This window comes from Nerophis ophidion, linkage group LG16 (assembly GCF_033978795.1).
Source record: "Nerophis ophidion isolate RoL-2023_Sa linkage group LG16, RoL_Noph_v1.0, whole genome shotgun sequence".
Lineage (NCBI taxonomy): Eukaryota > Metazoa > Chordata > Actinopteri > Syngnathiformes > Syngnathidae > Nerophis > Nerophis ophidion.
Window position 1 is genome coordinate 53,875,035 of NC_084626.1, and position 144,179 is coordinate 54,019,213.

At 42.3% G+C, this 144,179-nt stretch overlaps 3 protein-coding genes and 1 long non-coding RNA gene across 6 annotated transcripts in view; 3 read left to right on the top strand and 1 right to left on the bottom strand.

Annotated features, from left to right (window-relative positions):
• Nucleotides 1–4,574: 4,574 nt before the first annotated feature.
• Nucleotides 4,575–45,790, top strand: txnrd3 (thioredoxin reductase 3). The gene is made up of 16 exons (XM_061875541.1): nucleotides 4,575–4,919; nucleotides 8,995–9,055; nucleotides 12,239–12,348; nucleotides 17,579–17,686; nucleotides 17,823–17,895; nucleotides 18,243–18,362; nucleotides 18,491–18,633; nucleotides 21,609–21,724; nucleotides 25,925–26,150; nucleotides 27,499–27,591; nucleotides 27,738–27,814; nucleotides 31,184–31,340; nucleotides 31,455–31,562; nucleotides 32,016–32,111; nucleotides 37,016–37,150; nucleotides 44,928–45,790. The coding sequence occupies exons 1-16, from the start codon at nucleotides 4,803–4,805 to the stop codon at nucleotides 44,988–44,990; spliced, it is 1,803 nt and encodes a 600-aa protein (XP_061731525.1). The 5' UTR covers nucleotides 4,575–4,802; the 3' UTR covers nucleotides 44,991–45,790.
• A 28,122-nt stretch (nucleotides 45,791–73,912) lies between these two features.
• si:ch211-236h17.3 (carbohydrate sulfotransferase 11) lies at nucleotides 73,913–116,460 on the top strand. Its single transcript, XM_061875545.1, has 3 exons — nucleotides 73,913–74,422; nucleotides 94,627–94,706; nucleotides 115,105–116,460. The coding sequence occupies exons 1-3, from the start codon at nucleotides 74,329–74,331 to the stop codon at nucleotides 115,945–115,947; spliced, it is 1,017 nt and encodes a 338-aa protein (XP_061731529.1). The 5' UTR covers nucleotides 73,913–74,328; the 3' UTR covers nucleotides 115,948–116,460.
• Nucleotides 116,461–132,826: 16,366 nt separating this feature from the next.
• The window catches only part of LOC133535587 (solute carrier family 41 member 1-like), a 45,159-nt gene continuing 33,806 nt past the window's right edge, over nucleotides 132,827–144,179 (bottom strand). For 2 of the 3 annotated variants that reach the window (XM_061875544.1, XM_061875542.1), the window contains exons 8-10: nucleotides 143,090–143,224; nucleotides 137,561–137,709; nucleotides 132,827–135,886 (exon numbers count right to left, since the gene is read on the bottom strand). In XM_061875544.1, coding sequence (XP_061731528.1) covers nucleotides 135,722–135,886; nucleotides 137,561–137,709; nucleotides 143,090–143,224 — 449 coding nt within the window. In that variant the 3' untranslated portion in view covers nucleotides 132,827–135,721. The remainder of the gene's footprint in view (nucleotides 135,887–137,560; nucleotides 137,710–143,089; nucleotides 143,225–144,179) is intronic. The other variant, XM_061875543.1, reaches the window with a different exon arrangement.
• Nucleotides 139,792–144,179, top strand: part of LOC133535589 (uncharacterized) — a 19,738-nt gene continuing 15,350 nt past the window's right edge. The window contains exon 1 of the long non-coding RNA XR_009802255.1: nucleotides 139,792–144,179. This exon is cut by the window's right edge and continues 174 nt beyond it. This is a non-coding gene — a long non-coding RNA (uncharacterized LOC133535589).

Here is a 144,179-nt window from a genome sequence, read left to right on the forward strand (position 1 = left end):
GAGATAATGAGCACGTTCAGTGGAAGGCTCAGACTCCCAAAATGTAACACGGAACGACACAGGAGGTCCTTCATACCGACAGCCATCAGACTGTATAATGCATATGTTCCTTGACTGCACTTAAATGTAGAATATATGTAGAATATATTTATAATATTCATATATTATATATATGTTATGTTATTTATTATTATCATTGTTTATTGAGAGCAAACTGTGGTGCTGAATTTCCCCCAGGGATCAATAAAGTACATTCTATTATACATTATATTCTATTCTATATACAGTAGATGGCAGTATTGTCCAGTATTGAGTGTCACAACATTGCTGAGTCAGGTCTGCATGGAGCTGGAGGGGGCGTGGCCTCCAGCTCCGCCTGAATTTCGGTAGATTTTTGGCAGAAATTTGTCCCAGGTGGTTTTCGAGAGAGGCGCTGAATTTTTGTAGTTTCCTAGAAAATCCGGGAGGGTTGGCAAGTATGCTTTTAACTCTATGTTATTAATAATAATTGATGATATTTATCTTTGTGGAAACACTGATTATCTTAATGATTTCTCATATTAAATATATATAGAAACAGATAAATATATATTTTTTTAAATGGGTATTTCTGTCTGTCATTCTGTCGTACATTTTTTTTTCCTTCGACGGAAGGTTTTTTGTAGAGGATAAATGATGAAAAAAAAACACTTAATTTAATGGTTTAAAAGAAGAGAAAACAAGAAAAAAAATAAAAATTACATTTTGAAACATAGTTTATCTTCAATTTCGACTCTTTAAAAATCAAAATTCAACCGAAAAAAAGACGAGAAAAACTACCTTATTCGAATCTTTTTGAAAAAATTTTAAAAATAATTTATGGAACATCATTAGTAATTTTTCCTGATTAAGATTAATTTTAGAATTTTGATGACATGTCTTAAATAGGTTAAAATCCAATCTGCACTTTGTTAGAATATATAACAAATTGGACCAAGCTATATTTCTAACAAAGACAAATCATTATTTCTTCTGGATTTTCCAGAACAAAATTTTTAAAAGAAATTGAAAAGACTTTGAAATAAGATTTAAATTTGATTCTACATATTTTCTAGATTTGCCAGAATAATTGTTTTTAATTTTAATCATAATAAGTTTGAAGAAATATTTTACAAATATTCTTCATCAAAAAAACAGAAGCTAAAATGAAGAATTAAATTAAAATGTATTTAACATTCTTTACAATAAAAAAAGAAAATTGATTTAAATTGTCAGGAAAGAAGAGGAAGGAATTTAAAAGGTAAAAAGGTATATGTGTTTAAAAATCCTAAAATCATGTTTAAGGTTGTATTTTTTCTCTAAAATTGTCTTTCTGAAAGTTATAAGAAGCAAAGTAAAAAAAATAAATGAATTTATTTAAAGAAGTGAAGACCAAGTCTTTAAAATATTTTCTTGGATTTTCAAATTCTATTTGAGTTTTGTCTCTCTTAGAATTAAAAATGCCAAGCAAAGTGAGACCAGCTTGCTAGTAAAAAAATACAATTTAAAAAATAGAGGTAGCTCACTGGTAAGTGCTGCTATTTGAGCTATTTTTAGAACAGGCCAGCGGGCGACTCATCTGGTCCTTACGGGCGACCTGGTGCCCGCCTTGGTGACCCCTGCGTTACATTCTAGTGAATAAAAAAAATCCTTATATATATTTATGGAAGAATGCCACTCCGTAGGTATTTGGGCTGTCAGACATTTGATGGACAGTTGTGGCAGTTTGTTTACGTATGAAAAGTATCAATGTTATTGTTTGAAAAAATCAGTTTAAAAAGATCACCAAAAGCAATACCTCTTTTCTTATTCCAAAACAGGAAGTCTCATGTCACGTGGGCCAATCACATTTTTGTGTACTTCAGGGACCGCTCGGAGATCGTATAACCTAAGAATATTACACCACTGTCCTTAAAATGGCTGTTGACTCATGATGTTTAATATTCAAAATACTACCCCTTGCCTGAGAAACCTTAATACTAAAGATGTTTATTTTTGTGGTGAAAATGTTCCATCAAATATAATGAGGGCAGTTTTAGTGAAATAATATTTTCTGGGCACAGTTTATGGAGATATTATCCTGAAGGAGTTTACAAATGTTAAGCTAAGCAAAATAAGGACAAGATATATTACATACCCAATTACCGTATTTCCTTGAATTACCGGTGGGCGTATAGTATGCGCCTGCCTTGAATTACCGCCGGGTCAAACTCGTGACGTCACGAGTGACACTTCCCCCGTCATCATTTTCAAAATGGAGGAGGTTGATTTCAATCATTTGAAATGGCATAAAGAGAAGAATATTAATAGCTATTCAGTAGGATTTAAGGTCCAAGCTATTGAATATGCTAAAAAGAACAGTAAGCAGCTATGTTTTATTAATATACCGTAGCTGCGTGTGTCCAATATGAGTCATTAAATGACTCCCGCCTCCTGGCGGTAGAGGGCGCTAGTGATCCTTCTTGCGACTACTCGGCTGCAGTAAAAATGACAATGAGTGACGTGTTATGTGCTGGGACGGATATGACGTAATGGGTGCACGACGGACCTTTTAGGATGTAACACTCCTATGCTGGCTATGTAAACAACCGGGCTGAAACAAAGCATGTTCCAGTTCTAAATACCCAGTGTATTATTTATACAATAACACTTCAGTTTCAGTTCAGTTTATTTTCAGTCTAACAAAAACATATTCAAACATGGATCACGATTCAAAAATGAATAACATGACTGAAACGGGCAGAAGCAAAAAAGCTTATATGCCCAACATAATTTTTTTTTACATTCAATTAAGTTACCTTTTCTAATAATTTTGTCATACAAAAATAAATATAGTCATTCTACATTTACATTTAAGTTGCCCTTTAACAAATAATACAAAAATATGTACCTACACACATACACTTTTTTGTAAATAGATAAACATACATACCTTCTAAATACAACATTTAACCAAACAAACATAAATTTCTAGTTCACATAACTTTTTAAAATACATTGTGACATGTTCTTTTTGAAATTAAATACTGAGTCACTCATTTTTATTTCTTTACCAACAGAATTCCACAAATTAACACCGAGAACAGATAAACATCTACATTTAACCACTAGTCTTGCTTTTGGTAAAATAAACTTAGATTCATCTCTTAGATTGTATTTGATGGTCTGTAGAGAGAAGTATTTTTGAATTCCTTCTGGAAGAGTATTTATTTTTGCTTTGAACATTATCTGTGTTATTTTATAATAAACAATATCTTGAAATTTCCTAAGTTTTGATTTAACAAATAATGGATGGGTATGGTCATGATATCCTGCTTTGTTTATTAGCCGTACAGCTTTTTTTTGCAGCAAAACAATATCATTAATTATGGTTTTAAAAGTGGTTCCCCAGAGTTCTACACAGTATGTCATGTATGGAAGTATCAAAGTATAATAAATTGTTAACAAAGAACTATAATTAAGTAATTCTTTAGTTTTATACAAAACACCAAGTGTTCATGGTGGTATAAAGCAGTGGTTCTCAAATGGGGGTACTTGAAGGTATGCCAAGGGGTACGTGAGATTTTTTTTTAAACATTCTAAAAATAGCAACAATTCAAAAATCCTTTATAAATATATTTATTGAATAATACTTCAACAAAATATGAATGTAAGTTCATAAACTGTGAAAAAAAAAATACAACAACACAATATTCAGTGTTGACAGCTAGATTTTTTTGTGGACATGTTCCATAAATATTGATGTTAAAGATTTCTTTTTTTGTGAAGAAATGTTTAGAATTAAGTTCATGAATCCAGATGGATCTCTATTACAATCCTCAAAGAGGGCACTTTAAGTTCCGGTAGGAGGCCACGGGGAAGACCCAGGACACGTTGGGAAGACTATGTCTCCCGGCTGGCCTGGAAACGCCTCAGGATGCCCCGGGAGGAGCTGGACGAAGTGGCTGGGGAGAGGGAAGTCTGGTCTTCCCTACTTAGGCTGCTGCCCCCGCGACCCGACCGCGGTTAAGCGGAAGAAAATGGATGGAATTAATTAAATTAAAATAAAATAAAATATATATATATGTATGTATATATAATTAAAAAAAAAAATAATATATATATATATATATATATATATATATATATATATATATATATATATACAAAAATATATTTATAAACCTTTATTTATAATATGCAAAATTGACATGCAATCAAGAAATAATAATAATCAAATTGTACAAAAACAGTAAAAAACAGCGCCAGGGGGTTGTAAACTCGATAAAGTAACACAAATAGAATGCAAAATATTAATATGTAACAAAATGTAAAGCCATAGGCTCACATAAGATTTTCTGTTTTTAGAGGTAGAAAACGTTTTAAAATAGAGTTATAATTATTTTTAATTAAACAAAAATATATTAATAATAATGACATGTGACGAGACGGCCCGGGGACGTTTTATGATAAACTAGGAGGTTTGGCTCACCGGGGTTGGCCGCACAGGCGGAGTCGTCACGACAAGATATCAAAACTAGGTAACGGTGGAAGCGCTTTTACATATCGAGCGCACCCTACGCAGCAGGCTCGAAGATAAAGGAGTAAAAGTGAGGTTTGGCGCATTCAGGCGCGGTTTTGTCTGTCGAACCAGGATCATCCGCCTAGTTGTCTCTCACCGTATTATTTACAGGAAATACCTCTTTGCCGACTCCAACTTTGTGGCGTGTCCGCCTTTCTTCGTGTTCAACAACCGGCCGTCCATTTACTGGAGCAGGCTTGGACGGAAATAGATTGCATTAAAAATGCCTCCCATCGAAAAGGACACCGGGAAGAATGAGCTGAAAACGCGAATACAGTCGCTCATTGACGCCAACCGAGTCATGGTTTTCAGCAAAAGTTACTGCCCGTTTTGTGTGAAGGTACGTTGCTTTAATTGCATTTTATTTCAGCGTGGACATTCTTTCTAAGTCATTGTCGAAGTTGTCATATTCTCCCGCGAAGTGAACGGGCTTGGTCTAATTGCTGGCATGTTGACGCCACATAAAATGTCTTTTTTTTTAAAACGTTTGAAAACAATACAGTTTTAATATCACGTTCGTGTAAAGTCTATAAAAATGTTTCGTTAGCATGTCCAAATTTGAAGAAACCATCTACTCGCGAAGTGTGTTTTAAATATACCGTATTTCCTTTAATTGCCGCCCGGGGGCTAATTAATTTAAACATTTTCTCACTCCTGCGCTTACCAAAGGCATGCGGTAAAAGTAAGCATGTGTTATTTATTTTAAAACCTCTTCTCACTCCAGCACTTACCAAAGGCATTCAGTAAAAATTTGAGTGTGGTGTAAGCTTGGACCTTAAATCCTACTGAATAGCTCTTAATCTTCTTCCCTTTATGCGATTCCAAATGACCGGTATTGAAATCAGCCTCCTCCATTTTGAAAATGATGACAGGGCAAGTGTCACTCGTGACGTCACAAGTTTGACCCGGCGGTAATTCAAGGCAGGCGCATACTATATGCCCTGCGGCAATTCAAGGAACTATGGTATATATCATCTCGGAAAGTGGTTGAAGGTATGCCAAGGAGTACATGAGATTATTTTTTAAATATTCTAAAAATAGCAGCAATTCAAAAATCCTTTATAAATATATTTATTGACAAATAATTCAACAAAATGTGAATTTAAGTTCATAAACTGTGAAAAAGAAATACAACAATGCAATATTCAGTGTTGACAGCTAGATATTTTTGTGGACATGTTCCGTAAATATTGATGTTAAAGATTTCTTTTTTTGTGAAGAAATGTTTAGAAGTAAGTTGATGAATCCAGATGGATCTCTATTACAATCCCCAAAGAGGACACTTTAAGTTGATGATTACTTCTATGTGGAGAAATCTGTATTTAGAATTGAATGTCTTATTTTTCAGCAAGTTTATAGTCATTTTTAAATATTTTTCTTCCAAATAGTTGAAGAAAGACCACTACAAATGAGCAATATTTTGCACTGTTATACAATTTAATAAATCAGAAACTGATGACATAGTGCTGTATTTTACTTCTTTATCTCTTTTTTTCAACCAAAAATGCTTTGCTCTGATTAGGGGGTACTTGAATGAAAAAAAAGTTTACACTGTAAAAAGGTTGAGAACCACTGCTACAACATGTGATCGCGCCCGCTTATACACGGTGCTATCTGCTTGCCGGCCGGCCGGATGCATTTCGCTGCTTCTGTCAATACTCGTACGAGATTGCAAGGCATACTTGGTCAACAGCCATACAGGTTACACTGAAGGTTGTGATATAAACAACTTTAACACTCTTGTTGATATGCGCCACACTGTGAACCCACACCAAACAAGAAGGACAAACACATTTCGGGAGAACATCATCACAGTAACACAGTATAAACAGAACAGAACAAATACCCATAATCCCATGCATCCCTAACTATTCCTGGCTACATTACACACCCCCGCACACCTCAACTGACGCACGGATGGGGGGGGCAGGGGTGTATAATGTAGTCAGGAAGAGTTAGGGATGCAGGGGATTCTGGGTATCGGTTCTGTTTATGTTGTGTTACAGTAAGGATGTTCTCCCGAAATGTGTTTGTCATTCTTGTTTGGCGTGGGTTCACAGTGTGGCACATATTAGTAAGAGTGTTAAAGTTGTTTATATCACAACCTTCAGTGTAACCTGTATGGCTGTTGAACAACTATACCTTGCGGTCGTGTACGTGTGTCTGCGGAAGCCACATACAAGATGTTACTGGGTGGGCAAGCCGTTTGTTCATGTTGTAGAAGACATCAAAGGCAGTGCCTTCACAGCACGTCCTTATTATTGTTAACTGGGTGAACATCAGCAGATATTCGCAAGAATAGACGCTATGGGAATTCAGGAACCTCCTGGAAAGTTTGGGAGGGTTGGCAAGTGTGAAGCTGTCGAGCGGCATTCATATAAAATTGTGGGCCGCACTAACATAACATTTTCTTATCAAGGTGCGGGCCGTGTGTCTGAGACCCCTGGTTTACACATAGCACAAAGAAGAAAGAAAAGCTCTTTATGCAGTGTTATTTCTTTTAAAATTTCATAAGAGTTTTGTGGCTGCCATTGTTTTCTTTATTTTGTGAAACGTGTCAAAATGGCTCTTTGAGTGGTAAAGGTTGCCGACCCCTGATCTAAGAGAAATATAATCTTAGAGAACATTTGTACGCACGCACACCACTTAAAACCTTCAGTATATCACTACGTGGAATTAAATGATGGAATAGATTAAGCAAAGATAACAAACAATGTGCTAATATGATCCACTTCAAGAAACTCTTCAAACTTAAGTGTTTACAAAGTACAAAGAAGTAGAACCATGATAAACATGCTGACTTGATCTCATCCATCCATTCATTTTAAAGATAATCTTACTCATCCCACCATAAGAAATATAACTTACTTCACCAAATAATGTCCTGGATCAAGAGCTATCTAGAAAATAGAAAACAATGTGTTCAGGTGGATAATACAATATCTGGATTTAAAAATATAGTTTGTGGAATTCCTCAGGGTTCTATAATTGGTCCTAAGTTATTTACAATTTTCATTAATGATTTTTGTGGTGCATCAAGTTTTTTAACATTTTTTATGTTTGCTGATGATACAACTATCCTTTGGTCTGGAAAATCTTTTAATGAACTTTTGGTAAAAATAGAACAAGAAATGACAGTGCTTAAAAACTGGTTTGATATGAATAAATTATCACTTAATATTGCTAAAACTAAATTTATGATATTTGGTACCAAAACTGAGGTATCTAATGAAGTAAATATTAAAATAAATGGATATAAAATTGAGCGTGTCTTTGATACTAAGTTTTTGGGAGTTATAATTGATTATAAATTATCATGGAGACAACATGTAAATTATATAAAAACAAAAATATCAAAAACACTTGGTGTTTTGTATAAAACTAAAGAATTACTTAATTATAATTCTTTGTTAACAATTTATTATACTTTGATACTTCCATACATGACATACTGTGTAGAACTCTGGGGAACCACTTTTAAAACCATAACTAATGATATTGTTTTGCTGCAAAAAAAGCTGTACGGCTAATAAACAAAGCAGGATATCATGACCATACCCATCCATTATTTGTTAAATCAAAACTTATGAAATTTCAAGATATTGTTTATTATAAAATAACACAGATAATGTTCAAAGCAAAAATAAATACTCTTCCAGAAGGAATTCAAAAATACTTCTCTCTACAGACCAGCAAATACAATCTAAGAGATGAATCTAAGTTTATTTTACCAAAAGCAAGACTAGTGGTTAAATGTAGATGTTTATCTGTTCTCGGTGTTAATTTGTGGAATTCTGTTGGTAAAGAAATAAAAATGAGTGACTCAGTATTTAATTTCAAAAAGAACATGTCACAATGTATTTTAAAAAGTTATGTGAACTAGAAATGTATGTTTGTTTGGTTAAATGTTGTATTTAGAAGGTATGTATGTTTATCTATTTACAGAAAAGTGTATGTGTGTAGGTACATATTTTTGTATTATTTGTTGGGGGGCAGCTTGAATGTGGATGCTGAATGACTATATTTATTTTTGTATTACAAAATTATTTGAAAAGGTAACTTAATTGAATGCAAAAAAATTTATGTTGGGCATATAAGCTTTTTTGCTTCTGCCTGTTTCAGTCATGTTATTCATTTTTGAATCGTGATCTATGTTTGAATATGTTTTTGTTAGACTGAAAATAAACTGAACTGAACTGAAACTGAAAATATTTATTTATTTTTATGGTTATTACTTATGAAGTATATTATGAATAAATTGGAAGTGAACACAAGTTTTTGCAAGTGCTATGTAAAGGAACAGGGGTCGGATTAAATCAGCTCTGCTTCTTCCTACTCCTTTTCGAACCTGTTAAATAGAGAAACTGGAAATTGTGATGTATGTACGCACGTTCCAAATGAATGTCTGTTTCCAGGTAAAAGACTTGTTCAAGGAGCTGAAAGTAGACTGCAATGTGGTGGAGTTGGATCTTATAGGTAAGACTTTATTGTCAAATGTAGTCTTGTTTTTTTATTTTAATAATCAACTCCTATTCATAATAATCAGCTCAGTATGAGTGTTGTGTGAACATGTGTGCAGTACTGCTCTCATTACCGGTGTTCAGAGTCATGTTGTTAATAGTGTGGGTACAGTATTTCCTTATGATGAAACATGGCTTCCCTTTGGCAACAGTTCAATAGCTGCTGAGTCATTGTAGATGTCTTGCTGGGTAAACACAACCTGTTTGTCCTTGTTTGCTTTTTCCTTCTAGATTTCTAATTGACACTTCCAGCAAAAAATGTGCCCAAACCTGTACTCTACTGTCAGTGTTCCCCCCCCCCCCAGAAAATGTGTTAGTTAAGGTGGTGACTCTCCAGGGGGAAGGGGCTGCTGGGTGGGTGTAAAGATCGGTGTAAATCGGCCTGTCGCCATTATGTCTCCACCTCGTCGCTGCCACCAAAGCCTGGGGGGGGGGGGGCAATAGACTACATACTGCGTTGAAGTAGGCCGGCTTCGTCGCATAAAGAAGCCTACTACTTTTGGTTGTGTTTTCTGCTCTCTTTGCTGAATGGCGATATATATCTCAATATTTTTTTTCGTGAAGTAAAAACAAAACAGTCCTATTTACCTGAGATACTAAAATAATGACTTAGAAATTAAAATTAATCACTTACTGTAAGTAAGCGTTTGAAAAAAAGAGTTAATAGTGGGGCCACATGCTGACATATGCTCAACTCATCATGCTTAATTTATTACAGCATTCGGGAAGCCTGTAGTTGATTTTTATTATGTAAATGATATATTTTTATCAACATGTGATAGCAGGGACCTTGCCATTCAAAACTAGGCTGCTACATTACCAATGATTAATGTAACTATAGCTGAAAAAAATAGTACAATAGCAATAAGAGAGACTATTCATCCCTGAACACCATGGAGTTCATGTAGGCTTTATGACGCAGTTACATTATTATATCAACTATCAGAGAAAGCTTCAGGAAACTCTTCATTTAACATAATGTCCTTCTTGCTGCTTCAACACAGCTCAATCAACACAGAAAAAGGAAAAGTGAAATAACTTAGTTTTTAACTGTAATGCTTGTCTTTTCCTAGGACAGACAGGGCTTTGCTGTCCGTAACACTCCCACGCACGCACGCACACACACCGCACAGTGAGCTAACGTTACGCTAAAAACTAATTAGTCTTCACCTCAAGGACTGCGAGCGAGCTGAGCTGCCGCTTATGTTTCTAGAACGTCAACGGGCTCATCGTGACGTTACTAGTAGTTGACTTGGAAGTGTTTATTATATTTTGGGGAGAGTCAGCCGCCTTACGCTCACCTTTCTGCTCAATCCACCGAAGGAGCACTGACTCCATGCACTCTGAATACGCACTGCTGATTGGCTGTTCCTGCTCTGCCTGTAACCAATCAGATGTTTCTGTGGGTGGGACAATGCTGGGTGCTCCAGAGACATACTGACAGAGGCAGAACTAAGCGGAGCAGCTTGTTAAGACTTTAGCTTAGGCGGTGGCTATTTGTTGTTAAGGCAGCTGCCTTAACAACAAAGCGCTGCGGGAAACCCTGACTGTACTGTATTAATAATAAGAATAATTTTTTTATCGCTTGGTTTCAGTGCTGTATTTTATAACTTTGCACCACTTTTGGGGGAAAAAGCTTAAAATAAATGGCAACATTATATTAGAGCTGGGCGATGTAGGGAAAAATAATAACCAGGATAGTCTTGTTCAGATCGGTCGATATTGATATTAATCGATATCACAATTTTTGTCATCCTTAAATTTTACATTGCTAATAAGTGAGACGTAATGACATCAGTAGGTTATTTTTTAAAAATAGAAATTAGTATGAGGTGGCCACTTGTCCAGGGTCTACACCCACTTCCGCCCGTGTGCAGCTGGGATAGGCTCCAGCGACCCCATAAGGGCCAAGCGGTGGTAAATGGATGGATGAATGGATTGTATTTTTTGGCAGGGGTTGAAGTAAACATGATACAACTGTTAAGATAACAGGCTGCAATATTATTTTATAAATGTAATTTTCATCAGTCGCGTCTATGTAGGTTATTATATTTAATTATCAATAAAGCTATTGGTATTTAATTTACATGCATGTAGTGTGTGTACACAAAAGTAATTGACATTGTACAATGTGCAATATTATCTCACATTTTAAACCTTAATTAGCCTTATTTATTGTCTTGTTTATAACACATCGCTCGGAGTGTGTTGGATCTGGGTTCTTTTACATTGGTGGAATTTGGTATTGTAGTATTTTAGGAGAACTTAAATGTAATACTACTAAGTAGGGCTGCAAATCTTTGAGTGTCCCACGATTCGATTCAATATCGATTCTCGGGGTCGCGATTTGATAATATATCATTATTTTTTTTCGATTCAACGCGATTCTCGATTCAAAAACGAGATTTTTCCGATTCATAACGATTCTGTATTCATTCAATGCATAGGATTTCAGCAGGATCTACCCCAGTCTGCTTACATGCTAGCAGAGTAGTAGATTTAAAAAAAAAAAAAAAAAAAGGTTTTATAATTGTAAAGGACAATGTTTTATCAACTGATTGCAATAATGTAAATTTGTTTGAACTGTTAAACGTACCAAAAATATGACTTATTTTATCTTTGTGAAAACATTGGACACAGTGTGTTGTCCAGCTTATGAGATGCCATGCAAGTGTAAGCCACTGTGACACTATTGTTCTTTTTTATTATTTTTATAAAAGTCTAATCATAATGTCAATGAGGGATTTTTAATCACTGCTCTGGTGAAATTATAACTGATATTGATACTGTTGTTGATAATATTAATTTTTGTTTGACTACTTTTGGTTTGTTCTGTGTGGTGTTTGTGTCTCCTCTCAATTGTTCTGTTTATTGCAGTTTTGATTGTTGCTGGGTCAGGTTCGGTTTTGGAATTGGATTGCATTGTTATGGTATTGCTGTGTATTGTTTTGTTGGATTGATAAAAAATTAAAATCGATTTAAAAAAAAAAAGAGAATCGATTCTGAATCGCACAATGTGAGAATCGCGATTCGTATTCGAAACTATTTTTTCCCCACACCCCTAATACCAGCATTTTAAAAGAATGTGTAAAATGATTGATTCTACCAAACTAATATCATTGCATCCTTACATTTTTAGAGGATGGAACCAACTACATGGAACTGCTCCTTGAGATGACTGGGCAGAAAACCGTTCCTAATGTGTTTATCAACAAAACACATGTTGGTGGCTGTGACAAAACGATGCAGGTAGGTAAATGTTTTTTAAATAGCCTGACGATACAGACAGTTTAAGGCAGCAGTAGCTCAGACTGTATACATTTTGGACTTGGAAGGTACTAGTTTGTGTCTTGGACACAGGTTATCCACAGGGTCTTACAAAAATCTTAATTCCAACAGTTTGAATTTAAGGCCTTAAAATGTATAAAGGCAGCACAGCATGGTGGAACGCGGGTTAGTACACGTGCCTCACAATACGAAGGTCCTGAGTTCAATCCCAGTGCTTGGGATCTTTCTGTGTGGAGTTTGCGTGTCCTGCGTGGGTTCCCTCCGGGTACTCCGGCTTCCTCCCACCTCCAAAGACATGCACCTGGGGATAGGTTGATTGGCAACACTAAATGGTCCCTAGTGTGTGAATGTTGTCCGTCTATCTGTGTTGGCCTTGTGATGATGTGGCGACTTGTCCAGGGTGTACACCGCCTTCCGCATGATTGTAGCTGTGATAGGCTCCAGCGACCCCGAAAGGAATAAGCGGTAGAAAATGGATGGATGGATAATGTATCCAATTATTTTAAAATCTCATAAGTGGTCTTAAACACAAGGTTTTAAACAACTTTTTAACATTACTTTTATTTTAAACATGCAACAACTTGAGTCTTTATTTTAAATGTTTATATGTTTGAGGACGCTATAACTTAACTACAAAACGGAACTGAAGTAGGCTACCTGTGCTGTCCGGTCAGAATGTGTTGCACACCACTTGCTCGTGTTCTGCGCAGCAGTTTGTTGTTGCAGCGTAAAAGACTAAACCAAAGCCCACAGCAAAACCGAATTACTTGCATAGGTTGGGTAGGTGCAAGTTCAATGATATGTGGCTTCAGAACAATCAGTTTAATGCATCTTTGGAGCCTGTGGATAAAGTGTTTAGTGCCCAGCCAGTAAGTGTTTGTAAACATTGCGATGAAGGTGAATGGAATGATAATGTTAAAGTAAAAAATTCAGGCAAGGTCTGTGCCAAAAGATGCTGGAACGCCACAAACACTTGAACAAAATGGAAAGGATCAACTTAGCCCTTAACTCACCATGAATTGATTAACATGGACCCCGACTTAAACAAGTTGAAAAACTTATTGGGGTGTTACCATTTAGTGGTCAATTGTACGGAATATGTACTGTACTGTGCAATCTACTAATAAAAGTTTCAATCAATCAATCAAACCCCCCAAAGGAGGGTTATGGGCGTAAAGTGGCGCCAATTTCCGAAGGAGATAAATATGAAATGTTTGCTCGTAAAATCATACTATTACACATAAAAAGCAAACTGTAATTTCTCTGTAGTCATCATCGGCGGTCACTCAAACAAGTATGACAGTCCTCCTGGTAGGGGTCCATCCCTTTTTATGGAGGATGCCTGTGCGTGACTTTGTTTTACGTGGGGAGACTGGTGCACAGACAGTCACCACATGATCCTTGACAGAATCGGGTCAGGGGTCAGTGGCATGGAGTCTAAGCCGACTGAGGACCCTTTTCTGCTGCAGCCGTTGTGGTAGTTCTTAAATCTACCGTCTTCCGCCTTCTCCGCCGTTGAGGTCTTCACCGTATCCCTGGCTAGGGTACTAGGCCTCTGCTAAGGGCCGCCTGGGGTAACAGTAGTAAAGGGGTTAACCTCCTAGTGCCCCAAGACCCCATAGAGGAGCCTCCACTGCCGAACACACTTAAACGTTTTTTTAAGGCTGGGCGATATGACTAAAAAATGTATCACGATATAAGTGTTTCATATCGGTAATTATTGATGAAAAAACTAAACTATTCTAAATAAAGACCAGGAGAAAAAAGGCTGAATTTTAATACTTTTATTTTAAATATAACCTTTAACCTTTAAAACGAGGTCAGCATTATGAAAAACAGTCAAATAAATGAAAATACTGGTCGATGTGCAAATAATGACATTAAATAAATGCTTAATCCAACAAAATGTGCAAAATATTGTAATTAAGAAATTAGTAGTGTACAACTCAGGCTTTAAAGCCATATTTGTAACAATATATGCAAAAAATGACAGTCACATATTAAGCAAGCAGAAACAAACATGTCTTACAGAATATTGGAAACATCGGAATAAACTTGCATCTGAACATCTGTGACAAATACTGCCAAACTGGTGACGTGACGTTTCCTTTTTTATTTACAATTTCCTCTCGTGCTGCCACGCCGCACTCATATTCCCGTTTCGTATCACTCCTCGTCATCAGCGAGCCGTTGTTGCTTTTTTTTTTTTTTTTTCCTGTTAGCATTTCCCAGATTGCCTTGCGGCTCAGGCTCGGCCGTGATAGGTCGGGAGGTCAAACCCTTTCTCTGCCTACACCCCCCAGAATGCCGTGCGGTTCCGCATCGGCCATCCTTCCTATTTTTTTCTAACAGAACTCAGTGAAATTATAGAACGTTCTATCGACCCCATTTTCTATTGATATTTATCACATGTCTATCGCGATATATATTGTTATTGTTTTATCGCCCAGCCCAACGTTTTTTGCACTTTCTCTGTGGTAGTAGTATACTGACAGCAGTAAAACTCTGGTGGGGGATTAAACATTATTATTTTGTATTATTTAAATTATTTATTTAAATTATTTAAGGTAAGCTTCTCATGCCAAATATTTTCTCCAAGTTTATACAGTAACTGACCTTAAAAGCGAAAAAGGTTGTCTGTTTAGTGTTAACACTCAGTTATGAAATGGTCTTGATAACGGCACTTAGGTACATTCATGGACTGACTGGCACCAGCTTCCTAGCTAGCAGCTAACATAAAAACCGAATACATTAACATACTTCCTTATTAAGAAAAAACATACCCCAATCCAAACTTTAGATAAACACATTGCTGTTTGAGCAACTAAGATATTCAATTGTGCATGTTGAAGCCACAAGCTGTGATCTCTTATGTCAGAGTGATTGTTCTATACTCTGTGAATAGGTATATACTAGGGCTGCCAATCTTTGGGTGTCCCACGATTCCATTCAATATCGATTCTTGGGGTCACTATTCGATTCAAAATAAAACATTTTTTCAATTCAGCACAATTCTCGATTCCAAAACGATTTTTTCCCGATTTTAAAAGGATTGTGTATTCATTCAATACATAGATTTCAGCTGGATCTACCCCAGTCTGCTGACATGCTAGCAGAGTAGTAGATTTTTGTAAAAAGCTTTTATAATTGTAAAGGACAATGTTTTATCAACTGATTGCAATAATGTAAATTTGTTTTAACTATTAAACGAACCAAAAATATGACTTATTTGATCTTTGTGAAAACATTGGACACAGTGTGTTGTCAAGCGATGCAAGTGTAAGCCACTGTGACACTATTATTAGTTTTTTTTTTTTATAAATGTCTAATGATAATGTCAATGAGGGATTTTTTTAATCATTGCTATGCTGAAATTATAACAAAAATTGATACTGTTGTTAATATTCATTTTTGTTTCACTACTTTTGGTTTGTTCTGTGTGGTGTTTGTGTCTCCTCTCAATTGCTCTGTTTATTGCAGTTCTGAGTGTTGCTGGCTCAGCTTTGCTTTTGGAATTGGATTGCATTGTTATGGTATTGCTGTGAATTGTTTTGTTGGATTGATTAAAAAAAAAAAAGAAATCGATTCTGAATTGCACAACGTGAGAATCGCGATTCTAATTCAAATCGATTTTTTTCCCACATCCCTATTATTATATACAGTATACTAGATGTTTTTACAGGGCGTTCAAGGACCACTAACAGAGGAGGCTACAACACCCGCCAGATATGAGAAATAATAGATTTTAATTGTTGCGCACTTTTCATTTAAATACATTTTGCTACATTACAAACCGATATTTATAACAATTAAAACTTAGCCGTTAAAACGGACACATTGCTAAGACTATAACACAATCATTGAAGCATAAGAAACACAAAACATGCAAAACAGTGGGTTTTCTAACAGTTTTCCCCTAAATGTAAATGCACCGCCACAGCAAAATAGTACTGTATTTTTCGGATTATAAATCGGTGTTTTTTTCATAGTTTAGCCGGGGGTGCGACATATACTCTGGAGCGACTTATGTGTCAAATTATTAACACATTACCATAAAATATTAAATAATATTTATCTCATTCGCGGAAGAGATGAAGAAAATGTCAGCAATCGTCACACACACGTCCACCAATAAGAATTCAGCAGGGGAGGGTCATGGGATGCTAATTGCTATATGCTACTGCCATAACTATTAAAATGGATCATTTCAACGTTGGTGGTAATTTATAAAAAGTGAGAAAGGCTGAACAAAAATGGCACCGAAAAGGAAATCATGTAGTGCAGATTACAAGCTGGACGTAGTGAAATATGCAGCAGAAAAGGACAAGAGGAAGCGGCGCATACGTTTTGGAGTTGGCAGAGTTGTTTAGAAGCGACATCCAGGAAGAAGATTTCATGGGATTTAGTGATTAGGAGTGACAGATTGTTTGGTGAAGGTATAGCATGTTCTATATGTTAGTTATTTGAATGACTTTTACCATAATATGTTGTATTAACTTACCAGGCACCTTCTTAGTTGGTTATTTATGCCTCATATAACCTACACTTATTCAGCCTGTTGTTCACTATTCTTTTTTTTAAATTGCCTTTCAAATGTCTATTTTCTGTGTTGGATTGTATCAAATACATTTCCCCCAAAAATGCGACTTATACTCCAGTGCGACTTATATATGTTTTTTTCCTTCTTTATTATGCATTTTCGGCTGGTGCGATTTATACTCCGGAGCGATTTATAATCCGAAAAATACGGTAGCTGCCACACCTTTTTAATTAGTTTACTCCGGCTTCCTCCAAAGACATGCACCTGGGGATAGGCCCCTCCCACCTCCAAAGACATGCACCTGGGGATAGGTTGATTGGCAACACTAAATGGTCCCTAGTGTTGTCTGTCTATCTGTGTTGGCCCTGTGATGAGGTGGCAACTTGTCCTAGGTGTACCCCGCCTTCCGCCCGATTGCACCTGAGATAGGCTCCAGCCCGCCACTCTAAAAGGGACAAGCGGTAGAAAATGGATGGAATGCTATTTGTTGCATCTCCAGTGGCAAATGGATGTAGTAAACAGGCATTAATTTGAAGACAAAGCTGAATAAATAAGCGGTTTCATCAAACTGTCAAGCAGTCAGAAAATGTGATGAATTTGAACTGTTATTAAAAACATTATTTTAAAAATCCTTTTTTTGTCCTTGTGTAGGCCCATAAAGACGGTAGTCTTCAGCAGCTCCTGAATGCCAAAGGTGAAGCCTATGACTATGACCTTATAGTCATTGGAGGAGGATCTGGTGGCCTGTCCTGTTCAAAGGTGATCTTCTTAAATCTGTACCATTGTGCCTGTGATAACATTTGAGGGACAGTTTTACTGTGTAGTTTCTTGTTGAAACTACAAGTAATGCAAGGCTTTAATAAAGTTTTATGTTTTGTTTTGTTTTTTACATAAGGAAGCTGCCACTTTGGGGAAAAAGGTCATGGTTTTGGATTATGTTGTCCCCACACCAAAAGGAACCACTTGGGGTATGATATTTCTGCATAGATAACCAGTTTGTTACACTAAGTGGACAAAAGTATTTGGGCATTTGGCCATTGCTATGAGGAAAAAAAGCCCATTTGGATGTTCAAGGCTCTGTGTGGGCTAGTCACGTTCTTCCATGTCAGACTTTGACTTGGTCATGCTATAAAAAAAAATGGGCCTTCTTACGAAACTGAACGCCTTTTGTAGGTTGCAGCAAGTTTCACAATGAGCTATCAAAATACTTTTTGACTTATTTAAGAATGCTTTTATCTGGTGTATTTGAGACACTATCCCCCAGCTCATCCGGCAAGTAACATTATTGTGTGTATTTGTTATTGTCTGCAATCAGGTTTAGGAGGAACATGCGTGAATGTTGGCTGCATTCCTAAGAAACTGATGCATCAGACTGCCGTGCTGGCCACATATATGCAGGATGCACGCAAATTTGGCTGGGAGTTTGATGAGAAAGGTAAGCTATTATTTTTGGCTTAAGAAGTAGTGAAAGGCGAGCCATCCCACTCGCCTACACCGGTAACTCATGATGATAAAGCTTTTTTTAATGCTACTGAAGGTTAGTCTTTCTTTGTTTGCCGGCAGTCCAACACAACTGGGAGACAATGAAGACCGCGGTGAACAACTACATTGGCTCACTAAATTGGGGCTACAGGGTATCACTGAGGGACAAGAACGTCAATTATGTCAACGCCTACGCAGAATTTGTTGAGCCACACAAGATCAAGGTAAGACTACAGATTAAAACTGAATGTATCTGTATACAATAAAGTAATAACGGTAATAATATTGGAATCCGTTTTAGACTCATTGTTTTTTTTCTCTTAAATAAAGGGCTTTATGTGAAATGGAACTTAAAGGTGTCTAATATACTGAACAATATGGCCTTTTATTAATATCTCATTTTTGGGCCATGTCTTGATGCACGATATATATCTCGATATTTAGCCTTAGCCTTGAATGACCACACTTATGCATATCATCACAGCAGTATGATGATTCTATGTGTCTACATTAAAACATTCTTCTTCATACTGCATTAATATATGCTCATTTTAAACTTTCATACTGAGAGGGAAATCACAACTAAGTCAATTGACCAATACTGTATTTATTAAACAGTTATTAAGCAGTGGCACAAACATTCATGTCATTTCCAAAACCGAAAGTGCAAGATTGTCGGACATTTTAAAAAAAGCTATCGGTAATGTCACTAAAATGACATATCAAAACTAAATTAAAGTGCACTTTTTGCACAAAACACAACTACAAAATTTTAAAACAAACAAGGTGCACTTTTGTGCATGATGTCACACAAGATATTTTAATAACTGTCAAATAAAAATAGGCTGCATCATGTGAAATCAAATGGTTTATGTCCTTCGCTATGTGGTAGGTTCCTGCGGACGTTATCTCCTTCTGTTGTTGACTATTTTTTTCATACGGCGTTGATCTGGAAATTGTTGCTTTGGCATTTTGTTGGTGTGGCATCAAACGGAGATGTTGACATGCAGAGTTTGAAGCACTCTTCATTCTCTAGCGGGTGACTTTTCAAATAATAATACAAATTAGTAGTGCTGCTCTTTATTGTAGCAACACTTTTGCCGCATAGTTGTTCAACACTTTCCCACCTGAAGCCAAACCATCGCCAGACGATGCACCTTGTGCTGTTATTCTTGGGAATTAATTCTTCCTCCATTTGTTACCAGATTCGTCGTACCTTCTCTCTCTCGTATTTCCACTCGCAACGCACCGTTAGCATTACAGCTAATGTTACCCATGTAGCTACCTCTCTGCTCGGGGAGGGCGTGTGACTTATGTAAGAAAATGCGCTTGTTTTAAGTCTGTGTGTCAAGAAGAGACAAGAAAGAGAGGGAAAACCCATGCAGTGTAATGCCCGCAGCTTAAAGCAACTGCGTGGGGACGTACTGTATACTGGAATATCACAATATAGTAGGGCTGTAACTGTACATCTATTTGTATTGAACCGTTTCGGTAAGGGGGTTGCGGTTTGGTGCAGAGGTGAACCAAACGAATTTCCAGACGGACATATTAAGTAGCGTAAATAATACTCAAAATTCCGGACATTTGAGCCATTTAAAAAAACTCTGCCCTGACAGTCCCGCAAAAGAAGACATGTCCGTTGAAAAGAGGACGTAAGGTCAGTCTATCCTTCCCCAATCGCTGCTGGGACCGGGCATGTCCTTTTTTTGCTAGCAGCGGCGGCGATAACCAATAAGAACGCGGAGTTGGAATATAATTACAACACTTTATGTTGTAATTCATTTATATACCTATTTGTATAATATTTATATAATATGTAACTACAAGCTCCATTCACAGACAGTCCCATTGCTTTCATGAGCGGTCGAGTGAGTCAAAAGCCGAAAAAAAAGAATATTTATTAAAAAAAATTTTTTTTTTTTTTTTATATTTATCTGTGGCAGCCGTAATTCTTTCGTGGCGGGCCGCCAAAATTAAATGAATGTGTGGGAAACCTGCTATTAAAATAAACCAAACATAACAGAAGTGAAATAAAAAAGCTTGAAGGTTAAATGTAACTTAGAAAAAGTTGCAATGTTGACTAATAAAGCTGTTTTTTTTTTCTTTCAAAATGTCATTGCTCAAATTATAATATTGAATCAAAATCAATGTTATTATGAATTATTGACCTATCCAAGGTTCCCATTACCTCACATCAAATATTCCACTAAGAAAAATTTTTGGGGTGGAAGATTTGCAAATTTGGTAAATAAATAACCCAAAAATTATATATATATTTTTTTTACCGTACCAAAAATGAACTGAACCGTGACCTCTAAACCGAGGTATGTACCGAACCAAAATTTTTGTGTACCGTTACACCCCTACGATATAGTCATGTTAAAGTTAAAGTAGCAATGATTGTCACACACACACTAGGTGTGGTGAAATGTGTCCTCTGCATTCAACCCATCCCCTTGATCACTCCCTGGGAGGTGAGGGGAGCAGTGAGCAGCAGCGGTGCCGTGCCCGGGAATCATTTATGGTGATTTAACCCCCAATTCCAATCCCATGTTCTTTATCGCACAGAGACAAACCTGCGATATATCCATATATTGCCCAGCCCTATACTCTTGCAACCTGTTTACATTGTGTCTTTATGACCAAAGGAAGCTCATCAGTATCAATAGCCTTCATTCCGCTATAATTAACAGGAGTTTATTCACTTGGCTAATCTCTGTTGTCCGAAAACCAATGTTTTTGAACCGGGGCGGCATAGCTCGGTTGGTAGAGTGGCCGTGACAGCAACTTGAGGGTTGCAGGTTCGATTCCCGCTTCCGCCATCCTAGTCACTGCCGTTGTGTCCTTGGACAAGACACTTTACCCAACTGCTCCCAGTGCCACCCACACTGGTTTAAATGTAACTTAGATATTGGGTGTCACTATGTAAAGCACTTTGAGTCACTAGAGAAAAGCGCTATATAAATATAATTCACACACACCAAAATGTATTTCGATACTAATGAATTATTATTGTGATCTAGTGTATACATGTACAACTTTCTTTGAAGCTGCATTTTACATTTATCTGCCAACTATGCACAATCTCGCAGTATATTACCTTACCGCAACATTGTAACACGTTTCGTGAAGCCCTTGCCAATACCCAGCCCGACTTGTTTGTCATAGCGCCGGTCTTGAATTACATTTTTTTTTGCAGGCAACAAACAAACGAGGAAAAGAGACATTTTACACGGCAGCAAAGTTTGTCTTGGCTACAGGCGAAAGACCGCGCTACCTCGGCATTCCCGGAGACAAGGACTACTGCATCACAAGGTACAATTTTTATATTAGACTCCCAAGAATACCAATCCTGGTGATTAATGAATAATGTAAGGCGGGGGTGTCAAACTTGTTTCCATTGAGGGCCACGTTGCAGTTTTGGCTGCTTGTAATAATAATAGAAGAAATGTACGTGTATAAGGATTAGCCGCATGATATTGTCACTTGATTAACTATGCATTTGATTAGTAAATGTATATTTTACCTACACTATAAGAAAATAAATCTGGATTTTGCGGTCAAAAATGGCAGGATTTTACCATTGCTGTTGTTTTGCCTTGACAATATGTTGTGGGGCATCAAAACTTTTAACCAGGGGTGTCAAACTCAAATACAGAGTGGGCCAAAATTTAAAACGGAACCAAGCCGCGGGCCGAGGTTGAACAAATTAACCTTTTAATAAGGACCCAAACAAGTTTTTCATTGAATATTGAACAAGCAAGGCTTATATAACTTTATAGTGACATGCAAAATTGAGTTTCAAATAATATAACAATAATAATTGAAAAATATCAATGGCATATCAAATCAAATGTAAATAAAAATTGAATGCCTCTTTTTGTATTTTCAGCCTTCTGAGGTAAATATTAACATTAACTTTTTCCAGAGGCTAATACATTTGAAAATAAAATAACAATGAATAAATCAACCATTCAGGCCTTTTTACTGCTCAGTTAATGTCAGGGCTCAGGGGGGTGGGGTTTGTTGGTAGCGGGGAGGGGGTGTATATTGTAGCGGTCCGGAAGAGTTAGTGCTGCAAGGGGTTCTGGGTATTTGTTCTGTTGTGTTATGGTGCGGATGTTCTCCCGAAATGTGTTGCTCATTCTTGTTTGGTGTGGGTTCAGTGTGGCGCATATTTGTAACAGTGTTAAAGTTGTTTATATGGCCACCCTCAGTGTGACCTGTATGCTGTTGATCAAGTATGCCTTGCATTTACTTACATGTGTGTAGAAGCCACATATATTACGTGACTGGGCCGGCACGCTGTTTGTGAGGAGGAAAAACAGACTTGACAGGTTGTAGAATACGCTAGAGGCAGTGCCTTTAAGGCACACCCCCAATATTGTTGTCCAGGTGGAATTTGGGGGAATGGTTGCACCGGGAGATTTTCGGGAGGGCCACTGAAATTCGAGAGTCTCCGGGGAAATCGGTGAATGCGGTGTTAAAGCGGCACCGCTGTATAACACCGCCAGCTCTAATGTTAATTTGATGTTGCCTCAAGGGCCAAATGAAATTACACGGCGGGCCAGAGTTTGACACCTATGCTTTTAACTCACAATGTCATTATTTTTGTATTGTTTAAGTTTCACAAATCCCTCAGTAAATTCACCCCAACGTCACTGTAGCTTTGGGTCTGTTTAGCTGATTGGAAAGCGAGCTTCCACAGCCAGTGGGTCCATGATGATGACTTGGGGCGGCATGGCATTGTGGGTAGAGCAGTCGTGCCACAAACCTGAGGGTTGCAGGTTCACTCTCCGCCCCTTACTATCCAAATCGCTGCCATTGTGTCCTTGGGCAGGACAATTCACTCTTGCCCCCGGTGCCGCTCACACTGATTAATGAATAATGAATGAATGATACGTGGGGGTCGGAGGGGCCGTAGGCGCAAACTGGTCTACAAAAAACAGCTGTGGCTACAAAAGTAGCTTACCACCACCAGGTGTGAATGAACGATGGGTTCTCACTTCTCTGTGAAGCGCTTTAAGTGTCTAGAAAAGCATTATATAAATCAAATCCATTATTACTATTAATTTTAAAGTAAAATGGTCAGACTCTATTTTACTGTAAAATTCTGATGATTGAGCTGCCAAGTTTTTTGTTTTTGCCTAAAAAAATATATGGTTACTGGTTTCACAGTGTATTACAGTATAAATGTAAAAATGGTACCACCGTTTTTTTGGTCACGGTAGGATTCTGAAGACCGAGCTGTTTTATAAAAAAAAAAAAGTGTGTGTGGTAATGTTTACAGTGTACGATTTGATGGATAACTTGCTTTGAAATCATAAGGCTAACTAGATATGTATTTTATGTTTTTACCCCAAATATTTTTCGAATGTTCAATAGTACATCCGTTGCATTATTAGATCAAGTTTAAAAGATATATAATTGCATGTAGAAAATTTATTTTTTTCCTGTCAAAATAGAAAAAGAAATAAAGATAAAGTACTCGATTAATGCAAATTATTTCCAAGCGTTCATGGGCCATTCAAAAAATTGTGGCGGGCCAGATCTGACCCCCGGGCCTTGTGTTTGATACCTGTGATCTAAGACAGTGGTCCCCAACTACCGGGTTCAATTGGTACCGGGCTGCAGAAGAATTTTAATTAATTTTTTATCTTTTTTTATTTTATTTATTTTTTTATTAAATCAACATTAAAAACACAAAATACACTTACAATTAGTGCACCAACCCAAAAAACCTCCCTTTTTCAAAAAACCTCCCTTTTTTAATTTACCCGTGGACCGCTGGGCCACGGGTAAATTATCAAGCGTTGACCGGTCCGCAGCTACAAAAAGGTTGGGGACCACTGATCTAAGACTGAATGATCTGTGCACTGGAATCCAGGTGGATTTACCCCAATACTAGTGATGGTAATGCACATTAATTGATTTGAGTGATTAATTTAATTAAAAAATATGTATGCATTCAAATTAGTTCTATCTGGCAGCAGAACATACCTGATCCAAAAAAGATTGCTCCAAATAATATACTGGAACTACAATGGGGTGTCAAGGTTACTGTATGTTTAAAAAACAAACAGGAAGGACTACACAGTAGTTTGCACACACCAGTACCAAAGTACTTCCATATCAAAGTACCACATCCTCACACCGCTTACATTAGGCCTTCCGCTGCCAGTACTGTACTTTGGAAACAGAATCTTGCACCAATTCAGAGGGTTGGGACCTCAGGAAGTCCTCTGACAAAAGATAAATGTTAATACAAAGCAAGTGACCAACAAAAAGTGCAGGCTGAGGAATAATGTTGGACAAATGTTTTGCAAGTTTTCTGGCTGTATTACTTTGGCCGGTGTGAAATAAACTCCATCTCCCAGAATCCTCTGAGCAGTGCGGGTCTTCAATGTGGGGGCGTGGAGCAAAAGAGAAAGCAAAAGTGAAATATGTTCCACTTTGTAGTATTTTTTTTTTTTTTTTTCCAAAATCCATTAACTTTTTTAGTTATGTTGCAAAAACATAACCCATAAAGCGCTACTTTCGTCTTGCTTGTTTCAAGCCAAAACTGACTCGGGTCAAGGTGCAGCCAAAGCGGACCCGACCAACGCTGCTTGCAGCTTTAATCTCTGTTTAAAATGCGAATTGTCCAAATTAAATTAGGGTAAGATAAAAAAATGTTGAGTGGTTACGGTTATACTATTTGCCTTCCTTAACTTGCGGTGTAACTGTAAGTCAGAAGTGCTGCAACCGGGTGGGCTCTACTAGCAGAATTTTTTTTCGGGCATGTGTTTTTAAGTGGTATTGAACAACACTTGACATGCTGTCAAATCATCAGACCCAAGATCCAAATTGTTCCTCAATGAAAAAAAAAAGTACTTTTTATGTGCACTAAATCTTTTTGAAAATGGTACTTTTAAGGAAAAATCAATTCCCGTATTATTCGGAGTATAAGTTGTGCCTGCCCAAGATGAATAATAAGGAAGGAAAAAAAACATTTATAAGTCGCATTTTTTGGGGCAATCTATTAGTTAAAACCCAACACCAAGAATAGACATTTCAAAGGCAATTTAAAAGAAATAAAGAGTAGTGAACCAACTGAGAAGGTGCCTGGTATGTTAACGTAACGTATTTTGGTAAGAGTCATTCAAATAACTGTAACATATAGAACATGCTATACCTTTACCAAACTGTCACCCCTAATTGCTAAATCCCAGGAAATCTTATATGTCTAGTCTCTTACGTGAATGAGCTAAATAATATTTGATATTTTACGGTTATGTGTTAATAATTTCACACATAAGTCGCTCCTGAGTATAAGGAAAAAAAGAAAAAAAACTGCGACTTATAGTCGGAAAAGTACGCTATTCACATTTCACAGCCCCAAAAAATGCATAAAGGTAAGCAGACTGCAGACAGCCCGTTGGAGTTAAAGCAGCAGAGCAGTTTTCTATGATTTGTCACATTTTTATTCCTACCAATTGGCGATATTCACACTCAACCCTCTGGTTTTCCCAACAGTGATGACCTCTTCTCCTTACCTTACTGCCCTGGGAAGACCCTGGTTATCGGCGCATCTTATGTAGCTCTGGAGTGTGGTGGCTTCCTCGCTGGACTGGGTCTGGACGTCACCATCATGGTGCGCTCTATTCTGCTGAGGGGCTTCGACCAGGAAATGGCCAACCGTGCTGGTGAACACATGGAGGATCACGGTGTCAAATTTATCCGCAAATATGTTCCAGTAAAAGTAAGTTTTCTTATTTTCTTAACGGCCTACTGAAATGAGATGTTCTTATTTAAAGGGGGATAGCAGGTCCATTCTATGTGTCATACTTCATCATTTCACCATATTGCCATATTTTTGTTGAAAGGATTTAGTAGAGAACATCGATGATAAAGTTCGCAACTTTTGGTCGCTAATAAAAAAGCCTTGCCTGTACCGCAAGTCGCGGGGGGCGCTGGCGCCTATCTCAGCTATAATCGGGGCGACCCCAAAAGGGAATAAGCGGTAGAAAATGGATGGCTGGATGTAGCGCGAGTAAAAGCCGATGTGCGCGTGACGTCACCGGTGTGAGGGCTCCTCACATTGATTACAATCATGGACACCAGCAGCGCGGACGATTCTGACGGAGAAAGCGACAATTTCCCCATTAATTGGAGCGAGGATGAAAGATTAGTGGATGAGGATAGTGAGAGTGAAGGACTAGAAGAAAAAAAAAAAGACGAGGGCAGTGGGAGCGATTCAGATGTTATTAGACACATTTACTGGGATAATTCTGGAAAATCCCTCATCTGATTATTGTGTTACTAGTGTTTTAGTGAGATTATAAAGTCATACCTGAAAGTCGGAGGGGTTTGCTGACCGCCAGTGTCTCTGAGTGAAGCCATGGAGGAGCCAAGAAAGTCGCAGCTGCAGAAAGAGCGACACAAGCTCCGCTCATGTCTCCGGTAAGAGCCGACTTATTACCACAATTTTCTCACCGAAACCTGCCGGTTGACATGTGGTAGAGAATATGTGCGCTTGACCACTCTGTTCCATATTAATGCTTCACAACAAAGAAACACCGGCTGTGTTTGTGTTGCTACAGCCGGCCGAAATCCACCGCTTTCCACCAACAGCATTCTTCTTTGACGTCTCCATTATTAATTGAACAAATTGTAAAAGATTCAGCAACACAGATGTCCAGAATACTGTGTAATTATGCGATTAAATCGGACGACTTTTAGCCATGAGTGGTGCTGGGATAAAATGTCCGCTCCAACCAATAACGTCACGCGCACGCGTCAACATAAGCGTCATCATTCTGCGACGTTTTCGACAGGACACATCGCGGGAAATTTAAAATTGCAATTTATTAAAGTAAAGCGGCCGTATTGTCATGTGTTGCAATGTTAATATTTCATCATTGATATATAAACTATCAGACTGTGTGGTGGCTAGTAGTGGCTTTCAGTAGGACTTTAAATTGGTAACGTGATGCCAGCACATGTCCTGTGTGTAAATGTAAATAGCATCCAATTTATTACTATTCACCCATTTACAAAGTAACCTCACTGTATTTCTTCTGTGGGCTTGTTGCGTCTGTGTGTGTCAGATAGAGCAGTTGGAAGCAGGCACTCCCGGCAGGCTGAAGGTGACGGCTAAGTCCACTGAGACCGATGAGGTCATTGAGGAAGAGTACAACACTGTAAGTACTTGTCTAACCAAAAGAGGCATTTACACAACTTTTATTCCAAGCAAACTTTCATTGGTGGAAATTTACCCACGTTTTTTGTTTTTTAATGAAAAAATACGCAAGGGACTTTGCCTAAATATGCATTTTTGGATCTTCAGGTATTGATAGCAGTAGGTCGAGACGCATGCACTGACAAGATTGGCTTGGACAAGATAGGCGTCAAAGTTAACCCAAAGTAAGTTTGACTCATACTTCTACGTATTTCTTTTTTTTTTTGTAGGCGTTTTTCAGTTGCATGTAATCTCACGGTGATTCAGCAGTTATTGTTGTCACATGGCTCCCTGCAGGATGGTATGTGAGTGTGTGTGGGTGTGTGGGTGTGTGTGTGGGGGGGCTACACTCTTCCTATTGGCCTTTTGACATATCTTTTATTTGATTTTTAACTGGATAAAAATCGTGTGACTTTTCGATATGTTTTATCAGGTCCACAGCAATAACATCAAATGTTTAAGAGGCTTGAAGTAGTTTTTCTAAATTGCATTGGAAGATTTCAGGGTTTGTTTTTGTTTTGTTTTTCATTTTTAATTAAAGATGTTGCCTATCTACCCACATACATAAATGTTAGACAAGGAGATCAGCAGGGATTAAGATAGCATGCGGAAAGCCTTAAAAGGGAGCTTTGAGTCATATGTGAAGTCTTGTGACTATACAGTTTAGTACTACGCTGCAGAGTTTAACCTGAAGACTCCGCTGCTGTACATTGTTGAATACTTCATATAAAAGATAGCCATAAACATTTTTGCATTACAATTCATCTTTTTTTGCGTGGTGGTGAATGATGTCTTTGTTCAGCAACATTAATTTTCCTGAGGGAACTCTCCTGAAGGAATCAATAAAGTACTATCTATTATTTTATAATTTTATAGATGGTGGAGGGGTTTTGCTGTCCGTTTTTTTTAATGACGTTCCATTTTTTTCACATTGAATATTATTAAAACATTTTTATATGGAGAAAAAAATGCTCCTAAGTATGAATATTTTTTTTATTTTTTGCATCTTGAGTGAAGTAATTTGCAGCCTCTACAATGAGCACACCTACAGCTTAAAAAACAAAACAAAGTGTAAATGTAGACCCACTGCAGGACTGCTTCTAAAATACCTATAAAAAGTAAAACACATCTCCTGCATGTTTACAACATAGCAAAACGTTATAGGAAGACGCACAATAACATGAATGTGCAGTAAATGAGTGTCTCTGTGAGGATGCACTGTTCTCACACACAAAATCCTCATTTAGATAAGGCAGTCTGCGCCACTTTTCAACTGCGCACACATACACACTCTTTTATAGATTGCACACGCTGTTTACCACGTGGTGTTTGGTTCTTAGTAACTCAGGCCCTTAATGTTTTTCAACCAAACTTTTTGGAGCCTTGTGACATGGGCCCAAATAAACTATTTATTTCAATAAATGACAATGGATCCACAACGGATGCAAAATACAAAGTGCAAAATCTTGTTTTTATTCTAATGGATATTACATAAATACTAGGGCTGTGAATCTTTGGGTGTCCCATGATTCGATTCAATATCGATTCTTGGGGTCACGATTCGATTCAAAATTGTTTTTGTTTTTTTTTCAATTCAACACGATTCTCTATTCAAAAACTATTTTTTTCCCGATGTAAAAGGATTGTGTATTCATTCAATACATAGATTTCATCAGGATCTACCCCAGTCTGCTGACATGCTAGCAGAGTAGTAGATTTTTGTAAAAAGCTTTTATAATTTTTAAAGGACAATGTTTTATCAACTGATTGCAATAATGTAAATTTGTTTTAACTATTAAACGAAACAAAAATATGACTTATTTTATCTTTGTGAAAATATTGGACACAGTGTGTTGTCCAGCTTATGAGATGCCATGCAAGTGTAAGCCACTGTGACACTATTATTCTTTTTTATTATTTTTATAAATGTCTAATGATAATGTCAATGAGGGATTTTTAATCACTGCTATGCTGAAATGATAACTAATATTGATACTGTTGTTGATAATATTCATTTTTGTTTCACTACTTTTGGTTTGTTCTGTGTGGTGTTTGTGTCTCCTCTCAATTGCTCTGTTTATTGCAGTTCTGAGTGTTGCTGGCTCAGGTTTGGTTTTGGAATTGGATTGCATTGTTCTGGTATTGCTGTGTATTTTTTTGTTGGATAGATTAAAAAATATATATATTTAAAAAAAAATGAGAATCGATTCTGAATCGCACTACGTGAGAATCGCAATACAAACTCAAATCGATTTTTTTCCCACACCCCTAATAAATATACATAACTATCATGCAATAAATATTACATATTATGAATGTGCCTGTTATTACATTACATATATTCTTACAACATGCATATACAGATCTTTAGTGTGCTGCATAGGCGGCATAGAGCAACTCATTTGTTCCATTTTTAGCTGACTTTTGCTAACCTTAATTTGTGATTTAGAATGCATAAAAGAAGAAACGTGTTCTTGTCTCACATTGGGATTGTGAATGATGTACTAAATTCTAAAAACAAGATACACTTCCACTTTAATCTGCCATATATCAATTACAAAATAAACACAGCGGCCATTCCGACTAATCATATTTGAACATCAGTGAAACATCACATGCACTTATAGTCATTTAATGCCGTATATATATATCTTAAACTCTCATACATCGACCATGATTTCTGCGGCAATCATAACAGAAGTGGGAGTGACGCTTTCAAAGTAAATAGAATGGAATAGAAAGTACTTTATTGATCCCTGGGTGAAATTCAGCACCACAGTTCGCTCACAATAGACAATGATAATAATAAATAATATAGAACATCTATGTATAATATATGAATAATATACATATATTCTACATTGAAGTGCAGTCAAGGAAAATATGCATTATACAGTCTGATGGCTGTCGGTATGAAGGACCTCGTGTCGTTCCGTGTTACATTTTGGGAGTCTGAGCCTTCCACTGAACGTGCTCATTCTCTCCGCAAGGTCCGAGTGTAGTGGGTGGGAGGTGTTGTCCATAATGGCTAGGAGTTTTGCTAGATTTCTCCTCTCTGACACCACCGCCAGAGAGTCCAGCTCCACTCCCACCACGTTACTGGCCTTCACTACCAGCTTGTCCAGTCTGTATGTGTCCCTCACTCTAAGCCCGCCGCCCCAGCAGGCCACGGCGTACAAGAAAGCGCCCGCCACCACCGACTTGTAGAACATCTTTGTACAGACGTTGAAGGATCCTCTATCCCTTCTTGTAGAGCCTCCGCTAGTTTTGACCCATTCAGCTAAATTCAGTAAAGTGTTGCAAAATAAGTCCATGTAAATGTGCATGAATATTGACACTTCACAGTGTTAGTAGTGGTCCACATTTATCCACGGCCTACCACCACAAATAAATTAGTAACATAGGAAACGCTTTGTTCAGCACTGCTTGAAGTAATGATTCCTCCAAAAGCCATGTATGTTATTGCCTCTGTTGGTCTTTGCAGGCAAAAGAAAATAAGGAATTAAGTTACATATGGTTTATTTATTCTCTTAATATATTTTGCCACCTTCCAGGAATGGCAAGATCCCAGTCAGTGATGAAGAACAAACAAATGTGCCCCACATCTACGCCATCGGAGACATCTTGGAGGCCAAGTGGGAACTAACCCCTGTTGCTATCCAAGCCGGCAAGTTGCTGGCGCGGCGCCTTTATAAAGGTTCAACACTCAAGGTAAGCATACCATATCTATTACAATTGAAAAGCAAAGCCAATGGAATAAAAAAAAAAACATTCTGTAATATGTATTTCATTATTCTTGTAATATCTGATTTTGACTGTCAATAGTGTGACTACATCAACGTTCCCACCACTGTGTTCACTCCGCTGGAGTATGGCTCTTGTGGCCTGTCTGAGGAGAGAGCCATAGAGTTGTACGGACAAGACAACCTTGAGGTAACATGAATATACATAATCGATGAAATTGAGGGGAAAAAATAACTAGGGCTGCAACAATAAATGATTGTAGTATATGAGTAATATTTTTTTTTAACAGTAATTGGATACAACACATTTTATAGCCTTAATGCATATTTTAGGGAAAATATTTGAATTTTTTTTAAATATATATTCAAAAGCATTAAATATATATATATTGTTTTAAACTGCTGTTTGCCAAGACACATCATGACTCCCACATACCAAGTCTCTCGTGCGCCTACTTGCAGGTGGTCCCGATTAGATCAAGTATTATTAGTAACACTCAAACAATCAGAGCCACTGTACATGCATCGAAGCGTTTTCCAATCAATTTCTTCGATTAATTGTTGCAGCCTTAGTTTGACCACTGTTTTGTATATCGATATGTGATCTCTTTTAAATTCCAATGTCCTTTGTCCTTGATTTTAGGTATACCACAGTCTTTTTTGGCCTCTGGAATTCACTGTGCCTGGCAGGGACAACAACAGATGCTATGCCAAGATTATCTGCAACAAACTAGACAATGTGAGTCTGTACTATTTTTATACATGTCATGAGAAATAAGTCAGTACACTCTTGTCGTAACTGATAGTTTTAAAGAGAGAACGGTCACACTTTTATTTAAGGACCCTTTGGTAACCTACTGCCTGGAAGAAAAATAGTGTGCAAGTGGGTAAATGATTGCTTAGGTGCAGATCAATGAACGGTCTGAGTGGGGTCAGAAAAGGGTCAAGATACAAATAGATTGTATCCAGGTTGCTCGATTGCTTACTAAGCATGTAGATTTTAATAATAATATCGATTTATTTGCAAAAAACACCTTATAATGAGCAAACAACCTCAAAGTGCTACAGTGTATTAAACAAACAAACAAAAAGATAATAAAAATAAAAACTTAAACAGTCTAATAGCTAGAACTAGTATGCATATATCTATCAAAAGGCTTTTTAAAAAAGGGTTTTTCAGCTTTTTTTTAAAAGCATCCACAGTGTGTGGTACCTTCAGGTGGTCAGGGAGCGCGCGTTCCACAGACTGGGGAGCGTTGGAGCAGAAAGTTCGTAGTTTTGTCCTTGGGGGTTGGAGGAGGGGTTAGTCTGTTTCAAGCAGAGGTGTCGTGTGGAGGATTTGGGGGGGGGAGGGGGGGGGGGGTAGTTCTTCGAGGTAGAGGGGGGCATTTCCATGGAGGCATCTGTAGGCAGAATGACTACACAATTATGTCCACATGTATGTAGCATTAAAACATGTTTATCTTTTTGCCATCCTTCCCTCCTCTTTACACTGCTATTGCAGAGTGAGCTTTATACATTGTAGGCAACTGTATTACACACACAGTATGTTGGGGCTTGGGAGCATAGGATTATTAAGCCCTTTTTGGAAATGTCATTTTTTGTAGGCATAAATATTTCAGGGAGGGAAAACATTTGTAAATCTGCTGTCAGAAATAGGAATTGTTCTTTTTATTCTCCAAGCCACATTTGTCAAGAGGTGTAGTGTAGACACAACTTGGTCTTTAATAGTTTTCAACTTTGGAGTTGCGGTCTTATACCAACTGTACAGAATGCAAGGGTTTATATTGTAAATATTTCACTATGAATGCTAAATTTCCCTTTTGGTTATTGACAGTTACTTCGTAGTTCCCTTTCCAGAGTCAACCCGAAATGAGATTGCAACGCATTGTTGATTCAGGTTAATGTTTTCCCGATACCGATAATTTGGTACTGGTACCACAATGTATCTCAATACTTTTCAAAATAAAGTCAATATTGGCCTTATTTTAAAAGAAAGTCTTACAATATGTTTCCTATGGCACTCAAAGAACAATTTTGGGAAGGTTAGTGTAGAATAAAAAGCTTTATTGACATTATGATTAAATGCTTCATGATTTATGGTTGCCACTCCTGGTCTGTGCTTGAGGAAAAATACAATTGTTAGTAAGTATTAAAACAAACCTATAGATAGATGTACAAACCTTGTTTCCATATGAGTTGGGAAATTGTGTTAGATGTAAATATAAACAGAATACATCCATCCATTTTTCTACCGCTTATTCCCTTTCGGGGTCGCGGGGGGCGCTGGCGCCTATCTCAGCTACAATTGGGCAGAAGGCGGGGTACACCCTGGACAAGTCGCCACCTCATCGCATGGCCAACACAGATAGACAGACAACATTCACACACTAGGGACCATTTAGTGTTGCCAATCAACCTATCCCCAGGTGCATGTCTTTGGACATGAATACATGAATACAATGATTTGCAAATCCTTTAAACCCATATTCAATTGAATGCACTACAAAGACAAGCTATTTGGTGTTCAAACTCGTAAACTTTATTTTTTTTTTGCAAATAATCATCAACTTTGAATTTAATGGCTGCAACACGTGCCAAAGTAGTTGGGAAAGGGCATGTTCACCACTGTGTTACATCACCTTTTCTTTTAACAACACTCAATAAATGTTTGGGAACTGAGGAAAACTAATTGTTGAAGCTTTGAAAGTGGAATTCTTTCCCATTCTTGTTTTATGTAGAGCTTCAGTCCTTCAACAGTCCGGGGTCTCCGCTGTCCTATTTTACGCTTCATAATGCGCCACACATTTTCCATGGGAGACAGGTCTGGACTGCAGGCGGGCCAGAAAAAGTACCCGCCCTCTTTTACTACGAAACCACGCTGTTGTAACTCGTGGCTTGGCATTGTCTTGCTGAAATAAGCAGGGGCGTCCATGTTAACGTTGCTTGGATGACAACACATGTTGTTCCAAAACCTGTATGGACCTTTCAGTAATACTGGTGCCTTCACAGATGTGTAAGTTACCCATGCCTTGGGCACTAATACACACCCCTACCATCACACATGTGTAAGTTACCCATGTCTTGGGCACTAATACACCCCCATACCATCACACATGTGTAAGTTACCCATGCCTTGTTCACTAATACACCCCCATACCATCACACATGTGTAAGTTACCCATGCCTTGGGCACTAATACACCCCCATACCATCACACATGTGTAAGTTACCCATGTCTTGGGCACTAATACACCCCCATACCATCACACATGTGTAAGTTACCCATGCCTTGGGCACTAATACACCCCCATACCATCACACATGTGTAAGTTACCCATGTCTTGGGCACTAATACACCCCCATACCATCACACATGTGTAAGTTACCCATGCCTTGGGCACTAATACACCCCCATACCATCACACATGTGTAAGTTAGTCATGTCTTGGGCACTAATACACCCCCATACCATCACACATGTGTAAGTTACCCATGTCTTGGGCACTAATACACCCCCATACCATCACACATGTGTAAGTTACCCATGTCTTGGGCACTAATACACCCCCATACCATCACACATGTGTAAGTTACCCATGTCTTGGGCACTAATACACCCCCATACCATCACACATGTGTAAGTTACCCATGTCTTGGGCACTAATACACCCCCATACCATCACACATGTGTAAGTTACCCATGTCTTGGGCACTAATACACCCCCATACCATCACACATGTGTAAGTTACCCATGCCTTGGGCACTAATACACACCCCTACCATCACAGATGCTGGCTTTTGAACTTTGTGCCATAACAATCCGAATGGTTATTTTCCTCTTTGTTCAGGAGGTGGTTTGGGGGCGCGGGGTTAGGGTGTAGTGGGAGTGTATATTGTAGCATCCCGGAAGAGTTAGTGCTGCAAGGGTTTCTGGGTATTTGTTCTGTTGTGTTACGGTGCGGATGTTCTACCGAAATGTTTGTCATTTTTGTTTGGTGTGGATTCACAGTGTGGCGCATATTTGTAACAGTGTTAAAGTTGTTTATACGGCCACCCTCAGTGTGACCTGTATGGCTGTTGACCAAGTATACCTTGCATTCACTTGTGTGTGTGAGAAAAGTTTTTATGTGGCTACCCTCAGTATGACCTGTATGGCTGTTAACCAAGTATGAATGCATTCACTTGTGTGTGTGAAAAGCAGTAGATATTATGTGAATGGGCCGGCACGCAAAGGCAGCGTCTTTAAGGTTTATTGGCACTCTGCACTTCTCCCTACGTCCGTATACCACTCCGTACAGCGGCATTTTAAAAAGTCATACATTTTACTTTTTGAAACCGATACCGATCATTTCTGATATTACATTTTAAAGCATTTATCGGCCGATAATATCGGCAGTCCGATATCTTCGGACATCTCTAATAAAAAAAACTCCTTGTGCAGATCTGATTGCTTATTTTTTAAGTGTTTAAGTTTGCAGCAAAGGTGGTAATACTAATCACCACATTTAACGAGACGTGTTTTAAAGCGTCACCTTTTATTGTTAGTTTTGAATCCCTAAACCCTTATACAGGTTTCGGTAAGGTGGTGAGACCAGTTTTCTAACCATTGTTTGGTTGGCCAACATAACTGGTATCTTAGCTTGATTGCTCGGAATTCAAGTCTGACGGATGGCCGTTGCTGCAGTTATCTGCCACTCTGATGCAGATAACTTCTGACTTTTGCAGAGGGGGGTAGCAGCAGAACGTGAGAATTTTGGAATCTAAGAGACGCAACTTGGAGAAAAAACTTTCAAGGGGAACTAGACTAGCAGCACAAACGATGCCTGCTAACGGCAGATTCCACCAGTTGTACAAATGAAGAAAAAGGTGATAGCGAAGTCAGGAAAGTGCATTGTTGATTGGCCTCAATTGGTAGGCCGTAGGATACATTTAAAATAGTGTCAGGTTCAAACACTGATGACATCTATTAAAACAGACAAGAAGCAAGGAATCATGCAGAGACATAGTTAAATTTTGCTGAATTGAGAAAAGACGTTATTTGGGCTGTACTCTAGTTACAGATCCAAACTTGGCTCCAAAGTCTAGCCCACGTGCTTCCTCTATTTATTTGGGAGGTACCTGGTTACATCACTGAGGGAAGGGGGTCACCTCAACAGCTCCAGTTAGACACAATATATGATTATACAAGAAATGCAAATGTGTTGACACTGGTGATATCGCCTTGTCTCTGCTCTGTCTGCGTCACGACGGTGTTCGGACTTGGCATTTAGCAGGCCGTTTCTGGACACAGACACTGATACGAGACTGCTTTGCAATCTTTTGGATTGCCAGCTTTGCACGGATAAAGAAATATACCACTTCAGCACATTTGACAGTAATTATAGCAATGGCCCTTAATCAGTCAATCAATGTTTATTTATATAGCCCAAAATCACTAGTGTCTCATAGGGCTGCACAAACCACAACGACATCCTCGGTAGAGCCCACATAAGCATAAGAGTTGTGTGATTATGTATAGATAAGTATTCTAACAAGTAGAAGAGGGGTAGATTTCTAGAATGTGTACAAAAGTTTGACTTAGGGACACAGTAAATTTGGTGTTTCTGTTCTTATATTTAAAGTATGTTTCCTCACAACAGGACCGAGTCATTGGCTTCCACTACCTTGGTCCCAATGCAGGAGAGGTAACACAAGGCTATGGAGTAGCCATGAAATGTGGTGCCACAAAGGCGCAGCTCGACAACACCATTGGCATCCACCCGACTTGTGCTGAGGTAAAAACGCCACTCGCTTCTAAACTGTCAATTTTGACACCCTCAGATTTAGTCCATGCACTTTTTTTAAACACATTTAAAAGCTGCTTTAAATCATCATACCTAAATCAATCAATCAATCAATGTTTACTTATATAGCCCTAAATCACTAGTGTCTCAAAGTGGTACCCAACTCAATACTCTTTTGAAATACCAGCTGTCTCTCGACTTTAGGTTGTGAGGATACAAGCTTCCTCACTGCTAGCTGGCATAAATTGAATTGAATTAAAGTGGACCCCTACTTAAACAAGTTGAAAAACTTATTCGGGTTAGGGCTGGGCGATAGGACCTTTTCTTTAATATCTTTAATTTTTAGGCCATATCGCGATATACGATATATATTACGATCTTTTGCCTTGGCCTTGAATGAACACTTGATGCATATAATGACAGCAGTATGATGATTCTATGTGTCTACATTCAAACATTCTTCTTCATACTGCATTCATATATGCTACTTTTAAACTTTCATGCAGAGAGGGAAATCACAACTAAGTCAATTGACCAAAAGTGTATTTATTAAAGTTATTAAACAATGGCACAAACATTCATGTCATTTACAAAACAGAAAGTGCAAGATTGTCAGACATTTTAGGTGTCAAATAAAAATGAGCTGCATAATAGGAAATCAAATAGTGTTCGTCCTTCACTATGTGGTATGTTACTACGGAACGTTATTCAATTCTGTTGTTGACTATTTTTTTCATACGGTGTTGATGTGGAAATGTTTGCCTCTGCATTTTGTTGGTGTTGCACCGAACGGAGATGTTGACATACTAATAGTGTTCCTCAAGACTCCTTTTTAGGGCCTTTCTTTTTTCTTTATTTGGGCTTTTCAATGTGGCTGCTGAGTTCACTTGGGAAAAAATTTTAGATGGACTTAAGGCTGGGCGATATATCTATATATGATACAGTTGTGATGATTCAACCCCCACACACTTTTGGTGTTTTAGCAAGTTGGACATTTATTCTGTATTTTGTTTATAGTCGTATCAAATAAAGATGTGTCAAATAGACAAATGCAACTTAAATTGTATCACTGTATTTTACAAAATACCAAAAAAGGACATTTTTCTCAATATCTCATTGACAAAATGATTCAACCCCCCTAGTTACATGCGTTGCTACCAAAAGTAGCATAACTGCTAATATGTCGCATCGTTTGAAAAGTCACTAAGGTTATGAAATTCTCTTCATTCTCTAGCACAGGGGTAGGGAACCTATGGCTCTAGAGCCAGATGTGGCTCTTTTGATGACTGCATCTGGCTCTCTGATAAATCTGAGCTGACATTGCTTAACACGATAAGTCATGAATAATTCCACTTGTAATCACAGTGTTAAAAATAATGTTCAAATTATAAAACATTCTCATGCCTTTTTAATCCATCCATCCATTTTCTACCGCACCTGTTCAAGAAGTTACGTAAATGGTAAGAAGTTATTTATTATTGGTTAGTGTGGGGCTTGCCCTCCTGGGGGTTCTTCAGACCACCAAGCACCGACATGAGAGCCTGTTTCAGGGTTACAATATTGTTTTATTTTTCAATAAGTCTCTCAGTTGCTTTCCAGCAATTGTTTCTTTCTCTTTCGTTCTCGTACTCGCTCGCGCTCTGGCTCCCGCTCCAACCCTGTCCCTCCTCCTGGCTGCTGTTTATAACAGGGCGACAGGTGATTAGATAACAAGGCCCAGGTGGGCCATCTACGCACCTGTCGCTGATTTCGAGGCCGGTCCTGGCAACACCCTGCTTCGCTGCAGGCCCGCAGGCCACGCCCCCTCAACAGTTAGCTTCAGAATAACAATGTTATTACAAAGAATAAGAGACCTATTATACTCTAGAAATGTTGGTCTTAATTAAAAATGCACGCGTTTAGTTGTGTTCAGTGTTAAATATTATATTGCTCTTACGGAAATACATTTTGAATTATTTGGCTTCTTGGCTCTCTCAGCCAAAAAGGTTCCCGACCCCTGCTCTAGCGAGTAACATACCACATAGTGAAGGACAAATACTATTTGATTTCCTATTATGCAGCTCATTTTTATTTGACACTTAAAATGTCTCTGACAGTCTTGCTCTTTGTTTTGGAAATGACTTGAATGTTTGTGCCATTGCTTAATGACTTTAAAAAATACACTTTTGTTCAATTGACTTAGTTGTGATTTCCTTCTCTGCATGAAAGTTTAAAAGTAGCATATATGAATGCAGTATGAAGAAGAATGTTTGAATGTAGACACATAGAATCATCATACTGCTGTCATTATATGCATCAAGTGTTCATTCAAGGCCAAGGCAAAATATCGTAATATATATCGTATATCGCGATATGGCCCAAAAATATCGCGATATTTAAAAAAAAAAAGGCAATATCGCCCAGCCCTGGATGGACTTACATTTTTGAAGCAGATTCTTCTAAAAACACTTAAGTGCTGTCACAGATAATCTGATGAGTTTTTTTTGCAGAAGGTCTTAAAAAAAAAAAGCAGAGTGCTTCTGTAACTCAGACAAAACCAACAGAGCACAATCAAATGTCTACTGTAGAGGACGCTGGCTTTCCAGACTTCACAAAATAAGACTAATAGTGAAGGGAGAGGTCCGGCCCCTGGTCTTTACTTTTCTGGTAATGTCCCCTAAAACAAATGAGTTGAATATCCCTGTCGTAAGATCTTTCTACAAACATCCTGTCTTACATGCCAGTAATAGCTGATAGTGACAGATCGAAATTGCTTTGTTTTCCGACCTTATTGGAAAGCATTAGCAGCCTTCCTGTCCAAGTGGGCGACACCCTGCGTTGGCGCTGCTTATGCTTGCTCTTCCACCCCGCTTGGGCTTCCTGCCCAAGCCTGAAGTTTTTAGAAGGGGGTCTGTCGTTCTGAACCAGTGGTGTCCACTCTTCTCCCCCACTACTCTGATTGTGGAAGATAGCATAACTAAGAAGATGGACTTTTTCAACGTCATAACTTGCTAATATTACGGACATAAACTTTCTCGCCTTCCCTCTTCGGTAACTCTGCTTGTTGTCCACGTTGGATCTAATGAGACGGCAAGACACCAATCAGAACAGACTGCTGCCTCTTCAAACCTCTAAAGGCCTTAGTGGCCACATGCGTGGACAGCACCTTTTAGACTTAGACTTCCTTTTTATTGTCATTCAAATTTGAACTTTATAGTACAAATAAGAACAAAATGTATTTGCATTAGCTCTTGGTAGTGCAGGATAAATAAAGCAATAAGGTGCTGATATAAATAAATAGATTATTGTACAGATAAATATATTGCACTTTTGCATACGCATCCAGGCTTATGGATGTATGTTATATTGTCTTTTTTTATTTCAGCGAGTTAATCCAATTTGGGGGAGTTGAGGGGATAATTTTAGCTCTTATATCCAAAATTGTGTACACTACTGGATTGGGGTCCTATGGCCGCTTATGTGGACACTTATACTGCCATCTGGTGGTGTCAGAAGAGTATAACATACAATGGAATTTGGGGGGAAAAAGTGTAAAAATAAAAATTTGCATGAAGTTCTCGTTTGTGTAGTTATGAACTAAGTACATCATATCCAAAGATGATACTTAGTTTTTATTGTAATTAGGGTCCAATAAGCCCAAAAAGCAAAGATAACTAAAAAAAGCATGTAAAAAAACAGCTTGGGCCTTAAGCCCCGTTTAGGTTATCCAGGGTAAATCACACCTAACCTTATCAGTGTCCACACACAACAATGCCACCGTTAAAGACCCACTCCCCCTTCCGTCTGCAGACACAACGTGACCTAGAACGCATGTGCACATCATAATCACCTCCAGTGTTTCTTAGTTCTAACTTATCTGAACAATATCCAGTCTTGTTGTGTTTCAATGAACTGGAATCAAGTGTGCTGTGACAAAAAAATGAAATTAATCTTTATTTCACACGTAAAAATGTGATAAAGAACATTTAAAATTAATCAATCCAGATATCTGGTCAGGACACTCCTCACTAGAATTGCCTTTGCCTTCATTGTCCATCCCTTTTTGGTGACTTTATATACTCTGGACCTAGACCTTGAGTCCGCGACATAAATGGCGGACAATAACTAATACAGTCTGCTTTGCCAGTCCAAAAACATTTGTCGTTTTCCTCGACGGCCAGATGATACAAAGCACACGCTACCATTTTTATCACATCCACTGGAGCTCGCATTCTCGTTGAGTCTCCTTCGACAAATGGACAAAGTTTTATTGCTAAGTAGAATCGAAGCTGACCCGGCCGGACATTTGAAAGTTCTCTTGCCGTCTGAGAGGTGTTGTATCCTAAATAGCTGCAATCGCTTTCTCTTAAGGCATGGGGTGTCCAAACTTTTTCCACAGAGGGCTGCACACAGAAGAATTTAGCATGTGGGGACATTTTGATATTTTTCATTTTCAAACCATTACAAAATATATGGATTTTTTTTTTTTTTTATCCTTAGGGCTCCTGGGGAGCATAGAGTCACTAAAATGTTAAAAATAAGTCAAATTATATTATTAATTTTTATTTAATGCTTACAGTAAATCTCTATATCAACTTGAGGTTGATATAAAGTAAAAAAAAAAAAAGGTTTTAAGCCTTTTCTGTCAAAGACAACTTTGTTTTTTATAGTAAAACTGAAATATGCAATATTTAGATAGATATAGAGCTATTTTTTCTCTTCTTTTTTTCGGTTGAATTTTAAAGAGTCGAAATTGAAGATAAACTATGTTTCAAAATTTAATTTAAATTTTTTTCCTGTTTTTACCTCTTTTAAACCATTCAATTAAGTGTTTTTTTCATAATTTATTCTCTACAAAAAACCTTCCGTAAAAGGGAAAAAAATGTCCAAACTTTCCACAGAGGGCCGCACACGGAAGAATGTAAGCATGCGGGGGCCATTTTCATTTTTTCATTTTCAAACCATAACAAAATATATGGATTTTTTTTATTATTTATTATTTTATTTTTTTTATCCTTAGGGCTCCTGGGGAACATAGAGGGTCTCAGTCAGTAAAATGTAAAAAATAAGTCAAATTATTATTACGAATTTTTATTTAATGCTTACAGTAAATCTCTGTTTCAAAATTTTATTTTAATTTTTTTCCTGTTTTTACCTCTTTTAAACCATTCAATTGTTTTTTTCCATCATTTATTCTCTACAAAAACCTTCCGTAAAAGGGAAAAAAATGTCCGAAGGAATATATTTATTTATTAAAGGTAAATTGAGGAGCAAATTGGCTATTTCTGGCAATTTATTGAAGTGTGTATCAAACTGGTAGCCCTTGGCATGAATCAGTAGCCAAGAAGTAGTTCTTGCTTTCAAACAGGTTGCTGACCCCTGTGTTATGTTAACATAGCAGCCACCTTCTCAGTTGGTTAGTTAAGCATCTGTTATTCACTATTCTTTATTTATTTTAAATTGCCTTTCAAATGTTTAGTCTTGGTGTTGGCTTTTATCAAATGAATTTCCCCCCAAAATGTGACTTATATATGTGTTTTCCTTCTTTATTACACATTTTTGGCAGGTGCGATTTAAACTCCAGAGTGACTTATACTCCGAAAAATAGGGTACCTTGAAGGTCGAAAAGCACTATACAAGTATAACCCATTTACCAATTCGGGATTCGATCGTTTTAAGACGAGCTTGGTCGTGGAACCAGTTGAGTTCTTAGATTGTGGCACCACTGTGTTTATTCTGCCCACTTTCGTAAATCACTAACTCTCAAAAACATAGCAAAAAACACAACTTTCATAACCTTGTGGTTTAGCGTTCCAAATTAGGCCAAGTGTGTTCTTTGTCTTCCTCCTTTTTTATTTTTGTTGTCCTGTCCAGCTTCTCAGGCAAATCATACAGTTGATGTAGATGCCCATAGCGGCTGTTCACATTTACTTTACAAAAGAGAAGTTTGGGATACTTCTCTTGTTGCCTTATTTGAATGTGACTTTATTAAATGTTAATATTATCATTTGGTGCAGCCGGGCCGGAGCAGGAGGGGATAGAAAGAGGAAAAAAAGGAAGACAGAGGGGGAAATTGTGGGGATAAGAGGGGGATTAGACAGAGAGACACAAACAACAACAGCAAAAACAACAACAATAGAACAACACCAGCACACACATAATATGTACAAATATGATGGTAAAAGTGATAGCAAAGAAACAGTTAGTGAAATAAATAATAATATAGAAATGACAATGAGCATTTTTACACTACAACTGGAACATTACAAATACCAATAGAGATAGCACTATTGATAATGAACAGTAGCAATAATGTACCTCTATTATCAACAATACAGTTGTTCAAATGCAACGATACGTATACATAATGATAGCTAGAAAGATAATAAAAATAAATTTAAAAAAAAGAAGGAATACCGAAAGATGAAAGGGAAGAGAGAGAGGCAACCTATATTAATCTTGTAGATTGTTATAGTAATAATGGGTTAAGCTTTGTCAGCATGCCTTGTGTTACCCAGTTTACCCTAGGGCAACAACCTTGATATATGTTGGATGAAACATGATTATGTGCATGAGTGTATGTATGTATATGTACTTGTATATCAACACAATGTGTATATGAATGTTTGTACAGTAAATGTATATGTACAGTATATGAATGTTTGTTTGTACAGTAAATGTATATGTACAGTATATGTATGTTTGTACAGTAAATGTATATGTACAGTATATGTATGTTTGTACAGTAAATGTATATGTACAGTATATGTATGTTTGTACAGTAAATGTATATGTACAGTATATGTATGTTTGTACAGTAAATGTATATGTACAGTATGTATATGTACAGTATATGTATGTTTGTACAGTATATGTATGTTTGTTTGTACAGTAAATGTATATGTACAGTATATGAATGTTTGTTTGTACAGTAAATGTATATGTACAGTATATGTATGTTTGTACAGTAAATGTATATGTACAGTATATGTATGTTTGTTTGTACAGTGAATGTATATGTACAGTATATGTATGTTTGTTTGTACAGTAAATGTATATGTTTGTTTGTACAGTAAATGTATATGTACAGTATATGTATGAATGTTTGTTTGTACAGTAAATGTATATGTACAGTATATGTATGTTTGTACAGTAAATGTATATGTATGTTTGTACAGTAAATGTATATGTATGTTTGTTTGTACAGTAAATGTATATGTACAGTATATGTATGTGTGTTTGTACAGTAAATGTATATGTACAGTATATGTATGTGTGTTTGTACAGTAAATGTATATGTACAGTATATGTATGTTTGTACAGTAAATGTATATGTACAGTATATGTATGTGTGTTTGTACAGTAAATGTATATGTACAGTATATGTATGTTTGGACAGTAAATGTATATGTACAGTATATGTATGTGTGTTTGTACAGTAAATGTATATGTACAGTATATGTATGTTTGTACAGTAAATGTATATGTACAGTATATGTATGTTTGTACAGTAAATGTATATGTACAGTATATGTATGTGTGTTTGTACAGTAAATATATATGTACAGTATATGTATGTTTGTTTGTACAGTAAATATATATGTACAGTATATGTATGTTTGTACCGTGAATGTGCGCGTGGATGGCTGGACTTGGAGTATGTAGATATGTACTGTATTTGTGTATGTATGTGGGAGTGTATGTACTTATGTATGTATGTATGTATGTATGAGTAACGGTGTGTGTGTTTTTCTTTGCACTGAATGTATTTCCCTTGACTCCCCCGCAGGTGTTCACCACTTTGGAAGTGACCAAAAGCTCCGGCGGTGACATCAGCACGGCTGGTTGCTGAGGTTAAACCCTGCTTGTTTAGCAGGGTGCTCTCATTCTTGACCACAGGAGCGGAGGAAGTCCGAGCAGGAACTCCCCGCTGACAGATTTGAGACGAGGGCACTCTGCTTAACAGCGGGGTTACTTTGCTGGTCATTAACTGGCCTCCATTAGTGTCTTTCTCTGAGGAGCTCAGCAACTGTCATCACTCCTTGTGACGTGTTTGTGTGTGGCTGAGCTTTTTGTGACGTTCTTGCCCGTAACCCAAAACTGTGAGGTGGGCAAGGATGGATGTCCCTCTGTAGAAGTTCACTATGGTCGGCCAATCCCTACGTCCAAACCTCTTCTTTTCTTTTGTTTTTTTACACAGCCATGACTCATCAAAGAGTAACACGACACAACTTTAAATGGCTACATATTAAGGAGCCTCATCAATTTCTCCAGATTGGAATTATTCCTCACAACATCGACACTTCCACTCTTCAGTTGACACATCAACAAATTGAATTCATTTGAATGGTTTAATACACATTTTGCACACATGTACTTCTGTAGGGTTATTTCAATGCCGGTTTTTCTGCCCTTTGTCGGTATAACTAGACATAATTACATAAACTTACTCTCTCGAATGACCCATAATCATGAACAATTTACTGAAGGCTGTTTGTGCTGCTTTAGCCTATTTTCAGTGTCCACTAAACATTAGGTATATATGTCAAAGATGTATCTGATTTTGGTAGAGGACAAGTCCAAATCTTCTTGTTCTTTGGTGTCAAAACTCTTAAGCTTACCTATCAAGATAAATAAAGAATCTTCTCGTCATCGTTTTTTGTTTTTTTTTCCCCTGCTCATAATTTAGCTTTTGAGGAGCTCTGGAAAGAAGATTTTCCCAGTGGATCACAAATAATCCCGTTGAAGTGGATATGCTATTCATGTCTGCCAGATCAGAGAGGCGTGTAGAAATAAAAGCGACGCGGTGTACGCTTCTACAAGTGTCTGTTGATCAGTCGCATCTGGACTGGTGTGAAGCTTTTGTTCAATGTTATATCCGACTACGAGTGCGTCACCTGCTCGGGTTGTCATGGCCACCCAGCTTTGATTTATTACTTACCGAGCCTCATGCTTATTTAATTATGGACACTGCATTACTGTTGAGCTGATTGACGGGCGTTTGTTATTCAGTCCTCTAAAGCAGTGGTTCTCAACCTTTTTTCAGTGATGTACCCCCTGTCAACATGTTTTTAATTCAAGTACTCCCTAATCACAGCAAAGCATGTTTGGTTGGAAAAAAGAGATAAAGAAGTAAAATACAGCACTATGTCATCAGTTTCTGATTTATTAAATTGTATAACAGTGCAAAATATTGCTCATTTGTAGTGGTCTTTCTTCAACTATTTGGAAAAAAAGATATAAAAATAACTAAAAACATGTCGAAAAATAAACAAGTGATTGAATGATAAATGCAGATTTCTCCACATAGAAGTAATCATCAACTTAAAGTGTCCTCTTTGGGGATTGTAATAGAGATCCATCTGGATTCATCAACTTACTTCCAAACATTTCTTCACAAAAAAAGAAATCTTTAACATCAATATTTATGGAACATGTCCACAAAAAATCTAGCTGTCAACACTGAATATTGCATTGTTGCATTTCTTTTCACACTTTATGAACTTACATTCATATTTTGTTGAAGTATTATTCAATAAATATATTTATAAAGGATTTTTAAATTGTTGCTATTTTTAGAATATTTATAAAAATACATCTCACGTACCCCTTGGCATACCTTCAAGTACCCCCAGGGGTACGCGGACCCCCATTTGAGTACCACTGATCTAAAGCACAGACTTAGTTAACCCATAAGAAGCAACACTTTTTTTTTTTTTGCCTAAAATACATTTCAAGTTCAAACACAAATTACATTTGTTGGAAAAAAAAACAGGATGGTTTTGTGTTTTGCTTTTATGTATAAAATATATTAATAGGCTCCAGCAACCCCCTGCTACCCCAAAAGGGACAAGCGGGAGAAAATGGATGGTTGGATGGATGATCCACAATCTGGATACAGCACCACATTCTTCCTAAAGGCCAGTCCTCTGCCGTGTCTTAAGTAGGAACTTCCAGTTTTTAAAAAAAACTGTTTTCACTTCTGCTGACTGGTGATTTTCATATTTTTTGTCAAATGAAAATCAAACCGCTTTTTTTAAATCTAGTTATTGCTTTTAAACCTTGAGAAAACCCCAATTTTTTCAAATGTATTTTTTTATTTCAATAATATATAATAAGTCTAGTGCAGGGATGTCAAGCTGCTTTTCATTGAGGGCCACATGGCAGTTATGTCTGCCATCAGAGGGCCGCTTCGAACACTGAATAATGTATGCATTTGTCTCTAGTTTCATTATTAATTATACAAATTGTTTTCAGTACACCAGGGGTCCCCAAACTTATTGACTCGGGGGCCGCATTGGGTTAAAACAATTTGGCCGCGGGCCGGGCTGTCGATTATATAGCTATATATATATATATATATATATGTATATGTGTATATGTATATATATGTGTATATATAAACATGCATACACAAGTCTCCAAAGCGTTAACCAACAAGTTGCTACAATCAAAAAAAAAAAAATATATATATATATATATTAGAGATGCGCGGATAGGCAATTATATCATCCGCATCACCAAAGTCGTCATCCACCCGAACCAACATTTTATCAGGACCTTACCCGCCCGCTGAATTACATCAGAGGTCGGCCGATAATCTCCCTCGATCTGGGGCTCCATGCAAGATCTCATCCCGTGGGGTCAAAATGATCACAAGAACGGTGACCAAAAATCCCAGAACCACACGGGGGGACCTGGTGAATGACCTGCAGAGAGCTGGGACTAAAGTAACAAAGATTATAATCAGTAACACACTACACTGACAGGGAATCATCCTGCAGTGCCAGACGTGTCCCCCTGCTTAAACCAATGCATGTCCAGGCCCGTCTGAAGTTTGCCAGAGAGCACATGGGAGAATGTCATGTGGTCAGATGAAACCAAAATATAACTTTTTGGTATAAACTCAACTCGTGGTGTTTGGAGGAGGAAGAATACTGAGTTGCATCCCAAGAACACCATACCTACTGTGAAGCATGGGGGTGGAAACATCATGCTTTGGGGCTGTTTTTCTGCTAAGGGGACAGGACGATTGATCCGTGTTAAGGAAAGAATGAATGGGGCCATGTATCCTGAGATTTGGAGCCAAAACCTCCTTCCATCAGTGAGAGCTTTGAATGCTTGACCAAATACTTATTTTCCACCATCATTTACAAATAAATTCTTTAAAATTCCTACAATGTGAATTCCTGGATTTTTTTCCCATTCTGTCTCTCACAGTTGAAGTGTACCTATGATGAAAATGACAGACCTCTGTCATCATTTGAAGTGGGAGAACTTGCACAATCGCTGGCTGACTAAATACTTTTTGGCCCCACTGTATATTTTATATATATATATATATGTGTGTATATATATACCTTGCACACTAATTGACTGAAAGAGCGCACACTTGCCGCTCAAGTTATCAATGGGAAAATGCATTCTTCGACAATATGATTTGCTGGGCGGCTAGGAGAGTAAAATGGATTCGAAAGGAGAGATTTAAAAAAAATTCTAAATAAAAAAATTATATAATTGAATTTTTTTCAACTTGGGATTTCCTGCGGGACGGATTTTGGATGCTGGTGGGCCGTATTCGGCACGCGGGCCATAGTTTGGGGACTCCTGAAGTAGACTGTCGATTTTACATTCAGAAATTTTTACTGTTAGTGTCTTATTTTTTACATTTTACTGTAAATGGAAAAACAGTACCAATGTTTTTTTGAGGGGTTTTATGGAAGAAGCTGGCAGTTTAGTTGCCAGAATTTTTGTGTTAAATTGACTTTGGGTTTTTTCAACATTATTATGGAAAAATAGTAAGTTATTTTTTTATTTTATCAACTTAGCTGCCAGTTTTTCTACCATAAAAGCAAAAGCAGAGTGTTCCATTTACAGTAATACACCCTTATAAACAACTGTAGATTTTACAGTCAAAAACTGGCAGCTCAGTCAAGCAAATTTTAAAGCAAAAAAAAAGTATTACATTTTTCAATTTACAGTAATTTGCTGTAAACAACGTAAAATGTGTCATTTTTATTCATTTGATGGCTAGTTTGCTGTAAAGTTAAATATTTTTATTTGTTATTTAGACATAAGCATGTTTGGAAAGTATGATAATATAATGTAATATTTGTTGCAATATTGGATATTATTGGAGTTTACAAGGTATGCAATTTCAAGCCTTTTTCCCGTCAAAATGGGAAAAAAAACCCAATTACATTTAGTGAGTAAATAAGTTCTTTATTGATATATATCATTTGTAGGTGTTTGCAGGCCGGATAAAATGAGACGGCGGGCCTTGTGTTTGACACCTCTGGTCTGGTGCGTTCAAATAAAACTTGTGAAAAACAATTTCCTGTATGACATTCTGACAAGAAAATTGTATATGTCCAGAAGTTATTCTTTTTTAGTTGATTTAAATTATGCAAATGAGTAACACAATCATGAGTCCAGCTTCAGAAGTGTGCTTCATCTCATTTGAAACATACAGCAATAAAAACTTAGATTTTGATCCATGATGTGTGGATATAATAACTTCCAGTTCTGCTGTTGGAATATAAAAGTATTATTTCAAAATGAATGTAAAAAAAACAGTACTGTAAATTGTTCAAACAAAACGTTAATTTTCGTGTTGAAAAGCTAAAATCCCACCTTAAATAAATGTTTGTATATGCATTCTAGATTTCTCAGTTGCAAGTCAGCAGAACCCAAAAAAACTGACCATAAAAATGCTTTTTCGCTACATTCCGGAGTCACATTGCAAAAAAAAAAGGTGACAAAATGTAGGATTAAAAAAAGACGAGATTTTAGGAAAATACTAAAAACTAGAGTCAATTGTACTTGTTAAAACATCCTGAATCAAAATTTGTTTGAAGTTAAGATAGAAAAAAGTATTTTATTCTGAAAACATGCATTATTCACCTTCCAATTCTTAAATTAAGCATCCTCGGGAATGCAGACTCTTAAATAATCAAGATTTTATTTGTGGGGAAAACCCAAATATATTTTTTGTATTATTATTTTCTCAATTTTAAACTGGAATAGACAAAGCATAATTAATCATGCTGATATTGTGTAAATTCAATGACTAAAAATGAGGAAATAGTTCTATCTTTTGGGAAATTTTGTTGAAATTCAACTTTAATTCTTGGCAAGTACTTTTTGTATTGTAGTGACTTCTATTTCTGGTGTTGGGATAGAAAGTGTTTTTCAAAAATTACATTCAAATAAACCCATTGTTGGGGAAAAAAAAACAAGATTTTTTTTTTACCTTGTTAAAAAGCCAAAGCTAGATCCAATTAATCGTATCTGCATTTAATATTTCTAAATCACCAGTCAGCAGTAACAAACAAAAAAACTGACCCAAAACATAATTTCCGGATCCAAAAGTTGCTTTTTCAACCATAGGGCGAAACTACCCTTGCCCAAGCATCAAGACATAATTTTTGGATCCAAAAGTTGCTTATTCTACCATAGGGCGAAACCCACCTTGCCCAAGCATCAAAACTTAATTTCTGGATCCAAAAGTTGCCTTTTCTACCGTAGGGCGAAACCACCCTTGCCCAAGCATCAAGATAACATTTCTGGATGCTTCCTTGCCCACGCATCAAAACATAATTTCCAGATCGAAAAGTTGCTTTTCTACCTTAGGGCGAAACCATCCTTGCCCACGCATCAAAACATAATTTCCGAATCCATAAGTTGCTTTTTCTACCTTAGGGCGAAACCATCCTTGCCCAAGCATCCTGCTAATTTTATTTTTTTAAATCCGATTATTCACGCCCTGTGATGAGGTGGCGACCTGTCCAGGTAGTACGCCGCCTTCCACCCGATTGTAGCTGAAATAGGCACCAGCGACCCCAAAGGGAATAAGCGGTAGAAAATGGATGGCTGGATAATCACTCCTTTTTAAATTTTGATCATTCATGATTGATCACAGGTTAATACTTGCTTGCAAAATTCATAAGAACTTCAAAGAGTTTGAAGACATCACAACTGAGTCAGAATGTGATACATGGTCTACTTGTCAGCGTCTGTTGGCACTCTTCAAATAAAATGTGATACCTGGTCTACTTGTCAGTTTCTGTTGGCACTCTTCAAATAAAATGTGATACATGGTCTACTTGTCAGCGTCTGTTGGCACTCTTCAAATAAAATGTGATACATGGTCTACTTGTCAGCGTCTGTTGGCACTCTTCAAATAAAATGTGATACATGGTCTACTTGTCAGTTTCTGTTGGCACTCTTCAAATAAAATGTGATACCTGGTCTACTTGTCAGTTTCTGTTGGCACTCTTCAAATAAAAACACCTTTTCTTTGGAAGCGAGCATCTTTTCCTTGTCAGCCAGCACGTCCTGACTTGATCCAATGTGGAAAGTCGCTTCCAAATGACGACATCTTTCTTTGAAGATTGCCAGCAGGTCCTGACAAGATAACACATTAATTGCGGCAAAAAGCATGTCAACCCTACCAAGTGGATGAGCGCATGGTCCCAGTGCCCGCCTGCTTTAGACAAAATTGTTTTCATTGAGGGCCCCAAGACAGTTGTGCTTGCCCGAAGGGGGCCACTTTTAACAGTGAATAATACACAGTATCAATAGAAAAACAAGCCTAGAAGTTTCTCTTTTTTAACATATGCTGTACAAAGTCAAATCTTTAGATTGTATTGTGCTCAGTCGACACACTTTTAACATAATAATTGCAGGTTTTATTTTATTTTTTTACGGCATATAAAATAAAAAAATACATGGAATTAAATGGAATGTAAAAACGATACCACTGTTTGTTTTTTATTTAAAAGTTAATGAATGTCTTTTACACTATGAAATATACGATTGTTGTGTTTAATAGGTTATTACTCCATATTGAGGGGATTTTACTGTGAAAAATGTTAACACAAAAAGTTTGGATTATTTGCTTTGACATAAGTCATGCAGATGTTTAAAGGCCTCCTGAAAAGAGATGTTCTTATTTAACTGATGTTCTTATTTAACCGATGTTCTTATTAACCGATGTTCTTATTAACCGATGTTCTTATTTAACCGATGTTCTTATTAACCGATGTTCTTATTAACCGATGTTCTTATTAACCGATGTTCTTATTTAACCGATGTTCTTATTAACCGATGTTCTTATTAACCGATGTTCTTATTAACCGATGTTCTTATTAACCGATGTTCTTATTAACCGATGTTCTTATTTAACCGATGTTCTTATTAACCGATGTTCTTATTAACCGATGTTCTTATTAACCGATGTTCTTATTTAACCGATGTTCTTATTAACCGATGTTCTTATTAACCGATGTTCTTATTAACCGATGTTCTTATTAACCGATGTTCTTATTAACCGATGTTCTTATTTAACCGATGTTCTTATTAACCGATGTTCTTATTAACCGATGTTCTTATTAACCGATGTTCTTATTTAACCGATGTTCTTATTAACCGATGTTCTTATTAACCGATGTTCTTATTTAACCGATGTTCTTATTTAACCGATGTTCTTATTAACCGATGTTCTTATTAACCGATGTTCTTATTTAACCGATGTTCTTATTTAACCGATGTTCTTATTAACCGATGTTCTTATTAACCGATGTTCTTATCAACCGAGCCATACCGCCCCACACTGTACATGTATTTTTTTTGTATTACATTTATTCAGAAAAGATAAGGTACTTGGGGCGGTATAGCTCTGTTTGTAGAGTGGCAATGCCAGCAACTGTAGTGTTCAAGGTTCGATCCCCGCTTCCGCCAAAATTGTCACTGCCGTTGTGTCCTTGGGCAAGACACTTTACCCACCTGCTCCCAGTGCCACCCACACTGCTTTAAATGTCACTTAGATATTGGCTTTCACTATGTAAAGCGCTTTGAGTCACTAGAGAAAAGCGCTATATAAATATAATTCACCTGACTTTATTAAGACAGTATTTCCACGCTTTCGGGGGCCACACGCATTGATGTGGCGGGCCACACGCATTGATGTGGCGGGCCACACGCATTGATGTGGCGGGCCACACGCATTGATGTGGGGGGCCACACGCATTGATGTGGGGGGCCACACGCATTGATGTGGCGGGCCACACGCATTGATGTGGCGGGCCACACGCATTGATGTGGCGGGCCACACGCATTGATGTGGCGGGCCACACGCATTGATGTGGCGGGCCACACGCATTGATGTGGCGGGCCACACGCATTGATGTGGCGGGCCACACGCATTGATGTGGGGGGCCACACGCATTGATGTGGCGGGCCACACGCATTGATGTGGCGGGCCACACGCATTGATGTGGCGGGCCACACGCATTGATGTGGCGGGCCACACGCATTGAAGTGGGGGGGCCACACGCATTGATGTGGGGGGGGCCACACACATTGATGTGGGGGGGGCCACACACATTGATGTGGCGGGCCACACACATTGATGTGGGGGGCCACACGCATTGATGTGGCGGGCCACACGCATTGATGTGGCGGGCCACACGCATTGATGTGGGGGGGCCACACGCATTGATGTGGCGGGCCACACGCACTGATGTGGCGGGCCACACGCATTGATGTGGCGGGCCACACGCACTGATGTGGCGGGCCACACGCATTGATGTGGCGGGCCACACGCACTGATGTGGCGGGCCACACGCATTGATGTGGCGGGCCACACGCACTGATGTGGCGGGCCACACGCATTGATGTGGCGGGCCACACGCATTGATGTGGGGCGGGCCACACGCATTGATGTGGGGCGGGCCACACGCATTGATGTGGGGGGGGCCACACACATTGATGTGGCGGGCCACACGCATTGATGTGGCGGGCCACACGCATTGATGTGGCGGGCCACACGCATTGATGTGGCGGGCCACACGCATTGATGTGGCGGGCCACACGCATTGATGTGGCGGGCCACACGCATTGATGTGGCGGGCCACACGCATTGATGTGGCGGGCCACACGCATTGATGTGGGGGGCCACACGCATTGATGTGGGGGGGGCCACACACATTGATGTGGGGGGGGCCACACACATTGATGTGGGGGGGGCCACACGCACTGATGTGGGGGGGGCCACACACATTGATGTGGCGGGCCACACGCATTGATGTGGGGGGCCACACGCATTGACGTGGCGGGCCACACGCATTGATGTGGCGGGCCACACGCATTGATGTGGCGGGCCACACGCATTGATGTGGCGGGCCACACGCATTGATGTGGGGGGGGCCACACACATTGATGTGGGGGGGGGCCACACACATTGACGTGGCGGGCCACACGCATTGACGTGGCGGGCCACACGCATTGACGTGGCGGGCCACACGCATTGACGTGGCGGGCCACACGCATTGACGTGGCGGGCCACACGCATTGATGTGGCGGGCCACACGCATTGATGTGGCGGGCCACACGCATTGATGTGGGGGGCCACACGCATTGATGTGGGGGGCCACACGCATTGATGTGGCGGGCCACACGCATTGATGTGGCGGGCCACACGCATTGATGTGGCGGGCCACACGCATTGATGTGGGGGGCCACACGCATTGATGTGGGGGGGGCCACACACATTGATGTGGGGGGGGCCACACACATTGATGTGGGGGGGGCCACACGCACTGATGTGGGGGGGGCCACACACATTGATGTGGCGGGCCACACGCATTGATGTGGGGGGCCACACGCATTGATGTGGGGGGGGCCACACACATTGATGTGGGGGGGGGCCACACGCACTGATGTGGGGGGCCACACGCATTGATGTGGCGAGCCACACGCATTGATGTGGCGGGCCACACGCATTGATGTGGGGGGGGCCACACGCATTGATGTGGGGGGGGCCACACACATTGATGTGGGGGGGGGCCACACGCACTGATGTGGCGGGCCACACACATTGATGTGGGGGGGGCCACACACATTGATGTGGCGGGCCACACGCATTGATGTGGCGGGCCACACGCATTGATGTGGCGGGCCACACGCATTGATGTGGCGGGCCACACGCATTGATGTGGCGGGCCACACGCATTGATGTGGGGGGCCACACGCATTGACGTGGCGGGCCACACGCATTGATGTGGCGGGCCACACGCATTGATGTGGCGGGCCACACGCATTGATGTGGCGGGCCACACGCATTGATGTGGGGGGGGCCACACACATTGATGTGGGGGGGGGCCACACACATTGACGTGGCGGGCCACACGCATTGACGTGGCGGGCCACACGCATTGACGTGGCGGGCCACACGCATTGATGTGGCGGGCCACACGCATTGATGTGGCGGGCCACACGCATTGATGTGGCGGGCCACACGCATTGATGTGGCGGGCCACACGCATTGATGTGGCGGGCCACACGCATTGATGTGGCGGGCCACACGCATTGATGTGGCGGGCCACACGCATTGATGTGGCGGGCCACACGCATTGATGTGGGGGGCCACACGCATTGATGTGGCGGGCCACACGCATTGATGTGGCGGGCCACACGCATTGATGTGGCGGGCCACACGCATTGATGTGGCGGGCCACACGCATTGATGTGGCGGGCCACACGCATTGAAGTGGGGGGGCCACACGCATTGATGTGGGGGGGGGCCACACACATTGATGTGGGGGGGGCCACACACATTGATGTGGCGGGCCACACGCATTGATGTGGCGGGCCACACGCATTGATGTGGGGGGCCACACGCATTGATGTGGGGGGGGCCACACACATTGATGTGGGGGGGGCCACACACATTGACGTGGCGGGCCACACGCATTGACGTGGCGGGCCACACGCATTGATGTGGCGGGCCACACGCATTGATGTGGCGGGCCACACGCATTGATGTGGCGGGCCACACGCATTGATGTGGGGGGCCACACGCATTGATGTGGCGGGCCACACGCATTGATGTGGCGGGCCACACGCATTGATGTGGCGGGCCACACGCATTGATGTGGCGGGCCACACGCATTGATGTGGCGGGCCACACGCATTGAAGTGGGGGGGCCACACGCATTGATGTGGGGGGGGGCCACACACATTGATGTGGGGGGGGGCCACACACATTGATGTGGCGGGCCACACGCATTGATGTGGCGGGCCACACGCATTGATGTGGGGGGCCACACGCATTGATGTGGGGGGGGGCCACACACATTGATGTGGGGGGGGCCACACACATTGATGTGGGGGGGGCCACACGCACTGATGTGGGGGGGGGCCACACACATTGATGTGGCGGGCCACACGCATTGATGTGGGGGGCCACACGCATTGATGTGGGGGGGGCCACACACATTGATGTGGGGGGGGGCCACACGCACTGATGTGGGGGGCCACACGCATTGATGTGGCGAGCCACACGCATTGATGTGGCGGGCCACACGCATTGATGTGGGGGGGCCACACGCATTGATGTGGGGGGGGCCACACACATTGATGTGGGGGGGGCCACACGCACTGATGTGGCGGGCCACACACATTGATGTGGGGGGGGCCACACACATTGATGTGGCGGGCCACACGCATTGATGTGGCGGGCCACACGCATTGATGTGGCGGGCCACACGCATTGATGTGGCGGGCCACACGCATTGATGTGGCGGGCCACACGCATTGATGTGGGGGGCCACACGCATTGACGTGGCGGGCCACACGCACTGATGTGGCGGGCCACACGCACTGATGTGGCGGGCCACACGCACTGATGTGGCGGGCCACACGCATTGATGTGGCGGGCCACACGCATTGATGTGGGGCGGGCCACACGCATTGATGTGGGGCGGGCCACACGCATTGATGTGGGGGGGGCCACACACATTGATGTGGCGGGCCACACGCATTGATGTGGCGGGCCACACGCATTGATGTGGCGGGCCACACGCATTGATGTGGCGGGCCACACGCATTGATGTGGCGGGCCACACGCATTGATGTGGCGGGCCACACGCATTGATGTGGCGGGCCACACGCATTGATGTGGCGGGCCACACGCATTGATGTGGCGGGCCACACGCATTGATGTGGGGGGGGCCACACACATTGATGTGGGGGGGGCCACACACATTGATGTGGGGGGGGGCCACACGCACTGATGTGGGGGGGGGCCACACACATTGATGTGGCGGGCCACACGCATTGATGTGGGGGGCCACACGCATTGACGTGGCGGGCCACACGCATTGACGTGGCGGGCCACACGCATTGATGTGGCGGGCCACACGCATTGATGTGGCGGGCCACACGCATTGATGTGGGGGGGGCCACACACATTGATGTGGGGGGGGCCACACACATTGACGTGGCGGGCCACACGCATTGACGTGGCGGGCCACACGCATTGATGTGGCGGGCCACACGCATTGATGTGGCGGGCCACACGCATTGATGTGGGGGGCCACACGCATTGATGTGGGGGGCCACACGCATTGATGTGGCGGGCCACACGCATTGATGTGGCGGGCCACACGCATTGATGTGGCGGGCCACACGCATTGATGTGGGGGGCCACACGCATTGATGTGGGGGGGGCCACACACATTGATGTGGGGGGGGCCACACACATTGATGTGGGGGGCCACACGCACTGATGTGGGGGGGGCCACACACATTGATGTGGGGGGGGCCACACACATTGATGTGGGGGGGGCCACACGCACTGATGTGGGGGGGGCCACACACATTGATGTGGCGGGCCACACGCATTGATGTGGGGGGCCACACGCATTGATGTGGGGGGGGCCACACACATTGATGTGGGGGGGGGCCACACGCACTGATGTGGGGGGGGCCACACGCACTGATGTGGGGGGCCACACGCATTGATGTGGCGAGCCACACGCATTGATGTGGCGGGCCACACGCATTGATGTGGGGGGGCCACACGCATTGATGTGGGGGGGGCCACACACATTGATGTGGGGGGGGGCCACACGCACTGATGTGGCGGACCACACACATTGATGTGGGGGGGGCCACACACATTGATGTGGCGGGCCACACGCATTGATGTGGCGGGCCACACGCATTGATGTGGCGGGCCACACGCATTGATGTGGCGGGCCACACGCATTGATGTGGCGGGCCACACGCATTGATGTGGGGGGCCACACGCATTGACGTGGCGGGCCACACGCATTGATGTGGCGGGCCACACGCATTGATGTGGCGGGCCACACGCATTGATGTGGCGGGCCACACGCATTGATGTGGGGGGGGCCACACACATTGATGTGGGGGGGGCCACACACATTGACGTGGCGGGCCACACGCATTGACGTGGCGGGCCACACGCATTGACGTGGCGGGCCACACGCATTGATGTGGCGGGCCACACGCATTGACGTGGCGGGCCACACGCATTGATGTGGCGGGCCACACGCATTGATGTGGCGGGCCACACGCATTGATGTGGGGGGCCACACGCATTGATGTGGGGGGCCACACGCATTGATGTGGCGGGCCACACGCATTGATGTGGCGGGCCACACGCATTGATGTGGCGGGCCACACGCATTGATGTGGGGGGCCACACGCATTGATGTGGGGGGGGCCACACACATTGATGTGGGGGGGGGCCACACACATTGATGTGGGGGGGGCCACACGCACTGATGTGGGGGGGGCCACACACATTGATGTGGCGGGCCACACGCATTGATGTGGGGGGCCACACGCATTGATGTGGGGGGGGCCACACACATTGATGTGGGGGGGGCCACACACATTGATGTGGGGGGGGCCACACGCACTGATGTGGGGGGCCACACGCATTGATGTGGCGGGCCACACGCATTGATGTGGCGGGCCACACGCATTGATGTGGGGGGGCCACACGCATTGATGTGGGGGGGGGCCACACACATTGATGTGGGGGGGGCCACACGCACTGATGTGGCGGGCCACACACATTGATGTGGGGGGGGCCACACACATTGATGTGGCGGGCCACACGCATTGATGTGGCGGGCCACACGCATTGATGTGGCGGGCCACACGCATTGATGTGGCGGGCCACACGCATTGATGTGGCGGGCCACACGCATTGATGTGGCGGGCCACACGCATTGATGTGGCGGGCCACACGCATTGATGTGGCGGGCCACACGCATTGATGTGGCGGGCCACACGCATTGATGTGGCGGGCCACACGCATTGATGTGGGGGGCCACACGCATTGATGTGGCGGGCCACACGCATTGATGTGGCGGGCCACACGCATTGATGTGGCGGGCCACACGCATTGATGTGGCGGGCCACACGCATTGATGTGGCGGGCCACACGCATTGATGTGGGGGGGCCACACGCATTGATGTGGGGGGGGCCACACACATTGATGTGGGGGGGGCCACACACATTGATGTGGCGGGCCACACACATTGATGTGGGGGGCCACACGCATTGATGTGGCGGGCCACACGCATTGATGTGGCGGGCCACACGCATTGATGTGGGGGGGCCACACGCATTGATGTGGCGGGCCACACGCATTGATGTGGCGGGCCACACGCACTGATGTGGCGGGCCACACGCATTGATGTGGCGGGCCACACGCATTGATGTGGCGGGCCACACGCATTGATGTGGCGGGCCACACGCATTGATGTGGCGGGCCACACGCATTGATGTGGCGGGCCACACGCACTGATGTGGCGGGCCACACGCACTGATGTGGCGGGCCACACGCATTGATGTGGCGGGCCACACGCATTGATGTGGGGGGGGCCACACGCATTGATGTGGCGGGCCACACACATTGATGTGGGGGGGGCCACACGCATTGATGTGGCGGGCCACACGCATTGATGTGGGGGGGGCCACACGCATTGATGGGGGGGCCACACGCATTGACGTGGCGGGCCACACGCATTGATGTGGCGGGCCACACGCATTGATGTGGGGGGGGCCACACGCATTGATGTGGCGGGCCACACGCATTGATGTGGCGGGCCACACGCATTGATGTGGCGGGCCACACGCATTGATGTGGCGGGCCACACGCATTGATGTGGGGGGGCCACACGCATTGATGTGGGGGGGGCCACACACATTGATGTGGGGGGGGGCACACGCACTGATGTGGCGGGCCACACGCATTGATGTGGCGGGCCACACGCATTGATGTGGCGGGCCACACGCATTGATGTGGCCGGCCACACGCATTGATGTGGCGGGCCACACGCATTGATGTGGCGGGCCACACGCATTGATGTGGCGGGCCACACGCATTGATGTGGCGGGCCACACGCATTGATGTGGCGGGCCACACGCATTGATGTGGCGGGCCACACGCATTGATGTGGCGGGCCACACGCATTGATGTGGCGGGCCACACGCATTGATGTGGGGGGCCACACGCATTGATGTGGGGGGGGCCACACACATTGATGTGGGGGGGGCCACACACATTGATGTGGGGGGGGCCACACGCACTGATGTGGGGGGGGGGCACACACATTGATGTGGCGGGCCACACACATTAATGTGGGGGGGGCCACACGCACTGATGTGGCGGGCCACACGCATTGATGTGGCGGGCCACACGCATTGATGTGGCGGGCCACACGCATTGATGTGGCCGGCCACACGCATTGATGTGGCGGGCCACACGCATTGATGTGGCGGGCCACACGCATTGATGTGGCGGGCCACACGCATTGATGTGGCGGGCCACACGCATTGATGTGGCGGGCCACACGCATTGATGTGGCGGGCCACACGCATTGATGTGGGGGGGCCACACGCATTGATGTGGCGGGCCACACGCATTGATGTGGCGGGCCACACGCATTGATGTGGGGGGCCACACGCATTGATGTGGGGGGGGCCACACGCATTGATGTGGGGGGGGCCACACGCATTGATGTGGGGGGGGCCACACACATTGATGTGGGGGGGGCCACACGCACTGATGTGGGGGGGGCCACACACATTGATGTGGCGGGCCACACGCATTGATGTGGGGGGGCCACACGCATTGATGTGGGGGGCCACACGCATTGATGTGGGGGGGGCCACACGCATTGATGTGGGGGGGGCCACACACATTGATGTGGGGGGGGCCACACGCACTGATGTGGGGGGGGGCACACACATTGATGTGGCGGGCCACACACATTGATGTGGGGGGGGCCACACACATTGATGTGGGGGGGGCCACACGCACTGATGTGGCGGGCCACACGCATTGATGTGGCGGGCCACACGCATTGATGTGGCGGGCCACACGCATTGATGTGGCCGGCCACACGCATTGATGTGGCGGGCCACACGCATTGATGTGGGGGGGGCCACACACATTGATGTGGCGGGCCACACACATTGATGTGGGGGGGGCCACACACATTGATGTGGCGGGCCACACGCATTGATGTGGCGGGCCACACGCATTGATGTGGGGGGGGGCACACACATTGATGTGGGGGGCCACACGCATTGACGTGGGGGGGGGCACACACATTGATGTGGCGGGCCACACACATTGTTGTGGCGGGCCACACACATTGATGTGGGGGGGGCCACACACATTGATGTGGCGGGCCACACGCATTGACGTGGGGGGGGCCACACACATTGATGTGGCGGGCCACACGCATTGATGTGGGGGGGCCACACACATTGATGTGGGGGGGGGCACACACATTGATGTGGCGGGCCACACACATTGATGTGGGGGGGGCCACACACATTGATGTGGGGGGGGCCACACACATTGATGTGGGGGGCCACACACATTGATGTGGGGGGGGCCACACACATTGATGTGGCGGGCCACACGCATTGATGTGGTGGGCCACACGCATTGATGTGGGGGGGGGCACACACATTGATGTGGGGGGGGGCACACACATTGATGTGGCGGGCCACACACATTGATGTGGCGGGCCACACGCATTGATGTGGGGGGGGGCACACACATTGATGTGGCGGGCCACACGCATTGATGTGGGGGGGCCACACACATTGATGTGGGGGGGGGCACACACATTGATGTGGCGGGCCACACACATTGATGTGGGGGGGGCCACACACATTGATGTGGGGGGCCACACACATTGATGTGGGGGGGGCCACACACATTGATGTGGCGGGCCACACACATTGATGTGGGGGGGGCCACACACATTGATATGGCGGGCCACACGCATTGATGTGGTGGGCCACACGCATTGATGTGGGGGGGGGCACACACATTGATGTGGCGGGCCACACGCATTGATGTGGGGGGGCCACACACATTGATGTGGGGGGGGGGCACACACATTGATGTGGCGGGCCACACACATTGACGTGGCGGGCCACACGCATTGATGTGGGGGGGGGCACACACATTGATGTGGGGGGCCACACGCATTGACGTGGGGGGGGGCACACACATTGATGTGGCGGGCCACACACATTGATGTGGCGGGCCACACACATTGATGTGGGGGGGGCCACACACATTGATGTGGCGGGCCACACGCATTGATGTGGGGGGGGGGGGCACACACATTGATGTGGCGGGCCACACACATTGATGTGGCGGGCCACACGCATTGATGTGGGGGGGCCACACACATTGATGTGGGGGGGGGGCCACACACATTGATGTGGCGGGCCACACGCATTGATGTGGGGGGGCCACACACATTGATGTGGGGGGGGCCACACACATTGATGTGGGGGGGGCCACACACATTGATGTGGGGGGCCACACACATTGATGTGGGGGGGGGCCACACACATTGATGTGGCGGGCCACACACATTGATGTGGGGGGCCACACGCATTGACGTGGGGGGGGGCCACACACATTGATGTGGCGGGCCACACGCATTGATGTGGGGGGGGGCACACACATTGATGTGGCGGGCCACACGCATTGATGTGGGGGGGGCCACACACATTGATGTGGGGGGGGCCACACACATTGATGTGGCGGGCCACACGCATTGATGTGGTGGGCCACACGCATTGATGTGGGGGGGGGCACACACATTGATGTGGCGGGCCACACGCATTGATGTGGGGGGGCCACACACATTGATGTGGGGGGGGGCACACACATTGATGTGGCGGGCCACACACATTGACGTGGCGGGCCACACGCATTGATGTGGGGGGGGGCACACACATTGATGTGGGGGGCCACACGCATTGACGTGGCGGGCCACACGCATTGATGTGGCGGGCCACACGCATTGATGTGGCCGGCCACACGCATTGATGTGGCGGGCCACACGCATTGATGTGGCGGGCCACACGCATTGATGTGGCGGGCCACACGCATTGATGTGGCGGGCCACACGCATTGATGTGGGGGGGGGCACACACATTGATGTGGGGGGCCACACGCATTGATGTGGCGGGCCACACGCATTGATGTGGCGGGCCACACGCATTGATGTGGCCGGCCACACGCATTGATGTGGCGGGCCACACGCATTGATGTGGCGGGCCACACGCATTGATGTGGGGGGGGCCACACACATTGATGTGGGGGGGGCCACACGCATTGATGTGGGGGGGGCCACACACATTGATGTGGCAGGCCACACACATTGATGTGGCGGGCCACACGCATTGATGTGGGGGGGGCCACACGCATTGATGTGGGGGGGGCCACACGCATTGATGTGGCGGGCCACACGCATTGATGTGGCGGGCCACACGCATTGATGTGGCGGGCCACACGCATTGATGTGGCGGGCCACACGCATTGATGTGGGGGGCCACACGCATTGATGTGGCGGGCCACACGCATTGATGTGGCGGGCCACACGCACTGATGTGGCGGGCCACACGCACTGATGTGGCGGGCCACACGCACTGATGTGGCGGGCCACACGCATTGATGTGGGGGGGGCCACACGCATTGATGTGGCGGGCCACACGCATTGATGTGGGGGGCCACACGCATTGATGTGGCGGGCCACACGCATTGATGTGGCGGGCCACACGCACTGATGTGGCGGGCCACACGCACTGATGTGGCGGGCCACACGCATTGATGTGGCGGGCCACACGCATTGATGTGGGGGGGGCCACACGCATTGATGTGGCGGGCCACACACATTGATGTGGGGGGGGCCACACGCATTGATGTGGCGGGCCACACGCATTGATGTGGGGGGGGCCACACGCATTGATGGGGGGGCCACACGCATTGATGTGGCGGGCCACACGCATTGATGTGGCGGGCCACACGCATTGATGTGGGGGGGCCACACGCATTGATGTGGCGGGCCACACGCATTGATGTGGCGGGCCACACGCATTGATGTGGCGGGCCACACGCATTGATGTGGCGGGCCACACGCATTGATGTGGGGGGGCCACACGCATTGATGTGGGGGGGGCCACACGCATTGATGTGGGGGGGGCCACACGCATTGATGTGGGGCGGGCCACACACATTGATGTGGCGGGCCACACACATTGATGTGGGGGGCCACACGCATTGATGTGGCGGGCCACACGCATTGATGTGGGGGGCCACACGCATTGATGTGGGGGGGGCCACACACATTGATGTGGGGGGGGCCACACACATTGATGTGGGGGGGGGCCACACACATTGATGTGGGGGGGGCCACACGCACTGATGTGGGGGGGGCCACACACATTGATGTGGCGGGCCACACGCATTGATGTGGCGGGCCACACGCATTGATGTGGGGGGCCACACGCATTGATGTGGGGGGGGCCACACACATTGATGTGGGGGGGGCCACACACATTGATGTGGGGGGGGCCACACGCACTGATGTGGGGGGGGGGCACACACATTGATGTGGCGGGCCACACACATTAATGTGGGGGGGGCCACACGCACTGATGTGGCGGGCCACACGCATTGATGTGGCGGGCCACACGCATTGATGTGGCGGGCCACACGCATTGATGTGGCCGGCCACACGCATTGATGTGGCGGGCCACACGCATTGATGTGGCGGGCCACACGCATTGATGTGGCGGGCCACACGCATTGATGTGGCGGGCCACACGCATTGATGTGGCGGGCCACACGCATTGATGTGGCGGGCCACACGCATTGATGTGGGGGGGGCCACACGCATTGATGTGGCGGGCCACACGCATTGATGTGGCGGGCCACACGCATTGATGTGGGGGGCCACACGCATTGATGTGGGGGGGGCCACACGCATTGATGTGGGGGGGGCCACACGCATTGATGTGGGGGGGGCCACACACATTGATGTGGGGGGGGCCACACGCACTGATGTGGGGGGGGGCCACACACATTGATGTGGCGGGCCACACGCATTGATGTGGCGGGCCACACGCATTGATGTGGGGGGCCACACGCATTGATGTGGGGGGGGCCACACGCATTGATGTGGGGGGGGCCACACACATTGATGTGGGGGGGGCCACACGCACTGATGTGGGGGGGGGCACACACATTGATGTGGCGGGCCACACACATTGATGTGGGGGGGGCCACACACATTGATGTGGGGGGGGCCACACGCACTGATGTGGCGGGCCACACGCATTGATGTGGCGGGCCACACGCATTGATGTGGCGGGCCACACGCATTGATGTGGCCGGCCACACGCATTGATGTGGCGGGCCACACGCATTGATGTGGGGGGGGCCACACACATTGATGTGGCGGGCCACACACATTGATGTGGGGGGGGCCACACACATTGATGTGGCGGGCCACACGCATTGATGTGGCGGGCCACACGCATTGATGTGGGGGGGGGCACACACATTGATGTGGGGGGGCCACACGCATTGACGTGGGGGGGGGCACACACATTGATGTGGCGGGCCACACACATTGTTGTGGCGGGCCACACACATTGATGTGGGGGGGGCCACACACATTGATGTGGCGGGCCACACGCATTGACGTGGGGGGGGCCACACACATTGATGTGGCGGGCCACACGCATTGATGTGGGGGGGCCACACACATTGATGTGGGGGGGGGCACACACATTGATGTGGCGGGCCACACACATTGATGTGGCGGGCCACACACATTGATGTGGGGGGGGCCACACACATTGATGTGGGGGGCCACACACATTGATGTGGGGGGGGCCACACACATTGATGTGGCGGGCCACACGCATTGATGTGGTGGGCCACACGCATTGATGTGGGGGGGGGCACACACATTGATGTGGGGGGGGGCACACACATTGATGTGGCGGGCCACACACATTGATGTGGCGGGCCACACGCATTGATGTGGGGGGGGCACACACATTGATGTGGCGGGCCACACGCATTGATGTGGGGGGGCCACACACATTGATGTGGGGGGGGGCACACACATTGATGTGGCGGGCCACACACATTGATGTGGGGGGGGCCACACACATTGATGTGGGGGGCCACACACATTGATGTGGGGGGGGCCACACACATTGATGTGGCGGGCCACACACATTGATGTGGGGGGGGCCACACACATTGATATGGCGGGCCACACGCATTGATGTGGTGGGCCACACGCATTGATGTGGGGGGGGGCACACACATTGATGTGGCGGGCCACACGCATTGATGTGGGGGGGCCACACACATTGATGTGGGGGGGGGCACACACATTGATGTGGCGGGCCACACACATTGACGTGGCGGGCCACACGCATTGATGTGGGGGGGGGCACACACATTGATGTGGGGGGCCACACGCATTGACGTGGGGGGGGGCACACACATTGATGTGGCGGGCCACACACATTGATGTGGCGGGCCACACACATTGATGTGGGGGGGGCCACACACATTGATGTGGCGGGCCACACGCATTGATGTGGGGGGGGGGGGCACACACATTGATGTGGCGGGCCACACACATTGATGTGGCGGGCCACACGCATTGATGTGGGGGGGCCACACACATTGATGTGGGGGGGGGGGCCACACACATTGATGTGGCGGGCCACACGCATTGATGTGGGGGGGCCACACACATTGATGTGGGGGGGGCCACACACATTGATGTGGGGGGGGCCACACACATTGATGTGGGGGGCCACACACATTGATGTGGGGGGGGCCACACACATTGATGTGGCGGGCCACACACATTGATGTGGGGGGCCACACGCATTGACGTGGGGGGGGCCACACACATTGATGTGGCGGGCCACACGCATTGATGTGGGGGGGGGGCACACACATTGATGTGGCGGGCCACACGCATTGATGTGGGGGGGGCCACACACATTGATGTGGGGGGGGCCACACACATTGATGTGGCGGGCCACACGCATTGATGTGGTGGGCCACACGCATTGATGTGGGGGGGGGCACACACATTGATGTGGCGGGCCACACGCATTGATGTGGGGGGGCCACACACATTGATGTGGGGGGGGGCACACACATTGATGTGGCGGGCCACACACATTGACGTGGCGGGCCACACGCATTGATGTGGGGGGGGGCACACACATTGATGTGGGGGGCCACACGCATTGACGTGGGGGGGGGCACACACATTGATGTGGCGGGCCACACACATTGATGTGGCGGGCCACACACATTGATGTGGGGGGGGCCACACACATTGATGTGGCGGGCCACACGCATTGATGTGGGGGGGCCACACACATTGATGTGGGGGGGGGGGCACACACATTGATGTGGCGGGCCACACACATTGATGTGGCGGGCCACACGCATTGATGTGGGGGGGCCACACACATTGATGTGGGGGGGGGGGCCACACACATTGATGTGGCGGGCCACACGCATTGATGTGGGGGGGCCACACACATTGATGTGGGGGGGGCCACACACATTGATGTGGGGGGGGCCACACACATTGATGTGGGGGGCCACACACATTGATGTGGGGGGGGCCACACACATTGATGTGGCGGGCCACACACATTGATGTGGGGGGCCACACGCATTGACGTGGGGGGGGCCACACACATTGATGTGGCGGGCCACACGCATTGATGTGGGGGGGGGCACACACATTGATGTGGCGGGCCACACGCATTGACGTGGGGGGCCAGATCTTGAGTTTGACATGTGTGGTTTAAAGCATCCAAAAAGCAATTTTGTGGGTGCATCTATTAAATTACCTTGGTGTATTTTTGCCATTTCCCTTGGCTCTCGGAATATAACCTTGGCGAATATCAAGGATCTATCGGACAATTTAATGAGCAAAAAAATGAAAGAAAAGTCCAAACTATTTCTTAGCCTTCAGTGCACTTTGCACACTGGACTTAACCTCATTAGTTGCCGGCAGTTAAAAAGTAATCCCTGTTTCACTGTGACTTGCTGCTTTCTTATCTTTGTCACGTGTCGGACACGCTGGGGAGAGTCACGCTTACACAAGCCAGCCTGATATTCTGCAATCTGATCAAAAACCCACTCAGCCTGGGGGGAAATAAAAAGATAGATAGTACTTTATGGGGGGAAAATGGGCGATATGACAGAAAGAAAATTGCACTGTGTTTAAAGTCCTACTGAAATGAGATGTTCTTATTTAAACGGGGATAGCAGCTCCATTCTATGTGTCATACTTCATCATTTCTCCATATTTTTGCTGAAAGGATTTAGTTTGCAACTTTTGGCCGCTAATAAAAAAGCCTTGCTTGTACAGGAAGTAGCAGACGATGTGTGTGTGACGTCACGGGTTGTGGAGCTCCTCACATCTGAACATTGTTTACAATCATGGCCACCAGCAGCGAGAGCGATTCGGACCGAGAAAGTGACGATTCCCCCAATAATTTGAGCGAAGATGAAAAATTTGTGGATGAGGAAAGTGAGAGTGAAGGACTAGAAAAATAAAAAAATATAATAAAAGACGAGTGCAGTGGGAGCGATTCAGATGTTATTAGACACATTTACTAGGATAATTCTGGAAAATCCCTTATCTGATTATTGTGTTAACAGTGTTTTAGTGAGATTAAAAATCATACCTGAAAGTCGGAGGGCTAGGTAGATAGATAGTGCTTTATTGAGTCCTTCAGGAGAGTTCCTTCAGGAAAATTACAATTCCAGCAGCAGTGTACAGAGTTGAGATCAATTTAAAAAAAGTAAATAATGGGGGTTTAAATGGAAACAAAATAGAGAAATATTACAATAAGAATAAAAAGCAACAATGGGAATCAAATTATAATAGTAAAGTGACCGCCAGTGTCTCCGAGAGAAGCCAATGGAGGAGCCAAGATCACAGCTGCTGCAGGAGGATGCTAACTCTGCACAAGTCTCCGGTAAGAACAGACTTGATATCACAATTTTAATATCTCGGCGTGGTTCAATCCCCACCTAGTACCAACCTCGTCCTGACCAAGACACTTCACCCTTGCTCCTGATGGGTGCTGGTTAGCGCCTTGCATGGCAGCTCCCTCCATCAGTGTGTGAATGTGTGTGTGAATGTGGAAGTAGTGTCAAAGGGCTTTGAGTACCTTGAAGGTAGAAAAGCGCTATACAAGTACAACCCATTTATCATTTATTTTCTCATCCAAAAACTTGCTGGTGACATGTGGTAGAGAAACAAGTTCGCTAAAGCTTCACAACAAACAAAGAAACACCGGCTGTGTTTTGGTTGCTAAAGGCAGCTGCAATACACCGCTTCCCACCTACAGCTTTCTTCTTTGATGTCTCCATTATTAATTGAACAAATTGCAAAAGATTCAGCAACACAGATGTCCAAAATACTGTGTAATTATGTGATTAAAGCAGACGACTTTCAGCCTAAGTGGTGCTGGGATAAAATGTCCGTTCCAACCAATAACGTCACAAACACGCGTCATCATTCCGCGAAATTGCAATTTAGTGAAGTAAAAAGGCCGTATTGTCATGTGTTGCAATGTTAATATTTCATCATTGATATATAAACTATCAGACTGCGTGGTCGCTAGTAGTGGCTTTCAGTAGGACTTTAATATTGTGTATATTTTCATCTATTTTAGTGTTCAAACATGACTCTTTGCCTAAATAAATATAATAAAAATCTCCTGAATTCAAAGACCTTCCAAGAATGCTGAAGTTCATGCTTCTTCAATCCCCATTGATGACGTCATACCAACCCCAGTTGTACGTGTGTTTCTCACTCGGCCACTAGAGGGCAGCACCAGTTCTTCATGTATTGTTGCTACAGGGTGACGTAACCTCTCAACTTGAAAGTTGCAACACACAAACTGCTGTTTGTTTAGCATAATAAGCACAGTTATCTGTTTGTTTAGCATAATAAGCACAGTTATCCCCCAAATGACACTAAAATTCAACTATTTATTTGTCACTGCTTATTATAGCAAGGTTTACTTTAGGCTAGAATTGGTTGCCAGGTGTTGAAGTTGCAGTATAACCTAAAACTTTTTTTTTGGTAATACATCAGACATTTGTATTTATATACTGTTAAATTGTTCACACACTTTGGATAGTGAATTCATTTGCTAAATGTTCCTTTTTTTCCCTTCGAGGAGTTTAATGTAGGTAAAAAAAAATAGCGGCTTGTATTTTTTGGGAATATATATTAAACTATAGCCGTTGCTGTCATTTTTCTGTTGAATTAATCATTTATTTACAAACCCCGTTTCCATATGAGTTGGGAAATTGTGTTAGATGTAAATATAAACAGAATACAATGATTTGCAAATCCTTTTCAAGCCATATTCAGTTGAATATGCTACAAAGACAACATATTTCATGTTCAAACTCATAAACTTTATTTATTATGCAAATAATCATTAACTTTAAAATTTGATGCCAGCAACACGTGACAAAGAAGTTGGGAAAGGTGGCAATAAGTACTGATAAAGTTGAGGAATGCTCATCAAACACTTATTTGGAACATCCCACAGGTGTGCAGGCTAATTGGGAACAGGTGGGTGCCATGATTGAGTATAAAAACAGCTTCTCAGTCTTTCACAAGAAAGGATGGGGCGAGGTACACCCCTTTGTCCACAACTGTGTGAGCAAATAGTCAAACAGTTTAAGAACAACCTTTCTCAAAGTGACATTGCAAGAAATTTAGGGATTTCAACATCTACGCTCCATAATATCATCAAAAGGTTCAGAGAATTTGGAGAAATCACTCCACGTAAGCAGCATGGCCGGAAACCAACATTGAATGACCGTGACCTTCCATCCCTCAGACGGCACTGTATCAAAAACCGACATCAATCTCTAAAGGATATCACCACATGGGCTCAGGAACACTTCAGAAAACCACTGTCACTTAATACAGTTTGTTGCTATATCTGTAAGTGCAAGTTAAAGCTCTACTATGTAAAGCGAAAGCCATTTATCAACAACATCCAGAAACGCCTTCAGCTTTGCTGGGCCTAAGCTCATCTAAGATGGACTGATGCAAAGTGGAAAAGTGTTCTGTGGTCTGACGAGTCCACATTTCAAATTGTTTTTGGAAATATTCTACATTGTGTCATCCGGACCAAAGGGGAAGCGAACCATCCAGACTGTTATCGACGCAAAGTGTAAAAGCCAGCATGTGTGATGGTATGGGGGTGTATTAGTGCCCAAGACATGGGTAACTTACACATGTGTGATGGTATGGGGGTGTATTAGTGCCCAAGGCATGGGTAACTTACACATGTGTGATGGTATGGGGGTGTATTAGTGCCCAAGGCATGGGTAACTTACACATGTGTGATGGTATGGGGGTGTATTAGTGCCCAAGGCATGGGTAACTTACACATGTGTGATGGTATGGGGGTGTATTAGTGCCCAAGGCATGGGTAACTTACACATGTGTGATGGTATGGGGGTGTATTAGTGCCCAAGGCATGGGTAACTTACACATGTGTGATGGTATGGGGGTGTATTAGTGCCCAAGGCATGGGTAACTTACACATGTGTGATGGTATGGGGGTGTATTAGTGCCCAAGACATGGGTAACTTACACATGTGTGATGGTATGGGGGTGTATTAGTGAACAAGACATGGGTAACTTACACATGTGTGATGGTATGGGGGTGTATTAGTGCCCAAGGCATGGGTAACTTACACATGTGTGATGGTATGGGGGTGTATTAGTGCCCAAGACATGGGTAACTTACACATGTGTGATGGTATGGGGGTGTATTAGTGCCCAAGGCATGGGTAACTTACACATGTGTGATGGTATGGGGGTGTATTAGTGCCCAAGACATGGGTAACTTACACATGTGTGATGGTATGGGGGTGTATTAGTGCCCAAGGCATGGGTAACTTACACATGTGTGATGGTATGGGGGTGTATTAGTGCCCAAGGCATGGGTAACTTACACATGTGTGATGTATGGGGGTGTATTAGTGCCCAATGCATGGGTAACTTACACATGTGTGATGGTATGGGGGTGTATTAGTGCCCAAGGCATGGGTAACTTACACATGTGTGATGGTATGGGGGTGTATTAGTGCCCAAGACATGGGTAACTTACACATGTGTGATGGTATGGGGGTGTATTAGTGAACAAGACATGGGTAACTTACACATGTGTGATGGTATGGGGGTGTATTAGTGAACAAGACATGGGTAACTTACACATGTGTGATGGTATGGGGGTGTATTAGTGAACAAGACATGGGTAACTTACACATGTGTGATGGTATGGGGGTGTATTAGTGCCCAAGGCATGGGTAACTTACACATCTGTGAAGGCACCATTAATGCTGAAAGGTACATACAGGTTTTGGAACAACATATGCTGCCATCTAAGTGCCGTCTTTTTCATGGCCGCCCCTGCTTATTTCAGCAAGACAATGCCAAGCCACATTCAGCACGTGTTACAACAGCATGGCTTCGTAGTAAAATAGTGCGGGTACTTTCCTGGCCTGCCCCCGAGCTGTGGGCCAAATGATCAAGCATTGACCGGTCCGCAGCAACAAAAAGGTTGGGGACCACCGGTATATAGGATTTCAATTCGCCCCTTCAGTATTTTATTTTGAAAGGTTCAACAAAACCTTAATGTAACGGCGTGGGCCATACTGCTAAATTTGGTATCGATCGGATACGACTTTTTGTTACTTTGCCTTGATCGTGATCATACAATATCAAGCAATGAACAATATCAAGAAAAAAAATACAAAGATTCCTTTAAATCACATAAAATCCTAAGCAAAATAAAAACATCCTATATATTTCTTCTTTGGTAAATAATGTACAAATATAACATTTATATGAATAACAAAACTATCATCAGTATCGAACCAATGCTGATAATCCACACTGCAGACATCTGGATCGACCCTCCCGGCAGTGACCAAGCGGTGTTTGTTCGGGGCGGAAAGAGAAGGGTTAACCGGGGAAAAAGAAGCCACCGGCCCGCTTCCAAAGCCCACTTTGTTCGGGGCGGAAAGAGAAGGGTTAACCGGGGGAAAAGAAGCCACCGGCCCGCTTCCAAAGCCCACTTTGTTCGGGGCGGAAAGAGAAGGGTTAACCGGGGGAAAAGAAGCCACCGGCCCGCTTCCAAAGCCCACTTTGTTCGGGGCGGAAAGAGAAGGGTTAACCGGGGAAAAAGAAGCCACCGGCCCGCTTCCAAAGCCCACTTTGTTCGGGGCGGAAAGAGAAGGGTTAACCGGGGGAAAAGAAGCCACCGGCCCGCTTCCAAAGCCCACTTTGTTCGGGGCGGAAAGAGAAGGGTTAACCGGGGGAAAAGAAGCCACCGGCCCGCTTCCAAAGCCCACTTTGTTCGGGGCGGAAAGAGAAGGGTTAACCGGGGGAAAAGAAGCCACCGGCCCGCTTCCAAAGCCCACTTTGTTCGGGGCGGAAAGAGAAGGGTTAACCGGGGAAAAAGAAGCCACCGGCCCGCTTCCAAAGCCCACTTTGTTCGGGGCGGAAAGAGAAGGGTTAACCGGGGGAAAAGAAGCCACCGGCCCGCTTCCAAAGCCCACTTTGTTCGGGGCGGAAAGAGAAGGGTTAACCGGGGGAAAAGAAGCCACCGGCCCGCTTCCAAAGCCCACTTTGTTCGGGGCGGAAAGAGAAGGGTTAACCGGGGAAAAAGAAGCCACCGGCCCGCTTCCAAAGCCCACTTTTAACAAGCTGCCCCGACACGCGTGTACAAGCCATAACCCTTCACTCGGTCCACGGCTCGGGAGTGGAGCTTCTTCTCCCCCGCCGTCGCGTCTTCCTCGTCGGACATGCGAGGATGTCCTGGCCGCTAAGGAGCACCAGAGGTCAGCGAGACGGATCGATGCTGTTACCCGGGATAAAGTAGAGCAAGAACGGCCACACTCGCCTCGCCTACTCGGTCTCTCCGACCCCGAAGACTCAGGATGTGGAAAACCAAAATCACTCGGATGGTTTTTGCTTTAAGTCTCGGATGCTTCGTCGTGGTCATCTTGTACTGTAACAGCAATGTCAGAACAGGTGAGCCGAATATTATCCAATGTCATTTATTTACTCGCTCGCACTTCCACTCACTTTACACGAAATGTAAAACATTTTTTATATTAAATCATTTCCTAATCTTTAGTAAGAAAAAGCTACGATATTCACGTCTTTTGTCACATAAAGCAGTGGTCCCAAACCACGGGGCCGCGGCTCGATTGGTACCGGGCCGCAGAAGAATTTTTTTTTTTTTTTTTTTTTAATTTTAAATCAACATAAAATACACAGAATACACTTACAGTTAGTGCACCCCCCCCCCCCCCAAAAAAAACTCCCTTTTCCATGACAAAAAATAAATAAATACCATATTTCCTCTAATTTCCGCAGGGTATATAGTATGTGCCTGCCTTGAATTACCGCCTGGTCAAACTCGTGACACGTCCCTGTCATCATTTTCAAAATGGCAGAGGCTGATTTCAATCATTTGAAATCGCATAAAGGGAAGAAAATTAGGAGTTATTCAGTAGGATTTAAGGTCCAAGCTTACATCACACTCAATTTTTTACTGCATGCCTTTGGTAAGTGCCGGAGGGAGAAGAGGTTTTAAAATAATCAGCGCATGTTTACTTTTACCGCATGCCTTTGGTAAGTACCAGAGTGAGAAGAGGTTTTAAAATATTTAGCGCATGTTTACTTTTACCGCATGACTTTGGTAAGTGCCGGAGTGAGAAGAGGTTTTAAAATAATCAGCGCATGTTTACTTTTACCGCATGCCTTTGGTAAGTACCAGAGTGAGAAGAGGTTTTAAATTATTTAGCGCATGCTTACTTTTACCGCATGCCTTTGGTAAGTACCAGAGTGAGAAGAGGTTTTAAAATATTTAGCGCATGCTTACTTTTACCGCATGACTTTGGTAAGTGCCGTAGTGAGAAGAGATTTTAAATTAATTAGCGCCCCAGCGGCAATTCAAGGAAGTAGGTTAAATAAATAAAAATCCCCCCCGCTTGGCCGCGGGACAAATGATCCAGGGTTGACCGGTCCGCAGCTACAAAAAGGTTGGGGACCACTGACATAAAGTACTACCTCGGTTTTTGTTGGGTGTCCATTCAGACGAAAACCGAAACAATTTTGACGATTAACACATTTTATACATTGCAAAAAAAAAAAAAAGCTGAGAAAATATAAGATAAAAATGGTAGATTTTCGCAAAATAAATACTTAAAACCAGTAAAGTTATCCGTCCATACAGTTAGTTAATTCCAATTAATAATGCATCCTAAATTAAGTTTAAAGTTATAGTACCACTGTCCAGCACCTGGGAGGTGAGGGGAGCAGTGAGCAGCAGCTGTGGCCGCGCTCGGGAATCATTTTGGGGATTTAAAGGCCTACTGAAAGCCACTACTAGCGACCACGCAGTCTGATAGTTTATATATCAATGATGAAATATTAACATTGCAACACATGACAATACGGCCGCTTTACTTTACTAAATTGCAATTTTAGATTTCGCGTGAAGTATCCTGTTGAAAACGTCGCGGTATGATGACGCGTGCGCATGACGTCACGGATTGTAGCAGACATTTTGTTCCAGCCCGATCCCAGCTACAAGTCGTCTGCTTTAATCGCATAATTACACAGTATTCTGGACATCTGTGTTGCTGAATCTTTTGCAATTTGTTCAATTAATAATGGCGACGTCAAAGAAGAAAGATGTAGGTGGGAAGCAGTGTATTGCGTCCGCCTTTAGCAACACAAACACAGCCGGTGTTTCCTTGTTTACATTCCCGAAGGTGAAGCTTCAGTTGGTAGAGTGGCCGTGCCAGCAACTTGAGGGTTGCAGGTTCGATTCCCGCTTCTGTCATCCTAGTCACGGCCGTTGTGTACTTGGGCAAGACACTTTACCCACCTGCGCCCAGTGCCACCCACACTGGTTTAAATGTAACTTAGATATTGGGTTTCACTATGTAAAAGCGCTTTGAGTCACTAGAGAAAAGCGCTATATAAATGTAATTCACTACTATGGAACAGAGCGGTCAAGCGAACATGGTTCTGTACCACATGTCAACCGGCAGGTTTCGGTGAGAAAATTGTGGTAATAAGTCGGCTCTTACCGTAGACATGAGCGGAGCATGCGTCGTTTTTCGTACACCTGTCAAAGAGGCAGCTGCGGACTCTCTTGCTTCCTCCGACCGGCCGCGTCCGAACTCGGGATGCTTCCACCGTGGGGGAGGGGGAAAAAAAAGCTTAGACTGGCCCGACCGGCTGCCTTTACTTCCCCTTGTCGAGAAAAGTGGCTTCCCTCAGAGACACTGGCGGTTACCACACCCGTGGCCACACCCCTCCGACTTTCAGGTACGACTATATAATCTGACAAAACACTAGTAACACAATAAGCAGATAAGGTATTTTCCAGAATTATCCTCGTAAATGTGTCTAATAACATTTGAATCGCTCCCACTGCCCTGTCTTTTTTTTTTTTTTGTCCTTCACTCTAACTATCCTCATCCACAAATCTTTCATCCTCGCTCAAATTAATAGGGAAATCGTTGCTTTCTCGGTCCGAATCGCTCTGGCTGCTGGTGGCCATGATTGTAAACAATGTTCAGATGTGAGGAGCTCCACAACCCGTGACATCACGCACACATCGTCTGCTACTTCCGGTACAGGCAAGGCTTTTTTATTAGCGACCAAAAGTTGCCAACTTTATGGTGGATGTTCTCTACTAAATCCTTTCAGCAAAAATATGGTGAAATGATGAAGTATGACACATAGAATGGAGCTGCTATCCCCCTTTAAATAAGAACATCTCATTTCAGTAGGCCTTTAAGTTTAAAGTTATAGTACCACTGTCCACCACCTGGGAGGTGAGGGGAGCAGTGAGCAGCAGTGGTGGCTGCGCTCGGGAAACATTTTGGGGATTTAACCGCCAATTCCAACCTTTGATGGGTAATGGGTCCAATCCGTCAACTTAAAGGACTCACTTCTTGTTATTACTGTACCAAAGCACCAGTGGTGTGCCGTCAGGCCCAGCAAGACCTTCCCTGCTGACCTAACATAACCAGAAATTATGATCATGATTAAAAATAAAATACATTTTTAAGCATTCATATTTCCTTCATGTCATGTCAGTGCTGTCGGTTTTAGTATCCAATCAGAATTCAGCCAGCTAACGTTGCCATGCTGTACCAAATCTGCCAGACGCCTTCAGATTCAGCAAGGTGGGGGACATACAGTTGATAGACAGTTGCCATAGCCAATCAGATCCCGAGTTGTTGTCAGTAAGGTCTTCTACTGTTGAAGACCTCTGACCTCATGAAGTCTAACTTCTTTTCTGCATTGAGTGGCGAGAGAAAATGTAGTTTGGTGGAGGAAACATGGGCCAAGATCAATGGGGGAATACATTTGTCTGGGACTCTGAGAGTGTAGTGGTCCACACAGCTGACTATTGAGTACTTAGGGTGGGATTCACTGACTGGAAGTGTCCCCATCTTCCCAATGACTGACTGGACAACATTCCATGAGTGTACAGGTGTCATCAAAATGATTCAACCCCCACACAATTTTGGTGTTTTAGCAAGTTGGATATTTTTCCAATTTTGTTTATAGTCATATCAAATACAGATGTGTCAAATAGACAAATGCAACTTAAATTGTAAAACTGTATTTTACAAAATGCCAAAAAAGGACATTTTTCTCAATATCTCATTGCCAAAATGATTCAACCCCTTAGTTCCATGCTTCTTTAGTACTTAGTAGAACAGTAATGACATCCTTCAAAGGTGATACATAATCTTCTTGCAAGCATCTACAGTATTTGAGCCCATTCCTCTTGGGCAAAGGCCTCCAGTTCATTCATATTCTTGGGCTTGTGTGCTGCAACTGCCTTCTTCAAGTCCCACCACAGCTTTTTTACAGGATTTAGGTCTGGCCACTCCAGAGTCTTCCAGCCCTTCTTCTGCAACCACTCTGATGTTGATTTGGAGGTATGCTTGGGATCCTTGTCCTGTTGGAAGGTCCAACGTCTCCCAAGCCTCAGCTTCCTCACTGACTTCATGACATTTGCAGCTAATATATCCTGCTAGGAAATAGAATTCATAATGCCTTGAACGCGCTGGAGATTCCCGGTACCTGAGGCAGAGAAACAACCCCAGAGCATGATTGACCCCCCACCATGCTTAACAGTAGGAAAGGTGTTCTTTTCTTTGTAAGCTTAATTTTTTTCTCCTCCAGACATAATGTTGATTCATAGGCCCAAAGAGTTCCAGTTTTGTCTCATTACTTCATAGAACAGTTTCCCAAAACCTTTGGGGTTTGTCCAGATGATTTTTTTGGCATACTGGAGTCTATTTTCCTTGTGCCTGGTAGTCAGAAGTGGTGTGCACCTGGGAGTTCTGGCATGGAGGCCTTCATCTCGTAGTGCGCGCCTTATTGTCTGGGACGAAACCTGCGTTCCACCCTCTGCAATGTCCTGTTGTAGTTCCTCGGCTCTTACCACTCAGTTTTTCACCACTGTACGCACACATCATCCTCTTTCTACCACGCCCAGGTAGTGTTTCCACTGTGCCTTTAGCTTTAAACTTGCGAATTATGCTCCCAACTGTGTCTCTTGGAATGTGTAATGTCTTTGCTATTTTCTTATATCCATATCCTTTCTTATGAAGAGAAATGACCTCCTCTCTTGACTTCTTTGACCACTCCCTGGACTTCACCATGTTGCAAATACACCATTGACCATCTACAAGAAGCTGAGCGTCACAGTCTTTTTCAATCAGTTTAATTGTTGCTCGTTATGGTTCTAATCACATCTACAGGTGTTTTCAATACTTGATTGAAAAGACCTTATTCAAATTCTGTTCTTAAGAGTTATGATCTTCAAGGGGTTGAATCATTTTGTCAATGAGATATTAAGAGAAATGACACTGGTATGTTACAAAATATAATTCTTGTAATTCTAGTTGCATTTGTCTATTTGACACATCTTTATTTGATATGGCTATAAACAAAATACGGAATAAATGTTTAACTTGCTAAAACACCAAAATTGTGTTGGGGTTGAATATTTTTGATCACAACTGTAGTCCACCATCAGATCTGATGGTCCTCCAGCCTGACTAGAGTAAGTCATGTCATGATCCGCCGCCCGGATCATACATGGTTTTGGTTTTTGAGTCCTTTTGGGTTTTTTCGATCGCTTTGGACTCTTACTGTTCTTAGTTTTTGCACTTCTTTATTTATCTTGTCTCCATGGTTTCTGATTAGTTCCACCTGTCCTTGTTATCGACCCGCACCTGTGATCATTTATTACTGCCCTATTTAAGCCTGCCTTCGACCTCAGTTCTGTGTGGATAGTCTGTCTGCTCCATGCAACACTCACCTTGGTATATCTTCGATGTCTATACTTGTGCTAAGTCTCGCCTTAGCTTCTTATTTTGGACTCTTGACTCTCTGCTACATTTAGCGTTAGCTTCCCGTGCATAGGCACGCACTTTCTTTTGCCTTTTGGATCAGTTTTATTTTATTTTTGTATATTAAATCCCGTTCTTACCTGCAATTCCTGCCTGTCTGGTCCTCGTCCATCTCGGGGTGACACAAAGCGCATCCAATATGCGTGCACCGCGTGACAAAGTCATATGCGATGGATGGACAAATGGCGATGCAAAGGCCATCTTGAAATGTGCTGACAGTTTGAGACGATGGATGACGTGACTGTGGAGTCTTTGACAACATGTTGACGCTCTCTAACAAGTGATTATTGTTACAATAAATTGATGTTTGGATTTGCTGATCTGAATTGTCGGTTTTGTGCGGTAAGATGGCTGAGATGTTTATTATACAATCTTGTGTGTGCCAATAGTCCAACTGCCAGGTTCCCTTTTGTGAAACTGCAAGAAGAAGGAAGTTTCTGAGGAGCTAGGAAAGGGAAACAAAAATGATAGAATAGAAAGTACTTTATTGATTCCCGAAGGAAATTCAGCACCACAGTTCGCTCACAATAGACAATAAACACTTAGGTATTTTTTTACGTGTGAATAATATAAATACAGTCCATTATACAGCATTATTCACATGTGTATAATATAAATACAGTCTATTATACAGCATTATTCACATGTGTATAATATAAATACAGTCTATTATACAGCATTATTCACATGTGAATAACATAAATACAGTCTATTATACAGCATTATTCACATGTAAATAACATAATTACAGTCTATTATACAGCATTATTCACATGTAAATAACATAAATACAGTCTATTATACAGCATTATTCACATGTGAATAATATAAACATAGTTATTATACAGCATTATTATTCACATGTGAAAAACATAATTACAGTCTATTATACAGCATTATTCACATGTGAATAATATAAATACAGTCTATTATACAGCATTATTCACATGTGAATAATATAAATACAGTCTATTATACAGCATTATTCACATGTGAATAATATAAACATAGTTATTATACAGCATTATTATTCACATGTGAATAATATAAATACAGTCTATTATACAGCATTGTTCACATGTGAATAATATAAATACAGTCTATTATACAGCATTATTCACATGTGAATAATATAAATACAGTCTATTACACAGAATTATTCCCCGCCTTCTGCCAGAATTCAGCTGGGATAGGCTCCAGCAAAAATATGGCAATATGGCGAAATGATGAAGTATGACACATAGAATGGAGCTGCTATCCCCGTTTAAATAAGAACATCTCATTTCAGTAGGACTTTAACTCGGCTTGTAACCCGTCTTTGTCAGTCCAGTGACCCCAAATAAATCAATACAATTCAATTAATTTGAATGCAGCATCTCGTTTTTGAGTGAGTCCCTACCAGAGATGCGCGGATAGGCAATTATATCATCTGCAACCGCATTACCAAAGTCGTCATCCACCCGCCGTCCACCCGAACCAACATTTTATCAGAACCGCAACCGCCCGCCCGTTGAAATACATCAGAGGTCAGCCACCCTCACCTCTCAAAGAGCTATTTAAACCCGTTTCACAGAGTAAAGAAGACTATGGGAGCCGCTAACGTTCTCGCGAATATCCAATGGTGTTCATCCTGATGACAAGAATAAGGGCTTGCTGTGAAGCCATTTCCTTCAACACCTTCAACAACATGTACAAACCGATTGTAAGTCCAGCAACATGTTGTATGCAGCTTCCGAAAGGCATACTGGGTGATACAGAGTACACTGATGGTTGTGATATAAACAGTTTTAACACTCTTACTAATATGCGCCACACTGTGAAACCACACCAAACAAGAATGACACACACATTTCGGGAGAACATTCTCACAGTACCGCAACATAGATGCAACACAACAAATACCCAGAATCCTTTGCATCCGTGACAAATCCTGAATATATTTTACACCTCCAACCCCGCCCACCTTACCACAGCAAGAATGGTTCAACCGCCACCTGCCCGAATCTAATTCAAATCTATTTTTTCATCATGTCACCCGCCCGACCCGCGCTTTATCTGCGGACTCCGCGGATGAGACCGCAAACCGTGCGTCTCTAGTCCCTACAGTCATGAATAAGTCAGAGGGGATGGGCTTGGAAAGGCATTACGGTTATAAATCATCTGATACTAATCAGTGGCTACTAAATAGCTAGGATAATATCATTTTACAACAGCTTTCTCATCAATTACCAAACTGGTTAGTGGCTGATAAGAGAGGTTGCAGCTGGTGGTCCAAAGTCCAGGTCCTCTTGGCCACACACAATGTCCTCATTCAGACATACCTTGCAATATCATAAGCCTAAATCTCCCATGCTGGGTGGAGAGTAGGCGGAGGTGAGTCAGTTCTGGAGATGTGCAACATAGGATGAGGGTTATGTGTCGAGTCATCCAGTCCATCTGCCAATGAAAATCATTCCTCGCTATCAGACTCACTTTTGTACATTTAAAGTACATTTTTGTGGCTATTGGAAGCTCCCATATTAAACCTTGTAGTATACTTTAGATTTGTATCATGTTCCAAAAGTCGATATCTCCCAAAGGTCAGAGTCTAAATAAATGTTGCTGCTAAATGAGAAGTACAGGCAAGAAAATTGTTCTCAATAGCTCTGTTCCCCTGGACACATTTATTCGGATTAAGAACATACCGTATTTCCTTGAATTGCCGCCGGGGCGCTAATTAATTAAAAACCTCTTCTCACTCCTGTGCTTACCAAAGGCATGTGGTAAAAGTAAGCATGCACTAATTATTTTAAAACCTCTTCTCACTCCGGCACTTACCTCAGGCATGCAGTAAAAATTTGATTGTTGTGTAAGGATACCATCATTAAAAGCACATTTAATAAAAAAAACTTTATTATGGTCTTACCTTTACTTATAAATGAAATCCATGACAGCTCCCTCTGATCAAAAGCATCAATAACTTGTTTATAGAAGTCTTCCTTATCTTTCTTCGGTTTTAAAAGTCTCTCTGTCTCGATGGAGATCTTCCTTTATTACCTCCTGGGGCATAGCTCGGTTGGTAGAGTGGCCGTGCCAGCAACTTTAGGGTTGCAGGTTCGATTCCCGCTTGTGCCATCCTAGTCACTGCCGTTGTGTCCTTGGGCAAGACACTTTACCCAGTGCCACCCACACTGGTTTAAATGTAACTTAGATATTAGGTGTCACTATGTAAAGCGCTTTGAGTCACTAGAGAAAAGCGCTATATAAATATAATTCACTTCACTTCACTTCACTCCTGCTTCGATTGAAAGTCCAGTTTAGAAAACTGCTATCAGAAGGTCCGTCATATCCATCCCAGCACATATCAGGTCACTCAGTCACTTCTTCTGCAGCCGAGTAGTCGCAAGAAGGATCACTAGCTCCCTCTACCACCAGGAGGCGGGAGTCATTTAATGACTCATATTTGACACACGCAGCTACCGTATTATGACGGTCTCAAGCCGTCGTCTTGCGGGTTCCCAGGACCACCAAGGAAGGACATGGCTTGAACAGTTTGCCTTTGTTTATTTTTCAATGAAACCTCAGTCCAGGTCGCACTTCTGCTCCTCCTCTGCGCTCGCTTGCCGCCTCCTTGCCGCCATCTTGGGCCGGGCTCCAAAAAGTTCTATTTTGGTTTCATCTGACCACATGACATTCTCCCAGTCCTCTGCTGTATCATCCATGTATCCATTTTGGTATCAACTCAACTGGTGGTGTTTGGAGGAAGAAGAATACTGAGTTGCATCCCAAAAACACCATACCTACTGTGAAGCATGGGGGTGGAAACATCATGCTTTGGGGCTGTTTTTCTGCTAAGGGGACAGGACGATTGATCCGTGTTAAGGAAAGAATGAATGGGGCCATGTATCCTGAGATTTGGAGCCAAAACCTCCTTCCATCAGTGAGATCTTTGAATGGTTGACCAAATACTTATTTTCCACCATCACTTACAAAAAAATTAATTAAAATTCCTACAATGTGAATTCCTGGATTATTTTTTTCACATTCTGTCTGTCACAGTTGAAGTGTACCTATGATGAAAATGACAGACCTCTGTCATCATTTGAAGTGGGAGAACTTGCACAATCGCTGGCTGACTAAATACTTTTTGGCCCCCCTGTACCTGTCTGCAGTGACCTTGATAGATACAGACGGTTGAAGGTCGCCAATTCTGACCAAGTAATTGCAGCTCTTGAGGAAAAAGTCGTTTTGATTTGGGGGTCAGCCGCGTGTGTGCTTGGACTTGCCTGGAGGCCGTGGACGTTTAGAAATACCAACAGCTCAGCACTTCAGCATAATTGGAACACCAGCAGTGTGCATTCAGCACATTTGCTTAAGGTCTTTTTTTTGTTTTTTTGGGTTGTGAGTCAGCAGAGGTGGGTAGAGTAGCCAGGAAGTGTACTCAAGTAAGAGTACAGTTACTTTAGAGATGTATTACTCAAGTCAAAGTAAGGAGTAGTCACCCAAATATTTACTTGAGTAAAAGTATGTTGTGAAAAAACTAGTCAAGTACTGAGTAACTGATGAGTAACCTGTTTGTTTAATGATTACGGCAACAAATAATGCACAAAAACATAAAAATAGCAATGAGCAAATTCAGAGCCTGGAATATCTCTTAAGCAACTAAAACAATAATATATATTAAATAATAATACATTAAAATACAAAAAACTTAAGGCACATTGAGCCACAATAACTTAACAGCACCATAGGCTCAGTAGGCATTCATTGATTTGATTGATTGATTGAAACTTTTATTAGTAGATTGCACAGTACAGTACATATTCTGTACAATTGACCACTAAATGGTAACACCCCAATAAGTTTTTCAACATGTTTATCAATTACTTAATAAATGACCAAGTCGAGGTGATCTACCTCATATATACATATACACACATATCATTTATACACACACATATCATATATATATATCACATATCCTCATGCCCTTATGTGGGCCTACCGAGGATGTCGTAGTGGTTTGTGTTGTGGTTTGTGCAGCCCTTTGAGACACTAGTGATTTAGGGCTGTATAAGTAAACATTGATTGATGATTGATATCATTTATACACACACATATACATACACACACATCATATATATATATATATATATATATATATATATATATATATATATATATATATACACATACTTGCATATATACAGTATATAATTTATATTTATTTATTTTGCTGTTTTTGTTGACATGTTAAAGGTGTTTTAATGAATATACATGCATGTTTAACATATAGATTCCTATCTTTCATGAAGACAAGAATATAAGTTGGTGTATTACCTGATTCTGATGACTTGCATTTTAGTGCTGATAACGTCCCGGTTTTCAAATGGAGGAGAAAAAAAGTTCCTCCTTCCTGTCTAATACCACATGCAAGTGGTTGGTTTTTGGCATCTTATTTGTCCAGCTTCCATATTCCTTTTTATACACTTTACAAGAAATACATTGGTGGCAAACTCCGTAGCTTGCTAGCTTGTTTGCTCTGGCTTTCGGAGACTCTTATTTTGTTAGCGCAGGCGCGATGGAGCGGCGCTTTTATTGTGAAGACAGGAACTGTGCGATCAGTCTTTAGGCTTTTGATGGGAAGTACGGTTGAAATAAAAAGTGTCTTTTTTCCTTTACACTTTTGATTGATTGATTGATTGATACTTTTATTAGTAGATTGCACAGTACAGTACATATTCCGTACAATTGACCACTAAATGGTAACACCCCAATAAGTTTGTCAACATGTCAGGTTCTACATGTGACGGTCACGTGACCACCTGGCTCTGTTTGATTGGTCCAACGTCACCAGTGACTGCATGTGATTGGTGAAACGCAGGCATGCATAGTTCCTACTTTGGCTGCGTGTCTGACAAAAACCAAACAAACAAAGCGTGCATTAACAGATCGATAAAAAAAAAAGTAGCGAGTAGCGACCTGATTCCAGATAAATGGAGCGGAGTAAAAGTAGCGTTTCTTCTCTATAAATATACTCAAGTAAAAGTAAAAGTATGTTGCCTAAAAACTACTCTTAGAAGTACAATTTATCCCAAAAGTTACTCAAGTAGATGTAACGGAGTAAATGTAGCGTGTTACTACCCACCTCTGTCAGTCAGACATGGAATTGGCTGGAGAAGCGAAAATAGATGTTCATCAGTTTAGTATTGAAATGTGTTCAATCAATAAATACGTAACAAAATAAAGGAAGAAAAAAGAACTCCATTCAAGCAACTTAAAGATGACATATAAAAATGTAGATTGGACTTTGAGCCTAGATGTAAACATTCTTCAAAGAGTCAATAAACGGAGGGTGCAGTACCCACATGGCCTGCCTCTGCACGAACACCCTTTAAACACACATTAGTGGGCCAAAAGGATCAAGCTTGCCCTTGTACAGTGTGTCTCTCAGTTAAGCTCTTTGGCAGGAAAGGCCAAAGGAGGGGCAGGGGGTGGGCAGCCCTCTTTTCGCAGTGGGACGTAAACACAGAGGTCCAATTATGGCCCGAAGACACGTCGGCTTCTCTATATTTGTGCCTCGCCCAATTCTGAACAGGAATGAAGAGGAAAGTGCTTTGCCGGTTTGGGTCCAGCAATAGGAATATTCCTTCCTTCAAACACTCTCTGGGTGGATCTCTGTGGCAAATACACAAACCCTGTTTCCATATGAGTTGGGAAATTGTGTTAGATGTAAATAAAACAGAATACAATGATTTGCAAATCCTTTTCAAGCCATATTCAGTTGAATATGCTACAAAGACAACATATTTGATCTTCAAACTCATAAACTAATAATTAACTTATAATTTCATGGCTGCAACACGTGCCAAAGTAGTTGGGAAAGGGCATGTTCACCACTGTGTTACATCACCTTTTCTTTTAACAACACTCAATAAACGTTTGGGAACTGAGGAAACTAATTGTTGAAGCTTTGAAAGTGGAATTCTTTCCCATTCTTGTTTTATGTAGAGCTTCAGTCCTTCAACAGTCCGGGGTCTCCGCTGTCGTATTTTACGCTTCATAATGCGCCACACATTTTCATTAGTAGACAGGTCTGGACTGCAGGCGGGCCAGGAAAGTACCCACACTCTTTTACTACGAAGCCACGCTGTTGTAACACGTGCTTAATGTGGCTTGGCATTGTCTTGCTGAAATAAGCAGGGGCGTTCATGAAAAAGACGGCGCTTAGATGGCAGCATATGTTGTTCCAAAAGCTGTATGTACCTTTCAGTATTAATGGTGCCTTCACACATGTGTAAGTTACCCATGTCTTGGGCACTAATACACCCCCATACCATCACACATGTGTAAGTTACCCATGTCTTGGGCACTAATACACCCCCATACCATCACACATGTGTAAGTTACCCATGTCTTGTTCACTAATACACCCCCATACCATCACACATGTGTAAGTTACCCATGCCTTGGGCACTAATACACCCCCATACCATCACAGATGTGTAAGTTACCCATGTCTTGGGCACTAATACACCCCCATACCATCACAGATGTGTAAGTTACCCATGCCTTGGGCACTAATACACCCCCATACCATCACACATGTGTAAGTTACCCATGTCTTGGGCACTAATACACCCCCATACCATCACACATGTGTAAGTTACCCATGTCTTGGGCACTAATACACCCCCATACCATCACACATGTGTAAGTTACCCATGTCTTGGGCACTAATACACCCCCATACCATCACACATGTGTAAGTTACCCATGTCTTGGGCACTAATACACCCCCATACCATCACACATGTGTAAGTTACCCGTGTCTTGGGCACTAATACACCCCCATACCATCACAGATGTGTAAGTTACCCATGCCTTGGGCACTAATACACCCCCATACCATCACACATGTGTAAGTTACCCATGTCTTGGGCACTAATACACCCCCATACCATCACACATGTGTAAGTTACCCATGCCTTGGGCACTAATGCACCCCCATACCATCACACATGTGTAAGTTACCCATGTCTTGGGCACTAATACACCCCCATACCATCACACATGTGTAAGTTACCCATGCCTTGGGCACTAATACACCCCCATACCATCACACATGTGTAAGTTACCCATGCCTTGGGCACTAATACACCCCCATACCATGACACATGTGTAAGTTACCCATGTCTTGGGCACTAATACACCCCCATACCATCACAGATGTGTAAGTTACCCATGCCTTGGGCACTAATACACCCCCATACCATCACACATGTGTAAGTTACCCATGCCTTGGGCACTAATACACCCCCATACCATCACACATGTGTAAGTTACCCATGTCTTGGGCACTAATACACCCCCATACCATCACACATGTGTAAGTTACCCATGCCTTGTTCACTAATACACCCCCATACCATCACACATGTGTAAGTTACCCATGTCTTGGGCACTAATACACCCCCATACCATCACACATGTGTAAGTTACCCATGTCTTGGGCACTAATACACCCCCATACCATCACACATGTGTAAGTTACCCATGTCTTGGGCACTAATACACCCCCATACCATCACACATGTGTAAGTTACCCATGTCTTGGGCACTAATACACCCCCATACCAGCACACATGTGTAAGTTACCCATGTCTTGGGCACTAATACACCCCCATACCATCACACATGTGTAAGTTACCCATGCCTTGGGCACTAATACACCCCCATACCATCACACATGTGTAAGTTACCCATGCCTTGGACACTAATACACCCCCATACCATCACACATGTGTAAGTTACCCATGCCTTGGGCACTAATACACCCCCATACCATCACACATGTGTAAGTTACCCATGTCTTGGGCACTAATACACCCCCATACCATCACACATGTGTAAGTTACCCATGTCTTGGGCACTAATACACCCCCATACCATCACACATGTGTAAGTTACCCATGCCTTGGGCGCTAATACACCCCCATACCATCACACATGTGTAAGTTACCCATGCCTTGGGCACTAATACACCCCCATACCATCACACATGTGTAAGTTACCCATGTCTTGGGCACTAATACACCCCCATACCATCACACATGTGTAAGTTACCCATGCCTTGGGCACTAATACACCCCCATACCATCACACATGTGTAAGTTACCCATGTCTTGGGCACTAATACACCCCCATACCATCACACATGTGTAAGTTACCCATGTCTTGGGCACTAATACACCCCCATACCATCACACATGTGTAAGTTACCCATGTCTTGGGCACTAATACACCCCCATACCATCACACATGTGTAAGTTACCCATGTCTTGGGCACTAATACACCCCCATACCATCACACATGTGTAAGTTACCCATGCCTTGGGCGCTAATACACCCCCATACCATCACACATGTGTAAGTTACCCATGCCTTGGGCACTAATACACCCCCATACCATCACACATGTGTAAGTTACCCATGTCTTGGGCACTAATACACCCCCATACCATCACACATGTGTAAGTTACCCATGCCTTGGGCACTAATACACCCCCATACCATCACACATGTGTAAGTTACCCATGTCTTGGGCACTAATACACCCCCATACCATCACACATGTGTAAGTTACCCATGTCTTGGGCACTAATACACCCCCATACCATCACACATGTGTAAGTTACCCATGTCTTGGGCACTAATACACCCCCATACCATCACACATGTGTAAGTTACCCATGCCTTGGGCACTAATACACCCCCATACCATCACACATGTGTAAGTTACCCATGTCTTTGGCACTAATACACCCCCATACCATCACACATGCTGACTTTTCACTTTGCGTCGATAACAGTCTGGATGGTTCGCTTCCCCTTCGGTCCGGATGACACGATGTCGAATATTTCCAAAAACAATTGAAATGTGGACTCGTCAGACCACAGGACACTTTTCCACTTTGCATCAGTCCATCTTAGATGATCTCGGACCCAGAGAAGCCGGCGGCGTTTCTGGATGTTGTTGATAAATGGCTTTTGCTTTGCATAGTAGAGCTTTAAGTTGCACTTACAGATGTAGCAACGAACTGTATTTAGTGACAGTGGTTTTATGAAGTGTTCCTGAGCCCATGTGGTGATATCCTTTAGAGATTGATGTCGGTTTTTGATACAAGACAAGAACTAAAACACTACACACAGGAAAACAGCAAACTACTCAAAACAAGTCAGAGCGTGATGTGACAGGTGGTGACAGTACACCTACTTTGAGATAAGAGCTATATTGATGCATGGTTGGTTTAAAGTCATATCCAACAATTGCGACAACGACTTTTCACTGTCAACTAAGTGTCAGGCTTGCCACTGACAGTTTGTTTGTGTTTTAGTTTTTCCTCTGTGTGTTTAGTATTTCCTGTCCTTAGTTCCTGTCAGCACTCTTATTTTGGTTCAGCTTCCTATTTGTCTCCCTGAGTGCTTTGTTTCCCCTCAAATGCGGCTGATTGGCACCTGGCCACACCTGGTGTCAATCAGCCCGCTCCTATTTGTACCTGCTTTTTCTTCCAGTCAGTGCTGGATTATTGATTTGTCGATGTCACTTCTTGTCGTTCTTGTCATATATTATCGATCCTGTCGTGTCTTTGCAGCGTAACTGTAAGCTATATCCCTTTGATGTTTGTAGCTTACTGTTTTTTTGTTCCCTGCCTCCAGTTTGTGCTTTCATTTTACAAGTACGATTTCTGTTTCCTCCTAGATACCTGTTAGCTTCCACGCTAGGCCTTTTGTTTGTTATCCGCCCACGTGCGCGCTTTTCGTTTGAACCCTTTGTTTGTTTTTGTCTTAGTGTTTTAAATTAAATCATGTTTTCTCACTCCATGCCTGCCTCCATCTCTGCATCTTGGGGTTCGTCACAAACTTACTTTGACACTAAGTGTCAAAAGTGTGCCCCGGAGGCCATTTGCGGCCCACAGCTAATGTTTTAAAGGCCCAAGGCACATTCTAAAAATACTATTAAAATAAACAAAAACATAACAAAAGTGAAATAAAAAAGCTTGAAGGTTAAATGTAATTTAGAAAAAGTTGCAATGTTGACTAATAAAACAAAGCTGTTTTGTTTTCTTTCAAACTGTCATTGCTCAAAACATAATATTGAATCAAAATCAATGTTATTATGAATTATTGACTTATCCAAGGTTCCCATTACTTCACATCAAATATTCCACCCAAAAAATATTTTTGGTGGAAGATTTTGCAAATTTGGTAAATAAATAACCAAAAATTATATATTTTGTTGTTTTCTTACCGTACCGAAAATGAACCGAACCGTGACCTCTAAACCGAGGTACGTACCGAACCGAAATGTGTGTGTACCGTTACACCCCTAATATTATGGTGTGTGTATAAGACCGCAAAATGGCACCTATTAGCAGACATTATCTGCCGTTTTGTTTCACAATATTATGCAAAACCAACTTTTCTTGACTCCTGGTACCTGCTGATGTGTATTTGGGATCTTACTTCAAGCATGGAAAATAAATCCTGATGCCATCTGCATATCCTTATGTCAACATGATGGCACTAGCATTTACTTCATCTAAGAATATTTTTCAACATATTGAGCAAAAAATTAAAAAAAATTTTTCTACCAAGAAAAGTGAGAATATACTAATTTCAAGGTATTTTGGGGTTCATTGAGGTTAGCTAATTTTACTTGTTTTGGAAAGTCTTGACAAGCCAAATGTTCTTGTTATATTGGCAGATAATTTTGCTTAAATACATAAATAAATAAATGGGTTGTACTTGTATAGCGCTTTTCTACCTTCAAGGTACTCAAAGCGCTTTGACACTACTTCCACATTTACACACACATTCACACACTGATGGAGGGAGCTGCCATGCAAGGCGCTAACCAGCACCCATCAGGAGCAAGGGTGAAGTGTCTTGCTCAGGACACAACGGACGTGACGAGGTTGGTGCTAGGTGGGGATTGAACCAGGGACCCTCTGGTTGCACATGGCCACTCTTCCACTGTCCGAATCTGTGAGTTTTAGGTGTAACTGTACAAAAAGGGCGCTAGCCTAAAACGTTAACATGCATACATTAAAATGCTAACATTTAGCATGTGTGCTAATGTTGGCATTTATCATGTCTCCCATTTCAAGTAACACAGTAAGGCTTATGGCTGCAGAAATAGGGAACAAAAGTGTAAAATTAGATGAAACGGTTAGCATGCTTAAGTTATCTTGCTAACTTTAGCACACATTGACAGATAACAGCGGTCACATACCAAGGTATATGACTCTAGGTTAAAAGGGTTGCAAAATGAGCTCAAAAAGATAGCACTTCATTGTTAGCATGCTAAGCTCCATCTAGCCATCCATTTTCTACCGCTTGTCCCTCTAATTTTGGCATTTATCTCAGAGCAATCGTCCAATAAAATTAATGTATCCATCCAATTGGCACCTTTTTTTTTTAAATTCGTGAATAGCGTTGCCATGGTAACACAAAGTGTTCCCAAATTAGAGTACACGCATCTGCACGAACAAGATCTTTCCTACGGTATAACATATGTGGGGGTTCCTTGGCCGGCTCGTCTCGTATTATTATAGAACAAGATTGAAGAATTACAAACCCCGTTTCCAAATAAGTTGGGAAACCGTGCGAAATGCAAACACAAACGGAACACAATGATCCGCAAATCATCCTCAGTTAGTTCAAATAAAATACCCCTCATTTTTGTATTTTTTTTTCCTGTTTTTGAACACTGACTTTTTGCAATGTATGGTCTGAAATATATGGTAAGTGTTTCAGGGACAAATGATTGGTCCTGGGAAAAATGTTCTTTCTCACGATGACAGCAATCTCAGTCACATGTATGTCAATTTCTGTGATGGATTCCGTTTTTATTGACCAATTTCATGATTAAAAAGTATGAAGATACAGGTGATGGAATTCCTGCTGGGCATTGCTGCCTGACGCACCTCCTCCAGTGCCTTTGACAGGTGTGCTGTGACACCCCACTCAACACCTCTGTGGGCATAAATGGGCCATCAGCTGGGGACCACCATTCATTAACGTTTCGCTCCTTTAACCCCAGAACGGAGCGATGGCAGGGATGTCTCTCTGCCACCCCCTGCTGATGCCCTAGGTGTTTGCACCCCAACTCTTATTGTTCCTCCTTAGCCACAGCCACAAGCTGCCTTTGTCCGCCTCCTCCGCCAGCTCTTTCATGGCTTTCCGATGCCCCGCTCCTGTGCATCCAATGTCTCGGAGAAGGCGGGCAGTTCAGGAACCAACGAAGCCCCTACACCCCACTTTCCGATGCCCCGCTCCTGTGCATCCAATGTCTCGGAGAAGGCGGGCAGTTGAGGAACCAACGAAGCCCCTGCACCCCACTTTCCGATGCCCCGCTCCTGTGCATCCAGTGTCTCGGAGAAGGCGGGCAGTTGAGGAACCAACGAAGCCCCTGCACCCCACTTTCCGATGCCCCGCTCCTGTGCATCCAATGTCTCGGAGAAGGCGGGCAGTTGAGGAACCAACGAAGCCCCTGCACCCCACTTCCACAGGGCAGATGATGGCTTTCCAGCCAGCCTCCCTGCACTCTGCTGCCAGGTCAGAGTACTTGACTCGCTTCCGCTCATAAGCAGCCTCCAACCCTCCCTCCCATGGGACAGTGAGCTCGACCAGAAGAACCGTCTTGCAAGCCTCCGACCAGAAGACCAGGTCTGGCCGTAGCGATGTTTCGACGATATCCCTGGGGAACTGGAGCTGCTTCCCCAGGTCAACCCTCATGCTCCACTCATTTCCTGGTGAGAGAAATCTCGCTGTAGATCTCTGGTGGGGGGGTTTGGCACCCTCTCCAGCCCTTGCGAACTGGATCCGATGTTTGGCTGGAACGGAAGGTCTGCTATTTGCCTCCTTTCTGCAGGTCTCTGACACCTCTGCCAGCTTCCTCAAGACTTGGTCGTGTCGCCATCTATAGCGGCCTTGCGATAACGCTGTCATGCGGCCTGACAGGATGTGCTGGAGGTTTGCATTGATGGTGTTGCAGAGGGGACAGGTCTCCTCGGCACCAAACCATTGGTGGAGGTTTCGGGGACAAGGCAAGGTGTCGTACATTGCTCTGATCAGGAAGCTGAGCCTGGCTTGGGGGATCTTCCACAGTTCAGACCAGGACCTGTCTGTGAGACCTTCCCACGATGGCCAATGACCTTGCTGGCCCTGGGACACCGCTTTGATGTTTAGGCGTTCCTGCTCAGTTCTTGCCACTTCTGCCACCACCATGGCTCTCCGGAAGAAAACTGAACGGACCCTAAAACCTCAGTTGCTTGTTGAATATCGTCCTAAAAGCCACCGTCCTTTAATACTCCCATAAGCCGTCCTTCCATTGCAGGACTCTGGTTCTCAGAGTGTCTGCCAGCATATTTTCAGACATGATTACAACAACCCGACATTAAAACACAAGTACATTGAAACACCACATCTGCATGTTTACTATCCAATTGTTTCAAATGTTTTGACATATCGTGTAGATTACTTCCCGTGGATTTGATTGAACAGTAAGTGTCTTGTCAGCCTGGAATCATCTCAGTTGACTTTCTGTTTAACATTTTTGGGTTGCCTTGCCTCCATAGGCTGTCAGTGTTCCAGAAAAAACATGTCACGCGCTTCTACATATTTTCCCTCACGTGGGCCTCAACTGATGCCTTAACTAAACACTTTTTCCATCTTTACTCTTGGATCAAAGCTCCTTCCGTAAGCTTTAAATGACTGGTACTTATGTGTCTTCAGCTTCGGAGCAAACCGGGGAAGGAGGCATGAGGCAGAAGCCCAGGAGGAGTCCTCTGCAGACACTTTATGATGGTGACCAGGTCAGTGCCATTCCAGTTTCTATTTCCATACACCGTATTTCCTTGAATTGCGCCGGGCCGCTAATCAATTTAAAACAAAGGCATGTGGTAAATTTAGGCCTGCGCTTAAAAATTTGAGTGTTATGTAAGGATACCATCATAAAAAGCACATTTAAAAACAAAAAAAAAACCGTTATTATTGTTATGATCCGCTACCCGGCTCATCACATATTCTTGTTTTGTTCCATTTTGGTATCACATTCTGTTGTTTGACGTCCTTAGTTCCTGTTTGTTCTGTCACCATGGTTGCATATTAATTCCACCTGCTACTCGCTGTTTACGCACACCTGTTATTCTTGATCACTGCCTTATTTAAGCCTGCCCCTTTTGTTCATTCTGTCTCGGATCCTAATTTGCCTTACACGCAACAAGTGACGTATGATTCTCTATGTATTTACTCGCTAGCTTTCGCGCTACGCTTCGTATATCCCTAGCTCTCATGCTAGTTGTTTTGTTTTCCCTTTTTGTGCCTTTGTGCCAAGTGTAAGTGTTTCTGTTTGTTTCCCTAGCTCCCATGCTAGCGCCTTTTGTTTGCCCTTTTTTGCCCAGGACCAGTGTTTTTGTTTTCAGCCTGTTTTTGAGTTACATAAATCTTTATTTCTTACCTTACGCTGTGTTCTTGCCCGAACGCATCCATGAAGGAACGAATCCGGCATCACGATGCCCAGCAAACGTCACAATTATGGTCTTACCTTTACTTATAAATGAAGTCCATGCGCAGCTCCTTCTGATCAAAAGCATCGATAACTTGTTTATAGAAGTCTTCCTTATCTTTCTTCACTTTTAAAAGTCTCTCTGTCTTGATGGAGATCTTCCTTTATTACCTCCTGCTTCCATTGAAAGTCCAGTTTAGAAAACTGTTTTATTTTAGATATGTAATCCTCCATGTTAAAAGTGCAAGCGAGAGGAAAAAATAAAGGATGGCTGCTCACTCTTGCTGCTTGTTGTCACTTCTTCTGCAGCCGAGTAGTCGCAAGAAGGATCACTAGCGCCCTCTACCACCAGGAGGCGGGAGTCATTTAATGACTCCTATTTGACATACACAGCTATGGTATATTAATAAAACATAGCTGCTTACTGTTCTTTTTAGCATATTCAATAGCTTGGACCTTAAATCCTACTGAATAGCTCTTAATCTTCTTCCCTTTATGCGATTTCAAATGATTGAAATCAGCCTCCTCCATTTTGAAAATGATGACAGTTGAAGTGTCACTCGTGACGTGACGAGTTTGACCCGGCGGAAATTGTAGGCATATGCTAATAAAAATAATATTTTGCGAAACCAGTTTGACCCGGCAGTAATTCTAGGCAGGTGCATACTATATACCCGGCGGCAATTCAAGGAAATATGGTAAGTTTTAACCAGACATGTCCGATAATGGCTTTCTTGCCGATATCTGGTATTACAATATTGTCCAACTATTGTCCTGACCTACTCAGTGGCCTAGTGGTTAGAGTGTCCGCCCTGAGATCGCTAGGTCGTGAGTTCAAACCCCGGCCGAGTCATACCAAAGGGGGTGAACAAGGGGATGGGTCAAATGCAGGCAATGGATTTCACCACACCAAGTGTGTGTGTGTGTGTGTGTGTGTGTGTGTGTGACAATCATTGGTACTTTACTTTTTTAATTACAGATTCTGATATCAAGCGATACCGATATATACAGTCGTGGAATTAACACATTTTAATGCCTAATTTTGGATGCATTAAACAATGTAAGAAAGTTTTCCAAAATAAATCAACTCAAGTAATGGGAAAAAAATGCCAACATGACACTGCCATATTTATTATTGAAGTCACAAAGTGCATTATTTTTTTTAACATGCCTCAAAACAGCAGCTTGGAATTTGGGACATGTTCTCCCTGAGAGAGCATGAGGAGGTTGAGGTGGGCAGGGTTGTTGGGGGCGGGGGTGAGGGGGACGGTGTATATTGTAGCATCCCTGAAGAGTTAGTGGTGCAAGGGGTTCTGGGTCTTTGTTCTGTTGTGCTACGGTACGGATGTTCTCCTGAAATGTGTGTGTCATTCTTGTTTGGTGTGGGTTCACAGTGTGGCGCATATTTGTAACAGTGTTAAAGTTGTTTATACGGCCACCTTCAGTGTGACCCGTATATCTGTTGACCAAGTATGTCTTGCATTCACTTGTGTGTGTAAAAAGCCATAGATATGTGATTGGGCCGGCACGCACTATTCAGTGCCTTTAAGGTTTAATGGCACTCTGTACTTCTCCCTACGTCTGTGTACCACTCCGTACAGCAGCGTTTTAAAAAGTCATCAATTTTACTTTTTGAAACCTATACCGATAATTTCCGATATTACATTTTAAAGCATTTTATCGGCCGATAATAACGGCGGTCCGATATTATCGGACAGCTCTAGTTTTAACCCCTTTGCTGTTCTGACATGAATGCAACTCACCTTTGAAGCCTTGCAGTATTTCAAAAGCAGATACAAATAAGATATAAAATAATTATAGATTTGTTAGGCCTCGGTGCATTGATAACCACGTTGTTCTACCTTGACTATGAACTTTTGGCTGTCATCTCACTCAACCAAATAGATACTGTTCACCTTGTCTGCTTAGCAAACATAGCTAACGCTGATTACATCAAATTTGTGAGGACTGATGGCGGGCTGAAACGATAAATGCGAGGAACGATAACCGTGGTAAAACTCCAGACGGTTAGTATTAACGTTTTCATTTCAAAAAATATTTGGCCCTAGTGTGTGATTGTGAGTGTGAAATGTTGTCGTCAATCTGCACACCTGGGACTGATGAGGGCGAGCTGCTTAAAGGACCAGTGGACCCAAGGATCCTGGCGGGAACTTAGTTCTCAAATGGTGTACTTGTTTTCCTTCCCTTGCCCTGGATTTCAAATGCCTCCCTCGTTCCTTGACTCCTTGCTCGCCCCCGGACTCTGACGCCTGTCTCTCTCCCCGGATCACCTGCCTGCCCCATGGACTGCCTCGTTCCTTCGCTCTCATCAACACTTGCTAACACACACTTCAGCAAACTACACACATAGCCTCACACACACACACACACACACACACACACACACACACACACACACACACACACACACACACACACACACACACACTCTTGGGTTTTGACACACTCAATTTCCTTAGGTTAGCTTATTTGTTAGTATTGTTTTGTATTATTATAAATATATTGACTATATATATATATATATATATATATATACTAGATTATTGTACATATACCACCCTGGTGTCTGTTGCCGTCATCTCCCCTTAGTCAAACATAACAGCTGCCTAAGGAACTAACTATTCAATTGTGCACATAAAGGTGACAGGTGATCAGATAAGTGAAGTGAAGTGAATTTTATTTATATAGCGCTTTTTCTTTAGTGACTCAAAGCGCTTTACATAGTGAACCCCAATATCTAAGTTACATTTAAAGCAGTGTGGGTGGCACTGGGAGCAGGTGGGTAAAGTGTCTTGCTCAAGGACACAACGGCAGTGGCTAGAATGGCGGAAGCGGGAATCGAACCTGCAACCCTCAAGTTGCTGGCACGGCCGCTCTACCAACCGAGCTATACCGCCCCAAGGCTCACCTGGGCCATCTCTTCACCTGTCGCTGTCTTCGAGGCCGGTCCTTGCACGCCCCGTTCTGCGGCAGGCCCACAGGCCACACCCCCCTCCACAGCCACGTTCTGCATTGTTACAACAGCGTAAATGAGTGCGGGTACTAGACCTGCCTGCCTGTAGTCCAGACCTGTCTCCCGTTGAAAATGTGTGGCGCATTATGAAGTCTAAAATACCACAACGGAGACCCCGGACTGTTGAACAGCTTAAGCTGTACATCAAGCAAGACTGGGAAAGAATTCCACCTGAAAAGCTTCAACAATTGGTCTCCTCAGTTCCCAAACGTTTACTGAGTGTTGTTAAATGAAAGGCCATGTAACACAGTTGTAAAAATGCCCCTTTTTTGCAACGTGTTGCTGCCATTAAATTCTAAGTTAATGATTATTTGCAAAAAAAAGAAAGTTTCTCAGTTCGAACATTAAATATCTTGTCTTTGCAGTCTTTTCAATTAGATATAAGTTAAAAAGGATTTAGAAATCATTGCATTCCGATTTTATTTCCAAATTACACAACAGGCCAACTTCACTGGTTTTGGGGTTTTGTACATTGTCTAGAAAAGTGCAATGTGTGGTCTTTCTTCAGGGCTCTGTAAATCTTTGTCCTGCTGTTTACTCCAAGGTGTTTGTTTCAGAACATGCAGCTCTTTGGGGAGAATTGGCTTCTTCCTCTTATTGGAACCGTTTCCCAAGCAGAACATTGAGTACGCCAAGGTTCCAGTTACTCCGTGTCCCAATGGGTGCCATAAATTAATGTTTCTGGTGCTGACTTTGGCAGCTCCAATGCGGAATAAGTCATGATAAATATAATGTAATGTAAAGAGTCATATCGCCTTTAAAGTGTCCAAACCCAGCCTTTTTCTTCAAGTCTCAAAACAGTTGCCTAGCCAGTATGAAAGTATGACCTTCATTCGATTCAAAATTAGGTGTGGGTCCTTATTTCTAGTCGGTAACCATTGTCATGTGGTATGGCAGCTGGTGTTTGTGCCTCTTTCCCTTGTGTAACCTTGTACTGGGATGTTTTGAAAATGATTAAAATCAAAAAACATTTCCAAATGTCAAACCAAGGCACATTAACATTGGGATCTGCTTAACCTATAACGCCAGCTGAGTGGTAGAAAATGAAAGGATGGATGATTGATTGGTTGTGTAAAGGTGTGTGTTATTCTATATATATTGACTATATACAGTATATAATAAATTATTGTACATACATCCCCTGGTGTCTGTTGCCGTCATCTCCCCTTAGTCCAGAGGTGTCCAAAGTACAGCCGTTTGCGGCCCGCAGGTCATTTTTTAACAGCACATTTTGAAAATACTATGGAAAAAAATTCAAAACATAAAAAGTGGTATAAAAGAGCAAACGGGTAAAATGTAACAAGAACATGTTGTAATGTTTACTCTAATAACACAAAGCTGCCATGCAGGATGTTTCTTTCTTTAAAAAAAACAATTGTGAATCAAAATCAATTCTGAATTATTGACCAATTCAAGGCTCCAATCACGTCACATTAAATATTCCCCTTTGAGATATTTTTTGGGGTAAATGTTGGATATTTTGTGTTTGCCATATAAAAAGTGAGCTTTTTTTTTTTTTAAAGAATGGCCTAAAAAAAAAAAAAAAAAAAAATCCATAAACAAAAAAAACAACTTAGAATAGATGGATAGATCTGAAGTTGATCTTGAGACCATTGTGTTAAAAGTAAACAGTAAAAAAAAATATTTATATATATTTTAACACTTTAATGAGTACCTTCTGGATCAGTGTGTTTTGTTTTGAAGTGTCATTGTACAGAAAATAATAGTGAATTAAAATCAATGGTGTTATGAGTTGTTGACCTTTTTCCGGCTCCAATTATTATATAATTTTAAAAACATTCTACATCAAAATTTTATTGGGTGAAAATATTGCAGATTTTGTGTTTTTTTTTCAATTAAAAAATGTGGTTTTCTTTGACAAAAAGAGCATACAACTTAAATCTTTAAAAACGTCATATTGACCTAATGTTGATCTAAAGATTTGAAACTTAAATAATAAGAATAATACTGAATAATGACACATTTTTAACATTTTATTTTTACCAAAACCCTTTGGGGTCCCCAGGATCAAGCCTGAGTGGAGACATAAATGTATACTTTTATACATATATTGTATTGGTTTTTAAAATAAATGGCCCCCTCTTGCTTGCTTTGATTTTTCAATGTGCGGCCCTCAGTGGAAAAAGTTTGGACACCCCTGCCTTAGTCAAACATAACAGCTGCCTAAGGAACTTACTATTCAATTGTGCACATTCAAAGCAAATCAACTTTATTTCTAAAGCACATTTAAAATGTACCACAGGGTGCACAAAGTGCTGCACAATGGGCAAGTTAAAAGATAATACGAGGACCGAGCAAACAACACAACACAAACAGAACACAATAAAAAATAAATAAATAAAAGATAAAAACAGGTTGACAGCAGGTGTAGAATGGGGCGCCATTGCAGGATGGATATCAGTCAGTGTTAAAAGGCAAGGAATAAAAGTATGTTTTTAAGAGAGATTTAAAAAGAGGAAGAGAGGAGGCTTGTCTAACACTCAGAGGTAGGTGGTTCTAGAGCTTGGGAGCAGCAGATTTAAAAAGAGGAAGAGAGGAGGCTTGTCTAACACTCAGAGGTAGGTGGTTCCAGAGCTTGGGAGCAGCAGATTTAAAAAGAGGAAGAGAGGAGGCTTGTCTAACACTCAGAGGTAGGTGGTTCCAGAGCTTGGGAGCAGCAGATTTAAAAAGAGGAAGAGAGGAGGCTTGTCTAACACTCAGAGGTAGGTGGTTCCAGAGCTTGGGAGCAGCAGATTTAAAAAGAGGAAGAGAGGAGGCTTGTCTAACACTCAGAGGTAGGTGGTTCCAGAGCCTGGGAGCAGCAGCAGAGAACGTTCTGTCACCTCTAAGCTTCAGTCTTGTGTCAGGGACCCTCAGTAGCAGCTGATCACATGATCTTAGGGATGGGGTGGGGCAGTAAGGCTGAAGGAGGTCGGAGAGATATGTTACAAATAGAAGGAGTTTAAAATGGATTGGATAACACACAGGGATCCAGTGAAGGGACACTAATATAGGGGTGATGTGCTGACGTCTGTGTTAGCAGACCAGCAGCAGAGTTCTGCACCAGCTGCAGGCCTGACTAATGCCGACATGCAGGCCATTGCAGTAGTCTAAACCAGTCCAGATAAGTTCTGCACCAGCTGCAGGCCTGGCTAATGCCGACATGCAGGCCATTACAGTAGTCTAAACCAGTCCAGATAAGTTCTGCACCAGCTGCAGGCCTGGCTAATGCCGACATGCAGGCCATTGCAGTAGTCGAAATGATTCCAGATGAAGTCGTGAATTAATTTCTCGAGATCATGTTCTGATAGAAGCGGTTTCACTTTCGCTATTTGGCGTAGTTGATAAAAGCTTTTTTGAACGACGCTGCTGATTTGTTTCTCGAATTTGAAATCTGAGTGGAACTTTACCCCCAGGTTTGTGACACAGTCGCTGAGATACGGGGTCAGAGTGCCAAGGTTAACGTTGGGGGAGGGAGATCGACTTGGACCGAACAACATAACTTCTGTTTTGTCTTCATTCAGACTCAGGAAGTTAGCTGAAAGCCAGGCTTTGATGTCGTGCAGCCAGTCAATGAGACCTTGAACTGTGTTGTTTTGTGCCATGGGAAAATAGATCTGGCAATCATTGGCGTAAAAATGAAATGCAATACCATACTTCCTAAAAATAGAACCAAGGGGGAGAAGGTAAAGCGCAAATAGGATTGGGGCAAGAATTGAGCCCTGGGGGACCCCGTGTGGTAGAGGAGCCGTGGAAGACATAAAACTGTCTATTTTTACACAAAAACTCCTGTCGACTAGGTATGACCAGAACCAGTTGAGGGCGGCGCCCTTCATACCCACACAGTTCTCAAGACCAGTGATTAAGGTGGCGTGGTCGACGGTGTTGAACGCAGCAGACAGATCTAAAAGCACCAGGACCACATATTTGCCAGAATCAGTTGACAGGAGGATATCGTTAAAAACCTTTAGAATCGCTGACTCTATGCTGTGGAGGACTTTAAAGGGAACATTATCAGCAGACCTATGCAAGCGTCAATATATACCTTGATGGTGCAGAAAAAAGACCATCTATTTTTTTAACCAATTTCCAAACTCTAAATGGGTGAATTTTGGCAAATTTAACGCCTTTCTGTTTATCAGTCTTTTAGCGATGATGTCAGAACGTGACGTCGCCGAGGTAACACAGCCGCCATTTTCATTTTCACATTACAAACACCAGGTCTCAGCTCTGTTATTTTCGACTATTTTTTGGAACCTTGGAGACATCATGCCTGGTGGGTGTGTTGTCGGAGGGTGTAACAACACTAACAGGGAGGGATTCAAGTTGCACCACTGGCCCCAAGATGCCAAAGTGTCTGCCGCCAGACCCCCATTGAATGTACCAGAGTGTCTGCACATTTGAGCGGCGATGCTAAGACAGACATGGCACAGAGATGTATGGATAACCTGCAGATGCATTTGCAACCATTAAGTCAACCAAATCACAAAGGTGAGTTTTGTTGATGTTGTTGACTTATGTGCTAATCAGACATATTTGGTAGCAGCATGACTGCCAGCTAATCGATGCTAACATGCTATTTACGCTAGCTGTATGTACATTTGAAACTAGATACCCACATTTAATGCGAAACAAACACTTACCAATCGACGGATTTAAGTTGCTCCAGTGTCACAAGATGCCAAAGTCCTGATCGTTTGGTCCGCACATTTTACCGGCGATGCTAATAAGGCAGCCATGCTATGGGCCACTTCATTAGGTACACCCACGCTATGGTCGAATAGCGTCAGTAGCTATTCGCTCAATAGCTTCAATTTCTTCTTCAATTTCGTTTTCGCTATCTGCCTCCATACTCCGACCATCTGTTTCAATACATGCGTAATCTGTTGAATCGCTTAAGCCGCTGAAATCCGAGTCTGAATCCCAGCTAATGTCGCTATATCTTGCTGTTCTATCCGCCATGTTTGTTTGTATTGGCGTCACTATGTGACGTCACAGGAAAATGGACAGTCGCATCGCAAATAGCGAAAATCAAGAACTTTAAAGCTTTTTTTAGGGATATTCCGGGAGGTGTAAAATTTTGAAAAAAACTTCAAAAAATACAACAAGCCACTGGGAATTTCATTGTTTTTAACCCTTTTGAAATTGTGCTAATGTTCCCCTTTAAAAGCGGACTGGAACAGCTCAGTGTCACCATTATCCTCTAAGAAGGGCAACAACTGACTGGAGACAACCTTCTCTAATATTTGGAAATGTATGGAAGATTAGAGCTACTGTAGGTCTAAGCTTAGTGAGGAGAGGAGGGTCGAGGCTTGGTTTTTTGTGACCCTACAAGCCACCAAAAATAATAATAGATTTGATTTGTTAGGCCCTTTTCATTTAATTCAATCTTAAGTGCTACAAATATGTTTTATAATCTGTTAGTATGCAGGTTCTTCATATGTAGAAATATCTGTGGTGTTAACTATGTTCCAAAAGGTCTTAAGAAGACCGAATTGTGCAAAAACTGAAGGCGCTTTTTCCCACAAGAATGAATGTAAATCCAAATAATGCATTCTGAAGTTGTACAGTGGATAATGAAATACAGCAGTAGTAATGTATTAAAAGAAGTACTATACTGCCTCTAAGAAATACTGGTAAAAAAAAATGTTTTACGGACCAGACAGTACGCCGTCTTCAGGTCATGACCCCAAACAAGCAGATGCACATGTCAGGCTACACACAAAACACTTACAAGCAGACACAATGTTGAGACAGAAGAGAGAAAATGGACGTATTTTGGCTTAAAAACTAACGATAAAGTTGGAGCTGTAAACACTAAAGACTTTAAAAGCAGCTAACGTCCATCCACAGTGTTTTAGCTACTTCTAAATCACTAATCATCACCTCCATGGCAACAAATGAAGTAAGTTTCTTACAAGAGGATACGATAGCTCACCTCTAACAATGGGTGGATTGATACAAATATCGATTGTAACGAGTATAAGAGCCGTATTTAGTCGATACTACAATGATTACATCAATATTTTTTTACAATCTTAACATTTTTTGTCTTTATTTTGTTTATAAATTCAGGAAATATGTCCCTGGACCCATGAGGACTTTGAATATGACCAAAGTATGATCCTGTAACTACTCGGTATTGGATCGATACCTAAATGTGTGGTATCATCCAAAACTAATGTAAAGTATCAAACAGCAGAAGAATAAATGATTCTTACATTTGAACAGAAGTGTAGATAGAACATGTTGAAAAAGAAGGCAAGCAGATAATAACAGTAAATGAACAAGTGGATTAATAATTAGTTTTCTACTGCTTGTCCCTCATAATTTGGAGAAAATGATGATAAATGACACAATATGATACTGCATATGTCAGCAGACCAATTAGGAGACTTTGTTTGTTTACTTACTACTAAAGAGAAGTTGTTTAGGATGCTGGAAGGTTGTACCTATACCAATATTTTAGTACCAGTACCAAAATGTATTTCGATACTTTGCAAGATAAAGGGGACCACAAAAAAAAAAACTACTCTTGGCTTTTATTTTAACAAAACATCTCATGATACAATATGTTATTGCAATCAAGGAATAATTTTCTTCATAAAATAATAAACATTTGAGCAACCCCCTGGGGGGATGGGGAGAGTTGCCCACATATGTGGTCCTCTCCAAGGTTTCTCATACATCATGGTCGACGTCCCACTGGGGTGAGTTTTTCCTTGCCCTTATGTGGGCCCTACCGAGGATGTCGTTGTGGTTTGTGCAGCCCTTTGAGACACTTGTGATTTAGGGCTATATAAATAAACCTTGATTGATTGATTGATTGATTAATACTGGTTATAGTAGTAAGTAAGCACAGGCTCCTAATTAGTCTGCTGACATGTGCAGAAACATTGTCATTTCTCATTCTATTATTTGGTCCACATTATGAGGGACAAGAGGTAGAAAATGGATTATTAATCTACTTGTTCATTTACTATTAATATCTGCTTACTTTTTTGATTGATTGAAACTTGTATTATTAGATTGCACATTACAGTACATATTCTGTACAATTGACCAAAACATGTTCTATCTGCACTTCTGTTCAAATGTCATCATCACTTATTCCTTTTGCCGGTTGGAACATGAAATATCTTGTCTTTGCAATCTCTTCAATTGAATATAAGTTGAAAAGGATTTTTATTTACCATTTACACAAGGTGCTAACTTCACTGGTTTTGTACATTTTAGTACAAGGACAACCGTGATGCATTCAAGACCCCTCTAAACAATTAGAGAATGGTTATAGTTCTTAAAAAAAACAATACAAAAATATGGTGGATGTCATTTGCAACATTCTTTGGCTTATTTTGCAACAGCATATTTTTCTTCTTAATATTTTTCACTTCACTGATTCATCATCCTGGCTGATACACAAATCCCCCACAAGTCTCCCTGACGTCGTGCTCGTTGTGGTCATTTTGCTGCCAATCCAATACTTCTATCATTTTGTTGTGAAAGATAGAAAAAGGATGCCGGACCGCTTTGTTGAAATACTGCAGTGACAATTTGTGATGTGCTCATCTTGGCTCTGCTAGGACGACGAACATCAGGAGATTTGCTTGCTTTTTTTTTTTAACTTGAACAAAATAAAGACTGGCTAGCGTCAGTTTAAGTAAAAACTATTGCTGACACTCTTGTTTTAATTTGAAAGCCTAAACAAACAAAAAAGATGGAATCCAAATCTTTGACTGAGTCATTTGTGTTGATGGCATAAGACGTGGGTGTCAAACTCTGGCCCCATGTAATTTCATTTGGCCCTTGAGGCAATATCAATTAAGCATTAGAGCTGGCCCGCGTCGGTGCCGCTGTAACACCGCATTCACCGCTAATACTCATACTTGCCAACCCATTTAATTTTCCCAGTAGACTCCAGAAGTTCAGTGCCCCTCCCGAAAATCTCCCGGGGCAACCATTCTCACGAATTTCTACTGATTTCCACCTGGACAATTATATTGGGGGCGTGCCTTTAGTGTTCTCTACAACCTGTCGTCACCTCCGCTTTTCCTCCATACTAACAGCGTGCTGGCCCAGTCACATAATATATGCGGCTTATACACTCACACAAGTGAATGCAAAGCATACTTGGTCAACAGTCATACAGGTCACACTGAGGGTGGCCGTATAAACAACTTTAGCACTGTTACAAATATGCGCCACACTGTGAACCCACACCAAACAAGAATGACAAACACATTTCGGGTGAACATCCGCACCGTAACACAACAGAATCCCTTGCAGCACTAACTCTTGCGGGAAACTTCCAGTAAACTGACCAATAATTAATGTTTTGTTCATGCATTTTCTCTTGCTTCTTCAAGGGTGGAATGTTTTGTTCATTCATTATTGTTATTTTATTTTCCAATGTATTATTAGCCTGTGGAAAAAAAATGATATTTACCTCAGAAGATTACAAATAGAGAAAAAAGGCATAACATTTTTATTTAAATTTTATTTGATATGGCATTGATATTTTTTAAATAATTATTATTATTATTATTTGAAACTGGATTTTGCATGTCACTAAAGTTATATAAGCCTTGCCTGTTCAATATTTAATGCAGAACTCGTTTGGGTCCTTATTAAAAGGTTCATTTGTTCAACTTTGGCCCACGACTTTGTTCACTTTGAAATGTTGTCCCACTCTGTATTTGAGTTTGACACTCCTGGTATACGAGTTTGGAGGGTAGTTTTGATACTGTTTCACTCTTGGCACAATGCCGATATAGGAGCTTTGAGTATCGGCTGGTACTGATATTAAAACAATATCGACATGTCATCAGCATCATACACAATTTTATAATTTTGCTGTGGGGATTTTTTTTTTTTTTTTTTTTTAAAAAGGCTTGATCAAGCAAATCTACTCAAAAAGAGAACCATGGCAGGTATGAAAAATACTAGTATGTCTATTACCAACTGTCTGGATTTTACTTCTGCTGTTTTTGAGTTTAAGTGGAGTGGTATTGTGGCGATAATTCGAACATTCATTAAGTTAAGCTCATGATGCGGACACGTTTGTTACTGGATACCTACTGATACCTTTCTGCCCTTTTTTCTATATGTAATATCATGCGAGTGTAATTAAATGATACTTGTTTATATTGACAAATGTCGTGTTAGATTGCAATATTGTTTCATTAAGGACATAAAGTATGTTTGTCTAGCTTGTGTTCTATTGTGTGTAGCTGTTAGCTCCTAGTAGCCTATTGGGAGGTTGCATTCGAGGTCACACCCGTTTTTCTTCCTGGCGGTTTTATTCACACGATGGTCAAGCAGCTTGAGCCGAGCATGAAAATATCTGAGAGTGAGTGCGGAGTTTGATCAGGAAATGCCGTATTGCTGTTCTGTTCTTGGCTGTTGCAACAGTTCATGTAGAGAGATAAGAAAGAGCTCTCATAGTTCCAAAAGAAGTTGTTCATAAAAGTAATAAATAGAATTGTTATTTTCTTGTTGAATACAATCAGATCATGCTTGTGTCTGCAGTGATCACTTTGTAAAGTGTTTGTTTTAACATTGGATTTGTTTAATAAACTTTTTCCGTGATGCATCGAGTTTATTCTCTACTATATTAGTAGTGTTTGAGGGCAGAACGAAACATAAGAAAAGGACAAGAGATCACATTAGTTTGTAGTCTAAAATAAATTAAAAAAAAAATATATATATATATCACTTTCATTTTCTTGTCTAGTAAAATTAGATCATGCTTGTGTCTGCAGTGATCACTTTGTAAAATGTTTGTTTTAACATTGGATTTGTTTGAGAAACTTTCCGTAATTCAATCGAGTTTATTCTCTGCTATATTAGTAGTGTTTGAGGGCAGAACGAAACGTAAGAAAAGGACAAGAGATCACATTAGTTTGTGGTCTAAAATAAAAATAAATAATATCACTTTCATCTTCTTGTCGAATACAATCAGATCATGCTTGTGTCTGCAATGATCACTTTGTAAAATGTTTGTCTTAACATTGGATTTGTTTGAGAAACTTTCCGTGATGCAATTGAGTTTATTCTCTACTATATTAGTAGTGTTTGAGGGCAGAACGAAACATAAGAAAAGGACAAGAGATCACATTAGTTTGTGGTCTAAAATAAAAATGAATAATATCACTTTCATCTTCTTGTCGAGTACAATCAGATCATGCTTGTGTCTGCAGTGATCACTTTGTAAAATGTTTGTCTTAACATTGGATTTGTTTGAGAAACTTTCCGTGATGCAATCGAGTTTATTCTCTAATATGTTAGTAGTGTTTGAGAGCAGAACTAAACGTAAGAAAAGGACAAGAGATCACATTAGTTTGTGCTCTAAAATGAAAATATAAAATATCACTTTCTTCTTCTTGTCGAAAAGACTGACTTGGTGTGCTCACTGGAGAACATTTAGATGTAAACATGTTGCACGACTGCTTGTATCGGACATTTTAGATGCACGCCGATATCACGGGCTGTGTTATATCCGATATCAATATCAAACTGGGACAACTCAACCACTTTTTACATTTTTATTTCTCTCTTTTTTGGGGGAGGGGCGGGCATATCTCGGTTGGTTTGAGTGGCCGTGCCAGCAACCTGAGGATTCCAGGTTCGATTCCCACTTCCGCCATCTTAGTCACTGCCGTTGTTTTCTTGGGCAAGACACTTTCCCCGCCTGCTCTCAGTGGTTTAAATGTAACTTCGATATTGGGTTTCAATATGTAAAAGTGCTTTGAGTCACTAGAGAAAAGCGCTATATAAATATAAATCACTTCACTTCCCTATACAATAGTTGGCATTGAATTCATCTTTTAAATTGTATTGTTTAAATGTGTCATGGGATCAATATGCAAGACATTTTCGTTTAATAAAAATGTTATTTTTTTTATGGCAAATGGCAGCGAAAAACTTGATTCAAGACCCGACCTTGCTGGGGAATTTAGCCGAACTGAAGGAAGATACGTAAGTAATAAATGCATATAGAGCTTGGCATTTAAAAGGAACTTGGCTGCAGTCCAGCGATGACTTATTTGCTTTGCAATTCCTCCCGCCTGAAATATTTAAACCCTACTCTCTCCTTGTCTTTTTTGGGGTTTTTTTTCGACATAAGTCACGTTTGTTGCGTTTGATCCTGAGTTCACAGCTGGCTCGCCACAGAATTATAACTTGTGCTCCGAATATAAATGACGTCCCATAGGGCAGGTCCATCATTAGGGCGAGCGTCGCCGCTCTGAAGAAAGTTCTGGAAAGCTGTTTGTAGTTAGAGAGACTTTGGTGTACTGCACACGCTCAGTAACCATCCCAGCCCCAACAAATGTCATCAACTTTTATAGTCCTGCTTTTTTTGTTGTTGCCGACTCAGCAAGAAACAACGTACATGTAGCAACACTTGCACAATATAATAGAAGAGCTGAATCAGCAACTGCTCTGTCAGGTTGGAGTATGAAATATATAAATGAAAAATATGCTTAGAAAACTGCTGCAGGTTGAAAAAAAGGAGATTTCTTATCGGCCATCTACAGAACCCAAAACCAGTGAAGGTGGCACATTGTGTAAATGGTAAATAAAAGCAGAATACAATGATTTGCAAATCTTTTTCAACGTATATTCAGTGGAATAGACTGCAAAGACAATATGTTTAAGGTTTGAACTGAGAAACTCGTTGTTTTTTGGAAAAAAAACATTAACTTCGAATTTAAGGGCAGCAACATCATGCAAAAAAGTTGGCACAGGGGCATGTTTACCACTGTGTTACATGGCCTTTCCTTTTAACAACACTCAGTAAATGTTTGAGAACTGAAGAAACCAATTTTTGAAGATTTTCAGGTGGAATTCTTTCCCATTCTTGCTTGATGTACAGTTTAAGTTGTTCAGCAGTCCGGGGTCTCTGTTGTGGTATTTTTAAAAACATTTTTTTTTAATTTTTATAAACTTAGAAAATATGTCCCTGGACACATAAGGACTTACAAACCCCGTTTCCAGATAAGTTGGGAAATTATATTAGATGTAAATATAAACAAAATACAATGATTTGCAAATGCATTTCAAGCCATATTCAGTTGAATATGCTACAAAGACAACATATTTCATGTTCAAACTCATAAACTTCTTTTTTTTTTTTTTTGCAAATAATCATTAACTTTAGAATTTCATGGCTGCAGCACGTGCCAAAGTAGTTGGGAAAGGGCATGTTCACCACTGTGTTACATCACCTTTTCTTTTAACAACACTCCATAAACGTTTGGGAACCGAGGAAACTAATTGTTGAAGCTTTGAAAGTGGAATCCTTTCCCATTCTTGTTTTATGTAGAGCTTCAGTCCTTCAACAGTCTGGGGTCTCCACTGTCCTATTTTACGCTTCATAATGAGCCACACATTTTCCATGGGAGACAGGTCTGGACTGCAGGCGGGCCAGGAAAGTACCCGCAATCTTATTTTACAAAGCCAAGCTGTTGTAACACGTGCTGAATGTGGCTTGGCATTGTCTTGCTGAAATAAGCAGGGGCGTCCATGAAAAAGACGGTGCTTAGATGGCAGCATATGTTGTTCCAAAAACTGTATGTACCTTTCAGCATTAATGGTGCCTTCACAGATGTGTAAGTTACCCATGCCTTGGCCACTAATACACCCCCATACCATCACACATGTGTAATTTACCCATGCCTTGGGCACTAATACACCCCCATACCATCACACATGTGTAAGTTACCCATGTCTTGGGCACTAATACACCCCCATACCATCACACATGTGTAAGTTACCCATGCCTTGGGCACTAATACACCCCCATACCATCACACATGTGTAAGTTACCCATGCCTTGGGCACTAATACACCCCCATACCATCACACATGTGTAAGTTACCCATGTCTTGTTCACTAATACACCCCCATACCATCACACATGTGTAAGTTACCCATGTCTTGTTCACTAATACACCCCCATACCATCACACATGTGTAAGTTACCCATGCCTTGGGCACTAATACACCCCCATACCATCACACATGTGTAAGTTACCCATGCCTTGGGCACTAATACACCCCCATACCATCACACATGTGTAAGTTACCCATGTCTTGTTCACTAATACACCCCCATACCATCACACATGTGTAAGTTACCCATGCCTTGGACACTAATACACCCCCATACCATCACACATGTGTAAGTTACCCATGCCTTGGCCACTAATACACCCCCATACCATCACACATGTGTAATTTACCCATGCCTTGGGCACTAATACACCCCCATACCATCACACATGTGTAAGTTACCCATGCCTTGGCCACTAATACACCCCCATACCATCACACATGTGTAATTTACCCATGCCTTGGGCACTAATACACCCCCATACCATCACACATGTGTAAGTTACCCATGTCTTGTTCACTAATACACCCCCATACCATCACACATGTGTAAGTTACCCATGCCTTGGACACTAATACACCCCCATACCATCACACATGTGTAAGTTACCCATGCCTTGGGCACTAATACACCCCCATACCATCACACATGTGTAAGTTACCCATGTCTTGGGCACTAATACACCCCCATACCATCACACATGTGTAAGTTACCCATGTCTTGTTCACTAATACACCCCCATACCATCACACATGTGTAAGTTACCCATGCCTTGGGCACTAATACACCCCATACCATCACACATGTGTAAGTTACCCATGCCTTGGACACTAATACACCCCCATACCATCACACATGTGTAAGTTACCCATGCCTTGGCCACTAATACACCCCCATACCATCACACATGTGTAAGTTACCCATGTCTTGGGCACTAATACACCCCCATACCATCACACATGTGTAAGTTACCCATGCCTTGGGCACTAATACACCCCCATACCATCACACATGTGTAAGTTACCCATGTCTTGGGCACTAATACACCCCCATACCATCACACATGTGTAAGTTACCCATGCCTTGGGCACTAATACACCCCCATACCATCACACATGTGTAAGTTACCCATGCCTTGGGCACTAATACACCCCCATACCATCACACATGTGTAAGTTACCCATGTCTTGTTCACTAATACACCCCCATACCATCACACATGTGTAAGTTACCCATGCCTTGGGCACTAATACACCCCCATACCATCACACATGTGTAAGTTACCCATGCCTTGGACACTAATACACCCCCATACCATCACACATGTGTAAGTTACCCATGCCTTGGCCACTAATACACCCCCATACCATCACACATGTGTAATTTACCCATGCCTTGGGCACTAATACACCCCCATACCATCACACATGTGTAAGTTACCCATGTCTTGGGCACTAATACACCCCCATACCATCACACATGTGTAAGTTACCCATGTCTTGTTCACTAATACACCCCCATACCATCACACATGTGTAAGTTACCCATGCCTTGGGCACTAATACACCCCCATACCATCACACATGTGTAAGTTACCCATGCCTTGGACACTAATACACCCCCATACCATCACACATGTGTAAGTTACCCATGCCTTGGCCACTAATACACCCCCATACCATCACACATGTGTAATTTACCCATGCCTTGGGCACTAATACACCCCCATACCATCACACATGTGTAAGTTACCCATGCCTTGGGCACTAATACACCCCCATACCATCACACATGTGTAAGTTACCCATGTCTTGGGCACTAATACACCCCCATACCATCACACATGTGTAAGTTACCCATGCCTTGGGCACTAATACACCCCCATACCATCACACATGTGTAAGTTACCCATGCCTTGGGCACTAATACACCCCCATACCATCACACATGTGTAAGTTACCCATGCCTTGGGCACTAATACACCCCCATACCATCACACATGTGTAAGTTACCCATGTCTTGGGCACTAATACACCCCCATACCATCACACATGTGTAAGTTACCCATGCCTTGGGCACTAATACACCCCCATACCATCACACATGTGTAAGTTACCCATGCCTTGGGCACTAATACACCCCCATACCATCACACATGTGTAAGTTACCCATGCCTTGGGCACTAATACACCCCCATACCATCACACATGTGTAAGTTACCCATGCCTTGGGCACTAATACACCCCCATACCATCACACATGTGTAAGTTACCCATGCCTTGGGCACTAATACACCCCCATACCATCACACATGTGTAAGTTACCCATGCCTTGGGCACTAATACACCCCCATACCATCACACATGTGTAAGTTACCCATGTCTTGGGCACTAATACACCCCCATACCATCACAGATGCTGGCTTTTGAACTTTGCGTCGATAACTGTCTGGATGGTTCGCTTCCCCTTTGGTCCGAATGACTCGATGTCGAATATTTCCAAAAACAATTGAAAGGTGGACTCGTCAGACCACAGAACACTTTTCCACTTTGCATCAGTCCATCTTAGATGATCTCGGGCCCAGAGAAGCCGGCGGCGTTTCTGGATGTTGTTGATAAATGGCTTTCGCTTTGCATAGTAGAGCTTTAACTTGCACTTACAGATGTAGCGACAAACTGTATTTAGTGACAGTGGTTTTATGAAGTGTTCCTGAGCCCATGTGGTGATATCCTTTAGAGATTGATGTCGGTTTTTGATACAGTGCTGTCTGAGGGATGGAAGGTCACGGTCATTCAATGTTGGTTTCCGGCCATGCTGCTTACGTGGAGTGATTTCTCCAGATTCTCTGAACCTTTTGATGATATTATGGAGCGTAGATGTTGAAATCCCTAAATTTCTTGCAATGTCACTTTGAGAAAGGTTGTTCTTAAACTGTTTGACTATTTGCTCACGCAGTTGTGGACAAAGGGGTGTACCTCGCCCCATCCTTTCTTGTGAAAGACTGAGCATTTTTTGGGAAGCTGTTTTTATAGGCAATCATGGCACCCACCTGTTCCCAATTAGCCTGCACACCTGTGGGATGTTCCAAATAGGTGTTTGATGAGCATTTGAGAACATCCGCACCGTAACATAACAGAACAAATACTCAGAACCCCTTGCAACACTAACTCTTACGGGAGCTACAATATACACCCCCCCCCCCCCCCCCCCCCACACACACACACCTCAACCCCACCCACCTTGAATCACTTGTTTATTTTTCAACAAGTTTTCAGTTATTTTTATATCTTTTTTCGGGAGAAAATTTGTCCTGGGAGGTTTTCGGGAAAGGCGCTGAATTTCAGGAGTCTCCCGGAAAATCCGGGAGTGTTGGCAAGTATGCTCCAGTATTAAATTGAGGATGGACACGTACGTCAAAAAACACATTCCTTTTTTTTTTGTGCCAAGTTTCTCACATTATGTGGGATTTTATATTGTGTGCTTGAGAAAAAAAAGGCACTTCCCACCCGGCGCTTCCATGCGTTGTACGCGTTGAGCACGCTCGTGTGAAGCTGTGATATCCTTGATGTTCCCGTATCAGCCAGCAAAGACAGAGAGAGACACACACAGTGTCCGACCGAGGCTCTGACCGCTGCCTGACAGCCAAAGTGAGCAAATGCAAGAAGTAAATAAGAGGTTTGTGCCACGCGGAGGCCAGGGAGAACTCCATGAACTTCAGTGTGATGCACTTTTATTGCACTGGAAGTTTACCATCCCCCCCCCCTTCCTTCCTTGCAGGCTGAGTCAGCAGTCCAGGCCATCCATCAGGGCAGGCGGGAGCTGCTAGAAGAGGCCTGTCGCGCCTACACCAGAAAACGTCGAGTCCTGATCCAGGAGGACCTGAAGCACGTCATCGTGGACGACCAGCACGGCCTGCTGTACTGCTACGTGCCCAAGGTGGCGTGCACCAACTGGAAGCGGGTCCTCATGGTCCTGACGGGCGCCGGGGGATCTCGCCGGGACCCGTTGGCGATACCGGCGAACGAGGCGCACGTCTCCGGGAATCTCCGCACCCTGTCCGAGTACTCGGCCTCCCAGATCAACCAGCGGCTGCGCTCCTACTTGAAGTTCGTGTTCGTGCGCGAGCCCTTCGAGCGGCTGGTGTCGGCGTACCGCAACAAATTCACGCGGAGCTACAACACCGCCTTCCACAAACGCTACGGCACCAAGATAGTGCGGCGACACAGAGCTCACCCGCGGCCGGAAGCTCTGGCGAACGGCGACGACGTCTCCTTCGCCGAGTTCGTGTACTACCTGGTGGACGAGGCCACCCAGGCGGAGGAGCCCTTCAATGAGCACTGGGAGAGGGTGCACTCGCTGTGCCACCCCTGCTTCATCCACTACGACGTGGTGGGCAAGTACGAGACGCTGGAGCAGGACTCGGACTACGTGCTGCGGCTGGCCGGGGTGGAGGACGAGGTCAGCTTCCCGGCCTCGTCCAAAAGCACCAGGACTACGGGAGACATGGCGGCACAGTTCTTCCACAACATCAGCCCTTTCTACCAGAAGAAGCTGTTCAACCTCTTCCGCATGGACTTCCTGTTATTTAACTACTCTGTGCCAGCGTACCTCAACTTTTGAGACTTGGAGTTGTTCTTCCACAGGATAAGTCTACAAAACATCACGGTACGTACGATCAGGGCCTCAGCTTTTTACCTGAGATGTCCGATAATGGCTTTTTTTGGCCCATATTCCGATATTGTCCAACTCTTAATTACCGATACTGATATACAGGGGGGCCAAAAAGTATTTAGTCAGCCAGCGATTGTGCAAGTTCTCCCACTTCAAATGATGACAGAGGTCTGTCATTTTCATCATAGGTACACTTCAACTGTGACAGACAGAATGTGGGAAACAAATCCAGGAATTCACATTGTAGGAATTTTAAAGAATTTATTTGTAAATATGGTGGAAAATAAGTATTTGGTCACTTCAAACAAGGAAGATCTCTGGCTCTCACAGACCTGTATCAATCAATCAATCAATCAATCAATCAATCAATCAATGTTTATTTATATAGCCCCAAATCACAAATGTCTCAAAGGACTGCACAAACCATTACGACTACAACATCCTCGGAAGAACCCACAAAAGGGTAAGGAAAACTCACACCCAGTGGGCAGGGAGAATTCACATCCAGTGGGACGCTAGTGACAATGCCGACTATGAGAAACCTTGGAGAGGACCTCAGATGTGGGCAACCCCCCCCCCTCTAGGGGACCGAAAGCAATGGATGTGGAGCGGGTCTAACATGATACTGTGAAAGTTCAATCCATAGTGGCTCCAACACAGCCGCCAGAGTTCAGTTCAAAGCGGATCCAAGACAGCAGCGAGAGTCCCGTCCACAGGAAACCATCCCAAGCGGAGGCGGATCAGCAGCGTAGAGATGTCCCCAACCCATACACAGGCGAGCGGTCCATCCTGGGTCCCGACTCTGGACAGCCAGTACTTCATCCATGGTCATCGGACCGGACCCCCTCCACAAGGGAGGGGGTGACATAGGAGAAAAAGAAAAGAAGCGGCAGATCAACTGGTCTAAAAAGGAGGTCTATTTAACTTCTTCTTTAAGAAGCTCTTCTGTCCTCCACTCGTTACCTGTATTAATAGCACTTGTTTGAACTCGTTATCTGTATAAAAGACACCTGTCCACAGCCTCAAACAGTCAGACTCCAAACTCCTCTATGGCCAAGACCAAAGAGCTGTCGAAGGACACCAGGAACAGAATCGTAGACCTGCACCGGACTGGGAAGAGTGAATCTACAATAGGCAAGCAGCTTGGTGTGAAAAAATCTAATGTGAGAGCAATTATCAGAAAACGGAAGACATTCAAGACCACTGATAATCTCCCCCGATTTGGGGCTCCACGCAAGATCTCATCCCATGGGGTCTAAATGATCATGGGAACGGTGAACAAAAATCCCAGAATCACACGGGGGGACCTGGTGAATGACCTGCAGAGAGCTGGGACCAAAGTAACAAAGGTTACCATCAGTAACACACTACGCCGACAGGGAATCAAATCCTGCAGTGCCAGACGTGTCCCCCTGCTTAAGCCAGTGCATGTCCAGGCCCGTCTGAAGTTTGCCAGAGAGCCCATGGATGATACAGCTGTGTTGGAGCCACTATGGATTGAACTTTCACAGTATCATGTTAGACCTGCTCCACATCCATTGCTTTCGGTCCCCTAGAGGGGGGGGGGGGTTGCCCACATCTGAGGTCCTCTCCAAGGTTTCTCATAGTCAGCATTGTCACTGGCGTCCCACTGGATGTGAGTTTTCCTTGCCCACTGGGTGTGAGTTTTCCTTGCCCTTTTGTGGGTTCTTCCGAGGATGTTGTAGTCGTAATGATTTGTGCAGTCCTTTGAGACATTTGTGATTTGGGGCTATATAAATAAACATTGATTGATTGATACAGCAGAGGATTGGGAGAATGTCATGTGGTCAGATGAAACCAAAATAGAACTTTTTGGTATCAACTCAACTGGTGGTGTTTGGAGGAAGAAGAATACTGAGTTGCATCCCAAGAACACCATACCTACTGTGAAGCATGGGGGTGGAAACATCATGCTTTGGGGCTGTTTTTCTGCTAAGGGGACAGGACGATTGATCCGTGTTAAGTAAAGAATGAATGGGGCCATGTATCCTGAGATTTGGAGCCAAAACCTCCTTCCATCAGTGAGAGCTTTGAATGCTTGAGCAAATACTTATTTTCCACCATCATTTACAAATAAATTCTTTAAAATTCCTACAATGTGAATTCCTGGATTTGTTTCCCCACATTCTGTCTGTCACAGTTGAAGTGTACCTATGATGAAAATGACAGACCTCTGTCATCATTTGAAGTGGGAGAACTTGCACAATCGCTGGCTGACTAAATACTTTTTGGCCCCCCTGTATACAGTCGTGGAATCAACACATTGTTGTGCCTAATTCTGTCATGATGCCCCGCTGGATGCATTAGTCCAGGGGTCACCAACACGGGCACCAGGTCGCCCGTAAGGACCAGATGAGTCGCCCGCTGGCCTGTTCTAAAAATAGCTCAAATAGCAGCACTTACCAGTGAGCTGCCTCTATTTTTTAAATTGTATTTATTTACTGGCAAGCTGGTCTCGCTTTGCTCAACGTTTTTAATTTTAAGAGAGACAAAACTCAAATAGAATTTGAAAATCCAAGAAAATATTTTAAAGAATTGGTCTTCAATTGTTTGAATAAATTAATTTATTTTTTTACTTTGCTTCTTATAACTTTCAGAAAGACAATTTTAGAGAAAAAAAAACAACCTTAAAAATGATTTTAGGATTTTTAAACACATATACCTTTTTACCTTTTAAATTCCTTCCTCTTCTTTCCTGACAATTTAAATCAATGTTCAAGTATTTTTTTATTGTAAAGAATAATAAATACATTTGATTTAATTCTTCATTTTAGCTTCTGTTTTTTCGACTAAGAATATTTGTGAAATATTTCTTCAAACTTATTGTGATTACAATTAAAAAAAAAATATTCTGGCAAATCTCGAAAATCTGTAGAATCAAATATAAATCTTATTTCAAAGTGGATTTTAACCTATTTAAGACATGTCATCAAAATTCTAAAATTAATCTTAATCAGGAAAAATTACTAATGATGTTCCATAATTTTTTTTTTTTCCAAAAAGATTCGAATTAGCTAGTTTTTCTCTTCATTTTTTTGGTCGAATTTTGAATTTTAAAGAGTCGAAATTGAAGATAAACTATGTTTCAAAATTAAATTTTCATTTTTTTCTTGTTTTCTCCTCTTTTAAATCGTTCAATTAAGTGTTATTTTCATCATTTATTCTCTACAAAAAACCTTCCGTAAAAGGAAAAAAAATGTACGACAGAATGACAGACAGAAATACCCTTTTTTTTTATATATATAGATTTATTTATTAAAGGTAAATTGAGCAAATTGGCTTTTTCTGGCAATTTATTGAAGTGTGTATCAAACTGGTAGCCCTTTTTATTCATCAGTACCCAAGAAGTAGCTCTTGCTTTCAAACAGGTTGCTGACCCCTGCATTAAACAATGTCACAAGGTTTTCCAAAATAAATCAACTCAAGTTACAGAAAAAAATGCCAACATGGCACTGTCATATTTATTATTAAAGTCACAAAGTGCATTATTTTTTTTTAACATGCTTTAAAACAGCAGCTTGGAATTTGGGACATGCTCTCCCTGAGAGAGCATGAGGAGGTTGGGCGAACAGGGTTTTTGTAGCTGGGGTGTTTATTGCAGCTCCCGGAAGAGTTAGTGCTGCAAGGGGTTCTGGGTATTTGTTCTGTTGTGTTTATGTTGTGTTACAGTGCGGATGTTCTTCCGAAATGTGTTTGTCATTCTTGTTTGGTGTGGGTTCACAGTGTGAGGTATATTTCTAACAGTGTTAAAGTTGTTTATACGGCCACCTGTATGGCTGTTGACCAAGTATGCATTGCATTCACTTGTGTGTGTGAAAAGTAATGGATATTATATGATTGGGCCGGCACAGAAAGGCTTTGCTTTTAAGGTTTATTGGCGCTCTGTTCTTCTCCCTACGTCCGTGTTACATAGCGGCATTTTAAAAAGTCATACATTTGACTTTTTTTAATACCGATACCGATCATTTCCGATATTACATTTTAAAGCATTTATCGGCCGATGATATTGGCAGGCCGATATTATCGGACATCTCTGATACATACCAAACATACGCTTCTTACTACAATCAAACAACAATTAAATCACTTTAATTATGACCAATGTATGATCCTGTATCTACAAATGTGTGGTATCATTCAAAACTAATGTAAAGTATCTAAACAACAGAAGAATAAGTGATTATTACATTTTAACAGAAGTGTAGATAGAACATGTTGAAACAGAAAGTAAGCAGATTTTAAAGTCCTACTGAGACCCACTACTAGCGACCACACAGTCTGATAGTTTATATATCAATGATGAAATATTAACATTGCAACACATGACAATACGGCCGCTTTACTTTACTAAATTGCAATTTTAAATTTCCTGCGAAGTGTCCTGTTGAAAACGTCGCGGTATGATGACGTGTACGTTTGACGTCACCGGCTGTAGCGGACTTTTTTTTCCAGCCCGATCCAAGCTATAAGTCGTCTGCTTTAATCGCATAATTACACAGTATTCTGGACATCTGTGTTGATGAATCTTTTGCAATTTGTTCAATTAATAATGGAGACATCAAAGAAGAAAGATGTAGGTGGGAAGCGGTGTATTGCGGCTGCCTTTAGCAACACAAACACAGCCCGGTGTTTCTTTGTTTAAAATTCCCGAAGGTGAAGCTTTACTATGGAACAGAGCGGTCAAGTGAACATGGTTCCCGACCATATGTCAACCGGCAGGTTTCGGTAAGAATATTGTGCTAATAAGTAGGCTCTTACCATAGACATGAGCGGAGCTTGCGTCCTCCTGCAGCTGCATGGCTTCCCTCAGAGACACTGGCAGTCACCACACCTGTGGCCATAGCCCTTCGACTTTCAGGTACCATATAATCTCACTAAAACACTAGTAACACAATAAGCAGATAAGGGATTTTCCAGAACTATCCTAGTAAATGTGTCTAATAACATCTGAATCGCTCCCACTGCGCTGTCTTTTTTTTTTTTTTTAGTCCTTCACTCTCACTATCCTCATCCACGAATATTTCATCCTCGCTCAAATTAATGGGGAAATCGTCGCTTTCTCGGTCCGAATCGCTCTCGCTGCTGGTGGCCATGATTGTAAACAATGTTCAGATGTGAGGAGCTCCACAACCCGTGACATCACGCGCACATCGTCTGCTACTTCCGGTACAGGCAAGGCTTTTTTATTAGCGACCAAAAGTTGCCAACTTTATGGTGGATGTTCTCTACTAAATCCTTTCAGCAAAAATATGGCAATATGGTGAAATGATGAAGTATGACACATAGAATGGAGCTGCTATCCCCGTTTAAATAAGAACATCTCATTTCAGTAGGCCTTTAAGGAGAATGTTCGGCTACAATATAAACTTGAATAGTTTTAGAAATAGGCCCCTAAATGTGTCACGATGACGCTGTGCACAGCGATGCTAAATTAGCGATTATCTCAATGGGCTTTTAAACGGAGGCGGCCACAATGCTGCGAACTAAAACTATTAAAAGGACATTTTGACTCACTGCTGAGTAGATGTTACACACACACACAAAAAAAAGAATTGCATGGGTGAGAAGCAAAGAAGCACACTGAGTGTTTATGCCATGGGCCGGCCCTTTGTACCTTTATTTTCTTCTTAACATCCTTCAACACAAGGTGTTTTTTACTGTAAACTGTGTACCAGGGTGTCTTTGTCTTTTCATACAAACCCTGTTTCCATAGGAGATGGCAAATTGTGTTAGATGTAAATATAAACAGAATACAATGATTTGCAAATCCTTTTCAAGCCATATTCAGTTGAATATGCTACAAAGACAACATATTTCATGTTCAAACTCATAAACTTTCTGCAAATAATCATTAACTTTAGAATTTGATGCCAGCAACATGTGACAAAGAAGTTGGGAAAGGTGGCAATAAATACTGATAAAGTTGAGGAATGCTCATCAAACACTTATTTGGAACATCCCACAGGTGTGCAGGCTAATTGGGAACAGGTGGGTGCCATGATTGGCTATAAAAACAGCTTCCCAAAAATGCTAATTCATTCACAAACAAGGATGGGGTGAGGGTCACCACTTTGTAAGCAAATTGTCAAACAGTTTTAGAACAACATTTCTCAACGAGCTATTGCAAGGAATTTAGGGATTTTACCATCTACGGTCCGTAAAATCATCAAAAGGTTCAGAAAATCTGGAGAAATCACTGCATGTAAGCGATAATATTACGGACCTTTGATCCCTCGGGCGGTACTGCATCAAATACCGACATCAATGTGTAAAGGATATCACCACATGGGCTCAGGAACACTTCATAAAACCCTTGTCAGTAACTACAGTTGGTCGCTACATCTGTAAGTGCAAGTTAAAACTCTACTATGCAAAGCGAAACCCATTTATCAACAATATCCTGAAACACCGCCGGCTTGGCTGGGCCCGAGATCATCTAAGATGGACTGATGCAAAGTGGAAAGGTGTTCTGTGGTCTGACGAGTCCACATTTCAAATTCTATTTTCGAAACCGAGGACGTGGTGTCCTCCAGAACAAAGAGGAAAATAACCATCCAGATTGTTATAGGCACAAAGTTGAAAAGCCAGCATGTGTGATGGTATGGGGGTGTATTAGTGCCCAAGGCATGGGTAACTTACACATGTGTGATGGTATGGGGGTGTATTAGTGCCCAAGGCATGGGTAACTTACACATGTGTGATGGTATGGGGGTGTATTAGTGCCCAAGGCATGGGTAACTTACACATGTGTGATGGTATGGGGGTGTATTAGTGCCCAAGGCATGGGTAACTTACACATGTGTGATGGTATGGGGGTGTATTAGTGCCCAAGGCATGGGTAACTTACACATGTGTGATGGTATGGGGGTGCATTAGTGCCCAAGACATGGGTAACTTACACATGTGTGATGGTATGGGGGTGTATTAGTGCCCAAGACATGGGTAACTTACACATGTGTGATGGTATGGGGGTGTATTAGTGCCCAAGACATGGGTAACTTACACATGTGTGATGGTATGGGGGTGTATTAGTGCCCAAGGCATGGGTAACTTACACATGTGTGATGGTATGGGGGTGTATTAGTGCCCAAGGCATGGGTAACTTACACATGTGTGATGGTATGGGGGTGTATTAGTGCCCAAGACATGGGTAACTTACACATGTGTGATGGTATGGGGGTGTATTAGTGCCCAAGACATGGGTAACTTACACATGTGTGATGGTATGGGGGTGTATTAGTGCCCAAGACATGGGTAACTTACACATGTGTGATGGTATGGGGGTGTATTAGTGAACAAGACATGGGTAACTTACACATGTGTGATGGTATGGGGGTGTATTAGGGCCCAAGACATGGGTAACTTACACATGTGTGATGGTATGGGGGTGTATTAGTGCCCAAGGCATGGGTAACTTACACATGTGTGATGGTATGGGGGTGTATTAGTGCCCAAGGCATGGGTAACTTACACATGTGTGATGGTATGGGGGTGTATTAGTGCCCAAGACATGGGTAACTTACACATGTGTGATGGTATGGGGGTGTATTAGTGCCCAAGACATGGGTAACTTACACATGTGTGATGGTATGGGGGTGTATTAGTGCCCAAGACATGGGTAACTTACACATGTGTGATGGTATGGGGGTGTATTAGTGCCCAAGACATGGGTAACTTACACATGTGTGATGGTATGGGGGTGCATTAGTGCCCAAGACATGGGTAACTTACACATGTGTGATGGTATGGGGGTGTATTAGTGCCCAAGGCATGGGTAACTTACACATGTGTGATGGTATGGGGGTGTATTAGTGCCCAAGGCATGGGTAACTTACACATGTGTGATGGTATGGGGGTGTATTAGTGCCCAAGACATGGGTAACTTACACATGTGTGATGGTATGGGGGTGTATTAGTGCCCAAGACATGGGTAACTTACACATGTGTGATGGTATGGGGGTGTATTAGTGCCCAAGACATGGGTAACTTACACATGTGTGATGGTATGGGGGTGTATTAGTGCCCAAGACATGGGTAACTTACACATGTGTGATGGTATGGGGGTGTATTAGTGCCCAAGACATGGGTAACTTACACATGTGTGATGGTATGGGGGTGTATTAGTGAACAAGACATGGGTAACTTACACATGTGTGATGGTATGGGGGTGTATTAGTGCCCAAGACATGGGTAACTTACACATGTGTGATGGTATGGGGGTGTATTAGTGCCCAAGACATGGGTAACTTACACATGTGTGATGGTATGGGGGTGTATTAGTGCCCAAGGCATGGGTAACTTACACATGTGTGATGGTATGGGGGTGTATTAGTGCCCAAGGCATGGGTAACTTACACATGTGTGATGGTATGGGGGTGTATTAGTGCCCAAGACATGGGTAACTTACACATGTGTGATGGTATGGGGGTGTATTAGTGCCCAAGACATGGGTAACTTACACACGTGTGATGGTATGGGGGTGTATTAGTGCCCAAGACATGGGTAACTTACACATGTGTGATGGTATGGGGGTGTATTAGTGCCCAAGGCATGGGTAACTTACACATGTGTGATGGTATGGGGGTGTATTAGTGCCCAAGGCATGGGTAACTTACACATGTGTGATGGTATGGGGGTGTATTAGTGCCCAAGACATGGGTAACTTACACATGTGTGATGGTATGGGGGTGTATTAGTGCCCAAGACATGGGTAACTTACACATGTGTGATGGTATGGGGGTGTATTAGTGCCCAAGACATGGGTAACTTACACATGTGTGATGGTATGGGGGTGTATTAGTGCCCAAGACATGGGTAACTTACACATGTGTGATGGTATGGGGGTGTATTAGTGCCCAAGACATGGGTAACTTACACATCTGTGAAGGCACCATTAATGCTGAAAGGTCCATACAGGTTTTGGAGCAACATATGTTGTCATCCAAGCAACATTATCATGGACGCCCTGCTTATTTCAGCAAAACAATGCCAAGCCACGTGTTACAACAGCTTGGCTTCGTAGTAAAAGAGTGCGGGTGCTTTCCTGGCCCGCCTGCAGTCCAGACCTGTCTCCCATTTAAAATGTGTGGTGCATTATGAAGCGTAAAATACGACAGCGGAGACCCCGGACTGTTGAAGGACTGAAGCTCTACATAAAACAAGAATGGGAAAGAATTCCACTTTCAAAGCTTCAACAATTAGTTTCCTCAGTTCCCAAACGTTTATTGAGTGTTGTTAAAAGAAAAGGTGATGTAACACAGTGGTGAACATGCCCTTTCCCAACTACTTTGGCACGTGTTGCAGCCATGAAATTCTAAGTTAATTATTATTTGCAAAAAAAATAAAGTTTATGAGTTTGAACATGAAATATGTTGTCTTTGTAGCATATTCAACTGAATATGGCTTGAAAAGGATTTGCAAATCATTGTATTCTGTTCACATTTACATCTAACACAATTTCCCAACTCATATGGAAACGGGGTTTGTATTTGAAATGTAGTTGTAGGAATTTTGCACGACGAATGTGACCGTGGGGAAGTTACAGTGAAAGTATTCAAACTGGACAGTGAATGTTTCATGTGTGCCTTTTCACTGTCAGCCCTATTTGGACCCCAAGAGGAAAAAAAAAAACCTGTGCCTGTTTTTTTTTTTTTCTTTGTAATTGTACAACAAAATTATTTTATGATGGTTATTGTCTTAATTTATTGTGTTTTTTGGAATGATGGCAACTTTTCAAATAAATGTGATCCAGCAACACCCTTTTTTTGGGGGATTGAGCCTGGGTTTTTATTTACTTCTACTTGTGTAATACAGTCATGACCTAAGAGGCAATTTTGTCATCACAAACCTAATAAAGTGCATATCAGACAAAACGTCATACAGCGAGAAGCAGGATTTAAAAAAATTTAAAATCCGATCTTTTTAACCCCCCCAAAAAAGCGACTTTTAATGTGAAAGTTATCTGAGCCGGAAAAGACGTCATGACGTCACACGCACTACGTTGATCACGCAGTGCGTAAACACCGGTCTTAGTACTCGCGCAATTTGTGGCAATTTCAAGTATTTTCTGTCATCAAAGTCAACATTTTATGAATTAAATTATCGCCGAAGAAGATTAAGAAGGAAAAGGACAAATATTTTGGCTTTGGCAGTTTTACGGGACATTTTGCTTCGAGATCTGTTCGAAGAGTGTTTCTGTGGGACTGGTGGAACTTTCTGGTGAGTTCTTCAAACATTTAATTAGGGGCCGAATGTGCCTTTGGGACAGAGGACACTGTTGTATTTCCAAGGTTTTATTCTTTCTTTCTTCATTATTATTCTGCCGCCTCTTCGAGCTGTAATTTGACCCCTTAAAATGCTTCAAAACTCACCAAACTGGCGACACACATCAGGACTGGCGAAAATTGCCATCTAATAAAAAACCAAAAAAAAAAAAACTCAAAACTGCGCTCTAGCGCCCCCTAGGAATAAAACACTGGCAAAACTGCTCCTCGGAAGAAAACACAGACACAACTGCTTGTAACTTCCGGCAGGAATGTAGGAGAGACATGAAACAAAAAACTCTATGTAGGTCTCACTTAGATCTACATTTTAATAATTGACATCCTTCAGCAAAAATCAACAGGAAGATGGCAATTACCCCTTCAAAACAAAAGTTTTGTAAAAACTCGTCACCTTTTTTCAAACATTATAGGTGACAGAAAGAAGCACCAGTGTGACCCCAGGATGCAGGGAAGGTAGGTAACGTGAAGGTAAAGATATGTTGAATGGGTAAAGGCAGGAAACACCAGCAAAAGTCGGTCCCGTCCATCGCTGCTTGCAGCTTTAATTTATAATTGAATCACTTGTTTATTTTTCAACAAGTTTTTAGCTATTTTTGTGCTTTTTTTTCCAAATAGTTCAAGAAAGACCTCTACAAATGAGCAATATTTTGCACTTTTATACAATTTAATAAATCAGAGACTGGTGAGATAGTGCTGTATTTTACTTCTTTATCTCTTTTTCTCAACCAAAAATGCTTTGCTCGGATTAGGGGGTACTTGAATTAAAAAAAAAAGTTCCCAAAGGTTACATCACTGAAAAAAGGTTGAGAACCACTGGTCCAAAGAGCTCGAGGTGTCCGATACCTGCTCATTCAGCCAAGACACCGCAAAGCCTCTCCATCCTGGCGCTCAGTGCTAGCTCCGCATCCCTGTCTCTTCATCCGCATCTCCTCCAGTCTCTCCAAACTCTGCATCCCTGTCTCTTCATCCGCATCTCCTCCAGTCTCTCCAAACTCTGCATCCCTGTCTCTTCATCCGCATCTCCTCCAGTCTCTCCAAACTCTGCATCCCTGTCTCTTCATCCGCATCTCCTCCAGTCTCTCCAAACACTGCATCCCTGTCTCTTCATCCGCATCTCCTCCAGTCTCTCCAAACTCTGCATCCCTGTCTCTTCATCCGCATCTCCTCCAGTCTCTCCAAACTCTGCATCCCTGTCTCTTCATCCACATCTCCTCCAGTCCCTCCAAACTCTGCAGTCCTGTCTCTTCATCCACATCTCCTCCAGTCTCTCCAAACTCTGCATCCCTGTCTCTTCATCCACATCTACTCCAGTCTCTCCAAACTCTGCATCCCTGTCTCTTCATCCGCATCTCCTCCAGTCTCTCCAAACTCTGCATCCCTGTCTCTTCATCCGCATCTCCTCCAGTCTCTCCAAACTCTGCATCCCTGTCTCTTCATCCACATCTCCTCCAGTCTCTCCAAACTCTGCATCCCTGTCTCTTCATCCGCATCTCCTCCAGTCTCTCCAAACTCTGCATCCCTGTCTCTTCATCCACATCTACTCCAGTCTCTCCAAACTCTGCATCCCTGTCTCTTCATCCGCATCTCCTCCAGTCTCTCCAAACTCTGCATCCCTGTCTCTTCATCCACATCTCCTCCAGTCTCTCCAAACGGACTCTGGTGTGGCAGACACCCAGCAGCTGGTCTCCATGGCCAAAAGGCTCCCAGGAGGCAGATCCAGAAGTTCACAAAAAAGCACCGCAGAAGTCACAAAAGTGCCACCCCCTTATCAAAGTAACATAACCCATGATTATTAGTTCTAATTGTATGTTCTAATTGTACCTACAATGACCCCAAACACAGGTCGAAATTGGTAAAGGAAAGGCTAAATCAGGCTAGAATGAAGGTTTTAGAATGGCCTCCCCGAAGTACTGACTTAAACGTGTGGACAATGCTGAAGAAACAAGTCCATGTCAGAAAACCAACAAATTTAGCTGAACTGCACCTATTTTGTTAAAGGGGAACATTATCACAATTTCAAAAGGGTTAAAACCAATAAAAATCAGTTCTCAGTGGCTTATTTTATTTGTTGAAGTTTTTTTCCAAATTTTACCCGTCCCGGAATATCCTTGAAAAAAGCTTTAAAGTGCTTGATTTTCACTCTCTCGAAGCCACTGTTTATTTTCCTAGTGTGACGTCATACAGTGCTGCCAATGTAAACAAACAATGGTGGTTACCACAGCAAGATATAGCGACATTAGCTCGGATTCAAACTCGGATTTCAGCGGCTTAAGCGATTCAACAGATTACGCATGTATTGAAACAGATAGTTGGAGTATGGAGGCAGATAGCGAAAATGAAGTTGAAGAAGAAACTGAAGCTATTTAGCGAATAGCTATTGACGCTATTCGGCCATAGCATGGGTGTACCTAATGAAGTGGCCCATAGCATGGCCGAATAGCTGCGTTAGCATCGCCGGTAAAATGTGCGGACCAAACGATCAGGACTTTCGCATCTTGTGACACTGGAGCAACTTAAATCAGTCGATTGGTAAGTGTTTTTTTCGCATTAAATGTGGGTGGAAGGAAACGTAATATAGTTTCAAATGTACATATAGCTAGCCTAAATAGCATGTTAGCATCGATTAGTTGGCAGTCACGCCGCGACCAAATATGTCTGATTAGCAAATAAGTCAACATCAACAAAACTCACCTTTGTGATTTGGTTGACTTAATGGTTGCAAATGCATCTGCAGGTTATCCATACATCTCTGTGCCATGTCTGTCTTAGCATCGCCGCTCAAATGTGGAGACACTCTGGTACATTCAATGGGGGTCTGGCGGCAGATTTTTTGCCAGTGGTGCAACTTGAATCCCTCCGTTAGTGTTGTTACACCCTCCGACAACACACCCACCAGGCATGATGTCTCCAAGGTTCCAGAAAATAGTCGAAAAAATGGAAAATAACAGAGCTGAGACCCGGTGTTTTTTGTATGTTTGAAAAAATGAAAATGGCGCCTTTCTTACCGAGGCAGCGTCACCTACTGACGTCATCGCTCCGAGAGCCATAAACAGACAGGCGTTTAATTCGCCAAAATGCACCCATTTAGAGTTCGGAAATCGGTTAAAAAAATATATGGTCTTTTTTCTGCAACATCAAGGTATATATTGATGTCCCACTGGGTGTGAGTTGTCCTTGCCCTTATGTGGGCCTACCGAGGATGTCGTGGTGGTTTGTGCAGCCCTTTGAGACACTAGTGATTTAGGGCTATATAAGTAAACATTGATTGATTGATTGATTGATATTGAGGCTTGCATAGGTTTGGTGATAATGTTCCCCTTTAAGAGGAGTGGTCGAAAATTCAAGCAGAAGTGTGCGGATGGCCACCAAAAGCACCTTGCAGTGAAACTGTCATGATCCGCGGCTCGGATCATGACAGATTCGGGTTTTGGTTCTGTTTTGTATCTCGTTTGTTTAGTATTTGGCTTCCTTAGTTCCTGATGGCACTTCCTGTTTCGTCTGTTGTCATAGTCACGTGTAAGTGCCACCTGCCTTGTGTTTTTGACGCGCACCCGCCTCCTAATTTCTGTCATTATATAAGCCTGCCTTTTCCGTTACTCAACCTCGCAGTCTAGTTTGCTGTCCAATGCTACAGGTGACGTCGCTATCCCTGATTGTGGTAAAACTCTTTTTGTACTCGTGACCTTCCATGCTATTCCTTTGTTTGTTTCCCATGCTAGCGCCTTTTGTTCCTTCTAGCTCCCATGTTAGTTCTGTTGGTTTTGTCTCTAGTGCCTTGTGCAAGTGTTTTTGTTCTCAGTCTGTTTTATAGTATAAATAAATCATCTTTTCTCACCTTCACGCTGTGTCCATTCCGCCTGCATCAACGAGAGAACGCAACTGCATAGCCACAATGGCAGACAAGCGTCACAGAAACTTGCCAAGGGACACGTAAGCAAATATTAACAATTAGTCTGTTCACCTGTGGGATTTTCCAAATAAGTGTGTGATGAACATTCCTCAACGTTCTCAGTCTTTTTTGCCACTTGTGTTAGCTTTTTTGAAACATGTTGCAAGAATCAAATACCAAATGAGGTAATATTTGCAAAAAATAAAGTTTTCCAGTTTGAACGTTAAAGGCCTACTGAAATGAGATGTTCTTATTTAAACGGGGATAGCAGCTCCATTCTATGTGTCATACTTCATCATTTCCCCATATTGCCATATTTTTGCTGAAAGGATTTAGTAGAGAACATCCACCATAAAGTTCACAACTTTTGATCCCTAATGAAAAAGCCTTGCCTGTACCGGAAGTAGCAGACGATGTGCGCGTGACGTCACGGGTTGTGGAGCTCCTCACATCTGAACATTGTTTACAATCATGGCCACCAGCAGCGAGAGCGATTTGGACCGAGAAAGCGACGATTTCCTCATTAATTTGAGCGAGGATGAAAGATTCGTGGATGAGGAAAGTTAGAGTGAAGGACTAGAAAAAGCAAAAAAAGATGGCAGTGGGAGTGATTCAGATGTTTTTAGACACATTTACGAGGATGATTCTGGAAAATCCCTTATCTGCTTATTGTGTTACTAGTGTTTTAGTGAGATTATATGGTACCTGAAAGTCGGAGGGGTGTGGCCACGGGTGTGATGACCGCCAATGTCTCTGAGGGAAGCCACGTTTTTCGACGAGGCGAAGCGAAGGCAGCCGGTCGGGTCGGGCCGGGCTGAGCTTTTTTGTGAGTGTGAATGTTGTCTGTTTATCTGTATTGGATCTGCGATGAGGTGGTGACTTGTCCAGGGTGTACACCGCCTTCCGCCCGATTGTAGCTGAGATAGGCACCAGCGACCCCAAAGGGAATAAGCGGTAGAAAATGGATGGATGGATGGACAACGTGCCAACTGCACTGGTTTTGTACATTTGATAACTTACTTCTTTCTTCAGTTTTGGAAAAAGCAAGCTTTTATTCATTGAAATAATATCAGTGCGAAGCCCAGGATGCTTTTATTCTTGTAATGTTTTGCATTTGATGTGAAATATTTGTCCCTTACAGAGGACACAAATGTGCTGTTGGGTTTAAGAGCATTAAACACATCAAACAGTAGCTGCAAAAACGTCAACATTGGCAATAAGTATTCAAGTAACTCAATATATTGACTCATATTCTGATGGAAAACATCCCTAATATCTGTAAAAGAAACCAGCGTCCTCTGGAGTGGACATTTGTGTTAGGCCTTAAATACTTTAGGTAAAAAATAGTCCTCTTGTGCGAATCAAAAATGTCCACTACAGTGGACGGCGGTTCTCAGGAGTGTCACTATGTAAATCTGGTTTTATGTTTGATCATGTTTTGTTTTGTTTTCTGGACTCTTGTTCCGTTTTTTCACTTCCTGGTTTGTTTTTGTTACCATGACAACTCATTGCTTTTCACCTTGCCCTCCTAGTCAAGCCCATGCCCTCAGTCCCGCACCTGTTCCTAATTATCACAGCCACTATTTAAGTCATTTTCTTTCTGTCCATCAGGCTGGGAACATTAACTTTCATTGTAATCTCCGACTTTTGCTGCTCATTGCTCCATGCCATTGATCCCCGGCCACGCACCTTGCTGTTCATGCCTCCCGTTTTTGTCACAGTAAGTTTTTGTTTGTAATTAGGATTTTGATAGGATCTTTTGGTTGTTTTGTAGCTTGTATTGCCATTGTGCTGTTTTTGTTCTAAGTTTTAGCATAAATTACTATCCGCCATCGAGCGTGCTTTTTGTTTTACCTTTTTGTATTTTGAGTATAAATAAAAACAACACATGTACCTGAATTGACGCATGGCTCGTCCTGTAATCCCGCTGCGTCGAAGGAGCACAAACAATCCATGTCCAAGCCTGACAAGGAGGAAACGGGGACTGATATTGTAAATATAATACTTCATGTCTAATCATACAATATATCCCATGAATACAGCACATAATATATAGATTTGTTCATGACGTCAATCTACTCTTTGAATTACACCGGCCTTCCAAAGTCTTGATGTTATTATCCACCGCTCGGATAATTCCATATTCGTGTTTTGTTCCATTTTGTATTACAGTCTGCTAATGTTTGCCTTAGTTCCTTGATTAGTCTGTTACCATGGTTGCTGATTAGTTTTCACCTGCCCTTTGTTTTCGACACACACCTGTTCCTCGTGATTACTGCCTTATTTAAGCCTGCCCCTTTTGTTATTTCGTCCTCGGTTCCTAATTTGCTCTCGTGCAACAAGTGACGACTATTTTCCATGCTCTTACTCGCTAGCTTTCATGCTACGCTTGATTTATTCCTAGTTCTCATGCTAGTTGTTTTGTTTTCCCTTTTTGTGCCAAGTGTTAGTGTATCTGTTTGTTTCCCTAGCTTCCATGCTAGCGCCTTTTGTTTGCCTTTTCTGCCTATCACCAGTATTTTTCTTCTTAGCCTTCTATTAGTTAAATAAATCCTTTATTTCTTACCTTACGCTGTGTTCTTGCCTGATGCATATTCGGAAGAACAAAATCGGGCATCGCTATGCCCTCAAGGCGTCACACATATTACAATTTATTCATACCCACTCTCGCATTCAAATGTTACTTGGGGATTAGCAACATTTTGCAGACTAATCTATGAAGAAAATGTACACTGATTAAATCACCTGCCCAGAAAACAGTGCTTAATACTTTTTATAGTCATATTTTGAAGTACATTCACTGCATTTAGAAAGTATTCACTTTTTCCACATTTTGTTATTCCAAAAAAGAATACAAAAATGTTGCCCTCAAAATTCTACAGAAAATAACCTATAATGACATTGTGATGTTTAAAAATATATATACCGTATTTCCTTGAATTGCTGCCGGGGCGATAATTAATTTAAAGCCTCTTCTAACTCCTACGCCTACCAAAGGCATGCGGTAAAAGTAAGCATGCGCTAATTATTTTAAAAGCTCTTCTCACTCTGGCACTTACCAAAGGCATGCAGTAAAAATTTGAGTGTGATGTAAGCTTGGACCTTAAATCCTACTGAATAGCTCTTAATCTTCTTCCCGTTATGCGATTTCAGATCACCGGTATTGAAATCAGCCTCCTCCATTTTGAAAATGATGACAGGGGAAGTGTCGTCACGAGTTTGACCAGGCGGTAATACTAAGCATGCGCTAATTATTTTGCGAAGCGAGTTTGACCCAGCAGTAATTAAAGGCAGGCGCATACTATATGCCCTGCAGCAATTCAAGGAAATACGGTATATATATTTATTAGTGGTGTAACGATACGTGTATTTGTATTGAACCGTTTCAGGACAGGGGTTTCGGTTCAGTGCGGAGGTGTACCGAACGAGTTTCCACACGAACATAGGATAGCTAAAGTCTTAACAAGCTGCTCTGCTTTCTGCCTCTGTCTCCTACACAGCACCCAGCATTGTCCCACCCACACAACCATCTGATTGGTTACAACCATAGCGGTAACAGCCAATCAGCAGTGCGTATCCATAGCGGTAACAACCAATCAGCAGTGCGTATCCAGAGCGGTAACAACCAATCAGCAGTGCGTATCCAGAGCGCATGTAGTAAATGCTTCAGTGTCGAGCAGATAGATTATTAGCAGGTAAGCATAAAGCTGCGTACTCTCCCCAAATGATAATAAACACTTCCCAGTCAACTAATACTAACATCACTATGAGCCCGTTGACGTTTTCTAGAAACAAACTGCAGCTCAGCTCACTCGCAGTCCTGGCTTGAGGGGATTAGCTTTTAGCGTAACATTAGCTCATTTTGCGGTGTGGGTTTGGGTGTGTTACGGACAGTGTTGATTGAGCTGTGTTGAAGCAGCAAAAAAGGACATGATGTTAAATGAAGGAGTCATAGTGTATATAATAATGTAAGTGCATCATAAAGCCTACATGAACTCCATGGTGTTCAGGGATGAATAGTCTCTCCTATTGCTTTTGTACTATTTTTTCCAGCTATAGTTACATGAATCATTAGTAATGTAGCAGCCTAGTTTTGAATAGCAGGGTCCCTGCTATCACATGTTGATACAAATATAACATTTACATAATAAAAGTCCACTACAGGCTTCCCCAATGCTGTAATAAATTAAGCATGATGAGTTGACTTGAAACTGTTTAATGTTGCACTTTTTATATGTAGAAGAAAAGTTTTGTCATTTTATTTAATCTAAGCAACAACTTGAGGCAGTTTAATGTGGATTAACGTGGGCAGAATTATTTTAGTGTTCCCAATGTTAAAAGGATAAAGTTATTGTTTACAAATTTGGTAAATAAATAACCAAAAAATGTATACTTCGTTGTTTTCTTCCTGTACTGAAAATGAACCCAACCTTGACCTCTAAGAAGTACGTACCGAACCGGAATTTTTGTGTACCGTTACACCCCTAATATTTACACATTTTTACAAATATATAACATAAGTATTCACAGCTTTTGTTCAGTATGTTGATGCACTTTTGGCAGCAATCACATGTTCCAGTGCTTTTTTTAGTTTCAATAAATTTGCAAAAATAAAAACAACTTTTCATATTGTCATTATAAGGCAGGGGTCGGCAACCCGTGGCTCTGGAGCCGCATGCGGCTCTTTATCGCCGCCCAAGTGGCTCTCTGGAGCTTTTTCAAAAATGTATGAAAAATGGAAAAAGATGAGGGGGAAAAAAACATTTGTTTTAATAGGGTTTCTGTGGGAGGACAAACATGACACAAACTTCCCTAATTGTTATAAAACACACAGTTTATATTAAACATGCTTCACTGATTCCAGTATTTGGCGAGATGCGTTTTGTCCTACTAATTTTGGCGGTTCTTGAACTCACCGTAGTTTGTTTACATGTATAACTTTCTCCGACTTTCTAAGACGTGTTTTATGCCACTTCTTTTTCTGTCTCATTTTGTCCACCAAACTATCAACGTTGTGCATGAATGCACAAAGGTGAGTTTTGTTGATGTTATTGACTTGTGTGGAGTGCTAATCACACATAATTGGTCACGGCAAGCTAATCGATGCTAACATGCTGTTTAGGCTAGCTGTATGTACATATTGCATCATTATGCCTCATTTGTAGCTATATTTGAGATTAATTAGTTACATTTAAGTCCTCATAATTCAATTGATATCTCATGACACACTATCTGTATGTAATATGGCTTCTTAATTGTTTGCGTTTTTTGTATTTTTGGTCCAATATGGAACTTTCAACGTTTTTGGTTGCCGACCCCTGTTATAGGGTATTGTGTGTAGAATTTTGAGGACAAAAAAAATGGTATTTATTCCCTTTTGGAATAAAGCTGTGACATGACAGAAAGTGAAGCGCTGTGAATACTTTCCGGTTACACTAGATCCTGCAAAGAACTGGCATCATGACACTAAAAACCCGGAAGTAGAACCTCTCAAGTCTTGCATGGGCCCTTGAGTCCAATTCCAAGGCTCTCAGAAGCTGATCTTCCAAATCAGTCTGAAGCTCAGGGCCAAGAAACCTGTCCCCAGCAGGTCCCCCAGAGCTGTCAGGTAAGGGATGGAGAAGTTGTCCGGGTCCAAGCCCCTCTGCCACAGCCACCTCACCATCACGTTGGCGGCGTGCAGCAGAATCACAACCTGCCCGGGGACAACACTTGCTTGTAAGCTATTGACATGACCCCAGGGTGCAGAGGCGTGCAGGTAAGAGGGTCACTTTATAGGTACCAGGAGGAGAAGGTCATACAGGGCATGCAGGAAATTGCCATAAATTCCAGACCATAAGCCGCTACTGTTTTCCTACACTTTGAACCCTGCGGCTTACAAAACGTTGCGACTAATTTATGGATTTTTCTTTGCTGATTGCCATGATAACAACAACAAAAACAAGCAAACACACCGAGAATGTGTTTGTTTGAGCTATGGCGCCATCTTTTGAACGAGTTTGCTCACTGCAGGTAATGCAGTGTCTTATTTAATGCTTTCAACTGGTAGTATAGTGCCATTCAGTCTTCCTGCCGTCCATAGCGTTTCTGCTCGTATTGATTCTTCATTCATCACTGCAATATAACTAAAACTATTTATAATTACTAAACGGTCTAATTTGTGATGTCTGTAGGAGTGTTTTCATGCATATTTGTACGTGCTATCTTCATTTGCTAATATGCTAACACGTTTTGGAGCGTCTGTGTTAGTGCTATTAACTTACAATGACATTCTTTTTGTATTGTTACGGTTTCACCATTTTCTTAGTAAACTCATGAAAACGTCACCGTGGAGGTGAATTTAAGGAGGAGATAAGTCTGTTCAGCTCATACATGCCAACCCTCACGAAATTCAGCGCCTCTCCCGAAAACCTCCCCGGGACAAATTTTCTCCCGAAAATCAGGCGGAGCTGGAGGCCACGCCTCCTCCAGCTCCATGCGGACCTGAGTGACGTGTATAAAGAGCGTTTCTGCCCAATGACGTTATAACTGTAGAATGATCAAGGGCGAGTTCTTGGTTTCTTTTCCCCTCCTCCACAGTGTAAGCATCCGACGGGCGGAGGCGGCCGGTGGGAGGAGGAAAGAGAGTCCCCAGCTGCAGGAGGAACGACGCAATCTACCCGCTCATGTTAAGGGTAAGAGCCGACTTAATACCACCATTTTCTCACCGAAACCTGCTGGTTGACATGTGCTCGGGAACCATGTTCGCTTGACCGCTCTGTTCCATAGTAAAGCTTCACCGTCATCTTTTGGGAATGTAAACAAGGAAATACCGGCTGTGTTTGTGTTGCTAAAGGCAGCCGCAATACACCGCTTCCCACCTACATCTTTCTTCTTTGACGTCTCCATTATTAATTGAACAAATTGCAAAAGATTCAGCAACACAGATGTCCAGAATACTTCGTAATTATGCGATTAAAGCAGACGACTTATAGCCGGGATCGGTGCTGCATCAATATGTCCGCTACAATCCGTGACGTCACGCGCACACGTCAGCATTCCACGACGTTTTCAACAGGACACTTCGCGGGAAATTTAAAATTGCAATTTAGTAAAGTAAAGCGGCCGTATTGTCATGTGTTGCAATGTTAATATTTCATCATTGATATATAAACTATCAGACTGTGTGGACGCTAGTAGTGGCTTTCAGTAGGACTTTAATTTAAAATCATAATCCCTAATATGTAATGCACAGTAAACACTTTCTTTTTATTCTATTTGATTTTGAGGTATGAAAGTATTTTTTAAAACATCACAAATAATGATATTTCCTTAAATTGCACAAGGAATTATGCTGACGGTGCACATCCATTTTTGTGTGTGATCTGACCTGAAGCAGAGCTGCGGACAGGTAGCAGGCGATGAAGGTGGCCGTCATGGCCGTGTGTCCGGCCTGTAGAAGGTGGATCATGTATAGAAAGAGAAGGTGACCGGGGACTACAAGGAGGATGAGGACTCTGGCTGATTTGGAATTCACATCTAAATAAAAAACAATGAAAAATGCTAAAATTACGGTGAAAAATGCTACGATACATAATATACAGACAAGTGATTTCTACGGAAATGCTATCTTGTGGAGGTGGTGAGTAGGTTGGTTTAGATCAGGGGTGCATTGTGCTAAAGAAAAGCATGTCAAGTAAAATATCCATCCATATTCTACTGCTTATTCCTTTTGGGGTCGCAATAAATATTTAGGAAAAAAAAATATATATATTAGGGGTGTAATGGTACACAAAAATTTCGGTTCGGTACATTCCTCGGTTTAGAGGTCACGGTTCGGTTCATTTTCGGTACAGTAAGAAAACCCCAAAATAAAATTTTTGGGGGTTATTTATTTACCAAATTTGCAAAATCTTCCACCAAAAATATTTTTCTTAGTGGAATATTTGATGCTAAGTAATGGGAACCTTGGATAGGTCAATAATTCATAATAACATTGATTTTGATTCAATATTATGTTTTGAGCAATGACAGTTTGAAAGAAAAAAAAAACAGCTTTGTTTTATTAGTCAACATTGCAACTTTTTCTAAATTACATTCAAGCTTCAAGCTTTTTTATTTCACTTTTCTTATGTTTTTGTTTATTTTAATAGTACCGAAGCGGTTCAATACAAATACCGTTACACCCCTAATATATATATATATATATATATATATATATATATTATATATATATATATATATATATATATACACGTGTATTTGTATTGAACTGTTTTGGTACTATTAAAATAAACAAAAACATAGAAGTGAAATAAAAAAGTTTGAAGGTTAAATGTAATTTAGAAAAAGTTGCAATGTTGACTAATAAAACAAAGCTGTTTTTTTTTTCTTTCAAACTGTCATTGCTCAAAACATAATATTAAATCAAAATCAATGTTATTATGAATTATTCACTTATCCAAGGTTCCCATTACTTCACATCAAATATTCCACCCCAAAAAGTATTTTTGGTGGAAGATTTTGCAAATTTGGTAAATAAATAACCAAAAATAATTGTATTTTGTTGTTTTCTTACTGTACCGAAAATGAACCGAACCTTGACCTCTGAACCGAGGTGCGTACCGAACCATCCCTATTATATATATATATATATATATATATATATATATATATATATATATATATATATATATATATATATATATATATATATATATATATATATATTGGATGTATAATTAATATAATTGAATATTGAAAGTTGGACTCCTACCATGTTTACTTCCATGACAATCTCTTTAAAGTTTTGCAGTCAATCACAAATATCAAGCAGCTAAAATGGGCCAAACATGGATAAGTGTGGGGACAGTGTTTTGTATTTTTTCCCAATCATGCTTTTTGATGGATTTAATTGGGTGTAATTCTGATGTTTTTATGGTGCAAGGACATTGTTTTTGTTTATTATCCACAAACTGTTGTGTGTGACTATGTCTGTTGACATTGTGTGTTCAAATATTTATTTTTTTACACCATGACTAGTGAAGGTTGTTTGCATTGGATCATATATTCGATCACATTTTCTTACAAGGCAAAGAATCCTGAAATACTCTAACCCAGGGGTCACCAACACGGTGCCCGCACGCCCGTAAGGACCAGATGAGTCGCCCGCTGGCCTGTTCTAAAAATAGCTCAAATAGCAGCACTTACCAGTGAGCTGCCTCTATTTTTGAAATTGTATTTATTTACTAGCAAGCTGGTCTCGCTTTGCTTGACATTTTTAATTTTAAGAGAGACAAAACTCAAATAGAATTTGAAAATCCAAGAAAATATTTTAAAGACTTGGTCTTCACTTGTTTAAATAAATTCATTTATTTTTTTTACTTTGGTTCTTATAACTTTCAGAAAGACAATTTTAGAGAAGAAATACAACCTTAAAAATGATTTTAGGATTTTTAAACACATACCTTTTTACCTTTCAAATTCCTTCCTGTTCTTTCCTGACAATTTAAATCAATGTTCAAGTAAATTTATTTTTTCATTGTAAAGAATAATAAATACATTGTAATTGAATTCTTTATTTTAGCTTCTGTTTTTTCAACGAATAAATATTTGTGAAATATTTCTTCAAACTTATGATTAAAATTCCCCAAAAAATATCCTGACAAATCAAGAAAATCTGTAAAATCTAATTTAAATCTTATTTCAAAGTCTTTTGAATTCCTTTTAAAATTTTAGTTCTGGAAAATTTAGAAGAAATAATGATTGGTCTTTGTTAGAAATATAGCTTGGTCCAATTTGTTATATATTCTAACAAAGTGCAGATTGGATTTCAACCTATTTAAAACATGTCATCACAATTCTAAAATAATCTTAATCAAGAAAAATGACTAATGATGTTCCATAAATTATTTTTTTAATTTTTTCAACAAGATTCAAATTAGCTAGATTTTGTCTTCATTTTTTTTGGTTGAATTTTGAATTTTAAAGAGTTGAAATTGAAGATAAACTATGTTTCAAAATTTAATTGTCATTTTTTTGTGTTTTCTCCTCTTTTGAACCATTCAATTAAGCATTTTTTTCATCATTTATTCTCTACAAAAAACCTTCTGTAAAAGGGAACATAAATGGACGACGGAATGACAGACAGAAATACCCTTGTTTTTTTTTTTTTAAATGTATATATAGATTTATTTATTAAAAGTAAATTGAGCAAATTGGCTATTTCTGGCAATTTATTGAAGTGTGTATCAAACTGGTAGCCCTTGGCACGAATCAGTAGCCAAGAAGTAGCTCTTGCTTTCAAACAGGTTGCTGACCCCTGCTGTAGATGATGTCACAGTCTAATTTGCATAATTAGCCATGATGCATGTACATGCATGAAATAATAATGGACGCGGTTGAAGGGAGGAATAACTTGGAAGCGATAAATGTAGCTAAAAACATAAACAAGCAAAACAAAACTACCTTTTCACATATGAACCCATGCGCTTGTCAATGGTACCACAACTTTTGCAGGTGTGTTTTATGTGTTCAAGGTCCACTTCTTCTATCTGGATTTCTTACACCTCTGAGTCTAATTTGCAAGTGTCAGCCTTGTTTTTTGATTGATTGATTGATTGATACTTTTATTAGTAGATAGCACAGTACAGTACATATTCCCTACAATTGACCACTAAATGCCAATAAGTTTTTCAACTTGCTTAAGTCAGGGTCCATGTAAAGTACTATCTAATGTTATCTAATGTTAATCAATTCATCACTCACAGTTTGGTTATGTTTTAGTTTCCCCTCTGTGCTTTGTTTCCTGTCAGCGCTTTTATTTTGGTTGAGTTTCCTGCTTGTCTCCCTGAGCGCTGTTTTCCCTCACCTGTTCCTAATTGTCAGTCTGGCACACCTGGCGGCAATTGCCAATCAGGCTCCTATTTATACCTGCCCCTCCCTCCAGTCAGTGCTGGAGTATTACTACCTGTAGACTGTTTTCTCGATTCCTGGTTTGTGTTTTTCCTGCATTTTTGGGACATTAAAAATCATGTCTTCCTGTATTGACAGCAAGTATTATACAGTAGACTTTGCATGCAGTTGCAATTCCAAGGCATTAGATGGCAGTGTTGTATAGGCTACGGTGTGTTGGCCAATCAGGAAGTAGTCTTTGCTGTTATGCGGAATGTGCTAGTCCAATCTTATGCGGAGCCCTACAAAGTGTCATACTGTAAATGTACTTATTACCATCAGTTTGATCGAGCATCTTAGTTGTTTTGATTGCCCAATCTGGAGGTGTTGAAATCGCCATGTAAAATCACTAATGCTAATCATTAGCCTGTCTATGGCGTTTCTAGTGTAAACTAGCATCGAGTTAGCACTTTTTAAAACAGATGCGCCTTCATTTTTGAGGGCTTTGTATGTTTGATTTGTTGGCACGGAACAATAAGTACCACTGCTGTGTTGCTGAGTCCGCTCTGAACACTGCTGAGTGCTTGTTTCCTCACCAAGTGTTTGAGCTGATGTTTGGTCTGGACCCGGATGTGCAACAACGGTATCAAAATGTGATACGGCTTACATACTGTACTGACGGAATTCAGTTGATACCTAATCTAGCACCCATTCCTGTTGAGAAATACATATGTTCTTTTTGCCGTTTGAGCTCTGAATACTTGCCAGATCCTGCCTGCTGCTGTCTTTAAAAAGTTGCATACTGCCACCTGCTGCATGGAAATGTAACAACAAGCTAAAATCACGCCAAATGTGTCTGTGGCGGACCGTTGTAGGAATGAGAAACACTACAGGTGATCATACTTGCCAACCTTGAAACCTCCGATTTCGGGGGGGGGTAGCGTGGTCGGGGAGTGGTTATATTTACAGCTATCCATCCATCCATTTTCTACCGCCTATTCCTTTTGGGGTCGCGGGGGATGCTGGTGCCTATCTCAGCTACAATCGGGCGGAAGGCGGGTTACACCCTGGACAAGTCGTCACCTCATCGCAGTATGTGTAGAAATCTTCATTTATAATTGAATCACTTGTTTATTTTTCAAAAAGTTTTTAGTTATTTTTATATCCATCCATCCATTCATTTCTACCGCGTATTCCCTTTTGGGGTCGTGGGGGGCGCTGGTGCCTATTTCAGCTACAGTCGGGCGGAAGGCGGCGTACACCCTGGACAAGTCACCACCTCATCGGAGTATTTTTATATCTTTTTTTCCAAATAGTTCAAGAAAGACCACTACAAATGAGCAATATTTTGCACTGTTATACAATTTAATAAATCATAAACTGATGACATAGTGCTGTATTTTACTTCTTTATCTCTTTTTTTTTTTTTTAATCAAAAATGCTTTGCTCTGATTAGGGGGTACTTGAATTAAAAAATGTTGACAGGGGGTACATCACTGAAAAAAGGTTGAAAACCACAGCTCTAAAAGCCGTAGATATTATTGTCACATATGTACAGTACATGGCAGTATTGTCCTGTTTAAGAGTGTCACAACATTGCTGTTTACGGCATACAAAAAAACGTGACTGCTGTTGTTGTGTGTTGTTGCCGCGCTGGGAGGACGTTAATGAGACTGCCTAACAATAAACCCACATAAGAAACCAAGAACTCTCCCTCGATCATTCTACAGTTATAACATCATTGGGCAGACAGGCTGTTTATATTGTGGGAAAGCGGACGTGAAAACAGGCTGTCGACACGTCACTCGGGTCCGCATGGAGCTGGAAGGGGCGTGGCCTCCAGCTCCGCCTGAATTTCAGGAGAAAATTTGTCCAGGGAGGTTTTCGGGAGAGTGGCTGAATTTCGGGAGTCTCCCGGAAAATCCCGGAGTGTTGGCAAGTATGCAGGTGAGTACCAAGTGCTCGAGGTCACTCGAATCTGACAGCTTAGTCTTCACATTTATTTCTACAATTTGTATTTTCTCACCTGAGGAGCAGAAGGTACCACCAGGTCCTGGACACTTCATGGTCGTTTTGAACGGCAGAGCTCCAGGAACACTCCAGCAGTGCAGGTAGGTAGACATCCTGCTGGCTTGGATGGCGACCAGGTTGCCTCCCACACCTGCTTTGACAAGCGGCGTCAGTGTTTGATATGCAACAGCAAACACAGACAAGACTGTAAAAGTACATGGAACAGGTTTTACCATCAAGGTTAATGTTCTGCAATATTCATGTACTCTGTTCTCCTCTGAGTAACCCTAGAACGGCCATTAAGCGATGCCCTAGTGGCTCCCTGGAGATTTTTCAAAAATGTATTTGTCACAACTTGGCTTGGACATGGATTGTTTCTTCGACGCAGATGAGAATCAGCATGACCGAGGCGTGGACGTGAGTACATGTTTTAATTATATAATATATACAAAACAGGGAAAACAAAAACACTTGCTCAATGGCATGAAATACAATTTAACTATAAACTTCAACAGCACGATGGCAAGACTAAAGACATGAAACAAAAGAGTGCACTGTGGCATAAATACAAAACTTACGTGGATGAAAATGAAGAGTGTAGCAAGGCATGAAGCAGATAAACGAGGGCGTGAAGAAGGTGCATCATGGGTAGCGTGTGTGAAGATCCCAGAAAGTGACTTAAGTAGCTGTGATGATTATTGAAAACAGGTGAGGCTGAGAACAGGGACGTGACATGACAGGTGAAAAGTAATGAGTTGGCATGGAAACAAACAAAACCAGGAAGTGCAAAACGTGACTGAATGTCCAAAATCAAAACATAACAAGATCCATAGGTGTGACAATTAAAAAGGAAAAAATTGGATCAAACTCCACACAGAAAGAACCCGAGCACGGGATTGAATCTAGGACTACTCAGGACCTTCGTATTGGGAGGCAGACGCACTAACCCTAATCCAAATTCCAAAATATGATTATTCTAATTTGGAAAAAAAAGCTCTACTTATAACACAATTCCCGGTCAACGTTTTGTTGGGATAGCTTAGCATATATTGGCCTACTCTGGAATGGTTTTAACATATTTAAAGCACAAATTGTATCAGAATGTC

Bases quoted from the DNA above. Each gene is read 5' to 3' on its own strand.
- txnrd3 (XM_061875541.1), top strand. From the start codon at position 4,803: ATGCCTCCCATCGAAAAGGACACCGGGAAGAATGAGCTGAAAACGCGA. The intron at 4,920-8,994 runs GTACGTTGCTTT...GTCTGTTTCCAG, and splicing joins ACTGCCCGTTTTGTGTGAAG to GTAAAAGACTTGTTCAAGGA. The intron at 12,349-17,578 runs GTAGGTAAATGT...GTCCTTGTGTAG, and splicing joins GCTGTGACAAAACGATGCAG to GCCCATAAAGACGGTAGTCT.
- si:ch211-236h17.3 (XM_061875545.1), top strand. From the start codon at position 74,329: ATGTGGAAAACCAAAATCACTCGGATGGTTTTTGCTTTAAGTCTCGGA. The intron at 74,423-94,626 runs GTGAGCCGAATA...ATGTGTCTTCAG, and splicing joins TAACAGCAATGTCAGAACAG to CTTCGGAGCAAACCGGGGAA. The intron at 94,707-115,104 runs GTCAGTGCCATT...CCTTCCTTGCAG, and splicing joins CACTTTATGATGGTGACCAG to GCTGAGTCAGCAGTCCAGGC.